Genomic DNA, 140432 nt, shown 5'->3' with positions numbered 1-140432 from the left:
CGGTGAATAGACAACGCTCCGTTTTCCACCAGGGGCCACAGGTTCATGGAGGAAAAGTCACTTCTAAAAGCTGTTGGCTGTTCACGTTTTCTTGCAGCGGTGCAGACGCACAGCAGCTTATGGTTAAAAACATGAGAGCGTTTGTGTTAACATTATAAATCTGACTAAATTTGTATGGATGCGTTAGGAATTACATGTTTGCAGTTTGCAGGTGCAAACCCCACTGTGCATTCAGAATGGTTTTAATTCTTTATTCAACAAGAGCTGAGAAAAAAAATCCTGAGATTTTAATCTATGTTGATAATAACAATAATAATAATAATAATAATAATAATAATAATAATATATTTTGTGCTGTGTTTCTAGCTTAAGGCCAATTGGAAACACCTTCGGATAGAGCATCCCCTAAAACAGAGGCGTCTCATTTTTAATGGGAGCCATATCAAGATAATGAATGTTATCAAAGGGACTACTACACATTAAACTGTTAAAAAATGAATAAATGAATCTCTGCATTCAATGAGGACTTCTTGATGTTAAGTAACATTGAACATTTTTTCATATTAATGTAATTTGGCAGGATGTAGATTAAAAAACTGCTTTGATCTGAGTTGAGCTATTTACTGTCTTCTTGAAGGAACTGTGTCTGTTTATGGTTTAGATCTATGCCAACATCTTATTGGGACTGTGAATCTGACTCAAAATGTTCAAGAAGTAAATTATTATTGGAGTACTAGCAGCAGTACTAATAGTAGTACTGCCAAATCTTTGGCACTGAAACATTTTAATTTAAGTTTAAGCATTTCTCAAGGTGAGACTGCTGTGATTTCAACACCTCACTCCACATTTTTTGGACTTACACTTGGATATTTGCAAGTGATGATCAGTAAGACATCCTTCAGGACCAGATGTGGTAAAATATATATATTTATTTATTCAGTTTTTGATACAGATGAAAGGCTGGACTCAGAGGAGGTGATGCTGGTCAGACTCTGTAAAGCTATAGGAGTGGTTTGAAGAAACCCAAAAAGTACAGTCACTACTTCCACACGTTGGCTCACCAGCAAGAATACCAATAAAACCCATTAAAATTTCACTGTAAGAAAACGTGGGGGAGAAATCACTGGGTATGAACACTAGTTGCAACTTTTATGCTTATTCGTCTCAAAAATGATAAACAGATAGGAATTCAGAAGTGCTTTCCAAATAGCTCCTAAAAACAAGCCACATTTACAAACCCGTGAGGAGTTTGAAGAGGAAGTCCATGGTTGCTGATAAATCAAAGGAGAAGTTGTCATGCTCAAGAATATTAAGGGAGATAAAACTTAGTTTTTCATGCAAGTCTATTCAAACTGTTGGAGCCGATGGACGAGAAACGAACAAGACAGGATTTTAAGATATACTGACGCTTCGTCGCTGCGACTTGTTCTCTGCAACTTTCACAGACAAGACAGTAAATCTCAGCTGACCAAACTCACTCCCTCTTTTTTTGGTCATTCATCTTTTTTTTTCCAGTCAGGCCTTCATTTTGTCTGTCGCTTCTGTTCCTTTTTTTTTTTTCTCTCCACCGAATATTGAAATTGCAGCATATCTGCTTTATTTTAGAGAATGTTCAAAAAACAGTCATCTTCTTCTTCTTTCACTCTGCTGTCGTTAGATTGTTCATCTCACGGATGCTGAGAGCCAGAAATTCGTCTGTCTTCGCTCACTGTGAGTGAAATGTAGTGCCGGGTATCATTGCATCTGAATAATTCATATCTGCTCTGCCTGTGTCGGTGTGTTTTAAATATTAGTCATAGACCTGAAATTATGAATCATTCATCAGAGGCGATTAAAGCCTGCAGTTAATTAACCCTTATCCTTTCATGGTTGTGGGGTGAGGTCAATGGCCGATTCACGGCCTGACCTCTCAGACCACCTGCTCACTACCGTCACACCTCTCCGTTGAAATTTAACTATCTGTTAAGTTTCTCCGTGGTTGACGCAGCCATGCTAGAGCGGCTTTTTCCCTCCATTTTGAATCCCAAACAGTTTGTTTTGGCATACCTATGTATGACTTCTGAGGATATATCGCATTGTTCAGTTTAAAAGAGTGCACTGGGTATGTTAAATGTGTGTATGTGTGTATGAGTGTGAGTGTAAGTGTAATTGGCGTGACAAGACAAGATGTTGAGAATTCAGTGGTGCATGTCGTCAGAGCGCTTGAACGCTCCACGTATGGCCCGCAGAGAGGAGGACTGAAGGAGAAACAGAAGGGGGTAGAAGGATGAGAGGAGGAGTGAGGAGACACAGATATAGAAGAATACATGTGCTTTTTGTTCAAGATGCTGAAAACACTGAAGAGGTGTTAAGGCGAGCAGCTGCATGCGGTTGTTGGATTTTACAGTATTGCAAAAGTAGTGAGCGTGTGAGATCAGATTAACCTTGTTACGTTCAGTTCAAAATGTCGATCACTTCCTAATTACAGATTTGTTCCTTTGGGTTTTGTTCATTTTGTTCTGTCAGCCTCCCTGGAGAATCTATCTATCTATCTATCTATCTATCTATCTATCTATCTATCTATCTATCTATCTATCTATCTATCTATCTATCTATCTATCTATCTATCTATCTATCTATCTATCTATCTATCTATCTATCTATCTATCTATCTATCTATCTATCTATCTATCTATCTATCTATCTATCTATCTATCTATCTATCTATCTATCTATCTATCTATCTATCTATCCATGTTTAGACCTACAATTGCCGCATGACTTTTTGAAAAGAAATTTCTCTGAAGTTTTAAAGAACCTGTGTTTTATTTCTATTAGAAAGATAAGACTTGTGAATTTCTTCACAAGTCTCCATCCAATGTCTCCATCTAATCTGATGATGGATGAAGAGCTGAAAAGAAGAACTGGTGAAAATAGGTGGCACCATAGTTCAAAGGACTTGAGGCTGGATCAACAGTGAGAAAACGCTGTGAACATAACAAAAAATTAAATTTATTGGTTCTTTATTTTTAATATATTAGCAATAAATTAGCACATTATCATAATCGGGTATCTGTGTTTTGAATTTTGAGGACAGAGATTCACTTAGTACAACTTAGAATAAGGCTGTAACATAAATGTGGGGGGGGAACAAGTGCAGTGATTACCGTCTGAATCCATTGTATTGTACTGACAGACTTCGAAGGTTTCAGATGAAAAGCAAAAATACAGGAACTGCCTTTATTTACTTATTACAAATAACTTAAGTTGCAGAATAATTTGAGTTTATTTTTCAGGTTTTTGCTGATATTTTGTGGCAACAAACCCTTTAAAAATATTAAAACTGAGGGTTGATGTGTTCTTGAAACCACATTAAGCTGTATTTTATTTTGAAAAGAGCAGAAGGCAGTGATCCGACCTGTTCATTATATTGTAGCATATCCTGTTCTTCCATTGCAGCCTATTGTGAGACAGAATAGTACTTAGCTTTCACCTGCTCTATCACCAGAGCTTATAACAAGGCCCTCCAACATTATTCGCCCTTGGCGTTCCTTTGTAAAGGTAGGTCAGTGATTCTTTGGGCAGTATTTCACAGACAGAACCTAAGAGTGATGAGACCGTCGTGTGTGTGTGTGTGTGTGTGCGTGTGTGTGTAAGTGTGGCATGTGGTGGTAGCGGAGTGACAGGCAGTGACGGTGGGTACACAGCGTAACCTTTAGAGTGGAGCCACAAGAGCATGACGGCCAGACTCCAAGGTAACAGAGAGACAGACAGGAAGAGGTGTTGTGGGGGTTGTTGTGGGGTGAAAGAGAGAGCTGACAGGTGAGAGAGGAAGAAACTTCAGTGTGTCTGTGTAATCTGCCTTTTGGTCAGATTGCTTTGCTGTGCATCGCTAAAAGACTCCAGATATCGTTGGAAGCTGTGGGAACAAAGAGAAAGTTAGAGGATTTAGAGAACATGCTTATGTGGCTTTTTCTGACGGGGAATTCGGCCTTTCTGAATGAGTCGACTTTACAGCATTTTGTTCTCAACTCAAAGGTGAAAACAGATCTATGTCAAAGGAAGCAAGCACACAACTAATTATACAGCACAATATTAACGCGAAAGCAACCTGAAAACTTACACTAATAGATAATAAATGGATAACTCAAAAAATAGTCATGTGCAAAAGAATAGCTTTGAATTTCCTGATTGAAAAAAAAAAACATCAGATCTGCATGTTTTCAAGGGCTGGTTAACTTCAGTCACCACTGTAAAGTTAGCAAAGATATGCTGAATCATAATTAAACATATCTTTATTTCCCCTGAAATCTCCACTAAATAAATGAGACACAAATGTAAATTAAAGGTTGGATTTTATATCTTTTTTTTTAATCAAATATAAGTTTATTTCAATCCTTTAAAGCACATCTTCAGAGGTGCTGGATCAGGACTGGTCATTTTTCAGCCTGACCAAAACCTTGAAAAATTATGACATCATTTTCATTTCCTAAAATGCTTAAGAGAGAAAGGAATGCGTCTATTTAAACTTCTGCTTTTAAAGAAAGTGATAATAAAATTATTTTTAAGAAAATGTTGAATGTCAGTGAAGAAAATGGTTGGGTGTCCTGTGTGTAAAACTCTATTTTCAGCTGAGCATAATCTACTTTATGACTGCTCTCTGCAACTCTGTAGACGATCTTTGGTCCAATAAATGTTTCTGTGTACGTGGGGGATTTCCCAGAAGAAGCTAACGTAATTGCTATTTAATCACTTTAAGTTGTGGAAGAATTTATTTGACCAAAGATCCTCAGTGTTGAAGCAGAACATGGTGTATTTTCCTACTCTTTCATCAGGCTCACACGTAGCAGCTCAGCGTCTTCCTGTCAGATTTTACTCGTTAGACTCCACTTCTTGTTGATCAAAGCTTGGTGAGTAATTTGTGGATATATAAAAAAAAAAAAAAAGACAGGCAGCTGTAGCAGTGAATTTTTATGCTTCCACTAGTTCAGTGAGCTTTCCTGTCATTACTGCCAAAGATCCTGTTCTACCACAAACCACACGCCGTTCTACGTGCAAAGGACATGTTGATGCTGAGGCTGCATATTTGAAAAACGTGTAATGACAATGGTTGATGTTACAGTAACGATATGACTTGCAATAAATAAATAAGTATTAATGTCTTTCTATTTTTCATAAACAACAAAAATAGATCCTAATAATAAGTAGTCAATCCTTCTACTGAAAAAAATCAAACACATTTCCTTCTCAACGAATTGTCATTGAAAAGTGTCATGTTATTTTAGCTTCAAACAGTTTTTTTTTCATAATGACTTCATCACCTTGAGCCTCTTTACCTTCTAAAACATTTTCATACTTCATTAAACAAGTGTCACCTAACATATTACAGAGATAGAGAGCTTAAATGCATGTTAAAAGCAACATAAATGGACAGTTTGCAATTAGAAAATGCAGCCAGAAGCAAAGATGTTGCTTCTGGTGTCCAAATGCCTACTGCTTCATTTGGGAGGCAAAAGAAGGCATCCTCAATATGAAGTATGGGAGTGGCAGTATTATGATGTGTGAGGGTGAACTGGTGTACTTCACAAAATAAATGGCATAATGAGGCATGTGGAAATACTGAACCAACATCTGGAGACATCAGCCAAGAAGTTAGAGCTCAAGCAAAGACGGATCCTACAAAAGGACAATGACTCTAAGAAAACTTCTAGATTAGTTAAAGTTTTGCTTTATGACAAGGAAGTAAACATAAAGTTCTGATATCATTTTTATTAAAAAAATAAATAAATAAAAAGGTTTGGGAAAAACTGAGAAAGTGTGTGCAAGGAAGGTGGCCTTGACAGGTCGCTGCTGAAAAAGAGAATTTGTTCTCAAAAAACTGACCTGATAAAATAAAAGTTAAATCACAATATAAACCCGGCTCAATTACGTCGTTTTTAGCAGTTACAGCAAACTGTAGTGAGATGATTGTGAAAGGAAATATAAAACATTTCTTCCAAGTCATACTGCTTTGGGACATCAGATTTGTAAACAAATGTCTAGTTTCTACTGTCTGCATCTTCTGACAAAATTTCAGTGAGAGCTGTTAAATTTAAATGTAGGTCCGTGACTGAAGTTGATTTTAAAGGTGAAAAGTTCTGAGTTGCATTTGACATTTATGCATTTATGATAGTATGTAGTTTTTGGGTAAGCGGTACAAAGCCTGAACCAGAGAACAAGCAGACATGAGTGAACAAATTAGCAACACTGCTATTAAAACATTATTTATCTAGCCCATGTTTAACCATAATCAGACACAGTATGCATTCATAAGGGCCTGCACACACACACACGCACATACACACACACGCACTCAACCACACTTGCTGTTTAGACCGGGGCCTGTGACTATGACAAGCCCTGCTGTCTGCCTCAGTCCTCTCCCAGGCTTTAGGAGAGCATGGAGAGGAATGCTAAAGAAACCGGGAGAAGCCAAGCATACAGTTCCACCGTGGTGGGGGGAGCAGAGACTGGAAGCAAAGGAGGAGGGGTGGATGCTGCTTACCACGCCACAAAACTCTCCATCTCTCTTTCCCCTCCCTTCTACTAGCATCTTCTCAGTCTGTGGAGACCCCCATGTGTGTCAGCCAAGCAGCAGAGCATCCCTTCTGTCTATTTTGCCAATTTTCGTTGTTGCTTCTGCTCTCTGTCTCCCTACTCTGCTCTCCTTTTTTCATTCTTGTTGATTTCCAAGCAGGTTTTGTTTCGTTATAAGCAGCAAAAAAAAAAAAAAAAAAAAAAAAAAAAGGTGGGGGGCCAAAAATGTTCAAAATGATGACATATAAATAAGTAAAAACTAAAACTAATTGAGGAGGCTACATGCTGGTTGTTGGTTATCCAATGAACGGCCGAATGTGAAGGAAAAATAATAAATGGTTGCAGAGAGACATCTCTGTGTGTCGCTGAGTTTTCTGTGCAACTTCTCCACTGCAGGTGTCAGCTGAAGAAGGAAGCTCGGAGGCGGAGACACGCACGAAGAAGGCAATTACTGTTGTGTGGCGTTTTGTTTTGTTTGTGGAAGCAGCATTGTGTGGCCCTCTGCTAATGAGGCCCAGCAAGCTCGTCCATAATGAATTGGTAAAGCAGGAAAAGAAAAAAAAAAAGGTGACTTGGGGAGACCGTCTCACCAGAGGCTGTTGACATTCTCGCTGATAGGCCCCCAGGATGAATATGGTGTCACTGCACAGCTTTGTATTGATCTTGCTACAAACACCCATTCTTTCACCTCTCCATGTCTACCTTGTAACTGCTTTATCTCCTCCATGTTAACAAGGTTGGAGTCATTTTTTATTTTCAAAGGGATTGAACATTCAGCCTTCAAAACTAAATTGTGAATATGTTGTATCTGCAATCTTTCAACAAGATTTGGACTGATGCGAGGACTTCAATTCAGTTTATTAATATGGCAGCAATTCACAACACATGTCGTCTCAAGGCATTTTACAACACAGTTGTTTTAATTCAATCACACATACATTACAGTTCAACCTAAATATCTATCAGTGCAGTACGCACAATTAATTATTCAGAGTTGTTTAAAAAGAAAACGACGATGGAGACCAAAATATACAGCCTCATACAATTATAATCCATAATAGTGGCAGAACTTGTTCTGATTCATCCACATTGGATGTTTTTTGAGCATGAACAGCTGGTTTAAGGTTGTGATGACTTTAATTAGACCATTCTAAGTGTAACCGGGTTCTGCATCACTCCACTGTACCGGGCCGACCCAAGTAGCCCCTCGACTCTGCGTTGTGTAGTTTTTAATGAAGACAAGGAGTTTCTGGGTGATCAGGCAGTTTATTTCCTGAATGAGAACATATCGGGGTTCCAGTCACTACAACAGAGCGTTATGTTAGCTTTTAACTTTAGCACATAGAGGGTTTTATAGTATTAAAGAAACTAAAGTACAACAATTGGTGCCAGGCACAATCAATCAATCAATCAATCAATCAATCAATCAATCAATCAATCAATCAATCAATCAATCAATCAATCTTTATTCCAGACACAAACAGCTTCATAGTGAAAAAAAGGTAAAAAAAAACAAACAAAATAAGAGAAAAATAAAATAAACATGACATATTCACTGAGTCACAAATAAATGATGACGCCAATGATTCCACAATATTGAAGAAAATCTCACTGTACTAAAAACAGTGAGATTTTTTATTATTTTTTTAATTAATATTTACATGTAGTAAATATTAATTACACTCTATTTATCTAAGTTAATAAAAAAATATGTCTTATGTGTTGCTAGCACTTTTCCACACTGTGAGTTGCCTTCTCACTAAAGGTGAGAAGGCAACTCACCTTTAGTGGAGCTTTCACAGACTGGCGCTGAGTACAGGAGCCAGCAACATAATCAACCACACCGAGAGGGGGCGCTACTTCCCCATTGCACCGGTACATATAAAGCAAGTGGGATTCTACAACCTAAACATAAGCCATTCATGTGAATGTGATTTTTTTTGGAGAATTTTTTTTTTTTTTGGTGGGCTAATATACATGTAGCATTACGGTCCACACTTCACTCCAGTAGATGGCAGTAACGAACATCAATACATTGATTGCCAAATGCTATAAAAAGAAGAAGAAGAAGAAGAAGAAGAAGAAGAAGAAGAAGAACGATAAAATGTTTGTTCTGACTACACATGGCATACCGACTCACAATATGTTATGATGACCTAACATTACACTAATAAGACATTAGTGTAATTTTTGAGTACTTCTGGCAGGTTGTCCACTTCTGTGAAGGTTCAGCAGCGGATACTCTTACTGTGGTTAGTTGGAACCCCAAATCCTTAAAAAATGTCTTTGTAGTGAGTCACTGGTTTGTTTCTAATCTGTTCCTATTTTTTGTTTTTCATCAGAGTCCGATCTTTTAGTCTACTTCATTCTGTCAAACTGGCTCTATTTAAGTGACTTCTTCACAGTCTGGTAGTAACGGAACTGGATGTAGCTGGTCAATCAGTTACAGTATTGGGCGGGACCAGGTGGAAGGAGACTCAAGATGGGTGACAAATATATATTTTTATGAATAGAGACTGATTTGGTGTTGAAGCTATAGTTTTTTCAAAATACTTGGTAAAAAAATTAGTTTGTAACCAACCCATGTCTGATGTAAAATGTTCTTGATCCAAACATTTTTATTATAACCAGTTGTATTTCCCAGTTTGCAGCCAGCTGACCTCCACCAAGATTTCCCATCCAGAGGAGGAAGGATTTTTGTAGGATCACATGTAATGGGTAACCATCCTAAATACACACTCCCCTGTGCTGGTAGCTTTCTGTGTGTATGTGTGTGTGAGAGATTATGTGTGTTTTGGGACGGTGGGTGTGTCTGCACTGAGGGTAGAATGGGAATTATTACCACCCTCACTTTGGTGTCCAAACGAAGCCCCTCACATTCCTCCTGACTAACACCTCCCCAGGGGGACAGGATCAGACTGTCTGCAGGAGGAATGAATCTTTCTGTTGTAGATATATATATATATGTGTGTGTGTGTGTACTGGCAGAAGACATGTTTCCCATTTTATAAATTAAATAATCTCCCAGTGAAACTTGTACTTTTTCATCAATATCAAGGAATTATTGATGAAAATGACAATATTCTCACTAGAAACTAGACCAAACATTCTTGGTATGATTTTGTGTTTTTGCATTGACGTAGGGTTAGGCATGTACTAGTACTGGTTAGATTTAGGGTCAGAGTTAGGGTAGAAATAAATTGACGTCAATGGAAAGTCCTTGTGAAGATAGGAAGACACACTATGTGTGTGTGAGAGAAAGAAACCAACAGCCATGTTAAAAGGTTCAGGTTAGCATGGGCCAAAAAAACCAAAGAGCACTGATGGCTCCTCTTCCATTACATCTCTTTTGCTCCTCTTTGTCGTTTTCCATCTTCATTCTGAATACAGCCTCATCTCTCCACTCTTTCAGTGCAACATCTGACTCTTAATAGCCTCTGTCAGTGCTTGCAGTGTTTTTTTGTCTGACTGTCTGCTTTTTTAAAAAGGTGAATACTTTTAGCATCCTGCTTTTGTCTCTGTAGCTGCCCGTTTTTGACACTTTCTCCTGGCGCTTTATAAACCCTCTCTCGCTCCTTGCGTCTCGTCTTCCTACCACTGCAGAGATGGTGACCAAAATATACAACCTTATTTAAAAAAGCACACTTGTATGCTTCCCTCCAGCCATTTAGCTTTTCTCTTGTTTCATGCTTCTTTTCAATTCCCCTCCTCTTCCTTTTATTTGTATCCAGTTGGCAGGAGCGTGGACGTGAGATGCATTCTGCTCCTTGTTTTAATCTGCATGTCTCCTCTTATCATGCTCCTTCTCCATCTTCTGATGGATAGAAAAGGGGCTTAGTCATATTTGGGTCTAATTTTGGACAGGTCCCTCTGTTATCCCCTGTCTGCACTGAACAGGTTTGTGAACGACTGACCCTCTGACTTGCACGTCTCTCCTGGGTGAGACAAAGGAGATCCCAGTAGAACACAGTGGACCGTGTCTGTTTCCATCCCCCCCTCCAAACCGGTCAGCCACTGACTACACAGCCATCCCCACTGGTATCGCCGGTGACCCCTTCAGTCATCTCTCATCAGCGGGATTGACGGCTGCCAGTCAAACGTCTGTGACATGGGAGGGGAGCGTCTGACAACAGTCGCTGTTTGTGCGTCTTTAATATCAAAGCTGTCCAAACTAAAGTGTGCTTATCGATCCAAGCTTTCAGGAGTTTAGCTTTGTTGTTTTGTTCATTTAAAACTGGATTCTTTGCTGTCTTAAGGAGCCAAACAAATAGCTTTAATGGTTTTCAGGGTGCAGCCAAAGAGCCGCATATTTTTCGAATCGTCTGTTTTTTGTTTTTTTCTTTTGTTTGTGTGGGAGCAACATCCATTGTTTATCTGCATTGTTATTCTTAACTGGCTCCAAACCTCTAATGGCTAAGCGTTCGGACAAAGTCTCTCCACGTACAGCAGCTTATAGTCAGGCCTAAAGGTTTATTTAGCAAAGGCGCAAACACAGTAATGCCTGATTTCAGATGCAATATTTTTTCTGCTGTAGAGTTGTTCTTTTTTTCAGTTGACTAGGATTGTTGCCAGGATAGTGTGGGACGACATGTTGACACGCTGCAGATCTGTGTTGTTCTTTAACGTGCATGTTGATAAAAGAACGACGCGGCTCCTTTTAAGGCCTGAATTTTGACTGCTAATTGAAGATTTATGAGGAGGAGAGTCAAACGGGTGCTTCAGTTGGTAGCTTCTAATAATTATGAACAGGTGATTTCTACTTGGTCACAATATTTAGAGCAATGGAGTCTGGACGGATTGAATGACATCTGTGTTGTTCGTTTTGCAAAAGGATGAACACATTTGCAAGACTTCTGCTGTGATGATGATGATGATGATGATGATGATGATGACATCATCATCATGAGTACATCCTAGTTTCTTTCAGCAAAGCATCAAGAAAAACTGTACAGTTTGCCACAAGCCAATAGGAGACGCAGCAAACATGTGGAAGAAGGTTCTCTGGTCATCATGAGATCAAAGTTTAACTCGTTGGTCTACATCCTAAACTTTATCCTGGACACCATCTGTGAAACCAAACATTTGTGTATAAAGATGTATAAAGCTGGGTGAGATATACCCTATAATATCTGAATGCTTTTCTTTTTTTTTTCTTCTAACACATTCTGTGAAGTAAACTGAATGAGAGAAGTTATTGAATAAAAAAATTAAATTGCTTCCTAATAAATGAGGATGACTTGTTCACTGATTCTGTAAATAGAATGTCAAATAAAACAATTATAATGTTGTAAAACAGCACAGAAGTGTCGAGTGGAACAAGTCTAAAAAACATCAAAAGCCTTTGCCGTTTCCCCATTAGAACGAGCCAACATGCAGCATGTCTTACTTTGCATGGATTAATTACAAATGCCGACACAATCCTGCTGTCTAACCTGAAGCTTGAGCACCGCTGTAGCTGCAAAGGAAAACTAGAATCCATCTCGGTATGACTAAATATAAATATAGTGTCTCTAAAAGAAAAAAGAAAAGCAGATTGTTTTTAACATCCCCTATAAATTTGGTGAAGTTTGCATAAAGAGACTGCGTTTCCGGGTAAACCGAGTCGTCTTACCAATACAGTTACGTGTAATGAAAATCTTATCTCAAGTCAGCACAATTAAGACTGTGATTTATTTGACTGCAAATTAACATATCAATAAGCCTTATAGGAAATGTCTCATTAATTAGTCATCCCTTAATTGGCCCTGAATGTCATTAGCACGCCTTGTGTGTTAACCAGGCGTTCATTAATAATATCGCAGCCGATCTGAAGGGCCAGGCTGGGACTGGCTGAAGAGCCGTCCCTCTTTTCAGCTGTTGCATGGAGCAAAGCAGCACCAGCGCCCGTGCACAGGTTGCTTCTGCTTTGACCAATGGTGCTTGGCATTGATGGGATGGGCTGGGGGGTGAGAGGACAGGGTTTGGACCTCCCACTGGTCTTGATGAAGACAAATGAGCTAACAAGACATGACGGAATTGCTTTTGCAAAGAAGAGGAGCTGAATGCAGTGATATTGTGTAGAGGGGGGCGAAAGGGAGCAGGTTGATTTATTGTTGCAGCAGCAGATAGCTGCCGTTTATGCTTCTCCCTCATACTTAACCGGCAAGAGACCCCAATGGTCTATAATTACAGCCTCCAGCCCATTAGGGAGATGCATAAGTGTGAAACAAATGTGAATAAAGGTCAGGTATAAATATAGAAATTTAAAAAGAAATGAAATCCAGGAGAAGTAAGGATTACAAATGACAGGGAAAAAAAGGGAAATCCTAACAGGTAAAAGAAGGGTTAAACACGTGTTAAATGCATTGGCCTCACACTTTGTGGAGTGAAAAAAAAATAATCCACTGAATAGGAGGAAACAAACTACGAACAAAAAAAAAAACAGAAAGAGAAGTTTGTGCAGCGCTGTGGGGGGCAAAGGTTATAAATATGTCTGCTTTAAACAGAAAATGAGTAATCCTTGTGAGTCATACTACACTCGCCTGCACCAGCGAGTGGACAGATAGCTGTGCAGGTATCCGTTCTCCGCAGGAAAATAATTGAATGATTTTGGAGACACACACAAGAGCGGGGGACGGGAGAGCCCGGGCAGCTCACCCCTCGTAATTCATCACTGTATTGCTGCTCGCTCTCTGAAATATCAGCCTATTAAAACATTCATTGAGCTGATTAAACTGCAATAAAATCTAACAAAATTTCCACTGATACATTCAGTACATGATTTATTAGGCCTGAGCTCGGCGCACGTGTTTCACAAGCTCTGATAAAGAGCCCAAGGAAGGGAAAGATCAGATACTGCTGCCACCTTTTGGCCGACTGCTATTACTCTATATGACTTAAGGACATAAAGTAAGAGACGAACAAAACAATCTCAAAATTGACTTCATAGGATTTACCTCTTGTCAGTGGCAAGAGGCCACCTTTAACCAGTGTGTATTTACTTATTTATAAGTTTTATATGTAAGTGTCAGCTGCAATTACTGGCACATATGATGAAGTATAAACGTCCTTTGCAGTATCATGGTTTCTCATGCTAAGAAGGCAGAGGTGGCAAGGTCTTTGGTACCTCTAACAACCACTTTAAAATAAATGGGGCTGAAATATGTCTTTAATTAATTATACTTTATTTTTTTGAGTTGATCAAAACTTCTAGGAACCATCAATTTGTAATCCTTGAGTTTCTGTCTCCTGGGGTATAAATACAATGTCACACAGACGCCTGTTTCTTTCAGCCAGTGGCCATTGAGCTCAACAAAGGTCCACTGCAGGATTTTCACATTTGTTGCATATATAGTATATGGATGTGTGTGGGAAGCAGGGACTTCTAATATATATGGACAGCTGCCCAGGGTGGCATTATAGAAGGGGAGCACAACCACCAGACAAAAATATGTAACCATTCTGTCAGCTGTGACTTGGACAAGTTTTCTGTTGCTTTTATGAAAGGACAGTCAATGGGGATTTAGCGCCCCCATGTGTTTAGTAGACGCCCCTCTTTGCAACTGCTAACAGGTGTGAAACTGCTTGTACCTTTATTCCCACCCCAGAAACCCAGATGATTTCCTGCACTTTGATTGGTTGAGCAGAAGGCGAGGCTTCAGACAAGAACCACCATTTTGTTAGATGGTTATTATTGTGAGGGATGAACGCAGGTGAAACGGTTACAAAGGTAGAAAATGTAAGGTGCCTCATTTTGTAAATAACCAGAGTTAAAGATAAACACCAACTTAGGGGCCAGGGGATGCGAAGACATGAGTTGAACAAACTTGTAAATGTCAGAGCAACATTTGTGGGCAAACCTTTGACATCCGCTTCGTAACTTTGCGTCTCTTTTAAAGCATCTGCTTCAATTACGCACACAACGTGGGTCTGATTACGAACTGAGTAATTCAGGTAATTGGTGAAAGGTCAGACTGCAGTCAGATCCAGTCTGCGTCTCACTGCATTAGCTGAAGGTGGAAGTGTTTTGTGTTAAACTGTTGTTTTATTGATCCATATGGTTTATTACAGGCCACCCGAGTGTTAACAGTCTCCAGAAAGACAGGAGCGGGGATTACCTGGAAATGGTGCTATCGATCGGTGTGGTTTGCCTCAGGAGAGAGCTACATGCCACCCAGCAGCCCCAGAGACTCACAAATTTCTTTTCTTTTTTTTTTTTTTTTTTAAAAGATGGTGCAGAAAGAGGTATCAGCACAAATGCCACCTGAGTCGTGTGGATCTGATGAATTCCCTTTTGTATTCAGTGATGCGTCCGTTTTTAGAAGCCGCTTCAGCCTCGTCTGATTTGCGGTCGGGAGAGATTCACCAAGCTGATGAGTCACTGCAAAATAAAACCCGTTGAGTGAAATTCTTCATATTTACTGAATGTGTGTTTGAATACATTCAGAGCCAAGCTGCCTGCGCTTCACAGTCGTAATCTCAATCTGTTCTGGTATGACAGTCACGCTAGTGTCACATTGCGACGTCACTCCCAGTCTGCAGACTGCAGAGTCGCCTCGGGGAATTGAACACAAACATTGACACCGTATTATAAGACCACTGTACTTAACTAAAGCCCCTCAAGACAGACTGTAAACAACTTCACTGTTATTTTTTTTTTCAATCTTGCAAATAAAAACAGATTAATACAGGTATTATCTTCTGTTTCTTATAAATTGTTGATAAAGTGTTGCATAGTTAAGTTTAAGTAAATGCAAAGCAATTCCTAAAGCATTTAGAGCAACTTTGTCTCTGTTCATTTATGTTTATTTAAAGTCTGTAACCAGTTTTAGAACGTTCAAAAATCAAACAAAACTCTGGTTATGTCAAAAACAGACCTGTACCCATTTTTGATGTTTTACATTTCGCTGTTTGTATATGTTATGTTGTGCTATTTTAACTAATTATCATTTCAATTTTTAGAGTTACTTTTTGAAAGCCCATCTAGGGACAAGTGCTGCGAATTAGCTGTTGCTATTGCACCATGATGCAAACATGGGACTGCTGTTTAATTCAGTTTGTCTATGTCAATGTGTGTCTGTCCCTATCAAATAAACTTGAGAAAAAAAAAATTAGAAAAAGGCTTCATGGTCTCTTTTTGTGATGGTAATTTAATGTATGTAAATTTAATATAATTTCTATTTACGTTCCTTTTGAAAGCATATTTTTTAAATTAATATATTCTGAGAACACATTTTTTAACTCAGGCTGAGTGGTTGTATTAGATTCTGTAGACTAGTGATTGGGCAGAATGCAGAGGAAACATTAAGCTAATTTGAGTAAAGAAATAAAACACCTTGAAGCAGAACCACCAAAAAAAGAAAATGACCAACATGTCTGATAATCTGACACTGAAACTAAACCTGATGTGGAGCATCTCCATAATAAAACAGGAAACAAAGAGGATCTATGTAACAGAAGTAAAACTAAATGCAAAGATGTGGCCAAATTAGATTTTAAATCATCCATCCCAAGCTTTTTATGCTGTTGTCTTTTATGGTGTGAGTGCATTACCTTGAACAGCTTCTTATTTATCCATGACATACTGTATGTCGGGTTCTTTAGTACATCTGTTTGACGAGTTTTTTCTAGTTAGTTTTTTTATTTTCCTTTTCTGCAAATCCTGGTAATGTTCCACTGAGTCAAAACCACAATTTGCCGATTATAATTTCAGTGTTTGTAGTTGTAATACCTTGTTCCTGTAGCTAAACAGTCATCAATACTTGACTTTGGTGCTAGATCAAGATACACATTATAATGTTTTCTGATTCTACTTGAATTCTGTTCATTAAGTTTTCACCCTTTTAACGTTTTTAACTCAAGCAATCTTGACAGTTAAACATGGAGCTGCTTCGCCCTCAGACGGTTGCAGACCTTTCTCTGGGCTGTTTTTGCGTACTGAGCATGCTTTGCTGATGAGCGCCGTTACTCCACAGTATAGAAGCGATATGAGCTATTAATACAGATCTGATCCACAATAGTTTTCCTGCAAGAAAGGCACTGAGGATGTGGCAACTCGATGTTCCTGCAACCCTGCAGATACTCTGCTTTGCGTTGTTCTTGGGTCTCCTGCGATGGTTCAGAAACAAAGGTCATGGTAAGTAATTGGTGTAAATATACGCATTTTATGTGTTTTATGTTTGTTTCAGTCTATTTATGTTTGAATGTCAGTGAAGGATTTGTCAGCTCGTTCAAATTTATTCTTCAAAAAAAGAAAAGCTGGAGATGTTTTAAACTTTCTGTGACTGTTTATGTCATAATAAATAGTAAAGAATAGTACATGTTAGCATGTTCAGTTACAGGAATGACTGTGCAGTTTCATGGTAATGGTGGTGAGGAGGAGGAGTCAATGTGAGTTTTATAGTTGCTGTATCTATTTACAGTCGGGGCGGGTCACGTGCTTGAAGCTGGCAAGACACAGACGTCTGCTGTCACTAATTTTGAGCAGCCTGATTGTATTTGATACATTGCCTTGGATTACTGTTCAAACTCCTTTAACTTTTTCATATCTTTTCATAAACAGAAATCTAAAGGAATATTACGTGACAGATTAACACAGAGAAGTTCATAACTTATAAAACAGTAGGGATACATTGTTTATATATTTTTTTTTATGACTAAAAATCTCAAAGCTATAAATCTTTTGGCCAATATTCTTCAGAAAGTAATTTAAGTAGAGTCAGGCCGCACAGAAAGCAACCAGAGATTTTCACTTGCAAATCACAGACTTTGTGTGTAGGAGCCATCAATGTCAAATATCCATCGCCCTTGTTGTGAGCTAGCCCTAGCTAACAAAGGAAACTCAAGGGAAGACATTTTTTCTGATGAGGCTAAACAAAACAAACACATTTCCATCTGGTTTTTGCTTTCACACAAAATCTAAAGAAGCCAACCTTCCACCATCTGTTTCTATCAAGATACGACCAGTGGGAGTAGGCACGTCTGTAATGTACAGATATGGGATTTTATTCACTGAAGGGGAAATGTTTCTACTAAACAAAGTGGATAAAAGAGGAGAAATATGCTGGAGCAATTCGCTATTTGTAGAGAAGGTTTATCATGTGAGATGACTTTACAGCAAAGTGTGAAGATTCCTTTGCGGCCTGAGTTCATTTGTTTCATTCTACCTGTCCAGGTGGAGATGACTCTGCAGCTGAACGTGTAGGTGAAAGATACTCGGGCTGTGATTCAGAAGGCAGTGCTGGTAAGAAAGAAAGACTTTGGGTTTTGTTATGAAACGTGTAGATGAGTGCATGCTAACAGCAGCTAAACTTTGGACAGTAGCCAACACAGACAATCATCACTGACGAAAAGTTAATCGACATGTTTTGCATTGTAAGAGGACTTGAAATCCCTTTAACTTTTTCACATTTTGCAGCCATATTTAAATATCTTGCAGAGCACAGTTCTGTAATTTGAAAATGGACGGACGGTGGCACAAATGCAAACCTACCGAGACTCAGCCATCTACCTGAACTGACAGGCTGAGCAAAGCAAGGGGAGCATTAATCTGAAAAGCAGACCAGAGGTAATTGTGGAGGACCTGCGGAAGTCCACGGCTCCACAGGGAGGAATCTGTTGACAGCACAACTATGTGCGCTCCACAAATTTGATCTTTATGGCAGAGTGACAAGAAGAAAATCATTACTGAAAGAAATCATCAGCAGAACTTTTTGTAGTTTGCAAACAAACACACAGAAGAAAGTTGTTTTATCAGAGGAGACCAAGCTTCTTGTCTGTCATGCAAAATGTCAGCTGTGAAGGAAACTAAGACCCTGAAAACACCATCTCTGCAGTAAAATGCCGTGGTGTCACCATGCCACCTGCTTTCTTTCAGTCGGAGCAAAGAAGTTTATAAGAGTTGATGGGAAGATGGATGGAGCAAAACGCAAGATTGTCCTGGAAGAAAATAAATTTATATGCAGCAAAAGACTTGAAACAAGGCAGAGGTTCACTTTCCATCAGGACAACAAACATTCAGCTAAATGACTTAGATAAATGGAGTTTCATGTGTTAGACAGACCCAGTCAGAATAAGTAGATGGTGTCCATCAAATATGACTTGGCTTGATGTATTTTGGTTAAAAGAAAAACTAAGCCTTGAAATGTGCAAAGACTGCAGAGACATAAATCTCTTAAAATATGTTGTAGCAGTAATTACACCAAGAGGTAGTTCTACAATGTGTAGTGTATAAATGCCAAGTATATTTCATGCTTTATTTAAAAAAATTGTAATTATTATTATCTTTTATGTAATGTGACAAATGAAAAAAGGCTTAATGGGTATAAATCCTTTTGCAAAGCACAAATTGTGGTTTAAATTTATCTTTAGGATTGCTGATGCTGATGTAGACAATATGGAATTAAATCTTAAAAACGTGAACTGGGCAATCATCAAGGCATCTGCAACTGTAGATTTTAAGACAAGTTTATAAAATCAAGAAAATGAGCCTTTTTGGTCTGGAGCTCATTGCAGCGTCTTGCTCTATCAGTACCACTTACACATCATCTTTTATCTGGGATCTCTGAATTTTAATTGTCCATTTGCAATCAAGCTCTTTAACAAACGTGTGTTTAAAAATGTATCTTCTGATTAGTGAAATTTCTGGAAAAAGGTATGAAATTTCATCCATATTCAAGCCTCGTCTGGAAGAAAAAGCTGTAGATTTATGAAGTCTGAAGACTAAAATATGTTTTTTTTTTTTTAGGAAAACAAGAAATCAGCCAACTTCCTTTATACCTACACATTAAACAGCTGTGCATTTCTCTTGGTGTCTAATTCTTTATGAAATATGGGGATAAATAATCTTAAAAATCCTGGAAATACTCATAGATTACTATTTTAGCTTTCACTAGAAAAAGTTCCTGTCGGCATTAAAGGGAATAAAAGGAAAACTAATTTGGGGTAAAATGGCCATAAGTTAATTTGCAAAGCATATATAAAATAAGTTATAATGGTAAAAAAAAAAATTTAACATGGCCATTAAAAAAATTGCCAGTTTTCTTAGCAAACTATGAAAACTAGTTTTTGTGCCAGTTTTGCATGATTACTTGCAAAACTGGCAAGTAATCATGCAAATTACTTTCCAATTGATGTGATTACTTCACATCAATTACTTCACATTGATGTGAAGTAATGTGAATTTACTTCACATCACATTGTGAAGTAAATTAAATTAAATAATGAAAAATAATACAATAAACATATAAATAAAAAGAAGTACAGGAAGGAAATATAACATTACGTATGAAAATGAAATATAAATTTATTAAAAATTTGGGCCATTTGACTGGTACTGCTGATCAAAACAAAAATAACTCTTAGCAATGTCCTGCTGATAGATAATACTCACTGAAGTCTCACAGCCATATGTCCTTACAGCACACCACGTAAAGAATATAGAAAACCTGTTTTCAAAGTAGTGGGTACAAAATGTCCACAAACAGGCGTGACCTAACACACTCTGAGTACGAAGAGTCGCATTTTTCATACTCGAAAACATTGAGTGTAAATTCAAAGTACTACAAGGCTTAAAGCCAAAATGACCAATTAAAGAAAATACAAGCGGATACTCTACCATTGAAAAAATGCAGCTGGTTTTACGTTTTAATTTCTGAAAGCCAAATATATATATTTTTAATAACAAGCATCTCAAAAATGATAACATAAAACTAAAAGATAAAAAAGTTTTAGTTTAATATTAAAGGGCGAGGGTGTTAGATATTTCTAACTAGTTGTGTGTAAGTTAAAGGAGCAGTTTTCTATTTTTCTACTTGTGTACTGTACTGCATGTGTGTGTGTGTGTGTGCGTGTGTGTGCGTGTGTGTGTGTGTGTATGTGTGTGTGTGTGTGTGTGGGGGTGTGTGTGTGTGTGTGTGTGTGTGTGTGTGTGTGTGTGTGTATGTGTGTGTGTGTGTGTGTGGGGGTGTGTGTGTGTGTGTGTGTGTGTGTGTGTGTATGTGTGTGTGTGTGTGTGTGTGTGTGTGTGTGTGTGTGTGTGTGTGTGTGTGTGTGTGTGTGTGTGTGTGTGTGTGTGTGTGTGTGTGTTTGTGTCTAAATCCGTCACAACTATGTGTGCCTATGGCTGCCAATAGAAGAGTTAAGCTGGGCACTTTTGCAACTGCGCTCACTTTTCATACCAGGCAGACTGGGTTACTGCAGAGGCACCTTGAGCTCCTCAGAGTCCAGCAGGGCAGCAGAGATTTTCACACTCAGGGCCTCTTTCTGTCAGCCAGCTTCAGTCCCAGGACCAGAACCAGGAGCAGGAGCAGGACCAGAACCAGAACCATGGCGCAACCCGTTAAAACCGACCCCACTAAGATGGGTGAGGGTCGGGCGATTGCTGTGCTCACTTCTGGAGGCGATGCTCAGGGTAAGTGCAGGCTTTCCAGAATATGCAGTTGTGCAAAGCAGGGACTTGGAGGATCTGCTTAAGTTAATATTATTTTTTTTTATATACATATATATCTTTTTCAAGCCTTTAATGTCAATGACATTGCTACTTGTGATCAGGCTAGCTATTCACTGCTCACACGGTACTATTTTTAATCTGCCATTCACTTCCTGGGCTACTTTTGATGCTTCATTAGTAAACAGAAATGATTTCAAACACACAACCATGTTCAAACATTTATTCCTCCCCATCAGATCCTGTATTTTTTAAATATGGATTATACTCTGTAATTTCTCCCAGCTGTCATAAAACTCGGTAAGGTAAAAGGGAGACATGATTTGCTAGAACGAAGGAGAATAGCAGACGATTTTCTGACCTTTAACTTGATGAGGAATATGTCCAAAGTGACCTTTAAAAGGTTTGCCAGTGACCCCACACAGCTGAAGTGTCAGCATGTGAGAGCCTGAGATTTCTCTCTTCGGTTTACCATGTGAACTTTCTCCAGCATTGGACACAATCACAAATGCAAAACCAAAACTACACATTGATTTCATCACAACTTTTGTCTTTTAATATGCATTTTTCTGTAAAATAATCATCATTTCTTTCAAGGAATGCAACAATTACGACTGCTAATTTTAGAAGCATGACCTTTCGTTCCTATGTGAACATTGGTGAGGCAGGACAAGAAAGCATACTGCTCTTCCTTCCTATACCTCTTTCCTTTTACACTGTAAGAGGAGATGATTTTGGCACCCTTTAAGTTAATCTATCCGCAGCTTGTCCTTTAAGTAACCCCTCACTCAGACGACCGCATTGAGGTTCACACTGTCTTGTTGTGGTATTAACTGCCTTGTCGCACTTGTGGCTTTCATCTGATATTTCGGAGTCACAAGTTTTTCATAGGAGCCAAATATAGCATTTCTGAAATTATTCAGCACTCGTGCGACACAATATTCAGACTCAGACAACTCACAACTTAGCATGCAAGCTGACAGAAAACTGTAAACATGATTTAAAGGTGAAATTAAAGTTTGCACTTAATGACAGGGTTTTTATAAAATGCTACATGGGGCTGATACACATTCATGGACAGACTATTTGAAAATGATAGAGGAATCTGAATTAACAGCGCAATTGTGTTCAAACCTCTTAAACTTTCAAAGGAAAATGTGTTTTGCCTGGGCTTCACCAACACACGGATGTGGACCAGTTTAAAGGTTGGATTATAAAAAGGTTTTGAACATTTCTCTGTTTTGCTCAAACCATTGTTTTAAAATGAAAATAGCATGGGTAGGAAAGAAAATCACGAGAAGCAGCCAAAAGGCCCACAGTGAGGCTGCGTTCACACTGCAACCTGAAGTGACCTAATTCCGATTTTTTTGTCAAATCGATTTTTTTTTTCTTTTTTGCGTGGCCGTTCACACTTCCAAATATATGTGCCTTGTATGTGATCTCCAGTGTGAAGATCAAATGAGCTGAAAGTGTCCCGCATGCACAGTAGAGGGCGCAAAACGTCAAACATATAGAGTGTTTTGCCAACAGCCATAAAGAAGAAGAAGTGCTCAGTGTTTGAGGAAGTAAACATGGATGCTAACGGTGGAGCATAGCTTACGATTTTAAAGTTGTTGTCCGAGCGGAGCAGCACATTAACAACTTAATCTTCATTACGCTATGGTTGTTGTTTTTCTTCCCGCTTGCGCGTATCAGGACGCAGAATAGTTTGTCGAGTATCAGTGACATTCAGGTGGACGAATGCGACCTGGCCGTTAGGTCACATTTGAATCAGATACTTATCGGATATCCAAGCGGCGTAGGTCGGATTCGTAAAAAAATCGACCTGTGTTGTTCAAGCTATCATGAAAAAGTCAGATACAGGTCGCATTAAGGTTAAAATAAAATAAAATAAAATAAAAAGAAAGAAATTCGGAATTGGGTCACTTCTGGCTGGAGTGTGAACGCAGCCTAACTCTGGAGGAGCTGCTGATCTGGAAATCTGCAGCTCAGGTGTGAGAATCTGTTCACAGGACATCTAGTTATGCACTCCACAGATCTTTTTTTATGAAAGAGTGGAAAAAGAGAAATCCATTATTGAAAGAAAGAATCCCCATTTGCCGTTTCCTATGAGCCATGTGAGAAACTGATAGATATTAAAAAAGGTCCTCTGGTCTAATGAGATCAATATTTATCTTTTTAGTCTATGTTCAAAATATAACACATGGGGAAGAACTAACATAGCACATCACCCTGAATGCTTCCTCTCCTTGGTCAAGAATGATTCTGGGAATACTTTTTTTAAAGCAGGGAAGCTAGTAAGAGTTTAAGAAAGAAAACACGTTAGAAGTTGCATAAAACTATAGACTGGGGCAGAGGTTCATCTTCTATAAGAACAGCAACCATCCAGCTAGAGTTACAATGTTTAGGTGTTAAAATGGCCCAGTCATAGTTCAGACCCAAATCCGACCGAGAATTAAGAAACAGAGTTGAAAATTGATGTTCACAGGTGCTCTCCATCTAATCGGACTGAACTTGAGCTGTGTTGCAAAAAAGAATGGGCAGACTGGTAGAGAGACCCCATATGAGCTGAATCCTTTTACAAAACACTGTGAATATTGAATTCACCCAGCATAATTCGGAATGTCCCATAATTTACAAAAAAAATTAAAGTCCAGTCACGAGGACGGTGCAAATCAAGACCCGTACTCTGTTCATGCAGGAATGAATGCGGCTGTGAGAGCCACCGTTCGAGTGGGGCTGTACACTGGAGCCAAGGTGTACTTTGTCCATGAGGTTGGTACCACTTCTATCCATTACTACAGTAAATTATATAACCTGAACAAATTAAAATAGATAAATAATTAGTTATTAAGTTTTTTTTAATGAATTATTATTCAACAGCATCACTTCACTGGTTCAGTCTTTCATACAGGAATGTTAGTAGGACTAAAGCAGCGGCAAAAATTAAAGAATGTGACTAACATGAAGTTGCTTCACTGCAAGGAGTATTTTTAAAGGGCTAATTTTCTGTTATATGGGGACACTGTGTTGTTACCAGGGTTACCAGGGTCTGGTTGACGGGGGAGACAATATCCGCCCAGCTACCTGGGAAAGTGTGTCAATGATGCTGCAGCTGGTGAGTACGAACACACACAGGCAATGATAACATGTGCACTATAAATAGCCTCTCACATGTACTAACAGTCCAGCTTTTACTCTCTATGGTGCAGCGTTGAAGGTCAAATAGTCAGTTAAATGCCAAGGTTCATTAGAAAGCAACACTTCAGCGACACGTGTGTGAAGGTTTCAAATTCCACCACCCGAGCCGTGTCCTTCACGTTTGAGGCTGAAACCGTTTCTCCTCGTCGGACATCAGGGTGGGACTGTGATCGGTAGCGCCCGCTGTCAGGACTTCCGCACCAAGGAGGGGCGCACCAAGGCGGCCTGTAACTTGGTCAAGCTGGGCATCACCAACTTGTGCGTTATTGGAGGTGACGGCAGTCTCACAGGTGCCAACCAGTTCAGGACGGAGTGGAAAGACCTGCTGGCCGACCTGGTTAAAGCAGGTGAGATCCACCTTCAAAGAGCTGCACACTGTAAAACATTTGAAGATGGTTTAAGTTGAAAATGAAAGCCCACCTGCTGCCTTGAAAATGCAATTTAAGTCGACAAAGAAATTCTTTTGGTTTTTGACTCAGAACTTAAAGTTCGAAAAGTTGATTTAACAAGAAACAAGTGTTTAAAAATTGTTTTTTAAGTTCATTAATCTTGATTTGTGAGTTTTAACTTAATGCTGCAATTTAAACCAAATCATTATTTCACAATATGCAAGAAAATACTGTCCTTGCCTAGTTAAAGAGCTCACATTTTTCTGTTATTTTCGCTCTCTATATCAAGTTAAAATAACTACTTATATAATTTTAGAATAATTAAAATTCTTGTTTCAAACCAAATGAACAAAATTTCTAATCTGATAATGAATTTTATTAATCATCAAAGTGAAATCTGCTCAGAAACATTTAGTATGAACAGAACATTATCTTCAAGCTCTGGAAACCTGAATTAAAATAAACAACAGCCTTAATAACGCACAAGAGTCAGATCGATGTAACACACATTCATCTAAGCCGCTAAGCATTCTGGGAAGTAGTTCTCGCTCTTCTCTTTTTCTTCTTTCAGTTTTTTTAATTGCTAAACTAAAAACTAAACTTTGTTCAACTCTTGTAGGTTTGGCAAAATTAACAAAAGGTTAACACAACTTACTAAGTTTGTCTTTCACAAACTCGCACATTTAGGTTCAAAATCTGAAACTCGCTAAATTTATTTGACTAAAAGAGAAGACAGTAGATGTGGCTCAGATGTTTTACAGTGCACAATATGAATGCAAGAGCAAGATTTCTAATAAATGATCAGTATAAATATGCCATGTCAGCATTTTTTTTAAAGAATGCTGATTTTTCCTGAATCCGGTTTCAGGAAAAATCACAGCAAATGAAGCAAAGAACTCCTCCCACCTCAACATCGTCGGCATGGTGGGCTCCATCGACAATGACTTCTGTGGAACCGATATGACCATTGGCACTGACAGCGCCCTGCATCGCATTATTGAAATAGTGGATGCCATCACAACCACGGCACAGAGGTAAGCATGTAGGTTTTAAAATGTTCAAAGACCGAAGCAGCAGGTGAAGCATTTGCAGGCTCTTGACGATAAGTGCTTCTGTGTGCAGTCACCAGAGGACCTTCATTCTGGAGGTAATGGGTAGGCACTGTGGGTGAGTACAGATTTTATGTGTGTTTTGGAAGAATTAGAATAAAGTTTCACCTAACAACCACATAACTAACTTTTATGTAAGAGATTCACAATTGCGAGAATCTGTTGACAGGATAGGTAGTATTAGTGCAATCCACAAATCTGGGCTTTATAAATGTGCGAAAACAAGGAAACCCTTGCTGAGAGAAAGCCACGAGAAATCCCATTTGCATTTTTCCAGAATCAGTGAGAGCAACAGCAAACCTGGTGCTCAGATGAGAGCAAAATCGGATATTTTTAACCTGCATGAAAACATATGGCGTGAAAAAAAAACAAAAAAAACACTTCTAATCACCTTGATCGTACTGGGAACAACAAAGCTCATCAGAGCTGATGGGACGACGGATGTCAAACCTGGAAGAAAACCTGCAAGACTGGAATGGATTGGATCAAAGCACAGTTATGTACTAAAATCATCTAATTAAAGCATTTTTAAACTAATAATTAGTAAACTCTCTGTTGACATATGGGCCCATAAATTCTTCAGATTAGGAACTGGCCTTGCATTTGAAGCAGACGTGTAGATCAGGAAACACCTAGAGAGAAATAACTATTCTCCAAAGTTTCCCACATGTACAGCCAGAGTAAAGCTTTAAACAGCTGTTTCTGTGTATTGTAATTCCATGCTGCAATAATATTGTATTGTGTACAGCTACCTTGCCTTGGTGACTGCTCTGGCCTGTGGTGCCGACTGGGTCTTCATCCCAGAGGTACCTCCAGATGAAGGATGGGAGGAACATCTGTGTAGAAGACTTACAGATGTAAATTTCCTGCTCTTTAGTGTCACGTTTATGTTTAATTTGGCTTCTGCCCTAAATCTTTACCTGCCCTATTGTAGCAAAGAGGCCGTGGTTCCCGTTTGAATATCATCATTGTTGCAGAGGGAGCAATAGACCGCAAAGGAAAATCAATCACCTGTGACTTGGTCAAACAGGTCAGCGCACCAGAACACCAGGAATTGAGCACAAACTATGCCAGGAGGTTTTCTCATAAACAATGTCTTTTTCAAGCTGGTGTCAAAGCAGCTGGGCTTCGACACCCGAACCACCATCCTGGGCCATGTGCAGAGAGGAGGAACCCCCTCTGCTTTTGACAGGATCCTGGTGATGCCTCACTAAACCAGTTTATCTTAGTCATTTTTTATAAGATTTATTGATTATGTTAGAGCATCTCTTGTTTTTATTATATCCCAGGCAAGCAGGATGGGTGTGGAGGCTGTCATGGCTCTGCTGGAAGCCACACCAGATACTCCTGCCTGTGTGGTCAGCCTGTCTGGAAACATGGCCATCAGGCTGCCTCTAATGGAATGTGTGCAAGTGGTAAGTCAGCATGACGATACATTCACGAACATTAAGTCTGCCAGGTGTTCATTAGGTGAAAAACTGTGATTCTGAAAAGACAGTAAATTGAGTTGCTCTTCCTTTTGTCACTCTATGTATTTTATTGGAATTTATAACAGTGGTGGCACCATTATTCTCAGTGGATGTTTTTTTTTTTAGAAGAAGAAACAGAAAAGCTGGTCACATATATTGGGTAGGTGAAAAAGAAAATGTTAAAGCTTGCAAAACCCTTGAGATTGGGATGGAGGTTCATCTTCCAGTAGATCAGCGATCTAAATAAAGTCAGAGCTACAGTGGAATGGTTTAAATTCAAATATATGCATGTGTTGAAATGGTCCAGTCAAAGTCCAGGCCCAAGTTTATTTGACAATATCTGATAAATGTCTAAAATTTAATTTATCTCCTTATCCCTATGAAACTATTGTAATTCCAACAATAGGTGATTCTTCAGGGGACAAACGCACACCACAGTTTTCAGATTCTACAATTATCCTTTCATTTCATGTTTAGGCACTACTTTACATAAAATTCCAACAAAATACATTAAAGTTTCCCATTGTAAAATAGCAAAATATAAAAAAGTTCAAATGTTTTTGCAAAGGTTTCGATTGACTTAAAATTTTTTGATTAAAACTCATGTATTTGCTTTCCATACCAGACTAAAGACGTCACCACAGCCATGGCTGAAGGACGGTATGACGATGCAGTGATGCTCAGGGGAAAGTAAGGCCTGCACCTATATTCATTTTAATTTCTCCCCACTGTGTTTGTTTTCAAATGAATGTTCACTTTTGCTTTTCTAATGACAGGAGCTTTGAGAACAACTGGAACACGTATAAAATGCTCGCCCATGTAAGCCCTCCAGAAACAAAGGTTAGAAACTACTCCCTTAGATTTAGTGGAAAATTCCCAAAATTCTTCTGATGAGGGTTATTTTTTTTTATATACATATATATACATATACACATATAATTTCAGAGCAATATCAACATTGCCATACTGAACGTCGGCGCTCCATGTGCAGGAATGAATGCTGCAGTACGTGCAGCTGTCAGGATTGGGCTGCTTCAGGGCCACCAGATGCTGGCGGTGCATGAAGGCTTCGATGGCTTGGCACATGGGCTGGTAATGCATTAGATCAGGCTGTAAATGCCACATGTTGAGTACCGTCCCTATGAATAAACATAGACTATTAGGACATTATCTTGGGCATCACAGTGTAAAACTTGAACTTATAATGGTCTGACTGCGTGTACAGATTGAGCCAATCGGTTGGTCTGGAGTGGCAGGATGGACTGGAAAGGGTGGTTCCATGCTTGGCACCAAGAGGTGAGCCAGTTCAATAAGATCTGGGCTTCGATAGATTCTTTAATACTTCATTGAATGCTGGTTGCCCAGATCATGATGTGATGTTCATTATTTTTGTTATGAAGGACTCTGCCGAAGCAGCTTCTGGAGGAGATCAGTCTGAACATCACAAAGTTCAACATCCACGGTATTGTCATTATTGGAGGCTTTGAGGTGAGACACTGTTGACTCTGCTTCAGTTTTAAAATGCTACAAAGTCCATTTGACTTCAGCAACAAAATCAGTCAGAAGTTTAAAAGTTTAATACATTAAGCATGGACAAGTTGGTCAAAATTCTGCATACAGTTCTATATAAATTTGTGTCTCTCCAAGTAACCACTGGTTTAATGTCCATCAGGGAACTGCAAAAAAAAGAGTTGTGGCTTTCCTCCTCACAGGCATTCCTGGGAGGTCTAGAGATGGTGGAAGCTAGAGAGAAGTACGAGGAACTGTGTATTCCCCTCGTCGTTGTTCCTGCTACCGTCTCCAATAACGTCCCAGGATCTGACTTCAGCATAGGCGCAGACACAGCCCTCAACACCATAACCATGGTAAACGTCTTACTGTGTAGAAACATGAAGTAATCCACAAACAATCAGGTCTTTCTCACTCATTGTTGTTTCCTGCCTCTTGTTCACGTTCTGCAGACATGTGACCGGATCAAGCAGTCTGCCGCCGGCACCAAGAGGAGAGTGTTCATTGTTGAGACCATGGGGGGATACTGTGGCTACCTGGCAACCATGGCTGGGTTGGCATCTGGAGCAGATGCGGCCTACATTTACGAGGAACCGTTCAACATTCATGACCTCGAGGTCTGTCTGCATGTCTTCTCATGATCAAAAGATAAAAAGAAGTGAAATCATAGCATTCATCAGTGAGAGATGGGCAGATATTTCTGTCAGTCTGATCGATGATTTGTTTGTAGCTGAACGTTGATCATCTGGTGGAAAAGATGAAGACAACAGTGAAGAGAGGACTAATTCTGAGGTTTGTGGGAAATGAAACCACTAGTTTTTTCATACCGCTCACATTCACTGCTCTTAGTTGGTGTTTATGTCTTGTCTGAAACTTCTGCTTTTGCTTCAGAAATGAGAAGTGCAACGCAAACTACACGACTGATTTCATCTTCAACCTGTATTCAGAGGAGGGGAAGGGTGTGTTTGACTGCAGAAAAAATGTTCTTGGTCATATGCAGCAGGTTTGTTACTCTGTGATTCTCTGTTTGTTGATCCACTTTTCATAGTTTGGCGCAGCCACCGTGAAAGACACGATTTTTCTTTTTCTTCTTAGGGTGGAACACCCAGTCCTTTTGATAGGAACTTTGGCACAAAGATGGGAATCAAGTCTGTTCTTTGGTTGACCGACAAGCTGAAGGAATGCTACAGACATGGTGAGTGTTTGAAAACATAAAACATCTGGCGTTCTTGTTTATAATTTTAATAAAGTATGCTCTTTTTGACTCTATGATGTTATAAATTAAACCTGCAGGTCGCATCTTTGCCAACTCTAAGGACTCAGCCTGTGTGCTGGGAATGAGGAAAAGAGCGTTGGTGTTCCAGCCTTTGGCAGACCTAAGATCTGAGACTGACATTGAGTAAGACCCTCGAAATTTGACTTACAGTACCCTGTATTAAAAACCCCTTGGACGTATTACATTTTTTGATTTTGGAAGCATAAATTACAATATATTTTACTCCAACTTTTCCTAATAGACAATCACAAAGTAGGACGTCATTGTAAAGTGGAAGAAATGTATGCCTTCTCAAATCTTTTTACAAGTAAAACTTGAAAATTGTGACATGAACATTTGTTCAACAACTCTACTTCAGTTACCTTGTTAAATAACCTTTTGGTTCAGTTATAATGGCAACCATTTTGAATTATGAAAACTGAACTTTCTTCACTTTGTTCTTTGCAAATTTGCTTAATTTTAGTCAAATTCAATGGAAGTTTCAAAATCTTTGTACAGATTCTCAGTTGTTTTGATTTTAACAGGGCCATGTAACCTTTCCCTAACATATCTCAGCTATGCGTGTTGGTCCTTCATTTACATCCCCCCAAAATAAATCAAAGACTGTGGTTGTAACAGGACAAAAATGTAAATAGGTTTTGAAGGACATTTATTTGGCCTTTTTAACATTTTTTTTTTCAATAGACCTTTTCACTGATATGCATTGTCCTTTGCAGACACCGTATCCCAAAGATCCAGTGGTGGCTGAAGCTGAGGCCCATCCTGAAGATCCTGGCCAAGTACAAGATCAACTTGGACACCTCAGAGAGGACTGCAATGGAACATGTCATCAAGAAGAGAGGCTTAGTTCCTCAGTAGCTTTTCTATGTCACTACTCAAGAGACATCAGTTCATTGTCTTCTTTTTAAAGCACTTTGTAAACTCTGACTTGAGGATTGTGCAATAATAAAGACATTAATATAAAAATGTTGTTTAACTAGTACTTACAAATCATACTGTCAATATTTAGATAAATCGAGTGAAATGCATTTGCTAAATTGTACAAACAGCAGAATTTTAGGAAATTTAAATTCTGATTGATTTTTTTGTTCCATCCAACATTGTGTGTAACTATATTACATAGTGCCACAGTTTTGACTTCTATGTTGGTTAGCAATTATAAATGCCTCAATTACAGTGAATCTCTAAAGACCAAATGAAGTGTGTTCAAGATTTTTGCAGAGCATTTGATGTTGAATTAAATCATGAGGGTAAAAGAAGAAAATGAATACATCCAATATTTACTGTTTTTTGAACATTTAAATTCAAAGAAAGTATAGTATTTTTGGTCACTAGATATTCATGCTTAATAAAGTTTGTTTGAAGCAAAATTAAACATGATAAATTGTAAAAAATTTTATCATATTTTCTCTGTAACAAAGGATGCCTCTTAAACATCTCAGTTTAGCAGTTTACCAAATGTTTAAACCTGTTGCACGCTATAAAAACGTGAGGAATAATTGTAATGAAGACGTGCTATCTATTTAAATATCTGAAAGAAATAGCCGAAACATACTGAATATAGTTAAAATAAAGTTGAAATATACTGATATACCTATAAATCGATATGGGATCTTGCAGTCTATTCTTAAACAGGCTTGTGCATGTTTCTTTAAAAATAAAACGCCCATAATTCCAAGCGTTTTCTTGACAGCTTGTGATTGGTTCGCTGAGATCATTCAAAAACAGAGCGCCGCGGGTGCCGTTGGGAAATGGAGCACAAACGTAACTGAAATTTTCATTAAAAGCTCCTTCTGAAACTTTTGTTATGAGGGACAGCTGTCTAATTTTTCGGCCGTGAGGACAATATTTCCCCCAATAGTGAACACATCAAGTAAGTTTATGCTACTACTGTTTTAAAACTTTCAGACTTTAGCTAAATACTAGAGTCGTATTGAACCGCGGGGACATAAATGGTAGCTAGTCACTTTATTAGACACGAGTTGGACAAGCGGTATCGTTTAATGATTCGTCTTTTACAGGAGCCGACATGAAGTGTTTGAAAGTGGAAGACTACATCAAGAGGACTGTCTCGATTGAAGAGACGAGGCTTTTGTTTCAGGAATTTGAGGTTGGCATAACAACCAAATGCTTAGATTTTACCTGCAGATTTACGTGAATCAGTTCGACTGTAAATTATATTTTCTAAGCATTAACTAATCAGTTACCCTACAAAAAATCAATCCATTGTGTGTTAAATTGACTTATATTTTCTTACACTAAAACGTAACCGTGTTTCTTTTTCATCTTCTTTAGAAATATGCGAATAGCAATCCTGGACTTCATGTTCGCGTACTATGTGACAGGATTATCAGAGCTTGTAATCATCAGCTTGGACTTGCATCCTGTCACTCTGACCACGCCAAGGAGTTGGTGACTTTGGTGGAGCTGGTTCTTCATGCCTATGATACTTCTGTAAAGATTGTGTCGCGGCACAGTCCGTTATATATGGAGATGATCATTTTCCACGTTGTCAAGAACCTATGCTCCTTAGGGGAATACGCTCTTTGCGGTCAACTGGCTGGAATCCTTTGCTACAGGATTTCAAAAGTACAAGAGGTGTGTATCGTCGACCGTTGCAGTCATCTTTGACTTAAATGTTGTTTATTTTGGGTTTTTATTAATACATTTTACATAGGAACAACAGTTGTTGCAGCCTCCGACAGGTTTATGGCCTATTTCTCGCTCTAATTTTGAAAATGCTACTAATAATTGGTAGAGATTATTTAAATAGTTAGGTTCCCTGATATCAATCCAGCTTTTAGGCCCTGAGATTGGGACTGTTCCAGAAATTTATAGTTAAGTGGTGTTTTGTTTAACAAGTTTTGTTGATTTGAGATTGGATTTGAGAATTTAAAGGTTGTCCTTCTCCTTGATGATTTATCTTTTTGTTCAACGCACCTCTACCACAGCTGGTGAAGACAACCCTCAGCATTATGCTACCACCGCTATGCTTGACAGTGGTATAGTGTTAAAGTTTGAAAGCCTTGGCACCTCCAAACATATTCTCAATGTGATTAGTTCTGTCTGATGATTGCAAATAAAGGTGGGTTGTCGGTAATTATGTGTAACCCATTTCTTTTTCTACAAGTTTCAGATGAGCATTATCATAATCATACTGAAAATTTGTGGCTTGTTGTTAAAAGCTTGGTCTTTGCCAAAAATATACTAATGAATTCTACAATATTTGACAAGAAAAATCATAAATGATCTAGCTGCAATTATGCCAGAAACCTGTCTACAGAGAGCATGTGGTTGAGGTGCAACATGCTGAGATAAGACAGTGGGGAACATGTATTTATTTTTCAACCTGAGAGGTAGCAAACTTACAAATTAAAACTTTTGAGTTTTTGTCAAAATCCTTGGAATATTGGAAAAAAAACAACAGTCCAGTTATCATTAAAAGCCCAAAATAATATATTCTTGCCGATGGAGATTCTACATTTTTGACAGGAAATGTGTGGTGGTGTTTTTTTTTTGTTTTTTTTAAAGTATTTTAAAATCCATACTTGCTGACATTGTCGGCTCTAATGTGTTTTGTGTTTTTCGTAGACTGGAGAGGATTGCAATGTTCTCTTGCGAAGCTGTTTCACTGTGTTTTGGAACGGCCTCTCTGCTGCTAAAGAAAAGAATGCACTGAATCCTCGGGAAAAACTGCGCTGGCAGATTCTAACTTATAGCTTCTTATTGTTGCTGGAGTCAGAAACCGAGACTCCTGTTTCCTTGAAAGCCTCCGAATACATGCAGGACGCCATCACTGCATTTGAGAGTAGCCTTGAAGTCCTAACCATGGACGGTGCTTCATATCTCCTGGAGGAAATAAAAACGATGATTAACAGAACTAATGCTGGCAGTGAAACCCGTGAAGAAGGGGAGAAAATGCAACATTTACCATTATCACGTTATTATGTGCTATGTGAAATTATACTGCTGTCAGTGAAGGCGATCTGTAAGGTCGGCTACCATAATCTGGCCCGATGCTTCTTGACCGACGTGGAGAGGATGACTGCGAACCGTGTTGGCTTTCCGACGACACCGCTGGTTCTCTGCAAATGGGGAGTAATGATTCACTCAGCAAAGAGGGCTGACGAAGAATGTCACGAGGCTTTGAAACACTGTGCTAGAATTTTGAGATCTCTTTCAACTGAGCTGGACTTCAGAGAAGGTCACACAGTTCTTGAAGTTTGCAACCTGTTGGTATGGGCTGTTGAAAATGGACACAGCAGAGAGCTGAGTGGAACAGAGCTACTGGCTCTGTTTTCATTTCTGGAGGAGTACCAAGAGCGGACACTGAGAATGCTTGATAAGGTTAGTGTTGCCTCCTGTTTTTTGTTTTATAACACCTGAATCAAATGATTGCTTGACTTCCTCTGCATCATTAAGTGCGGCTGCATCCTGTTAGAAGGGAAAACACGCGGGGCAGTGGTCGCTGGAAACTGGAATGAGAGACACTGTATTAAGTTTAAAGATCTGTGTTCAAATAAACTGTAGAAGGAAAAAATAATAATTTTCTTGCTTTCCCAGGTTTCAGAATTGAAAGTGGTGGGGGAGAAGATGCGAAAGTCACTTTGTTTGAACATTTACTATGGCTTTGCATTGGCATATGAGAGCATGAAGACATCAGAGGTAAACTTTGCATTTAAAACTGTTTGCTAAACGTAAAAAAAATAAAATTAATATTTTGTGAACTCAGGTTTTTGAAAATCTTGCTGTGTAAGCTTTTCTGAAGTTCAAAAAGCTTACACCAAATCAAATTTTAGAGTTTCATTTTTGCCTTTTTGAAAACATGAACAAAAACACTATAAGAATCAACACACTGTTTGATGCACACACTGTTTGGTTTAGAGTTTTTATTAATATATCTGATTTGTTGTACTTAGCTGGAGGACGGTGACACCCTGGACAGGATTCTGCTCTACTGCAAAGCAACAACTGGGCTGCTGATGACTGAACTTCACAAGTTGTTAAATGAAAGCCTTTTAAGCAAATCAGGTGACCGGTTTGTTTCTTTTCAATATGGATCGTCAAGTCGACTCTGAAACTGTTGCATCATTTTATGACCACCTGAATGTAATTTGACTATCATAGCTGTTGTGCATAATTTGCCTTCTAGTGGTTGCAGTGAGCAATTTGGCTTGTTGCATGTTCAATCGGCGCCTGTATGAGCAGGCTTTCACGCTGGTGGAAATCGTCTGCAAGGATCTGATCAGGAAATGGCCCAACACGCTTTCAGCTGACAGAGTAAGTTTGTCAAATACGATCCTCCCTACCAGACTGCAATTTTACAAATACTGTGCATTTAGCTTAAATGTTTTTATTTCTGTTGTGGCACACCAGCTAAGTCGACCCTTCATGCTGGCTGTGCAAACTTCGCGGCGGGCTGGAAAACTGCAGCGAGCGCTTGACTGGATCATCCTGTGGCTGAAGGCCCTGGGGGACCAAATCACGACTCTTATGGCTGAGCCCATCTCTCTTTGGGTCAAAACAAAGGGTGACGGTGCCAGTAATGATGACGAGGATATAAGACTCGTGTACAGAAAAATAGTATTTATATATATATAAAATATTTTTTTTTATTTTGTATATATGTAAACTTTGATATTAATTTTTAAAAAATGACCTTGCATTTGTTTGTGTTGAAATCAGGACGTTACGTGATGGTTTTGGTGCTGACGTCCTTGAGGAGAAAGTCATGCTGTGCCTTCTGGACGAAGAGCTGCGGGCCTATAAGGAGTCGACCAGAGACACGGCTCAGGAACGTTACAACACACTCTGTGATCTACTGGACATCTGCCAGGAGGAGAGGAGTGCTTACCGACATCTACGTGCCGTCTACCTCTGTGAAATGGCCCAAGTGGTGTGCTTCCAGGATTTCAGTGAGCAAACTGACTGGTAATCATTTTTATTACATAAAATATAATGAACCATCATCTGCAAGTGTCTTTTTTTTTTTTTTTTTGTCTTTTAACAAATTGATACCACAGAACTATCTTGATTAGTTCTTGTTTGTTGTTCTGCCAACACAGCATGGCCATTGATTTCACCAACGAAGCTTTACGGCTTCTTGACGAAGAACCAGAGACTTCAGAAAATGCTGACAGGCTGAAAGATGACAAAGCACAAGCCTTACTCTGGCTTTATATTTGCACTCTGGAGAAGAACCTGCAGGAGGTGATTGCTCTTTTTTTGTTTTGTTTTTTTGGTATTGCGAAAATGGGAGTGATGGATGGAGGCCAATTAGCTTCAACGCTACTACTGTGTTTTTCGCAACTAGAAATGTTAGCAGCGTTGTGTCTGTGCTCTGTCAAACTGAGTTTTGTCTTCTTTACAGCACCTTTTAAGCCTAGAAAGGGCAACTTTTTAGCGTCGACCCATGTCTACTAGTTTAGACTTCAGCTTTGGGTCAACACTTTTTAAAATGTTGTGAATTATTTTCTTTTTTTCCACCAGGCCATTGAAAATGATAAAAAACGTAAGGAGCTGCGTGAAAACGCAGAGGATGCGACCAATCCTGTAGGCAACAATGACTTTGATTATGAAGACAAGCAGAAGACGCAGGACAGAACTCTGGTGTACGAAGGGCTTCATCTGAACCTGTCTGCAGAAAAAAGTAAGGCGGCTGATTTTTATTTCTCTGCCCGTCTTAGAATTTTAATTGACTTTGGTTGCAGATCCGGAGTCATTTCTGTAGGCTTATTGGGTTTTTTTCAGTCATGAAATACAATATGAATAAATTCCTTTTTTCGCTCACCTTTAAGAGCTGTGTCAGCCACTAGAAAAAGCTCTGGCTGTCTGGAGTGGCCTTTTTAAGAATCGAGCCATGCCTGCTGTCAGAAACGCGAAGCAGACCTGCAGCTCCATATCTTCTGCTGCTGCTCTCTTCAGACTCATTGGGAAGGTAATGACAGCAAATGTATCACAACTACTGTGTCTCCTTTGCCCGTTTTCCGTCTAGCTGCAAAATTAAATGCATATTTATGTAGATTATTAAAATAAAGTGGAAACACCTAATTAAATTGATTTATATGTTTAAGTATGAAAATGGACTAAAAATATTCACTAATGTGAAAAGCTCAAACATGTTTTTCAGTGTTTCTTATTATTTTAACAATTCTAGAAAGAGAAACTACATTTGATCTTGAAACATTTTATTGCATGCATTTGTGAATAGTTTCATTGCATTAAAAGGTAAAAATTATTATTTTTTTTCTTTCTGATACAGCCCCTGAAGGCTCTGGAGGCGTACCGTCTTGTGATTAAATTTTCCCGTGAACTTGCTGATACTGGTTATTGTGCTGCAGCTCTCTGTCAAACAGCCAGCATCCTCCTGGACTTGGGCTCTGCTGACCTAGCTCTGGTGAATGTTTTTTTTTTTTTTTTCCATTAAATAAGTGGAAAATGGAACAGGTAGTTTTTTTGTTTTTTCTTAAAACTGCCATATAACTATTGCAATCCACTCTCAAGGCCCCGATAGAGGAAGCGGAGAAAATGCTTTCTTCAAACACCAAAGATGATGGTCCTCCATTTCTCTCTATTCTGGTTGTCTTGTTAAAGGCTCAGTACTTCTACAGTGTAGGACAGGTATGCAATCTTTGCACATCCAACATGGTTTATTAGTCACTTTATTGTACTGATCCTGTGTTTTTTGCCTATATTTTAGATCAGCATTGGACTCCCTTATCTGTGCCAAGTGCTGGAAGAAGTAAACGACGATAAACAGTCAAAGAACTGGTACCTGCTGCGAGCGCGGACCCTGCAGACCTGCAGCTCCTATTTGAATCTGGACGTCAGTCAGCTGCCTCAAGCCCAAAGAAGCCTCATCTCGCAGTTCGGTGAGTGGAGGTCATACGCAGTAGTTCTGCATCTAAATGTCTGCAAACGTATTCAGAACATTTGAACCTTGTTTTTTTGTTCTAATACTATAAGCTTCATTGTGTTTTAGTCATATGTTATAGATCAACAAAAAGTAGCACAAAGGTGAAGAGAAGGGAAATGGGGATGTTTTTAACATTTTGACAAGTAAAAAGTCTTAAGTTTTTATCAAAGAAAAAGAAGATGTAGATACAAATGCATGCCAAATGGTATTCAGTTCACTCATTACTATGAAAAATCACCTAATTAGTCCAACTGTAACTTTAGACTGGGATGAAGTTTCGAGCAAAGTTTATCCCAACTATTAATATGATATCCATATTTTGGGTGAAATATCAGAAGTTTGATTTTTTTTTTTTTTTTTTAAATTCATTTAAAATGGCCTAGTCAAAGTTCAGGCCTAAATCCAATTTAAATTTATGTAGCAACTTGAATACTGATTATCAGATGCCATCTATCCACTCTGTCTGAATTGAATTATAAAGCTACTTAGCAAAGACAAATGGGCAAAACGTTTTCTCTGTTAATGTGCAGAGCTGGTAGAGACACAACCCTAAAGACTAGCTGCTGCACTTGCAGCTAACCCTAAAGACTAGGGTTGCACTTATTTTATATATGTTCTCCTCACCACTCTGCACTACTTTAGTTTGATCTACAGCATAAACCCCACAAAACATCCCCTGACATTTATGGATGTAACCTGACCTATGAAAACGTTAAATGGGTGTAACTACTTGGGCAAGGGACTGTATTAAGATGATTTTCTTTTTTTCTTAAAGCCAAGTAATGATATGTTGTGTGTATCTCAGGTATAACTTCTCCTGATACTGCCTTATATGAGGGACTTAAGCTTCTCTGCAGCTTGCTGATCACTTTAGTGGGAAAAGGCCTGTATGGGAACACGACACAAAATGAAGAAGTGCGCTTTGTTCACCAAGGTATTACTGAAAGACATTTTCCCCCATAACAAGACTCTCTTCCCGTTTGTGGCTTTTGTCAGGAGCAGCCAGATCTCATCACCATCTCTCGTCTTTAACTAGGAGAAAACCTGGTCATGAAGTGGCAGCTGCTGTCGGAGCTGCTGAGCTCCACTGTAAAGCTGGTCGCCGTGCGGAGTGGCTCTGGCGCCATCAATGATGCCAGGTTCCAGTGTTTAGAAGCCCTGAAACTGGCCATCAAGCTGCAGGCACTCAGCCGGTATGCAGCTGGAGCCACACAGGGCTCTGATTGTAACTTGGCTATGTTAGTCGATTCGGCACAAGTAATGCAGTAAATCTATCAAGCAGTTAGGCTTTTATCTTGTTTGCTTTGCATTTATTTCTTAAAGATGTGTGGAGTTATTGGTGCTTAAAGCAGAATTGGAGCTGATGCAGGGGGAAACGGAAGAAAGTCGAACGGATCTGAATTTTGTCAAAACCCTCCTGGAGCTCGACACAGGTATGTGGACGCACTGATGCGTCGGTTCAAAAGGAGCTGCTTTCCTATTGCTGGTACATCAGAAACTATGAATATTGAAGCTCATACAAATTTGACATGTAGACTTAAACATGTTGGTCTTTATTTCTTGTAAGTTTGATGATCATAGATCATGGATAACGAAAACCAAAAATTCAGTTTCACGAATGATAAGAAAATTGTGAAACTAAAAGGACTGGATCTTCTCTTAAATGCTCCTCTCAGATTTTCTGTAGGATTTAGATCAGACATAAAGAGATGAGAATGGGGGAAAAAAATTACTTTTTTTTTTTTTACATTTTTATATCTTTATCCTGAAAAAATACCTAATTTTGACCTTTCTGGCCAACAGACTATTTAAACTCCTTTAATGTTAGAGTTTAATATCAAATCCACTTTTACAAGGCTTTCATGGCTTTTGGAAGTGGCTCTGGGTAACATCCCCAACATGGATTTTTTTAAAAAGTGCTTTTCAGTATATTCATCCTTTGTATCAAAGCAAAACCTACCTGGAGTGCAGGTAGGTTTTGCATGCGTTCTTAAAAAAATCTTAAATTTGGACCATAAAATGTCTTAAATTCATAAAAATTTAAGTTGGCCTTATCAAAGGTCTTATATTTTTGTCATAGCAGAACTATGTAATGTAGTGTTTTATTTTTTCTTCCCTGGCCTTTTCTGTCACAAAAAAGTTTGAGTTGATTGTAAACATCTTAAATGCTTCTTGAGGCTAATAACTAGCTGCTAATATCCCCTTGGTTGCCACCCAGCCAGCTAGCTTTTTTGCCTCCATCATGGGCAAAAAGCCAGGCTCAGTTTTTGCTATTATTGATTGTAATGTAGCAAGTTCCCCCAACAATCGAATAGATTTATAGTTTCCTGGTCTTAAATTTAATCAAGGAAGCATTAAAAATGTCTTTTAAAAGTCTTAAATTTGACCGGCTGTAATCTGTACATATCCTGGAGTATTTTTGCTGAAAATTTTGATCGTGGACACAGTTCCAGTTAAAATCCTGGTATAGTTCAATAAACTGCATCTTTACATTAGTTATATGAGGAATTGGGGGTTTTTCTGGCATCTCTTGCTTACTTGTCCCCAAGTAGCATCTTGCAGAATTAGCAAGACGCTACTCTTTTTCACAGTTTTATGCTTAGCTTAAATTTTTTATTTTTATTTTTACTTCCTTTTCCTTTCAGTGTATGTGGTGACTAGATAAATATGGGTCCTCTGAGAAGGAGAATGTGACGGGATTAGTAATCATAAATTAATGGAACCACTCTTGCTTCTCTTTCCCTTAGATTTATCAGATCAGGTTAAAAGGACAGACGTCAAAATCAAACCGAGAAAAGGTCGTCCTGCTCAAAGACCTCAGTCGCCTCTTCCATCCATGGAAAACGAGCTAAAGGACATCTTGAGCATCAGGTGGAGCGCCAAAGAAGTGGTCATGAAGGATGTGGCCAGCTCTCCGCCCCTCAAAGCTCCACCTCTGCGCTGGCTCTCCTCTCTGACCCATGAACCCGATTGTCAGTGTTCCTGCTGCTCAGAGCCGTGTTTGGGCCGAGCCTCGGCTCACTGGGCGGCAACGCAGGCGGAGCTCGCTCTTCAGCTTGACCCAAATGACCTCAGTGCTACTTCTAAGCTTCACTGGGCAACTTTAGTCTGCTGTAAAAACGTGACCACGCGACTCAAGGAGAAGCTGACTGAGCTCTTCCCTCCCTGCGACCCTGCAAGAGGCATCTCCAAACCGTCCCTGATGCAGGACGTGGTGGGCCGCGTGTACCTGAGCATGGCCCAGGCCGAACTCCAGACGAAGGCCAACAAGGTCTCTGGCTTGTGGAAAATACTAGATGCCGGCCTTGCATTTATGGATTCCACATCCTCTCCTGCGCTGCGACCTGTAAGGGCGCATTTGATGGCAACCAAAGCCATTGCCTTACTGATGAGTTTGGCTGCCAAAAAAGGCTGCAGGCCTGAGGAGTTGTTTTCAAAGGCCTGGTCGTGGAACGCACCAAAGGAGCTGAAGGACATCGAGTCCTGGGAGAAATCAGTCCCACCTTCAAAACTAAAGAAGACCAAGGCCTCCATTCGAAACCCGGACGCTGCGGAGAAAAAACGGGAACCAAAAAACGTCAAAGCGATCAAATCCAATAGTCAATTCACCGGCCCCTCAACCAAAGCAAAGGGTCTGGTTCCCATGACGCCAGTTGTTGCAAAGTCCAAGTCCTCTTCTGGCGTGTTTGATTTCAACACGGTAGTTCCTACTTTGACTTTCACTCCTGTTCAGAATGTGCAGTGCTACGCTTCGGTACAGAAGGTGTCGAGGAGTACGACTACTTTCCAGTTTCACGTGTACGAAGACGCGTCACCAGTTCAGAACAAGGTTCCTCCTGTGCCCGCCGCTCCGAAACGGACCAAGAAAACGCGCTACAAGGTGAGCGGAAAACAGATTTACTGTCGGAACATAAAGATGGTTGGACACCTCTCAAGCAAATAATTTTATATATAATATCTATATTCTTTGAATTACTTGCAGTGGAGAACAAAAAGTCTTTTGTGCCTCTTTAACTTTTTCATATAAAGATTTTTTTGACACAATTTACATAAAACTGCATTTAATCATATTTTTAGTTGTTTTTTTATATATATATTTGAACTCTCGTTGAGCAAACATTGGAAAAAAAAAATGGTAAATGATTCCAACAATGCAGACATTTTTGATGGATTTTTGAAATTTATTGTGACACTGATGAACCAAAATTAAGAAATTTATCACAATAATTGATGAACATTATGATAAATGTCTGCCTCCACTTTAGCCTGTAATAAATCTGTTTTACTAAAGTAAATCAAACTTCTCAATGATTTCCATTTGTTCAAATGAACTTTTAGACGTTTTATCAACAAGCCGTCTCCTCATCTTGTCACAGGTTGAGTTTAGCGATGAGAGTGACTCCGACGTAGCTCCCCAAGCAGAGCTCAACGTGCCTGCAGATGTGCGTAGAAATCGAACGTCTAGAAGAGCTGCTCCTAATCCTAAGACGGCCACAGATCCACCTGTGGAGAAGGCTGCAACCAGGAGGCCGACCAGGGCAAAAACGAGCGTGGCAAAGCCTCTTCCGGCCTCTTCTGAGGACGACGAGGCTTTGCTTCGTCGGCCTGCGTCCAGCAGAAGAGGAAGAAGCAGAAAACGGACGTCCAAGACTGAAGAGGAGCAGGATGAGCCGGACACCATGAGGACTATCGCGGAAGAAGCTGATGGTGTCCTAGACATAAGCATCGAGCAGCTCAGGACGTCGGACGCTGAGGAGAATCAGTCAGCTGCAGCTAAAGACATTAGTATGTGTTTGTTGATCCTGAAAGGAAAAACATTAGAAGAGACTAACGTCTGCCATCTTTAGTTTGGGTTTTAAAACAACTTCAAGTGTTTTGTTTGAGTATAGAGCTCATTGAGTTTTCTTGATCAGAATCCCAGTGTTTTAAAATCTTTCCTCTGTCCTCAGACATCGACTTTGAGGTATTGAGGAGGGATATGTACTGTGATTTGGAGAAAGATGGGCTGCTTGAAAAGAGAAACAACAGCCGTCCAACAGAAGATCGATCAACCAACATCGCTCACGCAGCCGTCACGCCAGGTATGTGACTCTAAGTTTCTTTTTTCTTTTTGATAATGTATCCCTGTGCAGAGTTTGGCTAATAGAAATATATTCCTATTGAAAAGATTGAAGTTCTGTTTGTTTTGGTCCTCAGACAATCTTTCCGTGGAGGACGTTCAGGCTCTGCTGCACTCGGCGCTGCTGACTCTTCATCACTTCCCCTGTCCAACAATCTACCCAAGCCTCTGCACTCTGCTGGCCCTGACCACGGGGCAGAGCGACCCTAACAGCACAGCAATGTTGCACGTCCAGTCGCTGGGAGTCACCAGTCGCCATCGCACAATCCGCTACTTAAACAGCTCTCGCCTGCAAGTTCCTTTATCAGTTACTGAGCTGAAATTAATGTAGTTAATTTTATAAATTAATTTTGCTTCTTTTTTTTAAATCTAGAAAACTGAAAAAGAGGTCCAGCAATTTATCAGAAAAAATGGACGCTCTGAGTCTGAATGAGCCCGGTGTGACTGAAGAGAAGCTGTGTCAGATGGACGACATATTTTCCTTCCCCACTGCAGACTTCTGTTCCTTCCCCAAGAACCCGTGCCAAGAGTTCACCCAACAAATCCAGCAGCTTCCACCAGGTAGACGCTGTTTATTCTGCTACAGATCAAAAGCTTTTTAATTTTAAATATTTTTCTCTGAACTCAAACACAGATAAACGATCCTTGTGTTTATCTCTGTGCTCAGGAGTAACTGTGTGCTTGATGTCCGTGCTGGGAGTAAAACCAGGAGAGATGGGGGAAAGCTTAATGCTGACACGTCTGGAGAAGGACTCTTCCCCCATCACTCTTCATATCTCCACTTCCAGACAAGAGGTTAGATCGATTAAAAATGTTGTTTTACTGTTTGAACAACTTTCATCAAAGAATGTGTAGAAATCATGATCTAAAACGGAGTTTTAAATTTGGCTCAAGAGTTTTTAAGTGTGTTGTCTTAGCCATTATGTCGGCCGTCAGATTAGTAAAGCTGCATTCACTGAGTGTAGCTGAGCTCAGGTCGACATCAACGAATCAAAGTGTCTTTTCACAGAACAGAAACGCTTACAGACTTTTATTAAATTGTTTGTGAGAGAACCATTTGCCGTCTGCTAAAGATTAATTTGTCGTGACGTTTTGGTTTTCTATACATGAACATGTTCTTGGTGTTGTGAAGCTCACCATTCGGTGGCTGGTGCAGGAGATGGACAGCATTCTGGCAGAGCAAAAGGTTGTGAGCTGCGTGGCTGAGAAAGCCAAGTGGTGGGAAGGTCGCCGAGCTCTGGACTGTCGGGTTCAGGTAAAGGTCTTGGAGGCGTCGCCTGATATCGAATGGAATTATGAAAACCGAGTTGTTTCGGGTTTTTTGTGTCCAATACTCTTTATTATTTACAAAAATACTCAACTACAGAGAATATTTAATATTCCGTAGTTTTCACTTTTGGGTTCTTATCAAATTTTTACCAATTAATGACATTTTTCAGCAACTGCTAAATGAAATGGAGAAAATGCTCGGATGCTGGCAGAGCTTTCTTCTTCCACTTGCACAAGATCCACAGCTCTCAGATCAGGCTAAGGAACTTCGCAAGGCTTTATCTAAGAGAGGAGTCGCTGTGAGTGAGAAGATGCTGAAGGTATGTTGCTTTTTTGTTTCTTCTTTCCTTGGAGATTGAAGCTGTGGTCTGTCTTGTTGTACGTCGACAGTTAAACCGCATTCTTTGTCTCTCAGATTGTGCTTTCAGCTTCTCACTCGCTCTGTGAAGAAGATCTTAAAAGATTTGGATCAGGACTTTCCCCGAAGTGGGACACGGCCTGCGATCATCTTTTCCGCACAGCAGCGTCTCAGCTCTCAGAGAGAACGGAGGCCAAAGGTCACGTGGTTCTAATCCTGGACAAGGTCGGATTGTCCCGCATGACCGACTCTGTGCTGGTCAGAAATAAAACGGAACTGATTTTTCCTTTGTGAAAAAGTGTTTGACGCTTCCCGCCCCGTGTTTTTAACGCAGTATGTTCAGAGGTTGCCGTGGGAGAGCATGACGGCCCTCAGGTCTCACTCCATCAGCCGGATGCCTTCACTGCATTCTCTGATCGGACTGAGCTTTCAGAAGGAGGTGAGATTTAGATCATTGGTACCGTTTGCGGTGCTGATCCAACTCGTAGCGCATCATTTGTGTGTGGAGATCAATTAACGGGATGCGTTTCCCTCGTCAGACGGATCCTCAGTCCGTCCTGAGGCAGGGTGTGGACCTGAAGAAGGTGTTTTACGTTCTGGACCCTGATGGCAATTTGAAAAATGCTCAGGATCGGTTCAAGGAATGGTTTTCCACGTGAGGCAGATATTAAATGAGACTCATTTCTGTCACCAGTCTATTTTCTGCCCCGTTACTGATGACCCTTTTTTTTTTTTTTTGTCTGTGTGTGAAAGTAAACCGGGCTGGCAGGGTGTGTGTGGTGTTGCTCCTGACTCAGGACAACTACAAGAAGCTGTTGCTTCCCAGGACCTGTACATGTGAGTTTGAGATGAAATTCTGATAACATTCATTAGATGTACAGTAAGACTTAAAAATGTTTCAACTTCACTGTATAGTCAGTTTGTAATGTTTCATCTGTAGCCCTGTCAAAAAAAAAGAATAAATAAAAATCTTAGATGGAAAACAACTGCTGCTCATGTTCCCAGGCTTTAACTAAATAGACAGAAAGAAAAATCTGATTTATTGAAATTTGTATGAATCTTGCGCAACTTATGAATCAGTTGGTAGAAACAAAGCAGTTTCTCATTTAAGTGTTTGTTTTTTTTTTGTTTTTTTTTTAAACTGAATGTCCCTCTGTTTGTGCCGTAGTTATGTGGGACATGGAGCAGGAGCCAGGTTCCTGGACGGCCACGCGGTCCTCATGCAGCAGATGAGGGCTGCCTCGCTCCTTCTGGGCTGCAGCAGCGCGGCTCTGGCGGTCAAAGGCAATCAGGAGGGACAGGGCATCATTCTGAACTACCTCATATCAGGATGGTGAGGTGGATCTTTCTGCTTGTAATCCACATGCAGTAATTCATTTCATTTTTGGGACGACTGTGCGTGTCTGTGGCCTGAATTGTTGCGATGTCTTTAAATGTGTTGTTTTTTTTTCTCCTAGCCCCTTCATTTTGGGCAACTTGTGGGATGTAACTGATCGGGACATCGATCGCTTCACCAAGGTCCTGCTGGAGTCCTGGTTCTCTGCAGGATCCGGAGCGCCGCTCCTGGAGTTCATAGAGTCATCGCGTCAGGCCACGCACCTTAAATACCTCATAGGAGCAGCACCCATCGCCTATGGGCTGCCCATCCACCTGCAGTAGGGCTGGAAGCCTTCAAATACCTAGCAACAAACAAAATAAACATTTTGTTTATCCAATCCCATGACGCTTTATTATGAATACTGAATGTTTTTGTTTTCTAACCCTAATTTTGTTTTTGTTTTTTATTTTGTTTTTAAAATTGCTGCATATTTTTGAATAAATGAGATGACACATCCAGTCTGTTTTGGACGTGTTTTTTTTTGTTTTTTTACAGATGCAGTGGTTTACTGTAGACCTATTGTATTCATCCTTTTGAATGGAGATGCAAGTCTTAAAGTATTTTTTTAAATCATCACTTGGTTTGATGTTTTATTTTTGCTAAGAATGAAAAGGAGTTAAAACAGCTCGGCTATTAATGTTGGCTTGTAAAAGATGCAATAATAAGTAGTGGAAATAAAGTATTTGATGTAGTGCTTGTCATAAGTTTTTTATCTTCCTGTTTAATCCCCTTTTTAGGGGCCCCGGCAAGTAAGAATGACTGGAGCTTGCGTGACAGTTCTAGTGTAGATCCTGGTTCGTCCACATGGGGGCAGTGTTTCAAATCATTTTAGTTCGAAACATGAAAGTTCTTCTCTCGGCTCTTTTGCATCATGGCGATAAATCTCCCAAGCTTCTCTCAGCCTGGCCTGGAGTGCTTTAATCAACTACAACAGGTTTTTAATCTATTTATTTTTACTATATGAGGACACTGGCCTGGAATGAAACGGGACAAATCGTTTAACGCTACCATTAGCTTCATGTGTCTAACCGCCCAACTATCAGGGGAATGCTAAAGGCCAGTGGAACAAAATGACTTTGAACCAACGTTCAAAGTCATTTTTGAATGTTCGAGATTTCTTTTGGTTCTTCACATTTTTAGCTTTGGTATTTTCTGAACATAAAATTTGTAGCTTCTGAATATATTAAAAAGTGGCCGCAAAAGCAAATGAAGTGGGTTAGCAGAGCTCGTCAACGACGTCACCATTCACGCTTTTTGAAGATACTTTAATGATATGAGCGACAATATCTAATCTCCCTTTGGAAAGTATTTTTGAATTGAAATAAAAAAAAAAAAACCAAATGTCCACACTCGTTTACCAAAACATGCAGCTGTGTTGAGTCTTAATGGCTTTTATAAACGAACTGCTTTTATTTTAAAGTCCTTATATCAGCTTTTTTGTCCTTGCATATCAAATAATTGAAAATACTGCGCAAGAATGATGGGCCTTTGATAAAGTCCGCTTTGATATTATTTGCATCCCAGCCCCTTCACTTAGCATTTCTGCTCCATAGCAACATGTGTCACAACTAATGTTTTCTATTAATCTGTCAATCCTCTTGGTAAATTATTAACCATTTAGAAGGTTTTTTTACTAAAACTAGTAATAGATCTGCTTGATGTTGAGGAGAAGCTGATATATGTACACCATTTATACTGGGAAATTGCTCGAATTTGGCTTTTTGCATATTTTTCTAGTTGAGAATAAACAAAAAGTTTTTGTTTTTTTTTAGCCTGAAGTTTCATATCAAATATAGATGTGGTGTGTGTACAATGTTGGAAACCTTTCCCGTACATATATTTTGGGAGACCTTTTTGATCTTGTAATTGGAAGGTTGCAGGTTCAAGTCCAGCTTCCTCCTGTTGTATGTCAATCTGCTCCTGGGCAAGGCACTTATAAATATGTTTGTGAATATGGCTTTAATGTGAAGCAGTATGACTGGAAAAGCACTATGCGAGTTCAGACATTTTATTGTTAGCACTTCTGATTATTTATACTATAATAATCCAGTGTCAGATCTCTTACTGCTCTCCCTTTATTTGTGAGCCTGTTCCTCTACTGTTTGAACACTTAAAATGGGGGGAATACATATTAATGGCTTATATTTGGGAGCTAATTAATACCAAAACAAGTATTAAATTTCACTGTTTTCCATCTGGCAATGAGAATGAGCTCATTTTGGGTAAATAGATGAATCCACCATCATAAGTGCTTTTTATGTTAAATGTTTTGGAATCATTCTCGTTTGCTGTTTGTTTTGCACCGACGCCTGCTCCTCTTTTATTCCTGTTGATGTTTCTTTCAGGAAGCCGAGTTCCTGGTGTGTTTAGTCAGACAGCTGAAAGACTCCCAGACCCGGTACGCTCACTCACTGGAGAGCGTAGAGATCATGAACAGAAACAGAAATGGTGTGTTGAAGATCGAAAAAAGTTTTTTTTGTTGTTGTCATAGTCCAGCTTGATCCTTATTTATTCAATACTACGAGGTTTGAATGGTTGGATTATTATTTTATGTCTAGTGTTTATCAGAGATGAAGTATCAAAGTGTGTGTGTGTGTGTAGTCATCCTTTCATTTCTATCCCATCACAAACAGGAGAATTCCTTGTGCCCCTCACTAGCTATGTATCCTTTGAGTCTTTGGTGTTTTCATCAAAATAAATGTTTGAATCTGTCCATCCAGCAGCCGTTGTTACTTTTAGTGTTGGTTTATTGACATCTCATGGTGAAGTCAGTGGCCTCTACCTTTGGATTTTAATACGATAAAGAGCATATTTTACTAATTATGGTTTACAGATTGTGAAAACCCAAAAGTTCAGCGTCTTAGAAAATAAGGTCAATTTAGAAAAAAAATGAATGAAGCAGAAAGAGTCAACTTTTTCACAGTATGATCTTTAGAGATCATACAGGCGGTGAGGAGATGAGGCGGTGGGCTTTGCTTACAAAGCCCACCGCCTCATCATCAGTGAGTGCACACATTAGTTTAAACACCAGCGGACTTTGCAAGACGAACTTACCACTCAACTAAATATGATCCCGGGTGATTTCTTTGTGGTGGGATATAAATCAAAAGCAGCAATTTCAGATCCGTGACCTGAACTGTTGATGTAGATGTATGTTCCTGGAGCTTTAAACGCGGACCACGTCCTGGTGAACATCGGGGCCGGATTTCATGTGGAAAAGGTAACGTGTGCTTGCTTTTGAAAACTTATGTGTAGAACTAATAAGTTCAGGTTGTGTCTGATGAGAAATGAGATATTGTGTTTTTATCACGTCTTGTAAGCCAGTGCTGTAGTTTAGTAGGTTTTTTCTTTCTTTTGTTTCTATCATCTTTGTTTGAATGTCGGGGTCTGTTGTGTCTGTTTAATAAGAAAGTGAGATTAATAAATTGACAAAGTTCAAAAACTGAATGATCTGCAAAATGTGAAAAATCCACAGATGAACTGAATCGATTCAGTGAAAATAAAACATTGTAAATAAAGTTTAAGTCCAGGTGAAGGTGTATTCTCAGTACGTAAAGCTCGTTATGTTTTTTGCCTGTGTAGAGCATGGAGGAAGCCAAGGCCTTCTTAAAGCGGCAGATAGAGCTCGTCTCAAAGCAGGTGGAAAAGGTTGAGTCAGTTGTTGAGGAGAAATGTTTAATCATCAAAGGTAAGCTGAGATTTCTCTTAAAAGAGAATCTCCTGTTTTTATTATTTCACTTACTACAGTAGTTTTCCATCAACTAGTCCATTTTTTCCTCCATGTGTCCCTTGGTTTGTCCATTTTCCATTTATCATCTTTTTCCATTAACCATCCGTTTATACATCCAGCCATTCATTTATACGTTCGCACTTTTTGTCCAGTCGTCCCCTCAGTCTGGGTTTTTGCAGGTTAAAACCTCATGTCCCGATAATACATTTTTATACACGCATACCCGAAAATGTACTTGAACACCGATTACCAGCCGTCAAATATAATTATCTTTAAAAAAATAGTTTTTATTTATTGCAGGAGGGAAGGCATCTATTCCCACAACAGGAGCTGCCGACCACAGGTCATGAATTCACCTGCCGTACGAGTGTCCAGGTGTTGCTGTGTCAACACTCACATGAGGCATAGCTCTGCTCTGAAGTTTAATTGTTATTAGTTTTCTTAAGTTAATTGTTTTCATTCGAGTTGTTGCTGGTTTAAAAATGTAATATTTTAAAGGTTTTATTTTTGTGCCCTGTTTTTTTGGGTGAAATGGCTCGGATGTGCGGTATGTTGGGTTTTCTTCAAAATGTTTCACCTGTATGTTAAAACCCAGGAATATATTGATTGTAATGTTAGAAAAACATGCTGTGATACATTGCTATAGGGAAATAACCATTTTATTGTTAAATGTTACTAAAAACAAACTAATTTCTTTCATTTATGTAACATTAAAACAAAGGCAGGATTGTTGGTAAAGTTTCTGTCTTATATGGATATTAAATGCAATCTCTTAAACATCACTTAGACTATGTTTGTTTGTTTTTTACTAAAATGCCTTGTGATGCAGTTTTTTAAAATTATTATTTAAGATAATTTATTTTGTATTAGTATTTTTTTATTGAATAGTAAAGAAAATGCTTTTCAGAATGGATGAGCTTCAATCAACTCCTGCACACAATTATTAAATCCCCTCTTGGATAACATAAATGAGAGTAACGGGGTAACAGATTAATTCTTTCCAGATTGGAGATTTTAAATTTATTTGGCCTAAAGCGTTGATGGATGCCATTTTGACCACAGGGGGGCAGTGTTTTAGATCAATCTCGCTCCATTTCTCAGTCGGAAGCACAATTAATGGGATACTTCTTAACAGTCAGCCGGTGCATGGCTTGGGTAGAAGCGATGACGAAGTGGCGGAGGAGTTTGCATCTTCAAAACGAGGGCAATGTATTTAGCTAACGAGGGAAAACCAAGGGATCTGTGCTTATTACGTTATTAAGGACGTTCGTAATAAGGATGACAGAGTTAGACATTATTTGTTGCTTAATACTGCGGCACAGTATGTGATTTGCGATGGTCTGCATATTTCCTGTGCATATTCGTCATTAAAGTAATGTTTCCTTTTGCTACACCAAAAAAGAAAATCTCTGATTCCCACTGTTTATCTGGACGAAGCATGTTGGGCATCTGATTCCCCATTTAAAATTGTGAATAAACTCCGCCAACCCGGCGCAACTCTCTGGTCTCCGGCTGACAAATGGTGCGCACCCAGTGCAGCTCGTTGCTCATCACGCTTCCAATATGGCGGTGAATCTCACAGACCTCTCCCTTCCTCAGTTGGAAGGATTAAAAGGCCAACTGGACCAGGTATTGTTTCTTTTTACAGTATTTAAGATACTAGTTTATCTGCCATGTGTGACTATATAACAGTATTTCCCCCAATTAAAAGGAAAATGGCTCCAACGCTACTGCTGTCGATTCTTATACAGCTGCAGCGTGTTAATATCACAATGCTTCCCTTTATTGTGCTCATTTTTAATTGCTGATGTTTTATTTCAGGAGGTTGAGTTCTTGACGTCTTCCATAAGTCAGCTGAAAATTGCCCAGAACAAGTTTGTTGAAGCAAAAGACAGCTTAACTGTCCTAAACCCAAACAATAAAGGTACGTAAACTACATTTCTGCTTAAATAGAATGTAGGAAAATTAAACTAAATGGTATTTATAGATTATACTTTATTCTTATTCAGTTATTTTAAAACATGTCTGAATAAATATGTTAACATTACCAATCTAATTCCCAGGATTACAGTTTTCGTTCTTCAGCTATTTTTGATTCATAATTGATGAAATTATCTGGTAACTATGCTTTCTTTGTTTTCTTGAACAGGAAAAGAGTTGCTTGTGCCTCTCACCAGTTCTGTATCCTTTTCATCATTCTACACCATCAATCGATCAGAATACTGCAATAAGACTAATAGGAATCAAAGGCATGCTGCCACTGGCAGCTTATTAGCCGTTTATCTATAGGTCTATATAGTTTCAAACTAAACTCAAGCCTCGGTTAACATCGTGGATTTATTTTTTCAATCTTAATTAAAACTGCATCACTCAAGGAAACGGCTTTTACACCCATTGATGCGTCTAAGCTAACTATTGCATCTATAGATGTCTATGAAAAGTGACGGTAAACATATTTCTTTATGGTGCAATACACACTTATCAGATATAACATTATGACTCCATGGTTAATGGTGTGTTGGGCCACAGTGGGTGTGCTGCAGTATCTGGCACTAGGATATTAGCATCAGATTATGTTAAGGCCTGTAAGATGTGAGGTGGGGACAAAAATGGATCAGTCTTGTTTGTCAAACACAGCCCACTGATGCTAGATTGGATTGAGGTCTGGGAGCAAAGCTACACCTCAACCTCTTGCTAAGGTCTTTAAATTATTTCTGTAAAATGTTTTGCTTATATCAAGGTGTATTATCCTTCTATTGCACTGCATCCTGGAGTACTGTCGCTATCAAAGGCTTTACATTTACAATTTAACATTTGTTCCTTATTAGATTTGTTAACTTTATTTAGTTGCCTACTTTATTTATGTGAACTCATTAACTTTGAGGACAAATTGCTCGGTTTCCATTTACAACATCCTACCCACTAACGTGCCAAGGTGGACATGATTTGTGTGTTGACCTCACCCAATAATGGTCATATTATGGCTGGTCAATGTGTATTGAAAGATGTTGTGTACCGTTGGAGTGCCTTAGCTGTTTCTACCCAGATGTACGTTCCTGGAACGTTAAATGATGTGGAACATGTCTTAGTGGATGTGGGAACTGGATATTATGTTGAAAAGGTAACATATTTGCTTTTGAATGTATACTACTGTCAACTATGTCAGAATAAATGGTACTTGATCATATTTTGTCTTTCTAGAATGTGGAGGAGTCAAAGACATTCTTCAAGCGTAAAATAGACTTCCTCACAAAGCAGATAGAGAAAATTCAGCCTGCTCTTCAAGAGAAACACGCTATGAAACAAGGTAATATGAGGATAAATCAAGAGCTCTGAGCATTTTCATAGCTAGTGAACCAAAAAAGTAGTTAATCAGTTAGTTATCTGATTTAACATAGAGGCAAATACTTATCCCGCATAATGGCAGATTGGTAAAAATAACTTTTTCTGTTTTTCAGCGGTCATTGAAGTAATGAATCTGAAGATCCAGCAATTACAACAGAGCCAACAGGCATCACAGATGGTTGGAAACGCAAAGGCCTGATGGGAACAACTGTTTGAGCTATTCAGGATTAGAGACCTTTTCTAAGTTTGCCTTGACAAGATGATGCAAAATGCACAAATTATGTTTGAAGTGTAGGTTGGCGGGTACATGGGAGACTCCCTGTGTACTTGCAGAAATTTAAATAAAATTTGGTGTTGACTTTAGTCATTAAAGCTAGTTAAGTCTGGGTTAAAAAGAAAATCTTGTCTCATTATTTGTCGCTAGATCTGTCGATCATAAATATTTTCATCCTAGTAGGTAAGGCTTGAGACTTTTCTTGATTATTTCTCCATTCCACTTGGCATATGTTGCAAAAACCTGCATATTGTGAAAAGGTGTACAAGTTTATCTAAACTGGATGTTTTGGTGACTGATCGTTAGACTTGAAGGACAAAACTGCAGTGTAATAATTCTAGCTGGGATTCTGTATAATTTTGTTGACGGCAAAGATGTTTAATTTAAGGAAAAGTAGATTAACCTTTAAGGCCAACTTTAACTTGGCTTTAAAATTCCCCTAACATAACGCGATTGAGGGTTTCTAAAGGGGCTTTAAAGGCAGAGCAATTGGGAATTAAATTTCTGCAATATGATATCATGCCCAAACAGGACATAAATTATTTCTTAGTGGTGGGCTTGGGGATATTTTGAACAGCAGAAACATGTTGTGAGAACAAGAAACATCCCTCTGCAGTGATAACATGTCCTAAAAATGTAACGTTTTCCTGCACAACTTACAATTTTGACCAACTTTGTGGCTAAAAGGATCTAAATGTTTCAATAAATAAACTTGTATTTTGTGCACCGAGCAGGGAATTTGCTACAGATGAGGATGTCATCAACATACTGAAACAGTGCAATGACATCAAACAAAAAGCAGCTTTTTAGTGCAGCTTTATAGACTGTAGGACTTTCATAAAAGCCCCGATAGTCTGGTAAATGTACAGACAGCCTCGGAACTCAAAAGTAAACCAAAACCTACTTTTGGGATGGACGGACAGAGAAAAATAAGCATAGTTACCAGCTGCTGACGCCAAATAATGTTTTTTCTCTCGCTAACACAGACATCGCACACAGAATGTCATGTACATTACTACTTTTGGTGTTTTTTCAGTCACACAGGAAACAGGACTACATGTAAGCTGCTGCTTCTTTGTTGCATTCTCCATCTACAAAGTGTGTGGTGCATTACCTCCTTTGATAACGTTTTTTTAATGATGGCATCACATCACTAGGGTCTCCCAAGGACCTGCTGAATTTCCATGAGAATTGTAAGGCTGATGAGTCTTCAGCGCAGAGTGACCTTTTCCTGGGAGGCAATAAATGAAGTTCTTCATCCCAGGTCTCACGACTTTATAACAATGTTCTTTCTTTGTCTCGTACTTATGTGGAGGAACAGGAGGTTGTAGTTCTTCAATTTTTATTTGGTCCCCCATAAATCATTAAGAACAAGCATGCACCTTAGCAAGAGCATAGAATGAAGCAAACTAAGTTTAGAAAGTTTGTGATTTTTAACTGGAAAACTAAATTGTACATAAAGTACATAGCATGTAGCACTCAGTTAAATGCATTTGGTTTCTGTGCAATTTTTGAAGTTGCAAGCATAATGTTATATCAAATGTTAGCCATCCAGTTTGGTCTAGAAAACAGCTTTATTCAGTAAAATACCATCATTAATCCTCCAAAACGATTTGTTATGGGGGAAATAAAAACAGCTTTACTGCATTCCAATAAGTTTATACCCTCATTCACTTCCTTATGTCTTAATATGTTGGATGACTGAATAGAAAAATGAAATATTGACTACCTTTGAGGTTTTCCATTGACCTGCAAAGTAAAAACAGGACTCTGGAGATGAGTTCTTAGCTCATTAATACAATGCAATAACACATTTCTCTGCATATATATATATTTTTTTCAAAAACTGGTTCAGTAACAGAAGTACATAATTGTAAATATACAAACAAAAATACCAACTCATCAGTTTACATATCACCATGTTTTAAACATATGGGAGCCATATTAATTTTTAGGTTTGATGTTGCCCAAAATGTTCAAACTTTGTCCAAGCTTAGTTATTTTTTCTACTTGAAATGTGTAAAAATTAGCAAACATAGAAATGGTACTTGTTGCAGTCATTGATATGCTTTATGAGAAGGCTTAGTCAAAAAAGGTCACTTAAAAAAGTTTGGTGGATGGAAAAAATGTTTCACAAAGGTGCACAAACGTTAATTAGGGGAATTTAAGACAAGAGACTTTATAAATTGTTCCTAAGAATAATGTGAGAGACAAGAGGAAACAATGCAGGTGAGCTGAAGGTCTTTATTAAAGCATCCAAGCTAAAAAAAAAAAAAAAACTCACCAAGTATTCAGTGTAAATATTGTACAGTAAATGGATACAGTGGTCAGTAGCCTTGTAAATCTGTTTTATCTATTTTTCCCCATTTGATAAAAACAGTTTCTGTGAAACTTTGATTTTTGTCGATTCATTAAGTTTACTAAATAGAAACCGGGGGTCGACTTTTAAATGTGCCAGCTGCTTTATCACCGGCTAAAAATGCAAACTTTCACAAGATGAAGTTAGTTGTTACGTGTTTCTCATGGTTACATCAACCCTCTTCTGCAGCGGCCTCGCCGGGAAGGTCACAGCAGTTGCGTGGTTGTACTGGAGGTCGGAGCGGGCGGGGTGCAGCCTGTTGTTGGGTCGGACCGAGGCAGGCAGGCAGTCTGAAGAAGCAGCTGTCACATGCTGCAGTAACCGCGGCGTCGCTGACAGTCAGAAATGAGCAATTGAGCCAGAATTACCTTATCTACTGGTACAAGTGGGTATTTTATCGCAAATTTATCGAAAGAGCGCTGTCGAGCTAGTCACTGGTTAAAGTTACGGTGCGGGAGGCAAACTGTTGAAACAGGAGCACGCGCCCGAGGAGTGTGCTGGAGACGGCAGTTACAACCGACAAAGAAGAGGACTCTGCTACTTAAAAGCAGCAGATATTTCGCAGTTTAAATCGTTTACAGGATAGGAACGGGGTCAGATAAGTGAAGTCTACCGGCGCTGACCAGGGTAGAAGACGAAGATTACGATAACATGGTAAGTACGCGGCCTGGAGGCTTTCACCTCGGCTAATGATTGCCAACCTGTTTCAGTTTTTCCTGTTCTCTGGTCTACACAGTTCGTGCTATCTGAAGGTCGTTCACACTCTGCAGCAGCTGTACTGTTTTTATAATTAGCGTTCTTAAAAAATGGGAGTCCGAATCAAGAAAACGACTTTTTACCTTTCGACGACGTTTATATCAACCTGTCAAACAAATTAGCTTAGAATAGCAAAGTAAAGTCAGGCCGGTTCCAGCTGGTCTGCTAGTAGTAAACATAAGCTAGTTAGCTTAACGCCGGTGACGCTGATGTCACAAAGTTAACATATGGTAACACCAAGGAACTACTACAAACCAAATACAGTGGTTTTAAAAAAACGTTCTAGTGTTTACCCAACTAGTTTCCATATTTTGGTGTGAAAGAAAGTTTTATTGAGCAATTTCTCGCCTTTGCACGTGTAGTAACTTCTGCACGTGATTTTGGGTTAAACGTTAGCTGCTGCTCCCAGTTGTAGCTGCATGTATGCCGAAGGTCGACGAGGACGTAATCTGAAAAGCCGTTTTTGTGGTTGTACACGTTAATTATCGATTAGCAACAACATGTGTGTCTAGAATGAGCAGAGAAATTGGCGTTCAGCGTATGGTTATGTTTTAAAAGTAACAGGAGCACGACGGCGCCACGTGCTCCTCCCGAAACTCAAAGACCTCATATGTTAAAAAAAAAAGAAGTAAACCTTCAGATTTGAAACCCGAGCTAGCATACAATTTTATTTCACTTGTAAGATTTCAAAATATGTTCGTAACCAATCCATCTTCATGTTTGTGTTTGGCTTTTTTTGGGGGGATTGGGTGACAGGTTGCACAGCGTTGTGAAAGGCAAGCTTGAAATTCAGAGGCGGATCAACTCGGAGTATTGATCCATGTGACCACAGAGGGGCGGGGAAGAGTGAAGCTGACCAATAAAAGCTCAGGGTTGTGTGTCTGTGTGTAAAGCTGGATTTGCGGGTCCAGTTACTTCATTCACTGGATTGGATGTGGTATATTTAGCGAATGTGTGATGAAACAGCAGGATTTTATAATCCAAGGTTGCTCAACTCCCAACAGCGTATTTTAAATAAGTTCAAGGAGGTGTAACAGAGAGAAAAGTTTTCTTTACAAACAAAATGCATTCACAATCTAATCATTTGTCCTTAACTTTTATATTTAAGTATAGTGCTATTATCCATCCAAAGTTGTTTGACTTCTTTGATTTTGCTTTAATTTTAAGCAAGTTGAAAAATCTCTCTTCCTAATAATTTGTGCAAATCTGAGATTATTGGAGTGATAGGCAAATATGGAGTTAAATGGATTACTGTATTTTGTAATATTGTTTTAATGGGGGGGGGGAGTTGAAAGCTTCATCAATTTTGGGGGTAAATATATCTGTGACTGCATACAACGAGAGCAACACGTGCCATATTTATGTGGGGGGTACAGTCAATACATCTGACCCTGGGCTGTTTACTGCATGTGTCCTTCTTTTTCTGCCCATCTTCCTGTCTAGCTACTGAGTTCAGACCTGCAGTCCCACAAACTTTAAACAAAAAACAAATAAATAATACATCATGTTTTTCTGTCAAGCTGTTTCTGTGGTTTAAAGTTTTTATTGAGATGCCAAAGAAGGTGGAGTAATTTTTCTCGGTTTGTATAGTAGTTCAGTTGTACCCTTTCCCCATCTGTTGCTGCATACTGCCAGTCAGCTGTCTGAATGAAGCTACTATATTCTCCCTTACTTTAAGTAAAAACTTTTTTAGCTATTGTGTGTCCAGTCGGGAAAAACTGGCAGTTTACCAGCCAACTATAAACTCTGTTGGAGCAAATAATGTAACTAAACAGCTAGTATCAGTTTATTTTACCAGTATTGGTCTATGAAGAGTAGAATGGCAACAATGTATAATCTGCACAAAAAAACATTTGAAAACTCCTACTAAATAATTTTTTTCCATGCTACTTTGATATCTATTATGCAGGTTACCACCAAGGGAACAAGTCTTAACCCCAATGCCAAAGTGTGGCAAGAGATCCCAGCCCAACAAAATGACATCCCAGAAGTATCGGAGGATTCTTCTTGGCTCCACACCAACTCTTCCCCCCCTGAGATGACTGATGGTATGGGTCTTGTTTGGTATAATTTTCTCTGATAAGGCAGCGTGAGCCACTTATTTGTCTCTTTAGAGAGTATGAGACTGAGAAATGGCTTTATCAGGTGAAGACACAATATTTGCTGATAATTATGAGTAAACAGCTTATTAAGAAATGTTAACTCTTGGCCTTAGGTGTCTGCGGTGAATTCAAATTGTGACTCCTTTGGTGGATTATTTTGGTCTGAAAACATAGCAGTCATTTCCCAATCTTTCTGCTGTTTTCCTTCCTGTCGTAGGTTTCTCAGACGTTCTTTCTTTGGAGAGTAAAGGATATGCTGTTGACTTCCTGAGTAGTCCTGACGAGTACTCCACAACCGAGGATGTGGAGCATACAGACCTGGGATATTTGGTCTTTGATGCACAGGGCGACTCTGCCATAGACACTGAACTGTCTAAGGAAGAAGTAGTGACTGAAGAGAGCTTACGAGAGTCATTAAAGAAAAGACTGGAGTTCTGCTTTTCTAGGTAAATCCTGCTTGTTGCATCACTATAGGCTTTTGCATGCATGTGTAAATAGTTTAAAGAACAGGGAAACTAACCATAATTAGTGTGTTGTAAGGTATATTCATCAAAGGATTTAGTCATAAAAGAAGTAATTGTTGTATGTCTTACTATTGTTCAATTCAACCATTCCTTGGTGAAACATTTACCATTTCTACATTTTAGCATTGTTTTGTTGTTAATAATATGGTAGAGCACCCAAGAATTGTACTCAAGAGTAGCAATACTTCATGACAGTATTGCTTAAGTATTCAGTAAGGTTGAGCAAAACTACTCTTAAAAGTATATATATATATATTTTATTATTATTATTATTATTTTTTTTTCAAATAACAGTTATTATCCACTTCTGATAGAAACATTAGTCTGTATGATACAAACACAATGTAAATGTTCTATTCTTTCAGGGAGAACCTCTCTAAGGATCTGTACCTGATATCCCAGATGGACAGTGATCAGTTTATTCCTATCTGGACTGTTGCCTGCATGGAGGACATCAAAGCGCTCACCACTGACATGGATCTAATTCTAGAAGTATTGAGAGGTACCAGTGCTACTCTTCTCCATGTAATAAATATAAACTCTTGCTAGTTAAGATATTGTTAATTTAAAAATGTAAAGGTTTATTGGTGTTAACCAAGTGGAAAATCTCACTAAGAGCAGCACAAGCTGAAAATCTTCAACCATCTAACTGCCAAATTCATGCAGAAATTGAGGAAGTAGAATGATGTCAACAAACTTTTACTTTTATTACTTCACCAAGTATCTGTACTCTGCATGGTATTTAAATGGCATATGAGCCGGTGCATGGCACAGGAACGTGTAGGCATATTTTGTGTATATTCATAAAACAAGACGGGTTGTTTGGAAGTTTGAGATTGCATAATTGACCTCTGGAATATACCAACCTACCTAAAACTGGATATTGCAATGTCACTGTGATTTGATATATTTTGTAGTTCTAGCGAAGATGTAGACTTAAGTTGCAGAAAACATTATGTTCAGCTTGATGTGATTTCCAGGCTGTTGCTTTATCTTTTTTTTCTTTCTTGTCCTGCATATTGATGACATGGGCTATTAATGAGTATGGTAAACTTTGATCGCTGTTAGAGATGGCCAGTATTTTATGCTAACCTTTAGCCGACAGGCGTTTTCTCTCCACTTAAAGATAAAACGTTTTCCTTTGGCTTTCATTATCAGTACCACTCTGGTCATGCGTCATTGAATGAAAGTGGTGTGGACTCATGTGACAGTAGTTTGGCAAGAAACCTGACTGGTTTGTAACCAGATTAAAGGAACCAGGGGTTTGGTGTTTAACAGTTGGCTTTAATATCACTTTATTCAGGATCAAATCTTTAAACTGAGAAAGAGAAGTTGTGCATCCTATAAAGAAGCTGCGAATCTTGACTTAAATTACACAAATTGGTTATGTCACAATACATGGCATAATTACTGTGGCTTCAGTTAGGCAAAGTCTGTTAACGGACAACAGGATCCGTTGTTGGGTTACCCAACTCTCCACTACAGCAGTGTTGTCTATAAATAATTTTAAAAATTAGTAGAAAATGTGTTAATGTCCTACTACTAAAGTAGCTGAACAAACTTTAGTATATTTATTCCTAACAGATTTGATATGTCAAATAGCAAATGTTGTTTTTGCTTTAATAAACATATTTTGTTATTTCCACTTCTGTGGAAAGTCCCAGAAAGTAACAGACTTTGTCACACAAAAAAAGCGGCAAAAAAAGGTAAAGAAAATCTGTGTTGGCAACACAGGGAGATCAGTTTACATAGTTTCACTAATATGAAACTTTTATTTAGATGTTGTTCAATCTAGCATGTTCTTATTAACATAAAGCTCATGTTAGAATGTGTTTTTCTTTACAGCATCTCCTTTAGTGCAAGTTGATGAAGCTGGTGAAAAAGTTCGACCTAACCACAGCCGCTGCATCATTATTTTAAGAGAAGTGCCGGAGACTACACCAGTTGAGGTAAAGATTACATAACACTGCATACTAAGCAGTTTTCTGGATTGTGCAAATAAACTGTTAAACCTGCGAAATGTTGCCATAAGATTTTACTTGCTTACAACTTGTTTAAAAAGTATTTGCAAGCTATAAATATGGAAAATGGCAAATCTGGGTTTGTTTAGTCTTTGTTGTGTCTTAAAGTTACCCATTGCTCTGTGGGTTAAGTAGTGTTCTCTGTTTGGGATAGAAAATAAAAAATATTTTTTGTTGTTTTCTTAGGAAGTAGAGGATCTATTCAAGAGTGAAAATTGTCCAAAGGTGTTGGGTGTTGAGTTTGCTCACAATAGCAACTGGTATATAACATTTCAGTCAGACATGGATGCCCTGCAGGTATGCGATGTGTTCCCATTAATAATCATTTACCTAATTTCTTAGGTTTGATATTTGTCCTATTTCTGTTTTTCTTCTGGAATAAATGCTTCATCTGTTTTTCAGCATTCTAACTGGTTACTATTAAAAACACTAGGAGCTGGTAGAAAACTATTAGTAAACATGTTAATACTTACTAATGACTTAAATTTTGAAAATCTTGCAATGTTACAAGATTGGTTTAGGAGACAGAAGTCACTGAACCAATAAGAAAAGAAAACTGAATTTGCTGTTTAGTAAAAATATGTTCCCTCTTTTCTCTCTCTTTTTTTCTTGATCAGGCATACAGATACCTACGAGAGGAAGTGAAAATGTTCCAGGGGAAACCCATTATGGTAAATGGCATGAAATAATTTACATTGCCAAGTTTAAAACCCAACTTTCTTTTTTAGATGTCGTGAAAAAAATTGTATATGTAGCTCTGGATGGTTAATCCTGTTCAGCATTAGATGGGCTGTCACATGAATGTCCTCAGGGCAAGGCTTGTGTGATTTAGCCTCAGGTTTACCTTGGGATGTATTTGGATAGAAACCAGATAAAGTGATAAAGTGAGCTGCATTTTTGCCAGTATTGGTCAAAAGTGAAAAAGAAAAGTTGATAAAACTTAACAGATTTATAGTTTTAACATCATAATGTGAATCTTGAGCATTTTATAGAATTTTGTTTCCTCCCTTGCTTACTCCCTCCCATCCACAATGAATTAGATTAAATCTATAAAGTTCATGAAGTGGGCATACTCTACAATGCCTTGGAAAGCTGCTTGTTTTAAACCGTTTCATAGATGTCACAATACAACCACACTCTTCAGTATATTTTATTGGGATTACATAAGATATGCCAACACAATAAGCAACCTATTTCGTAAATTGAGTTCATCTGTGTCTATTTAAATGTGGGCGTAAATCCAGCTGTTTTGAAAGGGCCTTGGATCATCATGAAAACCAAGGAACACAGCAAAAAAGAAGTCTGGGATACAGTTATGGAGATGTATAAATCAAGGTTAAATTATAAAACAATATTCCAAACTGACAGAATCTGACAGAATGCTGTTCAATCTAAAAATAGAAAAAGTATTGCACAATTGGGTGGCAAGTTGGGTAAGGAGAGCATTAGTGGGAGAAGCAGCCAACAGGTCAGTGGTAACTCTGAAGCTGCTGAGATGCACAGCTCATCTTGTAGTAGCTGTTGACAGGATAATTATTACCTGTGCTTTCCAAAATGTCAACCTTTTTATAGAAGGGTAGCAATAAGAAAGCTAGAAGAGTTCTTGTATGCAGCTTTCCACGAGACATGTGGAGACGAGGCAAACATGAGGGAGAACATGTTCGGTTTAGATTAGATCAAAACAGATTTTTGTCCTGCACACTAAAAGGGACCTGCAGTAACAGCAGCCACAGGTGGAGCTACCAAGCATTGAATTGATGGAGCTGAATAAAACAGGGATCCCACAGTTTTAAGGATTTTGTTTTTTGAAGGAAAAAAAGAATTATGTTCTGTCACTTGCATAAAAAATACATATAATCTTTGGTTATAATATGGAAAAGTCCAAGGTATATGAATCCTCCTTCAAGGCCTCTGTTTGCCCCTGTGATGATCAGTATCGCGCTTGGAAGGACCCATATTCACTGTCTATCCAGGAGGACCTTTCATTTTCTCTACATAAATCTTAATCTTTGCTTTTCTCCCATCCTCTCTCATCCTCTTCTCTTTGTCCCCTCACCCTTCTCCTCCTTCTCTCCCCCTTGTTAGTGCAGTGTTTTATGGCCTCATGACCGTGAGATTATGAGATCTGAGGGGAATAACAACAATAAAGCAACAGCACTAATTGTCACAAATAATTATCAAGTGTTGTTCTTGTGTGTTGGAAAGCTTAACCAGTTGTCTTCTCTGTAGGCTCGCATTAAAGCCATAAATACATTCTTTGGAAAAAATGGCTTCCACGGCATGGACTCAGGAGTGTATCAGCAGCTTGCCCAGCCTCAGGCCCAGTATGTATCTCCGGTGTACATGCAGCAGGTGTACAACCCTCAGCAGGAGTTTCCCGTTTATCCTGTGGTGTCTCCCACCTGGAACCCTTCCATCCTGCCACACTTCGAAACACCGCTGGTGAGAACTATTATCTAATTCTTATTTAAAGTCAAACAATCTCTGAACCAGTTAATGTGATTGTTTTCTTTATGTGCTTTATGTAGCGGAGTTTTTTATTCATTTTATTTTTTATGTCGTTGTTGCAGGCTCCCTTCCCCAGTGCAGGATTCATGAATGGTTACAGCAATCCAGGGAACTACAAACCAAACTCCAGCAGCGGCCACCGTCCTGCTGGCAGGAACAGGTACCTGCAAATTATGATGGAGATCGCTCATGTTTGGTCTTGAATAACTTTTGTCATCAAATAGAGACATTAATTATTTTGACAGCTTGTTTGTTCTTTAAGCTTCAAGCTTCATCACTTTATGTTTGAGCTGGATGATGGCAGGTTTAAGCAACAAACAGATCTGTATCAATCTTTAAATAGCTGTGTGCAATCTTCTTAATGCCTAGAGCAAACAATAAAGCCTTGGAAGGTAATTTAACAAACATTGTGTTAGAAAAAGATAGGCTTTGAAGTCAATTTTGTAAAAAATAAATAAGATATTTTAGACCATTTTTCCTTTTCCATTGCTATTTAGTGTTTATCTCCAAACAGTTTGGTTATTATGGTCGTGTTGAATGTGATTATTCTCTAAGAAGGCAGTCATGTGTGTAGATTCCTTTAAAATTATATCCCTTTATTATTTTGCTCATAAGTGCTTTGCAACATACCTGTATACTTTAATATACATTTGCTTAATATTTTTCCTTGACCTTTTTGAATCATATCAATGCATTTGTAGCATTTTTCTTTTTACTTTTACAAACAAAACATTGTTTTCTGTACCCTAGAAACCACATAAAAGGTCACCCTCGACCAGGCGATGCTGTTTCTTCTAACTTGGCTCCAGGAACCATGGTGGATGGCATCTCTGGCCCTGTGAGTCTACAGGACATCCAGGCACTAAGGACTCTGTCCGGCATTAAACCACAGCCAGCCTCTTCCTTCCACTTTAAAGACTCTTCTTCACTGTCCTCCATATCCAATGGAGATCAAAGCCGCTCTGCGCGAGACAGGTTAGCTGAGCTCTTTAATATTCGAACAAACGTGTAAATGTCTGCCTTTCCAACAAAAATGTGACATTGTTCAGTGCAGTTGTTTTGATATATTGTCCACGACTTAATTGTTTTTTTTTTTACCTTTAACTTTAAAAAGAAAAAAAAAAGATATATATGAGTGACTTTCATTATTAGTTTTACTTAAAAAACAAGTTGTCGCACATTATGTTGATGTATTGTTTTTTCCACTTCTAATCTAAATTTTAAAATAGGAGAAATGGCCACAGAGGCATGAGGAGGAAAAGAGAAGATGAACATTCTATGGTGAACATTTCTTCTTCTGTTTTTCTCCAAAGTTTCTATGTTGAAAATTATCTCAATACATTGAACTTACTGAAATCTTTGTTCATGGATGGTTTTTTTGTTTTTTTCACTTTCCCATAAATGAAACAGAAACCTGTCCCTTTGATGGAGGTCAAGGCAGTCCCTCCTAACTTTGATCTGGCAGCTTCAAGTTTTCCTCCTTTGCCAGGATCTGTGGTTCCTGTTCAGGGGGAAACCGTGACAGAGGTGCGCCTCTCCGATGTTGTCCGTGGCCTGAGGCTCACAAGCAAGGTGACTATTCCTCTTCATAACATTTACACGTTGAAGAAGGATAGCTGGATTTCATTGCATTATTGTACTTTGTTTTATTAATCTATTAATTAAAATGTATTTCTGGCGGGAAACCAGGAGAACAGCTTGAGCCAAAACTCAAAAGACTCTGAAAGAACCGCAAGCAAACAGGAATCTACCTCCCTGCCTGCTAAACCTGCTGTTGTTGAGGCACAACCAGCAACTACTCCAGCACCAAGGTAATTATGTGGTTTAAGAAGAATAATTAACATGTTTATAGCCTATTTAAAATAACAACTCATCCACTTTTTTATTGCATCTTTAGTGCTTGTCCAACAGTAACAAAAGGAGATAAAACCGAACCAGCTGCTGCACAGAGAAACCTGCCTCCATCCACTGAACGTGACTCTAAAACCACTCCAGAACACGATTCCAGCACGAGCAGCAAAAGTGTTTCTGCTGAACAATCTTCGTCTTCAACATCAGAGCAAGAGCTGGTAGGCCTGATCTCCAAATGTGCCAGTCATATTCTCTCACATCTGTTTCAGTTGAGTTTTATTTGCTTGATTTGAGTTTTTTAGTTTTTTTTACTAAATACTTTTAATTTCTCAATGTTCTAAGCAGGAGCCAAGAAAGCTTAGCTATGCAGAGGTGTGCCAGAGGCCAGCCAGAGACCCACCGCTAGCAGAGACGCCGTCCCCTCCTGCCACTTCACCCGACCACCCTCTGAAGGAGCTCAAGGTCAACACCGTCAAGGACCCTCAGCTGAACTCTAAAAAGAGTCCCGAGAGAGTTGGAGATAAAGCTCCTCGGCAGCCTTCACGTCCATTCAGAGGTGCAGCTGGTCACGTCAGAGCGAAAGGTTCAGGGATGAAGATCCGGGAGCATCAGAGAGGCCTGAACGCTGGAAAGCGGTTTTCCCCTCAGCGGGGTCCCAAACGCAGCGGCAAAGAACAGAACATACCCCCGCTTCAGCAGAATAACTGAAGCTTGAACCTTACGGACCTTATTTAAAATGTGTAAATGTGTAAATACAGATGAATATATTTCTTTTGACAGATTTTGTCAAAGAATCATGAGGTCTAAAATTATTCAGAGACTTTAAGTCAATATTCCTTAAAGGAAGATGTGTATTTCAACAGAATTCAAGGCTGGGTGCTATATTAAACCCTTTAAAGGTTAATTGTAGAATTATTTTTAACTTTGATATTTAATACAGCAGTACTTCACTTATATGTAGATGAGCAACGTATTGTCAGCAGAAATCCTTTGTCATACTTTACTGTGTTTGTCGTCTGATCTGGCAAGTTGTGCGTCTTATTGCAGGAAACTTTTTTTTGCAGTCTGGCACATTAATACATTAATTTTGAGACAAAAGTTCAGAATTTCCTCTGTGGAAACATTGTCTTAAGGACTATAAAAGGCATTAAATAGAATAATGAAACGAAACAGAGCACTGATCTTGAAAAACCTTAATGTCAGAAAACTTTAAAGTTTGACTTTGGTTTCATTTCACCATCAGTGATCCTGAATATCATGGATTACAACTTTTTAACATAATAACCAAAGGTTATGGAAGCCTCCATAGATGGAGTGTACATGAGGAAATGTGTTGGGTCTTCTTTTAGTTTTGTATTTTTGCTTTTTAAGCTGCATTTTATCACAATAATATAGTTGGTAAATATTGGAGAAGAAGGCCCATCTTATTTTTCTGTTGATCTTTTAAGTGTTTTGTAAATGTAGAACATCTGATTATGTTATGGTACTGGCCGAGTCCTGAGCAGATGCATAGTGAAGTTGTTACCAATTAAAACTTGAGGGTAACAATAATGTTGACATTATGATTTTAAGTTGTGCTGGTGTTGAATATGGAAAATTACTTCGTTTAAGTTTTGGGGGATTTTTTATCATTTTTTCTTTGGTGCTGTAAATATTAGTTCAGTGTTAACATTTGGAAAAGGGTCTCTGCTAGAGCTGATTTAGTGCTTGAATAATTATGAAGCATTTATTTTTCACTTGCATTTTGTATAAAAGCCAGACAAAGTGTCAGAATATAAGGAAAAATAAGAAACTTTACCACTTGTTAGTAGAGGCAAATTATCCACTTTCATTTCTGACTAGGTAATATTGTTGAATGTACTTTTGTTTTTATCATTTATATTCTTTGACAATACTTTACTATTTTGACATTTCATTTTTAAATTTAAATGGTCAGTGGTAAGCAACCTTGGCCAAAAATGTAGCAAAAAAACAAAATTTTGTAAAACCTTTACTGTTTTCTCTCCCTGGTTGATCTATAAATGTTACAATTCATCCCCCCCCCTCCTCCAAATGTATTCTTCGGTTTCTGATTTCAGTCTTATTTAAGAAAAATGTTTATCAGGTAGCCGTTTTGCTCCATTTCCTTAGTTCATGAATGTTTATGTTTCTGAAAACAAAGATCTATATGTTTAGAAGTTGATTTTGTACTTGGAGGATGACCATGAGTTGTTTGCCAAAACAAAAGCAAAAGCTGTGATATGATTACTCAGTACTTGTAGAGGAAAAACTCGTGTATTGTATCAGATTCTCTAACTTTGGGTTGAGCTTTACCTGGGGTTGTTGCATACATATATAGTAATGGTATAAAAAATGAATAGTTTGGTAAATACATGTTTTTAGAACAGCTTTATATATATATATATATATATATATATATATATATATAAAATCAAGGGTTCATAATTGTTGTTTTTGCACTTTTGTGTTTATCAAAGGGACCTTAAGGATAAGTAGGTTTTTCAACCCCTTTTTTCCTCTACTTAACTTTTAAACTAGCTTTTTCTTTTTTTACCATTTGGTGTCTTTGAACTGTTAATAGTTTGCATTTGTATGATGAGATGAAAAGGCTGTGAATGCTGTGGGGTCTGCAACTACTGGTTTGTGTTTCTTTTTTTGTTTTTTTAAAACCCTACCTGTTTTTTAGTCTTTCATGATATAGTAGAGATTTGTGTTCAGGGTTGTCATTGCTGTTGAATCTGTTATGTCTAAGCAGTTTTTTATTGCTTGATTCAATATTTTAATTGTGTTCACTATTTACAGTAAATGAGTTGACTCGTCTCAACATTGAACATACCTGTGGAGGTGGTCAATGAAATGTATGTCAAATGAACTTGAGTTTTGTAATGCTTAAAAAGATGTGGGGTGGAAGGTTGAATGCCATTTTTGTGCTATTTTGTTCTGATCTAGTAGTTTAAAAGGAGGAAAAGGGGCCAAGATGTTAAAAATTAAATTTTTAATTGTGAAAGCATGTTTTCTCAAACCTTGTGCCTTTGCTAGTTCTGTTTCAGCAGAAAGAACACTTCACAAATAGCAAGATTTCCTGGTTCATTCTCAAATAATATTAAATAATGTATTTATCAGGGGCTCTTGTTTTCATTCCAGCTCATGTCTTTCTTCATTGGAGACATTCAGGTCAGTTATCAAACTCAAAATTTAAACTTGTTCATTATGTCAATTCTGTCAAATTTGTTAATTGTACTTCAAACATTAAAGTCTTCTTGTCTAAAAACAAAGGGGGGAGGGATTCGTTTATCAATTATACACTGGTTTCTCAATAAAATGTGTAAAAATGAAATACTTCCGGTAAGATTTTATGATTTGTTGTGTGTATGTATATTGAATGGGGTTGTATTAAAATCTTGGAAGTCTTCGCTTTTTACAAATCTCGAGAAACATACCATAATATTCTGCCAAATAAACTTCCGGAAATAACTTTTAAGAAATTATGTAACCGCTGAAGTCACGTTTGTCTTCACCAGAGACATTTAGATTTTGTTGGTGCTCAACATTGACACGGCATTCATAAGCGGTTCATCCAATAATAATTTACAAAACTGCATAGTCTGAAGATTTTAAAACACTGTTTTAGATTTATGTATAGAAATTACACGTTCTCGACCGAGCAACCCTGTTACGTAACATCGAGCTCGAGCTGTCGCGAGATTTGGCTAATGCAAGTGTCAGAGTGTCAACAACGGACAGGCAGCAGCAGCGCTGTCCGGAGCAGGGAGGGGGAGTGAAGAGGCACTTTAAACGTCCGGTGAGTTTGGACGGATTTCACATCATGTAACATTACATCTCGCATTAAGCGGAGCTCACTGTTGGTGTTTGGGAAGCATTTTATATTCTTACTCAGACAGGAGAGTTTATAACCACTGCTATCGTTAGCATTAGCTTGCTAACGTGTAGTGTAAATTCTCCAAGTTAGCTAAAGGAGCTTCGCCTAGCAGTTAGCTTGAACACAGCTAGCTTATGTGTGAGTGTGAAAATATGTATGTTTTTACAAGTATTTGGCTTGAATTATCTCTGGTTCTATGACGCTAATTTACATGTTCGCTCTAATGTCGCGTTTAGTTTGAATAAAAAAATGTGGTGAGGACAGGACACATTGCGGAACATCTCTGAGAAAGTCAAAGCAAGCAAACATTATGCTTTGTATAGCTCAATCTGTCTGCTGTCCGATACCCGAAGAAATACAGTAAAATCGGTGCTGACCGGTTCGATGGCAATACAGAAATGGTTGCGTGGTAGCTTGCATTGGTTGTGCTGCCTCATCGTTGAACGTTTTGTCCCAGATCATCCTCCAGAGTCCAGAGCAAAACCCTTCAAACAGGCCGATAGTGCTCGGCCTGTCTGTCCCTCCTTTCTAACCAGTTGTTAAGGTGACTGGTTCAAGCGGTTTCTGTCACAGGTGAGCTCAGGGGATTTCCCGTGATATCACAGGTTTTCCTTCTCAACAGGTGCAAGGTTCATTTCCTTAATTTAACCAGATTTGACCTATTGATCTAGACAGTAGGAGCACAGTTCAAATTTACTACTAACAGAGTGAATCACATTAACTCATATATTAATCAGGTATAACATTATTACAGTGTAAACAGCCTTGACCCTTCAAAGCATTGGACTCTACTAGACCCCTGAATGTGTGCTATGGATATTTGGCACTAGAGTCTTTGCTGCAGAGTCACAGTGGATCAGACTAGAACGTCCAGAGATGGTCAATTGGATTAAGATCTGGGGAATTGGAGGCCTAGACTACACCTCAAACCACCCCAGAATCCACTTGTGCTTTGTGACAGGGTGAATTATTCTGCTGAAAGAGGAAACAGCCATCATAAAATGTTATTTTCAGTGACAGTGCGAATATGGTCTTCAGCAATACCCTGGTAGGTTGTACGCGTTAAAGTAACATCCACATGGATGGTGGCCCAGAATATTTAAAGTTTGTATTGCTTTTTAGTGCTTACCCATGTGTTACCTGCTTAAGTGATGCACATGAACCCAGTTGAAACCTCCTTCTTCCATAGCTTCAAAGTCTGGTTTAGACCCACAGTAGGCCATTGTTAGTTCTTTCAGCTGTCAGGGGTCACCATGTGCACTCTGACCACTCTGCAGCTATTCAAACCTACTGCATTTGCAGTAAACTGGGATTCCCTGCATATTAGACACCTTTTCCTATCAGTTAAGCTACAGTAGCTCCTCTGGTGGATTAGACCACTGAACAAACCCAAGTTCGCTCCCTGCCTTCATCGACGATCACCAGATCCTCTGACACTGACAAGTCATTACAATTTGGCCCTTTTTAAACTTTCTCAAATCCTTATGCTTGACAATCTTTTCTGCTTCTAACACATTCAGTTCAAAAACGATATGTTCACTTACTGCCCAGTATACCCCACCCACTAGCAAGTTCCACAGTGAAGAAACATGAGGTGTTATTTGCTTCACCTTATCACTGCTGCCCGTCTGGAGATATTTTCACCTAGTTGGGCTGTACGCAAGAGTTTTTGCCCATTTTTAAAATACATTCGGAGCTACTAGAAATTCAGATTTTTCTTTTAAGATAGTCAACATGCCTCTTTAAACGCAAGCTATCATCAATTTAAATCCTGAAAATTTGAAAGTAGCTCTATTTTCTTAACCGTTCCTCATTAAAATATCCAGACCTTTCTTACCCTAAAGTAAGCAAAAGACTGCATAGATGAAAAGAAAAGGACTTGGGGTAATGGTTTACTCTGAGTGGTCCTAAAAAGCCATATTGTTTCTTGCTGTCCCTTGCAGAACGTTGTTTGAGATGGGGGATGATCGACCCTTTGTCTGCACAGCCCCTGGATGTGGGCAGGTAAAACTTCTCCAACTCGCCATCCTCTTAAAAAAAATATCCTTTCCTTGCATTCTAACTTTTAGCTGCAGAAATAACTTTAGTTTCTTCCATTTCAGGAGCAAAGATTTATAGGCCTTTGACTAGAATGGCTCTGTGTAAATATACCCTATTGTACGCCTACACCCGTTTGATTTTGCCTCGTCCTTCTTCGATTTTATACCGTATACAAATCATTTCATACCTATGAAGTTGCATATATATATATATATATATATATATATATATATATATATAATTAGATTTTATTGCATATTATTTTCTTACAGCTTTGTTACACTTATTTCAGTTGCCTCAGTCGCTTTCTGCCCCTTTTGATTTGACAGGTTAGGACCTTTTGAAATAAGCAGAAAACAAAAAAGGTTGAACTGGAAGAGTATGAAGAAGCAAAGCGGTTTCAATAGAAAAGGCTAAAATTCAGAGTGACTTTTAAACAAGCTATTATGTTTCATGTAAATAACAATCATCACAACCTTACACACACATGTTCCATTATTTCTACTTCCCCAAAGCATCTGTTTGTTGTTGTGGAAGTAAAGCATTGAAATAGATGTAAAATTTATTTTTCTCTTTTAGCAAATCAGATTTTCTTTCAGAACAAAAATCAAGCTTGTGGTTCACTTTACTTAAGAGAACCACATATGCTAATTTTAATTTTAAAAAAATGAACCATCCTTTTGATTGCTGAAGGTCACTGTCCTCAGTAGCGCTGGCAGAGAGAACTGCCAAAGATCACTGCCAAATCCTTTTCTGTATTTTATTGAGATTTTACATGATAGACCAACACCAAGTGGTGCATAATCGTGACTATAACACAAGACATGGCCGTCCGCCTAAACTGACCGGCCAGGCAAGGGGAGCATTCGTCAGAGAAGGCCTCTAATGTAATTGTGGAGGAGCTGCAGAGATGCACATCTCAGGTGGGGGAATGTGTTTCCCCTCCTTGTGTTACTTGTTCAATCACAAATCTGTCTTTTCTTTTTGAAGAGTGGCAAAATAGGGCCACTGTATAAAGATAGCCATAATATGTTCCATTTAAAGTGTGTCACAAAGTAGTGCCATTCTCTTGGGAAGTCTGAAGATATGTGAAAGAAGGTGTTCTGTTCAGATGAGACCAGAATTATTTTTTTTTCTTGTATGCAAAATGTTAGACAGGTAAATTACCTCTGCATACCACCTTGACCCCACTGTGGAAGGGACAGCATTATGCTGTGGGTATGATTTATTTTATGGGGGATCTCTGCTGAAACATGAGCCAGATACCTAGATAATTATCAGGACATTGTAGAACTTTATTGCATCCTAAGGAGGCAGTTCAGCCATTTGATTTGATGTGTGTTGGACTAAGCACACATCACGGGCTTTTTGTTTGTTTTATTTTATATAAACTGGAAGCTTCTGTTAATTTGAGTTATCGTTTTTTTATTTATTATACAGTTACTATACCTCAGTTCAATATTATACGCATTGCTTCTTTTTTTACATGAACTAAAAAATGTGTATATAAAATTTGCATATGCTATAAATTAAGGCTAATACAAAAGATATTAATGACGGTCCAGTTCTCAGTTTTAAAAACTATAATAATGCTAAAAGATTGAAATTCACAATTGATCGTAAAAAGTTGTAAATGGATAATCCCTCCAGAGAAACTCACTGCTTTGCAGGCTTAAAGTGAACTTTGTCATTTTACTGCTATTTATCATGAGCAATAATTAAGCACACTGCTACCGTAGTTCTTCTCAGGAACATCTACTGTTATTCATCTTTAAATGATCAATAAATAAGCAGATTTAATTCATTCTTTAATTCATTTTTTTAAATACATGTTAGTCTTTTATTTGCTCCTTTGTATCCGTTTTTCTCCTGTTTAATCTTTTGTCTCTCGCAGAGATTCACAAATGAAGATCACCTCTCGGTCCACAAACACAAGCATGAAATGACATTAAAATTTGGTCCTGCCAGGACCGACTCTGTTATTATTCAAGGTAGATGCAACCGTTTTGTACGTTATTTGTAGAAAATGCAACAGAGGCCATGTGTAATGGTTCTTTCCCCCATTGAAGACGTAATGTGGTTTTTATTGTTTTTTGGTTTTCCCAGACCAGACTCCTACACCCACACGCTTCCTGAAGAACTGTGAGGAGGTCGGTTTGTTTAATGAGCTGGCCGGTTCCTTTGATCAGGAGTTTGGTAAAACACAGGAAGACGAGCATAGAACGAAGCACCCTGTGAGTAAGCAGCTTGACTCAGAGGTGTAATATCTGTTTCTTCTTAATTTAGCTGTTGACCTTCTCATTACTCCAGATGATCTGACAGAGTTCTGGTCTTTTAGGCTGCACCTTTACAAACGCCCTCCGAAGTGAAAGATGAGGACGACTCGTCCTTACAAGTCGATTCTTCTCCCCCGGACAGTCCAGATTCCTCGTCCAGCATGTCCGAGAACAGCAGGGACTCTAGGGTGAGACGAAGCTTGTAATGCATTTGTCACTAAATGCTGGATTCAAAATTACAGTAATGCATGATTAAATACATCATCGTTTTCCCAGCAGGAGTTTCTCTCTAAGCCTGTGGCGAGCTCCGCCCCTACTCCGACAATTGTTCGTCCAGGTTCTCTCCCCCTCCACCTGACCGGTGACCCGCTACACCCAACTCTGCCTTCTCCGACGTCTGTCATCACACAGGCTCCACCCTCCAACAGACAGCTTGGGTAAATTACATTGTGTTCCCTTGCATTTATTGTCCTTGTGAATAAACATTGTGACGCTTAAGTAAGTTCTCATAAAATGTACAAATGCACACAGATCTCCCACAAGTGCATATCCACTGGTGAGGCACCTCCCTAATGGCCAGACTGTCCCTCTTTTACCCAGTCCTGTACAGATGACTTCTGTTATATCTGTGAGTAAAGACTGAGAAGAACTGAACAGAGAGGATGGATGGGAAAGTTAGTTTATTTACCCTTTTTGTTGTCTCTGGAAGCTTGCGAGGACAGTGAACACAGTGCCTAACATCCCTGGGATACCAGGACCTCCGATTGGGGGAGCCAGCAGCGGTTCCTCCTCCCCGTCTGGATATGGTCTTCACTCTGAGACCAAAATGGTAAGATTCCTTTTTTTTTAGGTTATCAAATACACCCCAATACATAAGAATATTATTGAAAAATTGTTTTACTTCAGTGGTTTAATTAAAAAATTAAACTCCTAATTTATATCCTGTGTGTCTAAGTGTTTGCCAGTTAATTGTATTAATACAGATATCAACATAAGTGGTCTAAATAATATTTTAGAGCACAAATGTCAGAAATGTCAACCTGCTGAACGTGGGTATCTTTCCTACTGGAAAACTAAATCATAATCCCCATTCGGCATCTCAATAGAGGGAATCTATAAACTTTCCTGGGCTGTGCTGACTTTGAACATTGTAAAACACAATGGAGCATATTTCCTCAATTCATCACTGAATGTGGAAACCTAAAGAAACTTAGATACTCCAGACTCTTGGACCTTGATTTCCAAATGAAATTCAACATTTACTTTCTTATGAAAAGAGGACTTTGGACCACAGAGCAACACTCTGGCTCTTTTTCTCCTCAGCCCAGGTAACGCTTCTGATGTTGACTCAGGAGTGGGTGAACGCAAATAATGCCACAGTTGTAGCTCATGTCGCGGATACGTCTGTGTGTAGGTGTTGCTTCACAATCTTCTCATTGACTGCAGTTAAAATCTCCACTTTCTATTGCTATGTTGGATGCAGCACTCTGTGAGCTTACACACTCCTTGTGGATCGGGCCAATGAGTGGACAACTGTCAAGTCAGCAATCCCCCTTGACTCTGGAAGCGCTAGCATGGCAACCTTCTCTTATTAGCTGTAAGCCATAATAATAAAAAACTGGAAATAATATCACTGTGAGTACTGACTCAATATAAAATGTGACATTTTCAGTGATATTCTGATTTGTTGGGATCTACTTACGTAATGTTAAAATTTCTCATATTCTCCCATAGGCCTAGATGATATGGATAAGGGTTTCATATTGGTCTATATCAATAATTATTGATTAGTTTTTTTTTGTTTGTTTTTAATATCTGAAATGCTAACAAACTGGTAATGTGAGCTTTCCTGTTTTATCCAGTTTTCATTTTTAAGCAGTTATGAGGCACAGTGGTGAAACCTTAAACTGCTCCTGTGCAAGTTACTCAGCAGCTTGTTGCTAGGAAACCACAAGTTACTCAACAGTTCATTGCTAGGTAAACAAAGAACGAGTGAGTTAGTTGATGCCAGCAACCTTGCTTTGCTAGCTTTGAGATGTTGAGCAGCTAAAGCTTGACGTCTGCCTACATCCCCCAGAATGCTGTGCGGTCCTGGATCGGAGATCAGTGAAATTATGGAATATTCCATCGGCTGTATTCTGTTGATATTGACCTTGTTTCTATTGTTATTGATTTATCATCCACCCCTACCCCAATTTGTTTTACAGCTCCATGACTGCTAGGTTCATTGGTCTGTCTCAACTGTGTAAAATGTGTGTGTGTGCACGATTGTCCTGTATGTCTCTGTATTGCCCTGCCATGGACTGGTGACCCGTCCAGGGTGTACTCCTCCACCCTTTCACCCATGACTGCCGGAGACTGGCACCAGAAATTTCTCAGGAGTTTGCCACTTACCTGGAGTGTTCTCCATGTGTCGTTATAGAGGCTGAAGGCAGCTCTGTCTCATCAAGGCCCGGCAGCACAAGATGGAGCAGGTGGCGGATCAGGATCCATCCCTGCTATCCCCCAGCGACAAGAACAGGGCCAGCAGCCCAACCAGAACTCTGATACACCATCGCCTGCACAACCTCAGGTACAGTAATTAGCTTGTTACATACTAAGAGAAGAAGAAATGTTGATTCACAATAATGCATACAGTGACATTGTTACTCCAACTAATGCTGCTCTAGCATAGCAAGAAGTCCTTATATCTTGATGTTGACACATGCATTGAAAACAGAAAAGCAATGTTTGTTCTTGCTGTTGCTAAAATAACTCAACATATTGATAGCTACAGCAGTAGTGCTATCTGTAACATTTATTTGTACTCTGACTCATATCCCTAATAAAAAAGTAGCTTATCAACTCGCTGAAATAAAAACCAGCTCTAGCTGATATCGCTCAGGTGAGAAGCACCTGATGTCACAGATGCTTCACACCTGTAAAGCTTCTGTAGACAGGTGCTTAACTGTTGGTACTGGTAGCAACTGGGATTTGCTACCAGTTAGTAAGGAGTTTTAAATCCCAGTTGTCTTAATTAGACAGATGGGTGCTGTTCCCTTGGTGTCTGTGCCACCACTTTTAGCCAGCTGATCAGCAATGTGCAGCTACAGGCATGAGATGGATTGCAAGCAGCCAGAAAAAACTCTGACTACTGCAGCACTTTCACTGTTTCCTCATTAGACTTTAACTGAGGCACATTTTGAATGCATGTCTTGCTCCACTGATGTGATTTCCCTTCGTTCGGAACCAGACATGCTGTAAACCCGCCTGCATGTTTTAGATGCTAAAGTTTAAGCACACCTACATTCCATTGGTGAGTCACTGAAACGCTTTAGGAGGACATGACAGCAGGCCATTGTTGTGATTTATTATTTTGAATTGTGCGTGTTGGAGCCAGAACGTCCAAGACAATCAGGACACTGTGCTCCAAGGAACAGGATAGGAAAGTTACTGCTGTAATGAGAGATTTCAACAGTGTTGAAATCTCTCATTACCTCCTACTTTGAATTGAGTCACAACTTCAGAATACATCTGCTGTGAAGCTCTTGCAAACAGAAACAGTATAAAATATACTTTAAATTCATACTTGGAAATTAATAAATGTAAATTACACGTAAGGTCATACAAATAGTGCTGTATAATTCACTGTATAATGCACAAATAATTGGGCAACATCAAAAGAATGAATCATCTGAACTGTTTGTTCAGCTTAAAAAGGAGTCACTTATAACTGTTCTCTGACAAAATTGACAGTTTTAAGTTAGTTGACCAAGATAATAACCTCAGTTGTATTTTTAAGTCTTAGAAAGATTATTTTCATTCATGGTTTGTTTTAGGACAGTGTTGCAAGGTACTAATGTCACTTTTCATTTTCAAAAACAGGTAAATGTGAATGTCCTATGCAAACCAGTGAAATTAAGCATTATGCTGCTTAAAAACTGGATGACTGTGAACATTTATCTAAGTCCACCAATTATATAGCCATATATATTCTTATATGGCCTAGTCAAAGTCATGGACTTTGACTAGTCATGGACTTTGACTAGGCCTAGTCAAAGTCATGGACTTTGACTAGGCCATTCTAACTCATTATTATACTCCGATCTAAATCATTTTGTTGCGACTCTGCAGTAATTATGCAGTCTCTAGTCAGTTTTCTTTGAAAATTGTCCAGTAATTGGCTCCATTTATCTTCCCCTCAACTCTATCCAGCTTCCCTGTTTCTGTTCCCACAGCATTATTGAGCCACCACTGTGGTTCACTATGGGGTTTTTTTATTCATTGTAATATGTAGCCATATTACAATGGTTTTGGTTACAGTTGTGCCATAATTATTATCAGATGATAGATTGAATCTGGAAGATCTTCAGCAATTTTGTTTATATCAGAAACGTCCTTTTAGCATCTTCAGCTTTATCCCTCAGATGTCTGTTGGGTTCCTTTAAAGTCTTAGCAAAACAGCTGTAGTTATACTGTATTTTTAAATCACATACCACTCTTTTCATATTTTCATTTGTGAAAAAAAAAATATACACACACACACACACACACACACACACATATATATATATCAGTGACGTGCGGTCAGGGGAGGCAGGTGAGGCTCGTCATGGAAAAATAATATAATAATAAAATCATTTATATTGCTATTTTCACCCTGTGGTTTGTACTATAAAGTACCTATGTTTTACGTAGCTTAACCAATTCTGATGATTTTTTCTTCAAAATCGCTGGATTTTCGCATTTTCCCATTCAAATGCTCAGAAGCAAAGCCGGTGAGGCAGCAGCGAGCTCAGCCTCACCTAGGATTGCGCAACCTCTAGCTAACTGCATTGGCTGCCATTCTATGAGAGCATGTTCGTCCTGTCTGTACGCCGGCAATAAAATGGCTAAGGAACATCTAATATATGGACTGATATTCCATAATTTCGCTTATGTATATAATGTACAGTGTTTTTTGTCACCAACTGTGTGTGTATCGTGTTTTGTGTGCGGAGGAGCGATAAGAAACGGCAGAGAACAGACTCGAGGTGAGGCAGGCAGTTCTCTTGCCTCATGGCAGGGGGCGCTCATGATCCCAGATATTGTGACTCCACAACTGCAGAGTAAGACACAGTGAGCTAGCCATGGAGCTAGCCATACAGTAAATAAGTAAAGTACAGCGATATATTTGTTTTCTCCTCTCTTCCGACGTAAACACGAAAGACTACATTTCTACACTTAAACAGTTTTCTAAAGTGGATTTTCAACTGAAGCAGGAGATAATAACTAAAGGAAGACCAACACCGGAGCTGAAAGTTTTGCTTCGAGACCGTTTGATGATTCTCAAATGGAGTAGAAAAGACATGCCGAAGATAGACTCGGCTTTGGATGAACGGATATTTTTGTGCAGAATTAGCGGTGCATGGATTTCATTGATAAGTAAAGGTAAGACAGCAATAAGATGTTTTTGTTTAGTTTTTTTAATGAAATGTGCTTTTTGTGGGCTACAGTTTGGAAGTAATTCAGTAAAGTAGAAGCGGTAGCTAATCTAGTTTTTTTTAGTGTTAAATCCTAAAACATGTTGTCAGTTGCTATGGCAACGAGTCTGTAGCGTGGCGAATACCTCTTTCCCTTTGCTGTGGATCATGGCACGAAATTAATACCTACATTTCTAAGTTTCACTGAGTTAACGCGGCTATGGATGACATGTAAAAGATTAGTCTTTTTGCCCCCCAGAGTTGTATGCCTGCGCGAAATTTCTCTACATTAAATAACATACATGGCGTCTATATAGTCGTAAGTCAGTGCCTCACCAGCAATGAACCTCACTGCACGTCACTGATATATATGTGTGTGTGTGTGTGTGTGTGTGTGTGTGTGTGTGTGTGTGTGTGTGTGTGTGTGTGTGTGTGTGTGTGTGTGTGTGTGTGTATATATATATATATATATATATATATATATATATATATATTCCCTTCTCACCCTTCGCGGGTGGTCTCTTTCATCCTCTGAGCTCGGGTCCTCTACCAGAGGCCTGGGAGCTTGAGGGTTCTGCGCAGTATCTTGGCTGTGCCTAGAACTGCACATTTCTGGACTGAGATGTCTGATGTTGTTCCTGGGATCTGTTTGAGCCACTGCTCCAGTTTGGGGGTGACTGCCCCGATGACCACAGGCACCACTGTTGTCTTCACCTTCCAGGCCTTCTCCAGTTCCTCTCTGAGGCCCTGGTATTTCTCCAGTTTCTCATGTTCCTTTTTCCTGATGTTGTGGTCACTTGGTATTGCTACATCCACCACAACGGCTTTCCTCTGTTCTTTATCCACCACCACAATGTCCGGTTGGTTCGCCATTACCATCTTGTCTGTCTGGATCTGGAAGTCCCACAGGATCTTAGCTCGGTCATTCTCCACCACCTTTGGGGGTGTTCCCCACTTTGACCTCGGGGCTTCCAGTCCATATTCGGCACAGATGTTCCTGTACACTATGCCCGCCACTTGGTTATGTCGTTCCATGTACGCTTTCCCTGCCAGCATCTTGCACCCTGCTGTTATGTGCTGGACTGTCTCAGAGGCCTCCTTGCACAACCTACACCTTGGGTCTTGTCTGGTGTGGTAGATCTGAGCCTCTATTGCTCTGGTGTTTAGGGCCTGTTCCTGGGCGGCCAGGATGAGGGCCTCTGTGCTGTCCTTGAGTCCAGCTTTCTCCAGCCATTGGTAGGATTTCCTGATATCAGCCACTTCAGTTATTTGTCGGTGGTACATCCCATGCAGGGGCTTGTCTTCCCATGATGGTTCCTCCAGCACCTCGTCCTCTGTTCCCCATTGTTTGAGACATTCGCTGAGCACATCGTCCATTGAGGCTTTGTCCTTGATGTATTTATGGATCTTGGATGTTTCATCCTGGACAGTGGCTCTCACACTCACTAGTCCTCTGCCTCCTTCCTTACGGCTTGTGTACAGTCTCAGGGTGCTGGATTTGGGGTGGAACCCTCCATGCATGGTTAGTAGCTTCCAAGTCTTAACATCCGTGGCCTTTATCTCTTCCATTGGCCAGCTAATTATTCCGGCAGGGTATCTGATTACTGGTAAGGCATAGCTGTTTATTGCACGGATCTTGTTCTTGCCATTGAGCTGGCTTCTCAGGACTTGCCTTATTCGTTGGAGGTACTTGGCTGTGGCTCCTTTCCTTGTGACCTCATCGAGGTAGCCATTTGCTTGTGGTATTCCCAGGTACTTGTAGCTGTGCTCTATGTCTGCTATTGTTCCCTCTGGGAGTGAGACCCCTTCTGTGCGGACGACCTTCCCTCTCTTTGTAACCATCCGGCCACACTTCTCTAGTCCGAACGACATCCCAATGTCAGTGCTGTAGATCCTGGTGGTGTGGATCAGTGAGTCGATGTCTCGCTCGCTCTTGGCGTACAGCTTGATGTCATCCATGTATAGGAGGTGACTGATTATGGCCCCATTCTTGAGTCGGTATCCGTAGCCAGTCTTGTTGATGATTTGGCTAAGGGGGTTCAGGCCTATGCAGAACAGCAGTGGGGACAGAGCATCTCCTTGGTATATGCCACATTTGATGGACACTTGTGCAAGTGGTTTGCAGTTGGCTTCAAGGGTTGTTTTCCACAGCCCCATCGAGTTTGCAATGAAGGCTCTTAGAGTCCTGTTGATGTTGTACATCTCTAAGCATTCACTGATCCAGGTATGTGGCATTGAGTCATAGGCTTTCTTGTAATCAATCCAAGCGGTGCACAGGTTGGTGTGTCGGGTTTTGCAGTCTCGGGCGACTGTGTGGTCTACAAGGAGTTGGTGTTTGGCTCCTCTGCTATTTATGCCGATGCCCTTCTGTGCTGTGCTCATGTATTTATATCCATATCCATGTCCATATATATATATATATATATATATATATATATATATATATATATATATATATATATATATATATATATATATATATATATATTAAAACCTTCAATGTCATAATTATTTGCTACTTATGTGTCGGTCTTGCACACAAAATCCCAACAAATCATCTTGCAATGCAACATACCAAGGGGTAATTTACAAGTGATCATGTATATGTCTGCAAGTGGCCCACTTTTACCCCCCCTCCTCATTCTCCAGGTGTCCCCTGCTCAGCCAACAGGGGGACGGCGGCGGCGTGCGTCGGAGATGGACCCCGACGAGAGGAGGCAGCGTTTTCTGGAAAGAAACCGGGCGGCCGCTTCTCGCTGCAGACAAAAACGAAAGCTGTGGGTCAACTCCTTGGAGAAGAAGGCAGAAGATCTCGCCAACATGAACATCTCCCTAACAGTAAGCTATGCTGAACATTTAAACGTGTTTTGTGGATGGTCTGAGGATGACTGAATGAATGGTGAATATTTTGTGTTGCCATCAGAATGAAGTGACTCTGCTGAGGAATGAGGTGGCACAGCTGAAGCAGCTCCTTCTAGCTCACAAAGACTGCCCTGTCACTGTCATGCAGAAGAAGGCAGCTTTCTTAGGTAACCATTCGAGATCACTAACTAACATGTCTTCCTGTTTCATCACAACTTTTAGTCAGCTCTCATCCACCATCTCATCCATCTAATGTGTTATTTTTACTCGCTCACCTCTCTAAGGGTGAATGTTGCTCTGTCTATCCGTAGCTGCAGGAGGAGAGGAAGCCTCGAGGGAGGCTTCCACCGAACACATCGGCTCCCCGGCGGCGGTCATTCAGCACGTGCCGTCACCCGCCGCCGTGGCCTCGAGCCCGGGGCCCACCATAAATGGACTGAGCGTCCGGGCTGCAGAAGCGGTGGCCATGTCGGTGTTAGCCGGCATGGGCTCGGGCCAGCCCGGAGGGGTCGTCATCGCTCCGCAGTTGCAGCCAACCCCGAGATGATGTGCAGGCAGACGGCAGCCGGAATGAACTCAAGTGACATTCAGAGGCCGCACCGGCGCAAGGCTTGGTGTGAAGAGGGAACCCACCCTAACTCCCGTAGATACCCCTCCTTTTCCCTCCTGAACATCCTACAGTACTCACACAAAGACCTGGTGCGGTACCTCTGCCAAACCCTCCTCCAGCAGGCTCCCTTTTCAGAAACGCTTCACCACTCTGTGTATGTAAATATGAATTACGTGTCGAACACTTACTCTGCAGGGTTCGGGGTCAGTTATGACAGAAATGGTTTTAGATCCAGAAGAAAAATATGAAATGGCTTTTTAACCATTTAGTTATTTTATTTCAGCTTGGAAAGCAGCAACAGTCCAACTTCTTCCCACACTGGCTGTGATGAGGTTTGTTTCTTTCCATGCTAACAGTTTTACTGTAATATATCATGATTGTTTTTTTAATTTGTAAAAAAGAGTTTTGAACATCTGCATTTGTTCATATAATGTTTTTAGTTACATCTAGGAAGAAGATTATTGAATATGCCAATGTTTTTCTCAATAAATTTATATCTAATGGAGTTATCAACATTAAATTACACTGGATGTGGGTGATATCCATCCATTTTTTTTCCTACCCAGTTATCCTTGCAGGGTTGCTGGGAGGCTGGTGTCTATCTCCAGTGGTCATTTAGTAAGAAGCGGATGATCATCAGTCCCTGTTGTTAGCATAAATAATCCAAACATACAGAGAAATCAACTTAACTCCATAAATTAAGTTGAATGGAAATAAAGTGAAAAACTTAAAGAATAAGCGCTAAATGTAGAAATGTACTACACTATATACTACTTGGTAGAAAGGGTTTCATTGGTTGTGGCAGTTTCAACTTTGCATAGATCTTCAGTTCTTTCCATTTATGTCAAGCTTCCTGTTTGGCAAGAAAGCTGACTCACCTCAGTGTAATCAAATCTACCTAAAAGAGTATAAATGAAATGAAGCTTAAGCATGCATTTTCTTCAGTAGTGGAGTCTTGTGCTGTGAGTATAATAAGCAAAGAGTCCAGGTTGGTTCATTTTTTCCAAAATACATTTGATTTCATAACTAAATGTATGGATTAGGTTTTGTTGATTTCTTTGTCACCAACATCTGGTGGGAATTTTATGTAGGTACTCCATTTAAAGATATATTCACAGGTAAAAATGTTGACATGTTTAATGATCATTTTCAGTTGTAGCAAAATCTTTCCAGAGTGCTGTGAATGCAGTCTGGAAAGATTTTCTCTTCTTTTGTTATTTTATCATCTGTCTTGTACTTTTTTATTTTATAAATGTTTGTCTTTTTTTCCCAGTCAACTCTTTTAATAATAATGCACTCAATGAAAGTTGGTTGAGTTCACAACAAAACAAATCGTAGATGTGAACACAGTTAATCCTGTGATTGTGTGCCCCTTGTTTTTATTAACATGTAACCCATTTAGAATGGATATCATGATATTAGTCAATTGTATCAACCCCCTACTGACTGCATGGATTACTCAAGGGTGAATAATACCACTGTTTGTATGTAGCCCATTATACTCTCACTGTTTTGTAACATCAATCCGGCCCGGTTCTGTTAGGATTCCATCATTGGCCCCTGAAAACTTTGGGCTATTGGAATACTTTTAATTGATAATCACAAGTGACAGGTTTTAAACCCTTTACCCAGACATTTCAGTTGAGTAAAGAGTAGTGCAATATATTTTTCTATTGAATATCAATGTTCTTGCTTTGAGCGGACGTGTGTAGTCCAGCTGCTGACAGGGTTTGCTCTATTTCAGTCAAACGCTACAGTTACGAGGTGACCAAAGGAAATGTGAAGATTATTGTTGAGTGAATGGACTGTTAATCAGCGTACATGTTAAAGTTACAAATGGTCTGATTGGGAGCTTTATACCATAAAACTAGTGCTATTATATTATGAACCAGATTAATTATACATGCACGGTGCTTCTTTTGACTTTCTTTTGCAGCTTTTTAATATATGACATTGTTCTTCCACGACTATCGACTATCATCTTATTTTTTTCCTCGTTGCTGTTTTTATAACATGTTTTAGGCTTCTTGTTTTCTGTGGGAACGTTAAGGTGTTCTCCATGTGATTGTATGCACCCTTTTGGTTAGAGGTTTTTATTTTTATTTTTCTCTTAGTGTTTTACTACATGGGGTGGGAAGGGGGCATGTTGAAAATATCTGTGTGGAGTAAGTTTGTTCAATACTCAGGCCTCAAGATGGGAAATAACTTGTGTATAGTCTCAGCTAATTAATAAGTTGTCTTGGACAAACGATGAAATAAATTAATGTATAACAAAAGGTAAATGTGTTTTTTTTTTTTTTTACCTATCTGGAATCTTAGCACTTAGTATTGTTTTAAATAATTAGACATCAAATACTCTATGTATGTATTCAAAATTCAAGATTTTCCCTGTCTTTTAATTTTAGATTTCTTTATGCCTCTTTGTGATCCCACATTAGGAAATCAATGCACAAGGTATCTTAAATTTTCTTCAGGTAGGAAAAAAAGTGGTTATCTTTTGTTAAATGAGTGAAATAATGAAACCTTTTGGTGTTCAGGTGTAAATAAAATTTTATTTTCCAGCGATAAATAAAAATTAGGCACTAATTTATCATGTTGTTTATCATTTATTATAATAACCTTGATTTAACATTAAATTTGAAATACATTCCAATTGAAAATGTTTGAAATCCCCCAATACTGTATTTTATTATTCATATTATTATTTTTACTAATGAGAGTGTCAATAAATATCAATATATTTTAAAAATATCATTATAGAGTTAACTGTGCGGTTTGTTAAAAGTCATACTCATCATAAATGAGTATGTTTTCAAGAGTATTTGTAGGGTCATGCAGGCGACACGGTAAGGTGGAAAAAACCCCAAACAGTTCTTATCATCACCTTTATCGTTACAATAGTATCACAAACTATTGTGATGAAAATTTGCCGTGAGTCCATATCGCCCCTATGCCAGGTTGCCATCTTCCACCTGGGGTGAGTCAGGTGAGGTGGAATAAGCTTGTTTCACTTCCAGCTGCTAACAGCAGAGGGCGCACCGAGTCCACTTCCTGCCTCCACAGGGTCCCATCATCCCGGGTCACGTGACTAACGGACTCCTCTCTGCCGACTTGTTCCCATCTCCCACAGTCATGGCGGTGTCGGGGAGTCGCGGAGATGTAGTAAACAGCACCGCTACCACGTCTTGATTGTTTATCCCCCCCCCAGCTCCCTCTTGTAGCCTCTCGCCGGATCGTCACCTGCTGCCCTTCGAGCTTATCAGATCCACCCCGCTGGCTGCGGAACCTCCGAAGATGACCGACCGCGGCGTTGATCTGTCGGCTCTGCCGAAAGAGGTCAGGGACCAGCTGGCGGAGCTGGACCTGGAGCTGTCCGAAGGTAGGCTGGATGTTCCTGCAGCGAGTTCAGGAGCTTTAGATGCTGTCGATTAGGTGGAAACTGGAGATTTATTTGCGGGTTTGTGTTCCTTCGGGGACTGACAGGGTCTCTGTGTCAGCTGGTTGAGTCCCAGCTACTGCAGTGGGTCGAGTCACGAATATAGCAAAAATATAAACACACACTGACCCCCTTTTTAAAACATGAAATCCCTGCCATTTTTACTGCTACACGTAGGGATTATCATTTATAGTGAGGGGGGGTTATGTTTTTTTATGTTTGTTTTTTTATGAGACATCTGCAGTGATTTCTTGTTTTTAATCCGCATTATCATCCTGTAGTTAGTCCATATTGGTGAAATGAGCATCCATCCACTCCTGTTGTTGAATGTGGGTCAGCTTTGTCATTCCAGAGGCCCTGTGTATGAGGATCAGTGGACAGTGTTGGTGTTGTGGCCCATCCAGCATCCATCTCTGCTGCTCTCAAAGCTTCAACTCTGATCTGCAGCACATAATGAAGGCTCATTTGCTTAAAAAAAACAAAACAAACAAAAAAAAAAACACTGCTGTAGGACTAGAGAATATGGATCTGGATGTTATGCAAGTCTCCTCGTCACGTTGTGAATCACTAGGCAGAAACTTGATTTGTGCCGTGCAGTTCTCTGGTGCCTGGAGGAGGATGAGTAATGCCATGCTTCACATAGAGCCAAACAAGAAGAGGTATGTGCTGCTAATGATGTCTTAGCCCCTGCTGCAACACAGAGCCCCATGTATACGTTTAGCTGTCCTGTCTGTCGGAGCACAGGTGGAACTTGAGACTGGAACCTTGGTGGAGAAAAAAACTGTTGTCATTTTGTTCATAGGTTGCAAAAACCACAAGCTATTTCTTTAAAAACATCTCAATAGTTCTGGTAATCTTCTAAAGTATTGCTTTTGGTGTTTGTCTGTTGTGAAAAATGATTTTTTTTCCCCCCTTACAACATTCTTCTGTTTTTACCTTCTTGTTGGGCTTGGATGTTTTGCACCATCAAATAGGTTTTAGTATCAGACAAATATAACTTCAGTAATCACAAAAACTTTTTTTTTTTAAATGAAATGTTTGTGTTTTTAAAGGGGAAAAAAAATCCCAACTAAACTGATTCTGCCCAAAAAAGCTACTTTACCCCAAAACCCACTAACTGGTTGTAACCTTTCGATTGCTGCCTGTGAGCCTTTTAAATTGATTTGGTGTTTTATTTCAGCCACATTAAACCGTTTTAGACCAAAGCACAATATCTCTGTTGGATTTAGGTCCAGACTTGGACCTAAGGCAGTCCCAGACCATCACTCTGCCACCGCCGTGTTTGACTGTACGTATGATTTGTTCTGAAATGCTTTGTTGTTTTAAGACCAGATGTAAATATTCAGTTTTTCTCTTGTAAGTTCACAGGATATTTCCCCCCTCAAAAGTCTTGAATATCGTCTACATGTTGTTTCTGGCGAATGGGAGATGGCTACTTTTGTCCAGCTGTGCTTTTGGCCTTGAAACCCTTGTATGCCATGTTTTCCCACGTCTTTCTGTTATTGTCAGATCATGAATACTAAGCCCTAAAGTGAGGCATGTAGTTCTTTAGACGCAGTTCTGGAGTCTTTGTGGCTCCCTGGACGTGTGGTTGATGCTCCTTTGGGAGTAGTGTTTGCAGGGCGACCTCTCCTGGGAAGGTTCACAACAGTTCAGCGTTTTTTCCACTTGTGGATAATGGCTCTCACTGTGGTTCACTGGAGCTGAAAAGCCTTAGAAATGGGTTTAGAATCCTTTCCAGAATGATTAGATGTCGGTGACCCTTTCTCATCTATTCTTGATTTTCTGTAGATCTGTGTCTAAATGGCATTTTGCGTTTTAGATCTTTTGGCCGACCTCATGTTGTCAGACAGGTTCTGTCAGGCCTCGGAGTGGATAGTGAAAGAAAAATGTTATAGTTCATTTCTTATTTTATGATTTAACAAGTGGGATGATTACTTTTTCGCATAGCGCACGGTAGATTTGCTTTGCTTTAGTCCCTTAATAGATGGAATCACCACTCTGCTTTTTTTTAAAGTTTTTTTATTTACTCACTTTGTCTTTGATATTAAAATTACTTCAATGATCTAAGTTATTTAAGTAACAAGGCTGTTATTTTTAAATTAGTCATCAAAGTAAATACATTTCTTGGATTCAGTGTCAAGTCAAAGTTTCTGGGACAGCTCCACGGCTAATAGTAAATTCAGACTGTTGTCGGTTTTAGTCTCTTGAGTGAAGCTGTGTGGTAAGGTGACACCTCACATCCCTCTGTAAGAGCCTCAGTCCGCCTCAGAGGTCGTTTGAAACATTAGATCAAACGTGATGAAGAGCTCCTGCTTTCCAGATGCTTCCTCTTCTTCTTCTGTATCGACACCTTCTGGTGTCACGAAGCGTCCTCGCCGTCTGTCCGACGTCCACTCGGGATGCAAACGGCTGACGGCAACAAGGCAAGAAGCAGCTGGGCACCCAGCGAGCCCGAAACTTTGTCGTGGATATCTTTTACATGGCAACAATTCCCCTCATTGTTGTCCCCGTAGATGGGATTCCCCCTAGCAACAAGCGTAGGAAAATGTGCATCAGCATCTTTTATGTCCTGTCTGAAAACGCGTAGGGCTGCAGTGTGATGTGCATTTTGCTTCTGTGCGTGTTGGTGGCGATAGTCGCAGCTAGGAGAGGAAACGGAGCAACTCCACCTACTTTAACTTCCATGACTGGAAGGACACAAAGAAAACCTTTGACGGGGTAAAAGGTCTTAGTGACTGAGCTGGGCTGGAATGTAGAGCACTAAACCACAACAGTTTAAGCTGCTCTGGACGAGGGTACAAGTGTCCAGTGCTTATTCCCGGCACTATGGGGATTATGGTGTTTGACCAGGTTGCTGTTCTTCACACGGCCGGACTCACGTAGCTATTTAAGCTCGTTTAGAAGGTCTTCATGCGATGGGATGTTCGCCACAACCCGGTCACTTCGCATGTGTCTCCCAGAGCACCTTAATAACAAACCTCATTGTTTTTTTTTTGTTTTTTTTATGTGATTGAGTTACTGAAAGTAGTTCATGATATATAGCGTCCATGTGCTTTCTTTTTATTGTTTGTTTTTACATTTCAGTTAAGTTTAAGACCTGAATAGTGTGGCATGCACCTGTTTATACCTCCACTAAGTTTTCCTTTTTTATTTTTTATTTTTTTGCTTTAACTAGGGGATGAATCTACTAACTTTCCACAGCTATACACTAAAGTTTCTTTTCTATTTTTTTAAACCATTTATTTTATTTTTATTTTCTTTGGACCAAAGATAAAATTTAATAAAACAAAGACAATACAAAGAAACATACGAAACTAGTGAGAACAGCTGTCACCAAATACATCAAGGTAAATGTACAGAATCTTTAAAAGCCACTACTGTTAGATTTTATGCAGTCTGAAAGTTTGATTTTAAAAGTGCTCATTCTTCACACAAATAAATTCAATTTCTAATAAGGAAATATTTAAATATAATGCTTCTCAATCATTAAATATATCTTATAAAAACAAGTGAGCAACGACAGAGCTGCAAAAAAATAAATAAATTGCATGTTTGGCAATTCTCTGTGAAGTAGCCAAGAGACTTTTGGTTTTATCGACATACATATTCTCAAGGTCTGCACTTTGACTAGGCCACCTTAAAATATTAATATACTTGATCCAAACTATTGCATCATAGCTCTAGATGTTGGGGGGGGGGATTTCTAGAATTGCCTTTCATTCATTTCCATTAACTCTGACCAGTGTTCCTCTTTCTGGTTAAGAAAAGCAGTATTATCCCCACAGAATGATGCTGCCACTACCCTGTGTTTGATGTGCAGCATTAACACACTTTTTGTCGGGATGTGAAATCGGCTGCGCTGCTCTGAGAAACAGATTTGTTTGTATTGCTGTGCGCTGGGCAACAGCAGTTTGTGTTGGTGAGCAAAGTGGAACGCAGCGTCCATCTTAATGTGGAGCTGCAGCCATATCTGTCAAGCTGCTCCTGACTGAAGGTGGCGAAACGTGTCGAATGGACAACTATTGCACACACACACACAAATCTAGACTTCATGAGAAAGCGTCAAGACGAAAGCAGTTGTTCCACGAAAGCCATGCAGCAAACATGTGGAAGAAGCAGCTCTGATCAGATGAAATCCTAATTTACGACTTCCAAAACTTTACTTGCAAGAAAAAGCTGATGTAGCGCAATGCTAAGCTCACTGCTGGGGTTAATGGGAAACCCTGTTGGGCGATACAAAAATAAACAACACCTAGAGAAAAAACAACGAAGGGAAGAAACAAGGGAGAGAACATTGTGGTGAGCTCCAGAGACGATATTCGCGTTAAGGAGCTCTGTCTCCACATTCGCCGGCTACTTCCTGCTCAGCTGTCGGATGTCTGCAGCTTCTCCAGAGTAATTTCTTGGCTCCCTCTCTTATTGATGGGTTCCTTGCCTTGCCTGTCAGTTTAGATTAACGGCCATGTCTTTGTAGATTTGCAGCCATGTGATACTCTGTCCGGTTTCAGATAATGGACTGAACAGAGCTCAGTGAGATGCATAAAGCTTGGGCTATTGTTTTACAACCAAACCCTGGATTAAGGCTGAGTTAGAAATCCCTGTAGCCACCATTAGGTTGCTGGGTTTTTTTTTGCTTCACTACTTTAGCACCATTTGCTGCTAAAGATGTGTATTTCTTCCCAGTCAGGTCTCATCTATCACTTCTCTTATCAGTGGGTTCAAACGTCAAATTAGATGGAGATTACTGAACCTGACGCTCCAAAATGGCAGTCCCTATGCTAATGAGTGACATCATGGTGCCATCTTGCATTCACTGAGGCAACCACCATGAGGACACTGGTAGAAGAGCCGGGAAAAGCTAACAACGCCAGTGTGGTAGCTGTCAAGGAAGTGCTACCAAGTAGAGCAGACAGATAAGGATATAAATAGAACAAGAGATCAGATGAACTTATTCATGTGTGGAAAGGAAAATGTTAAGATCAATCAGAACATCAAACGTCACTCCAGACCAATCGAGAAACAGATTGTTCTGTTGTAGTTTGTTCCACCGGGAAATTTGAGGATGCTAATGTAATCTTGCGATAGACCACACACTAATGTCAGAAAATAATTTTAAGATAAATTTAGATTTATTTTTTTTTCCCTCAGCGACTCTAAAACCTGTAGAAAAGGAATTTGCCTTCTTCAAGATTTCTTTTATATCTTGACTGAAAATGTAGGGTTCACACAATCAAACAAAAGTTAATGTGAGGCAACTTTGTACTTATTGGGATTTTTTCAATGTAAAACCAATAAACACAAAAAAAACTGTTCAGAAACCATCAACATGTACATTGCCGTGGAGGATGTAAGAGTTGTTTTAATTCAACCACAAGTGCGACAGGGTTGTTTAAGACTATGGCAAAGCATCTTCATTGGATTTATGTCCAGACTTTGACTAGGCCACACCACAACCTTAATTTTTTTTGTTCTTTTTTGGCCTCCTTTGTGAGTCGTCTTTGGGAAGGTTCATCATGTTTTCTTTGTGTAGTTCATGACTCTCCCTGTAGTTCACTGAAGTCTCACAACCTTAGAAATTGTTGTGTGATCTTTTGCGTTACGATCAGTATCAGATACGTTTTTAGTTTCTTAGTTGATGATTTGTCTCCTTTTGAGCTTTTTAAGCTTCCTGATGCCAGACAGGAAGGAAGTTCTATTGGAGTGATTTTAAAGGACTTGCAGAAACCAACCCTGGATATGGCCAGTAAAAAATTAAAAAAAATCATCATAATCTGAAAACTGCCTTCTGTACTTATTAAGAATATATGATTCTTCTATACTGGAAACTTTTAAATGTGATTAAAAAACAACAACATAACAAAACCTTTACGGGGGCAAATATACTTTTTCGCAGCGCTGTCGACGCTTTAAGCCAAGTGGAAACTCACTCCGGTGCCGGTGATCCATGCCATCTGCACTGTCCCACTCCACATATGTGCGTGCTGCTATAGACGTGTCCCGTAAACAAACAGTTTGGCACGCTTTGCAGCTACTCGAGCGGTTTTTCTCGGCTTCATAATTCGATCATCTCCTCGGCTCTTGCTGTAGAGGATCGATAACGTCTGGAGACCATCTATCTCTCTCGTCTCCAAGCACGTCGGCAGCCTGTTCTACGCAGTGGGAGAGGGAGAGAAATGAGAGATTATAGTCCTGCCTGCATCTCTCAATCTAGGTCACAGAGCATCAGGGGGCAACAAGCCTAGCTCATTTAGCCTGTGAGTCACATTAGGCTGAAACTGCTGCTGGGGATCTCTGCCTCTCACACGCCCACCAACAATAACTGCTTCCTGTCAGGATTTCTTTTTTCCCCCTCGTCTCTTTATAACAAAAAGTTACATGATCTGGCCGTTGGTTTAGAGTCCGAAACCCGCCAGGCGTTAGTCAGCTCTTTGACCTGTCTGGTAATCTTGATCTTGCAGAAAATCATTTAAATTGAATCCACACAGATCTAGTTGAATTTAGATTGGTTGTCTGGAAATGAAGTTGCTTGAAGGTTATTGGGATCAGTCAGCACTGGAAGTGAGAATGGATGGAAAGATCTTTGCCTTTAGTTTGAGGTTTCCAAAAGGCGACCAACTAGATGAACACAATATACATCCAAGTTACAATCGTCTCCGTGACTGAAACGTGTGTAGCAGTGAATATGTGGCAGACTTAACATGTTTAAGTTTGCATGAATACAACTCGGGGCGCACTGATTGCCAATTAAGGTCTTTAAAAAGTCTGACCTGCCGACTTTTTACGGGTTTTTGCTTTTACTTTTTCACTTTTAGACACTTCAGTTGTACCGATTTTGATACCGATATTTTTATTTTTTTTTTGTCTGAAATATCGCTAACTGCTGACCAAAATCAACACAAACATTTGCCCCATATTGGCTGTAAAATATCTTGAGAATCCCCAAGACTTCTAGGGAAATATTCTGATTCGACTGAAGTTAGTTTTACATCAGAGTGCTACAGTCTGGGATTTAAGAGTTGATATAACCAATGAAACCATGAGTTCTCTTAGGAGAATATCAAACCATCAGTTTTTGACCTTAAATTTAAGAGCCCTCGGATTATGCAGCAAGAGAACAATCCAAAGCGCACCAGAAAATCCACCAGATAAAAATTGTTCTGGAATGGCCTGAAGTCTGGGCTTAAGTCCAAATGAGATGCTGTGGTGTGACCTTAAACAAACCCTCCAATGTGGCTGCATAAATACCAATTTGTGATGGAGAGGAAGTCATAACTCCTCTGCAGCAATGTTGAAGACTGATTGAAAAGTTACCACAAAGGCTTGAATGTAGTGTTGCCCAACCAGTTATTATGTTTAGGGGGTAATTACTTTTTCACTGCAGAGGCAGATTGGTTTGGATTTTTTATTGTTTTTAATAAATGTGATTATAATTTGAAAACAACTTTTAGTGTTTGCTCTGGTTATTTTGCTCTGAGATTGAAGCACATTTCATGATTTGAAACGTTTAATATTAACAAAATGAAATTGGAAAAAACTATTTTCCTTAAGAAGGAAAATAGTTTTTTTTGCAAATGACCAAACATTTAACATTTGAAATATAATGTCGTCGTGATAAAGGAACAGTCAAACATTTGTTGTAGTGCCACTGACTAAAAACGTGAGGTGGTCAAAAATGTAATCAGCAGAATAAAATCATTTATTCTTACGTCTTTAGAGTAGATTATTTAGGGAAGGGAAAATTTTAAAATATTGTCTTCCTTTCTTAAAACCCATCGGATAACACTGACTGTGTGCGTGAGGTACGAGTTTAAATGGATTTGTTTTTTGCGTGTGCAAACTCCATTGACAGGTCCCGGGAAAACCCCCCCAAACAGATTTCAGTCATTAAGTGTTTCAGAGGAACAGCCCTCTGATTTTCTGCCTTCCAGCCTGGACTCGACCAAACACGATGAAAGAAAAAGTTCTGGCACCGATCATGTCTTTTTTTTTTTTTTCTTTTTTTTTGTGTTAATATTAAGCCTTTTATTCGGCCAGGATCACAGAAAACACTGTTAAAAATGAAGCTCTTGTTCTGAAACGACTGAATAATTTAGAGGAGACTCCGGTGCACCCCTTCACAGAGAGCTGCACAGTCAGCTGGGGAGCTGAATCCTGAATCATCTTGCTTTCATGTTCACAGGGAGCCTCACATGGGCTTTAAGCTGTCGCACCTGCTTTTTTATGCCGTCCCATTCTCGTTATTACGACTCTGCGATTCGTTGCTTGGCTTTGGCTGGTAAAAATGGCAAAAGCTAAAAGAAATAATTCAAGGTTGTTGGTGGTTATTGCATAGAGAACAGTTAAGTGCTCTCTATGCACTTAACTGCATAGAGATAGGTTATAGGTTAGTGTGTGTTCACTCAATTATTTAATAGAAGAAGGACTCAGCTTGCAATGCAGACCAGTGAGCACTCTGTCATTTAATCCGTTTCCTTCTAGCGCACATGTTACTTTCTCCTTTATCATAGACCGCCCTGTGAATACCGTTTCTTTAAGACTAAGTTGTGGCTAAACTGAATAAACTAAAATGTATCATTACCTTAGCAGCTTCCTTCTGATTGCCAGAATCAGTATTTCGTTCTTTAATGCTCTGTGATCGTTTTTAGTCGTCACCAAATGTTGTCGCCTCTTTTTGCTCCACCTGGTTGCCACCAGCTCACCTCACGTGTTGCCCCCCGTCATGCACTTTAACATGCTGTTGTACTCTCTGAAATTTCCATAAACTATTCCAGATTAAAATAGCCATATGTTGCAGCACCAAACTGTAAAAGCTGCTACACATGGAACGTGATTTGCAAGCTGTAGTTCCTTAAACAGTATTGCCTTAAGAGCGATCAGCTTTGTTGTTGTCTTTTTGTCAGGAAGTATTTCTGAAACAGCTCAATTTATTGTCTTTGTGAGTCTCATATGCATAAATATTTTAGTGGTGTCGAGGCTGCAACATGAGAAGGCGGTCTGTGTTTTTTTTTTTTTTTTTTTTTACATGTGGTAATTGCTCCTGGCTTGCCAGCTGAACCTCGGTAGAGTAAAACGTTTTCATGACTGTTTCACACTGAAGGACCACCTACTGACCTGATACGACTCCACAAAAACAGCAACATTACCTGGATGTGCTCCTGTTAATAAAATTAAAAATCTACACGTTATGAGAAAAAATCCTTAAACAAATGGCAATTTTTTTTTTAAATCACCCATTTTCAGGATGTTCCTCAGATATTTTTCTGTTTATCTGTTGCATTCATTCTTCTTGTCAAAGCACAACAAAAGAGTTTGCATGTTGAAGGAGGTGCTTAAATAAACTGGACTGCAGACTGTTCATCAGACTGTCTCTCTAACTGGATCATCTCTGTCCGGTTTTCCGGTTTCTGCTCGCGTCTGGAATTGCGTCACTCGTGAAACCAGACTTGCTTCTGGTTTCAAATCACAAGAGCTGTTCAACTTCAGCGCTCTGAGGTGTTTAGACAGTAAATAAGGTTGGATATAGACTATAGTGCTCATGGTGGCAGCGGCTCTGTTACGTTAGCTCTGATTTGATTGTTTTGTTGACTTTTGTTCATAATTCTTTTGGTTAAAGTATTGCTTGTTTGGACAGCTATTCCCTCTGGTTTTGAAAGCAAAGAATTTTTGCTTTTACTTTTTCACTCTTGGACAGTTCAGTTGTTATGATGTGTAACCGTGGCGCCTGAAAATTTAAGCTATCTCTTCTGTTCTTCTGGTCACATCTCCGACTCTAACTTCCCCCCTGACCGATTTCCTAATCTTAAAAGAGAAGCAGCAAAAGCAAATGAGGAGGATCAGCATTGCTTGTCCCCCACTGATTGTCATCCAGGGCATGTTACTGTGTGGAATATCAACTTTGTTGCCTTGAAATTGAGCTGTTTGCATGTTGCGACTGTCATGAGAGTGTCGAACAACAACAGTCGTCAGTCAAAGACTTCTTCAGATTTGAAGAAAGCCTGACTTTGACCAGAGGTCCTTCCTGCCCACAGCATCACCATCCACAGCGACTCCTTGAAGATACTTGGATTATGCGCTTGGGACAAATGAAATATTTTTTGAATAGAAATATTGAGTAAGAGTTTATGTAGCAGCAGATGCCAGTAAATGCTAACGTGTGCCTCAGATATGTCAGTCCCTGCTTCCTCCTGCTTTTTTATCACAAAGAGAAAACTTTGCATCCGGAGGCAGGACCGGGACATCAGATACGTACCTGCACTTATTTGCCTTTTGTCTTTGTGACCCTTGTTATTACTGCTTCTGGGCCTCTTGGGACAGTGTGTGTGTGTTGATGTCATCAGTCCCATCAGGGATGAGTTTAATGAATGTGTGGAGGAAAACATGATTCTCTTTGTTGCCCCTGTTGGCCACACCCAGCTTCCTATTCCGCAGGAGGAGAACGATTGGAGGCCATTTTCACCCTGCTGGGCTCGTAATACCAGTTTTGGTCTAAACCAACAGAAGTACACATGTGTCTTCTCTTTCAGTAATATAATCCACTGTGACAGAATATACACAGAGGTCTCATTATACGCGAGATAATTGTGTTTTCTTTTGGTGTGTCTCTGCAGCTCCAACCTTGTAAAAAATAAAGAAAAGAAAAGAATGCATGTCGAAATTACGAACAGCTTTACAAATGTCTTTTCAAATATAACCTGTCGGGAGCAATCTGATCGAAGAGAACAGCTGTGTGTGATCCGTGGAAAACATTTTATTGCGGGGAACTATTTAGTGTGCTTAAAGTGGAAGAAAATGGTTGCAGGGTTTAATTTGAGTTCGCTCACAGCTTCTTTGAGCAGCTGCATAAGCCTAATTGTCAGTCACACAGCGTATTAGTGTTGACATACTTGTGGTCTTGTACCAACATGCACAAGTTCACAAGCACAGGCGCAAGAAAAAGCAAGAGAACCCTCTGAACGGCTCCACATTGCAATCATACACAAGCATTCAGGCAATGTAAAAAAAAGAAAGAAAATTTTTTGTGCTGCCAGTAAATAAGAAACGTGGCGTTAAATATACAACCTTGGAAAAAATTGAGAGACCACATCAAATGATGAGTTTCTCTGATTTTCCTCTTTATATTTATATGTTTGAGTAAAATGATCGTCGTTCTTTTATTCTATGAACTACTGACAACATGTCTCCGAAATTCCAAGCAAAAATTGAATTATTTGCAGAAAATGACGAAAAAAGATGCCGTGCTTTCAGAACTCAAATAATGCAAAGAAAACAAGATCATATTCATTTAGAAACAACAAAACTAATGTTTTTACTCAGGAAGAGTTCAGAGATCAACGTTTGGTGGAATAACCAGGAGGTTTTCAGTGGGGTTCAGTGCAGTGGACTCTTCATTTTTCATAGAGCTGTATATTGTGTTGTGTAAAAAAATTAACTGCATGTTCATGACAGCCACTACAAGACCTCATAATACTCATAGTTATTGCTCGTATCATCAGGATTGTCCTAAATATTACAATAGTTGCTTGAATCTACAGGAAAATGGTTTTGAGCAGTGAAGAACCCATTTCATTTAAATAAATTAAAAACCCAAACATTGTTGTTGTTTAAATGGTAAATGGCCTGCACTTGGATAGGGCTTTATCACGTTCAAGGTCTCCACAATGACAAAGTGACTGAGACAGATGGAGTGGGGGGGTTAACTGGCTGCTCCCCTGTTACAGGACGAACCCCTTCCACCTGAGCCACTGCTGCCCCTTAAAAACACGCAGGGTGTTTACCATATTCTTGATATGTGTGTGTCCGGCTACTGGTGCCTGTGCGTGATGAGTTGGGGCAGATTAGAACGAAAACGAAGCCTCTGGGAGGTCTCAGAAGATGTTTATTCTGCAGATAAAACCGCGCCAGCTCTTTGGACCTCAGGACCTTCGTTTTGCTGAATAAACAACAATCCTGCTGAAAATTACCGACTTGAGCTCAATCAACGAAGGCATGGGGGGAAGGGGTGTGAGGGCACGGTGCCAGCTCATGACGGTGGAGTCAGCACACAGCATCACAAAGATTAGACCGGACTTTGTAGATTTAAAGTCGCATTCCATATAGTTTGTTTGATATTTTTGTTTTAACGAGTAGGTGTTGACATAAATTTAGGTTGTTTTCTTGCGAGGCCAATTGAGTGTAATGTGATGGGGGTGGGAAGCAGAGCAGAGAGAGAGAGAGAGAGAATGAAGATGTGCAGCCAATTACTATTCAGCCCTAGAGGCCGCGGGGCAGAAGGAGAGCGACCGGCCGAGCCGCAGCTCAAATATTCCCAACAACAGAAAGTTGGAGAGCGTTCGGGCCGGAGAGGACGGACGACTTTGATGTTTTGCATCGTTCTCTTTTTTTTTTTCTTTTTTTTTTACGACCCGGCTGTCCAACCAGGACGAGCTGCGGCTGTCTCGTGCAAAGGTCGACTGAAATCATTTGATCGTGGCGTCCGGCGCTGGGGACAGACGTGACTGGGTCACTGTGGGAAAGTGTGGTAACACAAGTGAGGCCTTTTCTCTCCCCCTCATGGTGCAGCTGTGGTTTGACCCCTGGCAACCCTGTAAATTGGGAGCAGACAAGTACCGGTTCATATTTGTGTTTGTGTGATGCACATTTTGCAAATGCAAATATGTAAGGTCGTGATTATTATCCACCAGTTTCTCCGATTCTCTTTTTTTCTCCCCAACATATCCGGTGACGGTAACAGTTTAACTCTCTCGTCCCTAACTGCTGGAAAATGATCCAGATGGAGGAGCGATTACTTTGGGTTTCGGTTAATGCACGCTGACCCCTCCCCCATCCCAGTCTCCATCTCTTCCCCTCTCTCTGTGTTTCTGCAGAGAAATTGCCTGTTCACATAAGCTAAAAATAAATCATGTGACTGAGCGCAGCCAACTGTACTGTTCATGCATTACTTATGGAAGTGTTTGCCTTTCTTCCGTATTTCTTCCACAAAAAAAAAAAGAAAAAAAAAAGATGCTCCCCTGCCTCTGAGTTGGTATTTTTGTCGGCGTGAGCTCCCAGGCGATGTCCTTGCAAACATGAGCTTTCTTGCTTATTCCCACTGTCTGTGGTTTTTCCGCTGCCATGTGCCAAATATTTAGGCAAGGCCATCTTATCTGCGATGATAAACCACGGAGGTAGAGGCACAGAGCTCGTACTGATCAAACATCTGACCACGGTAACCTCAGCTTTCACTTTCCAGCATGTGAAATTACTTCAGCAAAATATGCAAAAAAATAAATAAAAGTGCTGATTTTGCTCACAACAGTAAGACCAGTTGAATTTTGCATCTGTATTATAAACGTGTCAATAATCCATCGGTATTTTCCCAGAAGTGTCATTGTGGTCATTGTTCTTAGACGACCTCCCATGTTTATGTTTTTCACAGTTATAACTTATCGGCCTCAAAGCTCTTCCAGATGCATGTAGCCGCCTTGCCTCCATGCGTTTCTTCCGGCACCAGAACCTCCAGAACCAAACTGGAGTCTCTGACCTGGATTCATCTTTTTCCAGCTGCTGTCCCAAAAGATCCGAGACTCAAGCTTCATGCGTTGCACAAACACTTTATGCAAAAGGTGCTTTTTTTTAATTTTTTTTATATATATATATATATATATATATATATATATTCAATTGTCTCAAAAAAGGTGAAAATAATAATGAGTGATGAATTTGGATTCAGAAACTTTTATCGTCACTGCTAGCTCCATTTCTAATGAAAACATCCACTGAATGCTAATCAAAGTATGACTAGCTGATTGAAACAGCCAGTCATAATGTACACAAAGTGATGAAGCTCGCCTGTTTGTCACTGCAAGGTGCAGAAAACTTTTTAATTGGTCCAAGTGTTAATAATTGTCGAGAAAAGCTCAGCGCTTCAGGAAACAAGTTTATGATTTGTTAACAGGTCTTCACCTTATTGAGGCAGGGATTATCTTCAGTTCACCCAGGAACAAATGGGAATGAACGATCCGTCCCTGATGGTTTTTCTGGGAAAGTGGCGAGAGGCTCCACAGATTGATTTCTTGTACATGTGAAAATCTGACAGCTCTACCCACATGAAGGATTAGCGTCGAGACTGCACGGCCCCGGTCACGGCTTTGCTCGCCTGCTTCCTGGTCAAGGCTAAAGTCAGGGCGATAAATTAGTATCGGTCCACCTCTGTCTGCTCACTTTCTCCTTACTGCCACCATGTCCTATTCTGTGCCTCTCGTCATCTTCTTTTCATCTTCCACCTTCTCATCCGCTGTCGTCACTTCTCTCCGAGTCTCTGAATCACCCTGTCCCCAGCCCACGCTTCCGTCTCCGTCCACATTTAGTCCTGTTTTGTTTTTCCCTTCATTGAGGCTCATCTTTGACGCCCGCAGCCATCTCTAGAGATCACTGCAGCACTGTGCGCACCCATCTGTTTTCACCCTCCTGCCTACTGGTTTCCAACTCGGGTATTTTTCCCTGTCGCTCTCTCTCCTTCCTTGATCGCAGATGGCTCCTTTCGAAATCAGAGGGAGTCACTGTTAATTCATGCAGTCATTGGCGGAGAATGTTGATAACTTCGTCTTTTATTTTGTCAGGCGCAGTCGATGGATAAGTTGTTGTGTGTTTATTTTTCCTGCAAATTTAAATCTGAGTAACATTTTTGCTTCACAGGTGACATCACTCAGAAGGGCTACGAGAAGAAGAGGACTAAACTCCTGGCTCCCTACATTATCCAAACTCCAGGTAAGATCAGATCGCCTCTTAGTTTCTGAGAACACACACAGACTCCAACTTCTACTGGATATCTGGACGCCTTGCATCACTGCTAAGGTTTCTACCACAGCGGAAGCCATTTCAGCCTGTTTGTGTTGGGTGGCTTTACTGTTGTGGCCGTCCTGCATTTGTCCAGATGTTTTCCTGAAACCATGTCATGCAAAAAAAAATAAAAAATACCCCCAAAAAACAGATAAACTTCCTGAAAATTAAATACATTTTGCACCATAAGATACAAACACCAAATTTCTGAGAAAGGCTCTTATTTATTTGAGCAGCATCTAAATATTTGTGCTCATAAAAACGATCAGAAAGCCCATTTTCTTATGACTTCCAAGTAGAAAAGTGTTGGATATTGCCAAAACTAGAGACGCTCCGATCTATATCCAAATTCCCCAGTTTCCCTTTTAAATTGCCTCACTGCTCTGCACACTGCTGCTGAAGGTAGGAAACCGGCCTTTCTTGCCTCAGTGACAACCTCCACACTGAAGAGTTTTACTATTAGTGCCACCTATTGGCACTCCAGGCTTAGTATGTCCAGAAATTGCATCGAATAAGGCTGGCGGGCTGAAAACGAGCCCATTTCTGAGGGCTTCTCAAGCTGTTTCTGGACTGTTTTTTGTCCAAAATGTGAGCTCACACAGTCTGGAACTTCCCCTGAGCATCATCAAGTTAAAGTAGTGAAGGTCTTTGTACTTTTCAGGGTGATAACCGACCTTTTGTTCCCTCATACCTACCAGTATTGAAACACAGAAATTCTGCTCACATGAAAAACTACAGATGTTCTTGTTTACATGGGACTTTTTTCCCACTAAAAGAGGTTTGATGTTTTTGTTTGACAGTGGCGCCCCCTCAGAACGACGCACAGCCCCCTGCTCCCAGTTCGTCTAGCCACGCCCCCGCCCCGGCCCCCGCCAACTCGTCCCGGTACCGTGAACGCCGCTCTCGCCGGACGCATCGCAACGGAGGAACCAGAGATGACCGCTACAGATCAGGTCAGGAAATGGCCGCGCTTGCTTCTTGCTTCTCAAACTTCGAGCACCTTTGATGAGCCTCCGTGAGCCGGGCTTGATGAGTGAGCCGGTGTTTAAAAGTCACACTCTGGGCTGTCTCAAAGGGACCAATTAAACAGGAGTTTATTGGAAGCGTGTTTGTTTATGGGAGTGTGAGGAGATTAGAGAAACAGTCAGCAGAGGAGGGCTGCAGCTGGGGAACCCCTTTGTGAGGGGCCCCCACTCCCTGCAACATGATGTCACTGACTGGATGTGTGTGACGGTATTGATCCTGATGGGGAAACCTGATGGTGGAGAGTCTGAGCAGTCGAGGTGAAAGGTCACCGAAACCACATGGAGAATACTGCTGGTGTTCACTTGGACGTCTTGCTGCTTCTTGTTGTTATCGTCTCCTTCTGCTCTGCTCTTGTGGGAATCACAGTAACACTCCAGCAGGCTCGCCGTGAAGCCGTATGAACCAGAGCCTGTCTGTTATACCGAGTTACTGAGGAAATTAAAAACAACTCGGGGAAACAGAGGGAGAAATCAGAGCTCAAAAATCCAAAATTCAAGAGCGACTCGGATAGGACCGACTCTAAACGTGCCGATCCAACATTTCACACGCAGCAAGAGCCAGAAAAGCTGGACACCGCTAAAGCATTCAGAAGGAACGATGTGGATTGAATTCGAATAGCACTCCTCTAGTCATGGCAGCCACTGAAAGCTGCTTAACGACAGCAACATTCAGGGGAGGAAGCTGGAACTGAACCCATAACTTTCTGAATGCAAAACGATTGAACACTACATTTTTATCATTATTATTAAAAAATATGTATAATTTTACATTGTTTTTGATTTTTATATAAATAATGTTAGTAATAGTTTCCCCCAGAAAACTTTCTATGCCCGGTGGTTGGGACGCTCGGCAGTCATTCATCCAGCGGCCCGCCGTGTTTTTGAGTTAAAGATTTTTTTAAACTGAAAGGAAAGTTGAATATATCACTTCATAATTATGTGTTACTAGAAGATTAATATCTGAACACCAACTATAAAGTAATATAGGTTAGCTCATGAAAAACTGCTAAGCCTGGTGGGGGCACAAGTGAAGCCTGGTGGTAAAGCAGTGGTGTCTACACTTTTTTGCCATATAGACCCAAAGTTAAAAGTAATTTTTTCTTTAAAAAGTTTTTTTTTTTAAACTGCAAAACTATTCTATTTTTGCTTGCTCCACAGTGAACTAAAAATGTGATATTTCACTGAAACCACAGAGCAGCTCAATCTTTGTAAACCTGTAAATTGTGCTGCAGTTGGTAGCACGTTTGCCTTGCGTTCAAATCCCGGCCTGAAAAGAAAACTGAAAGTTCATGTTGCTCAAGGAATACTTTGTGTTGCACCATTCTCTGTTTTGAAAAAAATAAAATAAAAAATCAAATTTGTCAATCTAGCCCTTAAAAATTAGATACGTGTCAGTCTGCATTAGTAACTTGTGCTAGGGAGCCACATTTGTCTAGTCCTGTCGTCCCACAAAATCATTTCAAGAGTTCCACCCTATTTTGTTTTTCCAGAAATTTAACTTCACTTCATCTTTATTAGTTTGTGTCAATTTTTGTCAAAACGATCTGCTGTTTTTCAAAGCCTCAACATGTTTTTTTTTCTGCATCCATACATGCAAGCTTTCCACTTTCTATTTTTAGATCAGCTGCTCCACAGTTTCCCACTCAGGGGACCACAGTTTGCACTTTAGCTTCAAAGGTGACAACAATGCACTGCCTGTTCAGATTATAATAAGAAAAGTAATTTGAGAGTTTTTTCATCAGGAAATGATCCCAGTTTTTGTTTCCTCAATATTCACACTTGACTGCAACTTTTGGGCTTCTTTATTTTACGAATAGTGAATAATTCAACCGTGGTTCCGATTCCTTATTTAAGTATTTTATTGAGCCACATCCAGGGAAGCCCCAAGTGCAAGACCTGCTGCTGACGGATGAGGGTGGGGAGCTGGAAAAGGGGACAATAAGAAACCAGCACAAACCTGTGGAGTCATCTGAAATGTCAGCAGCAGTGGATCTATACAGAGTCACTGGAGGGAAACAAGATGCAGCGAGAGCTGCTGTGGCAGCCAACTCACTTCTGCTCAATGTGCATTTCATCTAAATCAATAACCCTTTACAATATATACTTCAAAACTGTGTTGAAATGTTTCAGTGACGAAGTTGTGCTATCTTTTGGACCGATTAAAAAAAGTGAACTCGGTAATGGTTGGATGTTAATGACTAATATTTTATTATTTGTACCAGATTTTACAGATTAGCAGTTGTAATTAGTAACGCTCCAATTTTATTGGAGAAGATTTTCTTCTCCAATACTGATTGGAGTCATCAAAACAACAGGAATTTACTAACACTAAGTCCTAATGAGGTTCTTGGCAGCTTTAAAATGTAATAAAACGGCACACATTTCATGAGTTAACAGAAATTAGACTAGTGTCCCACTTAGCTCAGTTATTTTGATGACGCTGCAGTCTCTCCTGTCTGTTTTTTGAAAAGCCTAGAAAAAGAGATTTTTAATCTCAATTCAATCTTCCTGCTTAAATCAAGGTGCAAAAACCCCCCCAAAAAACTGTAGCTCCAACACAGGATTAGCTGGTTTAAGTAAGAACTACAATGATCTGTAACGTCACTTAAACAGTGGTAAAACGTTTTTACATCAAATAAAGATAACCTTTAAAAAAAACTCCAATGCTGCTTCTGCTGCCATTTTGATAAAGTGCAATGCTGATGTTAGCTGTTTTGATATGACCAGGGGTGAAAGTCGTTTTAAATTCTTGGGGGTACTATAACAAAAAAAAAAATAAATAAATAAAAAAAATACTTTCACCCGTGGATATGACTCCTTAATAATTTGACTTGTGACATATTTCAGTGCGTGGACAAAACTTACACACACTGAAATGTCACAATGCTTCATAAACTTAGCACTTTACTTTGCAGGTTATAAAATTCAGGTAAGTAATTTTTCAACTGCTCTTTATGCTTAGATAGTGGATCGGCACATACATACTTGTAGTTTTGACACAGGAAGTGTTCATCTTCAAAAATAAAACTGTCAGGTAAATAACTTAAATAAATAAATAACTTCAGTCAAAGCAGTTCAGTTTGAGATTTTCTGTCACGGCAGCACAATTCATAAAAATTGATTTGTCCAAGCAATGTCAGCGTGTGCAATATTGCAGTTTCATAGAATTGCTCAGATCAAAAATATTGAATAGGCGGTAATATTTGTATATTTGGCCTGATGCATGGATTTTACTATCTTTTATGCTGACCCTGATTCAGATTTTGCTGATTAATGTCTTAAAACTTAAGACTAATGGTGCTTATGCTGTGATAAATGGATGGGAAAGAATCAGAAGTGAGGAAATGTGGATTAATTGGCGTTGATGTCGTCATTCTAATATTCAAAACAATATCCAATGTCATGTATGCGACCATATTTCTGTACAGAACTTTTAAAGTTTTATACATTCATAATAATGAGACATAAAAAGGACAGTGAGAGGAATTAAATCCAGTAAAGTTCCATCAAGAAGCAGCAACTTCTGTTTGTGCCGCTGTGACACGCGCCGCAAACAAAGCAGAACTTTTGTGTACATCCACTTTAATATGTAGAAATTTCACTTCTCCATAGAAGTTGTGCAGTTCAGTTCAGATGGGTCATTTTTGTTTAGTCTAATCAAGACCTTCAAACCCAAATAACAGAAAACTATGATATAAAACATAATTTTCTAAGCTGTAAAGCCTGGCCTCCTTCAGATATTTCAGCACTTAAGCAACTCGACTCCTGCTGGACTTGCAGTAAACACACTGCTTATCTTCCTACTCTTCAAAAGGTATGGCCTATAAACATTACTACCAATCCCACATTATTTCTCTTACTATTACGCTTCAAGTGTAAACGACAGATCGAACCTCAAACTTATGAAAAAAACAAAACAAAGTCAAAGCAAGGAATTCCCTGGTACAACACAAGCCTGTTCCCGCATCAGGCTTGTGTTGTACCACTGGATTCATCTGTAGCTTGGACCTGCGGTTAAACACAAGCCCAGCTTCTAAACGCCACACTGTCTCTGTGAAACACCGTCATCCTTCAGGACACGTTTGAGGAGTCGCCCTCTCCTGACGCTCCTGTGTGTGAGAGGGAGGGAAATGCACATTATGAGGAAGGATAATTTAGCCCACAGTAATCTGTTCATCAGAGCGCCGTTTACGTAATTATAGTCCCCGTTGCCGCTGTGCAGTGGGCCGCTCTGGATTTATTTTTATCTCTCGATGTTCGAACAGTTTCACTGAAGTAATAAATGTGTTTTCTCTCAGCGCATAATTCTCTTGCACATGTTGTGTTGCATGGTCTGAGCGTGCTCTCGGTCACGTGGTGCCACTTAATGCGCCTGTGGGTGTCATCGAGTGAACAGCCATCGCTGTGTTTGTTGCTGTGTGCATTTTGTCTGTGTAGGCTTGCGAGTGGGCTAATGCGCCGCTTTCTTCTCTCCTTCGTGGCTTCGTTCTTCGTCGAGAAAACATTTTCATCACTCCTTTCTCAGATTTTAAGCAGGATCTCGCTGGAAAAAAAAAAAAAGGCTAAAATGTTATCGCTAAGAATAAAGTAATCCTTCTCATCAAGTCTAGATGGATTTAATCTTGTAAGATGATTTATTTGAGTTTGCTTGCGAGATCTAACTGGAAAAAGAAAATCTCCAATGTTCCAATGTGTCAATGATAAAATAAAAGTTTTTTGCTGCGTTCACACCTTATGAATCTAGAAGAGCTTCTTAGCGAGTTGGCCTGCAAAGGCCAAGGGCTTTAACAGCAAAACCTTAAACTTTAAGTCCATTTAAGTTGATTTTTTTTTTTTTCTTGTTGTCTTTTGCCTCAGAACTAGAGTACATTGGACTCAAGGTGTGTCCTTTTTCCTCTGCCTGTGTAGATATCCATACAGAGGCTGTCCAAGCTGCACTGGCTAAAAACAAAGAGGAAAAAATGGCGCTGCCAATGCCAACCAAGCGGCGCTCCACTTATGTGCAGTCCCCCATTGAAACCCGCACACCACCAGGTAAGGCCCAGACTTTTGTCTCTCTTTCAATGCGGCTGTAAATTCAGACATCAACGTATTAAACTAAACATTATCGCTTTCTTTCTTTTTTTTTTTTTCTTGGTCTTTCACAGATTCCTCGTCAGGGTCTGAAGATGAGACGTCTGCACGCAGGCAGTCTTCGGCGGTCGCTCCTCAGCCTCAAGTCCATCCCAACCTGCAGAGCTCGGACTACTGGATGAACCGCTCTGCCCAGGGCTCCTCCACCTCGTCCTCCGCGTCCTCCACGATGTCTCACGGTGAGGCCAAGCCTCAGGCGCAGAGCCAGCCTCAGCCGCAGTACAAGCCGCAGTACCAGCCGCTGTATCAGCCTCACCATCAGCCCCAGCAGCAGCAGCCTCAGCAGCAACCTCACCGCCAGCCTCAGGAGCAGAGCCGCGCTGCAGCCGTGGCGGACATGCTGGCTCACAGTCGCATTGGTGAGGAAGGGTTTGATGAAATATTCATGGACACAAAAGTGTTGCATTTGTCCTACAAGTTGCTCCCGCAGTCAAAGTTTGCTAAGGACCCTGAGAAGGCTAATGTGAAACTCCTTTACTTTGTGATAAACAGTGAATTTCTCTTTAAAAATCCGATTCCGCTTAACAAACTAAGAAGATGCTTTTCAGCTACATTACAGGTTTATCAAACATCTTTTCAGCTCCTTCTGAGAACTCCGCCCCTCCTCCAGATGTGACGGCTGTGGCGCCCCCATCCAGAGGCCCGCGGGTGGACCTGCCCTCCAACGCCGTCGTCCGAGGGATGAGCCGCGGCCACAGCCGCTCCAGCATGATGGAGACCGCCGATGGTAACGGCTTCGCCACACAGTGGCCAGACCTAAGCCTAGGCGTCTTTTTTTATTAACATTTGCTTATTTCTCTTTCATGAGAAAGGTGTTGATTTTCATCTTTTGTATCTATTGCATCAGACGTAATGCTTTTTGTTGTTTTTTTTTGTCTTTTTGATCCTTATTTGACTGGCTAACAGGGAGAGGTAATATGCAGAGTAAGGACACTTTTCATAACCACAGCCTCTTATCTCCTGTTTCCTGGTGAACCCTCACTCTCCCTGTCGTTTGTACTGGATGATCATAGAAGGGAATACAAGAAACAATCCTCATGTGTGGCCCTGAGACTGAAAACCTTTCTCCCAGATCTCTCTGTGTTTTCCCAGTATCGATGACACCCACCTAGAGCTGCTGCTGCTTTTCATTGCCCCAACGTCGAAGTTAATGCTGATTAAAAGCCCAAACCCGTTCTAAAACTTATGAAATGGAATGAAGAACAGCAGATGATAAGATTTTAATGCATTTGAACACATCCTGACGTATCGTAATGTTCGCTAGAGCTGTGAAATGTCACTGCTTCATTCTCGCGTGTTTCCACCTTTACCATCTCCGTAGGAGTTCCTGTGAGCAGCAGAGTTTCCACAAAGATCCAGCAGCTGCTAAACACTCTGAAGAGACCTAAGAGACCCCCGCTCAGTGAGTTCTTCACTGACGACTCCGAGGAGATCGTCCAAGGTATGCTGGCTCAGAAAACTCATTGACCCCTGACCCCGAAGTCGAGTTACAACTAATTTATCCATAAACGTGAACACAATACCATCTGGGTTCACATTAGTGGATAGTAAATGTAGTAATCAGATAATGCTATAATTTAGTGTTATGTAATGTCATTCCCGTCATTTATGCACACTTTTTTTGTATTGTTGGAGGTGTTTCAATGTTTGTGTTTTTAGCAACAAAAAGTGATTTTTTTTTTTTTTAATGAAGTTCTTAAAATGCAACACTTTGACGTATTTCAGAAATAGTCTAATTGGAATAATCAACCTTTACAGAAAAAAAGAAAGTAAGCATAATTTATCCCTTTGATCCAAACACTGAACCCTGAGGAACTCCATAAGTGAGTAGGAAGTGTTTAAGTCTTTATGGAAACTTTTACAAATGTAATCTGTAGCCGGCAAATTCTAGATCAGTGCAGTGGAGCTTATCTTTTTTTAAGATCATTAAATATTCCAAGCACCGCCTCCGAGGCAGACATTTAGAAATTATTATTTACCTTTTTCCGTTTGGTTTGTTATGCCATAGGAGCAATAAGTAAATGTGATATTCTCTAAATAAATAAACTAACAATCTTTTTTGCTGTTTGCTCTTAAAATTAATTACATTACATAACATTATTAACTCTACTTATTTCTGGTCTGCACATGAAGTTCTGATTTTGTTTTCCTTTACTTAGTAGATGTAGCTTCAGAGCGGTGCACGTCTGATGACATCACACGTGTCCCGTCTCTGCATGAATAAAGAAGATTATGGGTGGACAGTAGGGACAGCACCTGTGAGCTGTAATGAATGCGTTTGGCTTGACTTTTTGTTGTCCTAGTAAAGAGAGTCATCCATCTGTAACCTACCCAAAAACCGTCTGTGGTCTCTGCTCATCACAGTGCCCCAGCCGGACCCCAACACTCCCCGGCCGGAGGGCCGTCAGATCATCCCGGTGAAAGGGGAGCCTCTGGGAGTGGTCAGCAACTGGCCACCAGCCCTGCAGGCGGCGTTGGCCCGCTGGGGGGCCACTCAGGGAAAGAGCCCCGCTCTCACTGCTCTGGACATCACGGGCAAGCCTCTCTACACCCTGACTTATGGTGAGACACAAGATTCAACTGTATGACCAAGGACTTAAGGTTTTTGGTCAAGTCTGTGTTTTTTTCTTTGTTTGTTTTTTTTAATCTGCCTGGAAGCCTTATACTGAAAATGTAAAAAATGTGTTTTATCCGTGACATGAGGTTGCTTTTGGCCGTGATAACGTGTCGCCTCCTCCCCACCTTCTGTGTGCTAGGGAAGCTGTGGAGTCGCAGCGTGAAGCTGGCGTACACACTCCTGAACAAGCTGGGCACCAAGAACGAGCAAATCCTCAAACCCGGAGACAAAGTGAGGCTGCAGACACGCAGATACAGAAGAGGATTATTAGGACAGAAAATTTGCTGCGGGCATTTTTTTTTAAAATATCTGCAAACCTCCGACATTAGCTGTGAAGATTCAGTACCATTTTACCAACAAGCCACATCCTTAAAATCTAGTTACAAGTCAACAGGAAAATGTGCTTATCATATTTCCACTTGTTAGAAGGTGTGATTTATTGTGACACTGTTCAAACCTCTTGCACTTTTTAGTGTGTCATCATAAAAACACAGTTTTTCTTGCGATTTATTGGGAATTTATGTGACAGACTAACAAAAAGAAGTGTATGATTGTAATATTGAAGGGAAAAAATACAAACTTTTATTAAAATGTAATACCTTTATTTTTTATTTGTATTTAGTCCCATTTGCTCTGATGCCAAAGTAAAATCCAGTGATAGCAATCGCCTACAAATGTCCCTGAATTAGAGTCCAATGGTATAAAGTAAATCTGAGAAAAAAATACAGAGATTGCCGGTGGTACTGTAGGATCTGTTGACAGAACAAAGTCATTAGACACAGATATTGCTTCAAGTTGCTCCCTGCTTTTTGTTTCTCTGTAAAACAGAATTAAGGATGAGAATAGTTTCTCAAGGGTCTTCAGAGTTTTTACAGGGACCCCGCAGAGTTTTTTGCACAATCAATAGAAGTCGAGACAGAAAGCAGTCCTAAAGGGAAAGTTACTGTCTCGGTAGGTGGCGCTGGTGTATCCAAACAGCGACCCAGGAATGTTCTGGGTGGCCTTCTACGGCTGCCTCCTGGCTGAAGTCATACCTGTACCCATTGAGGTACCGCTGTCTCGCAAGGTATGGAACCCTTCACAGCAAATGGGCTCATTTAGACGTATATTTTGCTATATTTTGTGATTAACTGCATACTGCGTTTTTAGGATGCAGGTATCAGTCAGGTGGGCTTCCTGCTCGGCAGCTGTGGAGTCGGTCTGGCTCTGACGAGCGAGATCTGCCTGAAAGGCCTGCCGAAGACCCCCACTGGTGAAATACTGCAATTCAAAGGTATGGAAGGTGCCTGGAGTGTGCCGAGATATGTAAAGAGAAGAATAAGATGCGCTTACTAGAAGATATGCCTTCAAACAACGAGTTTTAACAATAAAATGACCAGTAAAGTATTTTCAGCATCTTCCTATTAAACTAAATGTTTGTTTGATTAAAGCAGATTCTCATTTGAACCAAGTAAGAGAGAAGAGTGAACTACCAGGGGCAGAGCAATGTTAGGGATATACTTAGAATAAGTCCAGGCAGTTCAGTAATGCTCTATCTTGGTTCTGTGTGGTTAATAAAAAAGTTAAATGTTCCGTGTTTTAGTCCAGAGGAACTCAAAGCTCTTCTTTATGGTGGTGGGCTGCGTCGTACGGGCCGTGCAGATTGAAATGAGGGGTTTTGTTGGTGTTACTTTTTTTCGAAGTGTCTTGTCAGCGAATAAATAACGATCTCCCCTGAAGCAACAACTAACTCTTCAGTTTTATCCGATTTGACTGGCGTGCTTCTGTCTCAGCTAAATCAATTAAAGAGCGAGAGAGGCTTCGGGGGTCACATCATCGCTGTTGCTCTCCTAATAAAAACTCTAATACAAGATTTTAAACGTTGCATTTTGAAGGATTTCTTGAACAGAACAGTCAATCTCTCAATAATCAAGCCTGAAGCATGTTTTTATTATGTACTAGTCAACTCTCCTACTTACTACTTATAAAGCAGTAAGTAGCTTAGTCTTGGTGGTTCCTACTTTAAACTGCTTGGAAATAAAATGGACGGTGCCTTTCTAGTGAAATCTCCAAATGATTTTAATCTAAACGTTTAACTTACAGTTTCCTGATGATGCTCTTTGCCAGGTTGGCCTCGAATGAAGTGGGTGATAACAGACTCTAAATACCTGACCAAGCCGTCCAAAGACTGGCAGCCGCACATCCCCACAGCGAACACCGATCCTGCATACATCGAGGTAACAGAGCTGGGCTCGCCGACTCCCCCCTCACCCCCGATTCCAATTTTAGCCTGAACGACCCGTCTAATCCTATTGATAATTCATTTCAGCATGTTTGAGGACATGTTTGCACCTTTCTGACCGCATTTTGCTCCCTCTGTGTGAAGTACAAGGCCAGTAAAGAGGGCACGGTGGTTGGGGTGGCCGTCTCTAAAGTGGCCATGCTGACCCACTGTCAAGCGCTGACCCAGGCCTGCAACTACTGCGAGGGTGAGTGGATGGCTGGCGACGGCGTCGTACGCACGACACGTCGGACGACAAAATGTTTATGATCTTCTTTGTGTTTCTGTTTTAAGGGGAAACTTTAGTGAATGTCCTGGACTTCAAAAAGGACATGGGCTTATGGCACGGTGTTCTCACTGTGAGTGTTTTCCCTCTGGATAAATTCATGCAATGTGCAGGTTTAAGTGACGCAACTCTTCTAAAAACATCCGGAGCCCCTAACAGAGGAGTCACTGCCACTGTTCCTGGCTTTATTGAAGAAAGAAACACAGAAGCATTAAACAATAGATATTTCTTCAGGAAGAAAAAAAAAACCCTCAACAAAACAAAGAGAGTAGACAAAGTTAATGGCATTGTTATCTCCATCAGTGGCTCCTTATTGGAAAAAAAAACAGCAGGATTAACTGCAAATAATGCAGAATTGGAGAATCGATGACAAGTAGTTGAGAGAGGGGACGTGGTCAGTGTACCATCCAGCAGCATTAGCCTATAGCAGAATAACTCTAGATGTTTCTGCAAAACTAAAGCCACTCTTAAGAATAAGAGTGGCACGGTGTTCTCACTGTGAGTGAGAACACCGACAACTTAAAAAAAAAAAAAAGCCTAGTCTTAAAATTAGATTGTGATCAGTGAAAGTTCAGCTTCCTTTCCTTCACATCAAGAAACATCTGGAAAAGACAATAAAACATAAAAGGAAAATAATTAATTTAACAATAAATCTGATTATAACATTTGTACAGATGACAATTATAACAGTTAAAACATCAACATGTAAGAATGCCGCCTTGTAGTTTGCCTCCAGCTAAACTTTACTCTGTTTTCCCATGTTTTTTGGGTTTTTTTGTCCCAGGCTGTAATGAACAGGATGCACACCATCAGCGTTCCCTATGCCGTAATGAAAGCTTGTCCTCTCTCCTGGGTGCAGAGGGTCCACATGAATAAAGGTAAACAACGTCAGTCTTTCGCTTCGAGCCTCGTTGTTGTTTAAAATCCCGTGTGACTTGGTGCGTTTCTCTTCCTGCTCTGCAGCTCGCGTGGCTTTGGTGAAGTGCCGTGATCTGCACTGGGCCATGATGGCTCATCGGGACCAGAGAGATGTCAGCCTGGCTTCACTGCGAATGCTCATTGTTGCTGATGGTGCTAACCCCTGTGAGTAAATCTGGAAAAACCCGCTTTGGTTGAACTCCTGGTTCTAAGCATGTCTGAAGGAGTCTGGAGTTTATTTTAAGGTTTTTTTTCCAGGTCTGCTTAAAAAATATTTGTTTCCATTTGCGTTTGTGCTTTAAAATTGAACAAAAACCTACTATATATATATATATATATATATATATATATATATATATATATATATATATATATATTTTTTTTTTTTTTTTTTTTTTTTTTTTTTATTATTTTGGCAAAATGTGGCATTTTGAAATCAAAATCGTTCAACATGCCTGTTGCAGACCCAAATGGATTTGATGTAACATTTTGAATCTGTTCTTTTCCAGGGTCTGTCTCTTCCTGTGATGCCTTCCTGAATCTGTTTCAGTCACATGGACTGAAGCCTGAAGTTATCTGCCCCTGTGCCGCCTCCCCTGAGGCCATGACAGTAGCTATCCGCAGGTAACCTCACTGTTCCTTTGTTTTTAACATGTTTTTTGTGGACTTTAGGATGGGAAACAAAAAGAACCTGAACAAGATAGATACATTGCCTTAGCTTAATTTTAACCAAGCTCACTAAGCCTGGGGCCTATTAAAAGACACTACAACCGAGGACATCGAATGCTTCTAGTTTTCTCCATTTTCTGCAGACTGTTGCAGTTCTGCTTATATGTCTGCTTTTTAAAAATCTAACTAGAGTTATCATCCAGTTAATGAGAGCAGACGTTACCTTTTAGGAGGAATATCTTAAAAAAAAAAAAAAAAAAAAGATATTTCAGATTATGAATTATAATGGTAGCTGCTGCAGTAACGGTCAAGAGTGTGGAGAATGCATTTGTTTACCACCAGAGCCACAAAGCAACATAATTAATCTATGAAAGACACCACAACCTCAGTCGGTTTTTCTGGAACTGCTGCATGGATGAAAATGCACACTTGCACATTGGCTGATGGTAAAAGTGGTAACCAAAGAGATGAGATGGGTGTAATTGCAAATATTTAATTGAGTTTTTGCTTTCTTTAGGCCGGGAGTCCCAGGCGCGCCCCTCCCCGCGCGGGCCATCCTCTCCATGGGCGGCCTGAGTTACGGGGTCATCCGGGTCAACACCGAGGACAAGAACTCCGCCTTGACCGTACAAGATGTGGGACACGTCATGCCTGGGGGTGAGGACCTGCATTAGTCATGTGAAAAGCAAGAAAAATAAATGTCATGCAGATACAGAGGTTAGAGGAAGCTGCAACAAAGCCACATCGAAATTTACTGGAACATAAACACGTAAAAGTACCATCGTGCTGTCTGGTGCTGGTGCCGTCTGGAAAGCCACTGCATGAAAATAATAGTCAGAAGAACGCACAATGAGACATCAGTCATAAGTTTTTATGTTTGGTTGCGACAAATCACTTTTCCCCACCTCCTGAATCCAAACAGAACAAAACGGGCATTAACCAGCTGGTTACAATAGATCATTTAAAGAACGGTGTCGTAGACTGTAGTGTTTCACAAATGTTTTAAACTCTCAATACAAACTGAACTGAATCATTTCTGCTTTTTAAAACTTTATATGAGCTATTTTTGAGACACGACAGTAGAGTGAGTTGGTTCATGACACTACAGAGATGGTACATGTTCATATTTTTGTAGAATTTTTTTTTATTTTTCTGGATGGTAACAAGATGCAGCAGCTGAAGGAAGCAGGTCCTCATTTATTCCAGGTTTTTAGGAACTACCTCAACAGTTTCTACTCACATGCAGTTGGTTCTGCTGCTTTTTGTAACTCTATCGATTTGTAACAAGTCATTGGACACGTCATGTTAGTACGGTCAAACAAATCCCGTACTTAACTGCAGAAGACATAGATGTAGCTGACATTTTTAGCCGATGTCCCTGACAGAAAGGCATCAGGATTACAGCCAGCACGCTCAGTGTCATTGTTTAAGGGATTCCAGTTATTTCATGGTTTCCTCTTTTGTACCTTCAGCTCTGATGTGTATAGTTAGGCCAGACGGGCCTCCTCAGTTGTGTAAAACCGACGAGATAGGAGAGATAATAATCAACTCCCGTGCTGGAGGCACAATGTACTACGGCCTTCCTGGACTCACCAAAAACACCTTTGAGGTATGTGTGAGGGGGGAGATGATCCAACAGCCTGCTGTGTGTGTGTGTGTGTGTGTGTGTGTGTGTGCTGACAGGAAGCTGTTTAATGTGGCTTTCTCTCTGCAATTTGCTCAGGTGATACCGGTTAACGCTAATGGAGTTCCTATTGGAGAGATTCCATTTGTGCGGTCAGGACTCCTGGGGTTTGTTGGCCCAGTAAGTACGACTCATTATATCATCTCCAGTCGTGTGAAACCGTGGCTCCCTCAACATGCATTATACTGACTCAGCTTTTTGCCCCTCCTCCCGCCTTCACAGGGCAGTTTGATCTTTGTGGTGGGGAAGATAGAAGGCTTACTGATGGTGAGCAGCCGGAGGCACAACGCCGACGACCTGGTGGCCACCGCTCTGGCCGTGGAGCCGGTCAAGACGGTGTACCGTGGAAGGTAGACGATGCATGTTCCTCCAACGTGTGAGACTGTTGATTTCTCTCTTTATCGCTACTGACATCTAGTGGTTGAAAGCAAACATAGCATGTAAAAAAAAATGCAGTTGGACAGTTCAGTTTGTTGCAAACTTGTTCCAAGTCTCTTCACTTCATAACCACAGACTTTATTTATTTTTACTGGGGATGAATGTAAAGTGTTGCATAACTGTGAAGTGGAGAAAAATAATGTGTGATAAAAAAAATATTGAGAATAAATCTGATAAGTTTGACCTGTTTGTCTTCATTCCCCTGAATAAAATCCAGTACAATTGTGCAGTCAACAATATATCGTCTTCTGAACTACTTTGTCGGTTTATTTATGTGAGTTACTAAAGGGACATGGATACTTTTTCTGTAGTCCTTCTATGTTAAACTGTTTCTGAATTATCTGAAAAGTCTCCACTATTTTCTCCCGTTCCTGTTTGTACGTCAGGATCGCTGTGTTTTCAGTCACCGTGTTCTACGATGAGAGGGTCGTAATTGTCGCGGAGCAAAGGCCAGACGCCAGCGAGGAGGACAGCTTCCAGTGGATGAGCAGAGTGCTTCAGGTAAACGAGAAGCGTCTTAATTAATGTTTCCAAGTGACCAACGTTTGACCTGGTTTCCTGGCTTCCCCCTCCAGGCCATCGACAGCATCCACCAGGTTGGCCTTTACTGTCTGGCTCTGGTCCCGGCCAACACCTTGCCCAAAACACCCCTCGGCGGCATCCACATCTCCGACACCAAGCAGTTCTTCTTGGATGGGAACTTGCACCCCTGCAACATCCTGATGTGCCCCCATACGTGCGTCACCAACCTGCCGAAGCCCCGCCAGAAGCAGCCGGGTGAGTCTGACAAAAGAATTACTCACTCATTGTTATTGTTGTCTCTCTACGTACTGTACGTCAATCTGTTGTGCTACTTTTTGTTGACTAAATTTGGCAATAGATAGTCGCCAAAAAAAAAAAAAAAAAAATGTACACAAAGATTAGGATCAGCTTAAATACAACAGTAAAAACATGTTAGAAATTACAATTAAAAGAAGGTATAAATGCACATTATGGTCAATAAACATCTAGTTCCTAACATATTGAAATCATAAAGTGCTAACGTGCATAAATTTGTGTTGAAATAATTTTTTTTTTTTTTTTTTTCCTTTTATTTTGTTTGTTCGATGTAAATCCTGTTACAGTAACTGTGGTGGTATGAAAAGTAAATTAAGATGTATATTGTACTCAGGTGTCAATAAAAAACATCCAGGGTACTTGATTGTAAGGTGCTGGTTAATGATAGTTAACATAATTACTTCACCCTCTGCTGAGAAGCTAAATAATCCAATTGTGAAAGAAATAAAAACAGTTTTTAATCTCAGGGATTATTTTGGCCTCTGTTTTTCCCGAATCATTAAGATGTTATTGTTTAGTACTTGATTTGCAGCAAAGTTGATAAGATTTTCTTTTCCTCTATGTTGACATTTGTATATTTGTGTTGCTCTCCTGCTACATTAAAACAAGAACTGCATTTAGTTCATTAATCATAAGTAACTGTGACTAAAAAGAGAATCTCTTCATGTCAGCGTGCGTTGGGTTTTCGATGCTTACCGATGTCTTCCTCTTTCGTAGTCGGAGTCGGTCCTGCGTCCGTCATGGTGGGGAACCTGGTGGCGGGGAAGCGGATCGCCCAGGCTGTAGGGAGGGATCTGGGCATGATCGAAGACCAGGATCTGGTCCGAAAGGTAGGACTTTAACCCATGTGTCCAACCAAACGCTAGATCCTAATCTATTGAATTACTAACAGCACCTGCCGCTACATAAGCTGCAGGAATGATGATACATTTGATACTCAATATTTGGTGTTAGAGTTATAAAAGTGATGATTGGATACTATCGACTGCCACAGTAGATCCAAAGGCTTGTTTTACAGAAAAAATCTGGATTCTTCTTTCCCTCTGCTCCGTTTTTTTTTTTTTTTTTTCTTTTTTGGATGTAGCTCTGTATGTGGCCCACTGTGATGGTAAGAACTGCAGTCCTCTCTGGCATGATTCCCCACACCCGTGTTTATTCACGTGTTAACCTGTGCTGTGGTGCATGCTTGTTTGATTTTTATAAGATATGCATCCTCTGATGTTCACTACCTCTCACACCCAAGTGGTTATAAGAGCTGTGTTGACTCAGAGCAGAGTTGGGTAGTAACTAGTTGCATTTACTTGAGTAACTTTTGGGGGGGAAAAATTTTACTTTTAGGAGTATTTTTACTCTGCTGGACTTATTTTTACTTATTATGAAGTATTACTACTCTTACACGAGTAAAATCTCTGAATACTCTACCTGCTGTTCTTCACTGAATGAAGGACAAACGTTTTTAAATAAAAGTTAAGCAGATCCAGACACACACTTTCGGTTTTTGTTCAAGCTTCATAAATTTTATATTGAAAGAAATTGAATTGGAAATATTTTCTTTCATCTGACTTTGATTTTTGTGATTATATTATTTATATGAATTAGTTTTCATTTAGTTCCTTGAAATACCAACTTTTTCCACACAACCTTATATTTTGATCTGTTTGATGATGTGATCTACTGATGTTTTGATCTGTTTACCAAATACTTTTTTTTACTCTTGCTTGAGTAATTTCTTGGAGGATACGTTTTACTCTAAGATGAGTAAAATATATTGAAGTGGTTCTGTTCTTACTCGAGTGAAATGTTTGGGTTCTCTACCCACCTCTGACTCAAAGTGAGAGTTATACATTATGTTGGATGTTTGTGTTGGATTATTTGTCGCTGAGCTGTGCAGCCTCTTCGCGCCACTTTATTTTACTCCCATCAGGATTTGCCCTGTGTAATTGTTTGCGCTTCTGTAGATCTGTTGCTGTTCATTAGTTTTCTCACCAAATTGCAGCATCAGTATTTGACTGAAGCTCTTCAGTGGAGGGCCCAGACTGACCCGGACCATGTTCTCTACGTTCTCCTTAATGCAAAGGTACAAAGTTACTCCTGTCCGGCTTTTCCCAACACTGATTTCTGCATTACTCTACGTCACGTGTCTTTATCTCCTCTTTTTTTTGTTGTTGTTGTCCTTTAGGGTGTGACAGTTGGGACAGCGACCTGCGTCCAGCTTCACAAGAGAGCAGAGAAGATAGCAGCTGCCCTTTCTGAGAAAAGCAGCATCAACACCGGGGAGAATGTGGTGCTTCTCTATCCTCCTGGCAAGTTGCCTCTGACTCTGTCTAAAGATTCCTTACGATGAGACTTAAATGATTTACATTTTTTTTATAACTGTGCGGTTGTCCTCCATGTTTTCCCACAGGGATCGATTTGATCGCGGCCTTCTACGGCTGTCTGTACGCCGGCTGCGTTCCGGTCAACGTCAGGCCTCCGCACCCGCAGAACCTGGCAGCCACTCTGCCGACTGTTCGGATGATCATTGACGTACGTCTGTTTAAAAATGTTTTCGTCACGTTACTTTTAAATAATCATGGTAGCTTTTATGCTGAGAAATAATCAGAAACTTGGAGATATTTAATTTATTTGGATATTTACAATGCTTTGCGAAAAGAAAAGCACTCATACTCTCCAGAGGGCATTAATGACGCCTGGACTGTCGACAAATTTTAACTCGCGTTCATATCGTCGATGTTCTACGTGTTTAACAGTTGCGTGACCTGATGAAGGCACATCTTGTTTACAAAACAAATCTATATCGGCAGCAACATCAGCTGAACAATTCAGCATCAGAAAGAGCGATCATGTTGCGTGATGGGTGTTCGTTCCTCATTTAAATTCTGCAGCAGCTTCTGCTTTCCTTATGAATCACACCTGTGTTTTCTTGCCAGGTCAGCAAAGCCGCGTGCATCCTCACCACGCAGAACCTCATGAGGATCCTGCGCTCCAAAGAGGCTGCAGCGTCCGTCAACATCAAAACCTGGCCGACCGTCATTGATACAGGTGATAAAACCCACCGATTCAGTTCAATTTAAACGTTTAGGGACCATTCATAACACGTCATCTCCAGGCACTTGTGAAAGAAAAAGTTCATTTCCGTCCAATCACACATATATTCAAATAGATCCGAGTTAACAAACAGTCCAGTAAAGTTCAGTTCATTATTAAAATTGGTTATAGAAATTTTCTATGCACTGAAACCCAGCAGATTTCGTTGACTTAAAGCATTCACTCCTCCTGAACGGGAACGTTGCGACAGCAGACAGTCGCTCACATCGTGTGGTTTCTAACGTTTAATTTTTCATCTCTCTGTACAACAGGATTCTCCAAAGATGAGTTATGAGAGATACATACCCATAAAATGTTATTTAACAAAACATTATTCTGTACTTATTTCTTACTGTCCTACATGCATTTTCTTCCTTTTAAAAGCTTTGCTCTGTTCTTGTTTGCAGACGACCTCCCTCGCCGACGCCCTCCACAGATCTACAAACCTCCCACAGCAGAGATGATCGCTTATCTGGACTTCAGTGTCTCCACGACAGGCATGCTCACTGGCGTCAAGGTGGGAGATCCTGCTTTTTGCATGTCTCTAGTAAAATTCATTTCTAAAATATAACAGTCAGATTATCAAACTGTTACCATAATATATATATATAACAACTGTAAAATGTAATTATTCATACAATATGGACTGTAATCACACTGAATAGGCTCAAAATGACTCTATCTCGACATAATCATAAAATAAAATTATCACGAGACAGGATTGAGATCTAATGTGAATTTTCTCATCTAGACAGCTGTTTATGTTATTGTGACAAAATAATGAAATGTTACCAGATAATCAGACCCTAAAACTGTATAAAATCATTTGAATTTCTTGCTATCTTGAGATAAAGATGCAATAAACACATTATCACAAAAAGAAAACTGAGACCTCACTTCTGAGTGATAAAATAAAGCAACAAAACCAGGTTAGCAGTTTTATTCTCCTGAGAAAATGACACAATGACACACATTACTGAATGCTTTGTCATCTCAAGGTTATGATTAAGTGAAGCAACTTTTGCAACAAAACAAACTTGTCATCATCTTATGTCGTTACAGCAGGCTAATAAAATTTCATTCTGACAATGAAACCAGCGTGAGATCTTTTTCTCTCTACTTAATTAGACAATCAAATGGTGATTGCTCTCCATATTTGAAAAGAAACCAGAAAATAACAATAGTTAAAAACCTTTTCTGTGCATTCATCACAGATCTCTCACGCAGCAGTCAGTGCCCTTTGTCGCTCCATAAAGCTGCAGTGTGAGCTTTACTCTTCTCGCCAAATTGCCATCTGTCTGGATCCTTACTGCGGTCTGGGCTTCGTCTTGTGGTGCCTTGCAAGGTGCAGTGAGCCATCGCCTCCTTTACGTTATGCTTGTGTCTGCGCTGGTTTTCCTCAGATCTTCATCATCATTTTTTTTTTTTTACTTTAACCTTCAGTGTTTACTCTGGCCACCAGTCCATCCTGATCCCTCCTTTTGAGCTGGAGAGCAGCGTGTCTCTGTGGCTGAGCACGCTCAGTCAGTACCGCATCAGGGACACTTTCTGCTCCTACTCCGTCATGGAGCTGTGCACTAAAGGGCTGGGCACGCAGACCGACTTACTGAAGGTGAGGGCCTGCGCACAACACACAATCAGGGTTTGTGGCGAACAAACTTGGATATGATTGTCGCATCTGGTTGTGCTCAAGGCCCGCGGGGTGAACCTGTCGTGCGTGCGGAGCTGCGTCGTGATAGCGGAGGAGCGTCCTCGTCTTGCCCTCTCGCAGTCCTTCTCCAAGCTGTTTAAGGACGTGGGGCTGTCGTCCAGGGCGGTCAGCACAGCTTTTGGCTCCAGAGTTAACCTTGCTATCTGCCTGCAGGTAAACCAAACATCAGCACTTGTTCTGTCTTAGTTTGATTCACGTACTTCCTCTGGTCTGAACAATTGTAAAACAGAAAAAGAAACCAGGGTTCGTAATATTTGTATTTTCACTGTTTAAAATATGCTAACCCAGGACGGGTTTGCAATGTCCCTTTAGCTCAAGCCAGTTGCCTGCCAGTTTCTTTATGTAGATTTTTTTTTTTTTTTTTGCACATTTTATATTTGCGGTGAAATAATTCAATATGGATTTTCAACATTAAAAGTGTGAACCTGTCTGACGTTTTGTGCGTGCCACAGGGAACCACAGGCCCTGATCCCTGCACGGTGTATGTGGACATGAAGTCTTTACGTCATGACAGGTAGGAGCACAAGAGGCTCGTTTTTAACTAAAACGGCATGATTAAATAAACCACTCAACGCTTTTAAGCTTCAAAACTGAGCTTTGGCAATATAAAATAAGTTTGTTTTGTTTTTTTCGCAAAACGTTTTAAACTGTGATTCTATTTCTGTTATGAGCATAATGCATTTACCCTGAGTTTTGAATAAAATACACAAAAAATAATAAAGATCAAATTTCTGACTGCTTTTCCTCTTAATGATGTCTTTAAATTTGATGCCGTTAACCGTAGCAGCTCAAAACCTCTTTATCTAATAGGCTCTGTATTATCTGTTCTCAACATCCTTTAAACGTCCTTTAAACGTTTTAGATTTTTTTTTGTCTATTCCTGATTATTATAAAAGCTCAGGTACTTGACATTCTCATTCATCTTTTAATGCGTTCTCTGTTTTAAAAACATGCCACATTTCTTTCTTTAAGTCGTTTACTACGCCTTAAACAGGATGCAAATTGTGATTTTTACGTTGTCTCTTTGAAGTATTTAATATTCTTCCGTGATAAAGACGCGATATGGATGACAGCATATGTCGGTGTAAAAGCTGTGTCATCCAGCATTAACAGAGCCTCTGCAGACAGGCGAGTTATTCATACCATCTGTCTGAACTTGTCCAACACCATCACGATTTTTAGACTCTGGGATTTTGTTCTGATAATGCGCCAGATGGTTCCTCGCCTCGTCAGTTCAAAGGATGCAGGGATTTCAAAATCTGAGCCGTCTGGATACGGAACGGTTTTCCACTTCACTTTACTGAACTTTACAGCTCAGTCCGGTTCAGGTTTTTGATATTTGTTATTTGTTTGTAGCATAAAACCAGTTTTACTTTTAATTCACAAGGAGCGATCTTATTTTGTTCTGTTTTTGATGCCAAAAGTCTCACAATTCCAACAATTAAATGATAATAATTATTTATACATATCATGAAAAAGATCTGTAATTACTTACATGTCCACAGTTTGTTCAATTAGCAAATTAACTGAGGGCAGGTATATTAGGATACTTGTATGCAGTTCTCTAAATCCATTAAAAAAGCGATCATTGGTAACTAATCAAGTATTATTACATAATACTTATAAAACCTAATTTGTTATAGTATAATATTTACTCCATTTTCACAGTGCAGTTCCTGCAGCTCACCACGAAACACTTCAACCTGCCACTCTGGCTCGTCAAATAAATAAAAGACTCAACATCTGCACAATAAATCCACTACGGTGTCAGTGGGCTGGGCTTCCTCTGCAGACTCTTTTTCTATCGATTGTTGAATGCGGGCAGGTTTGACGAGCTGCAGCGACATCCGCTCTTTAAAACGGAAAAAGACAGTAAATGGCTCGCACCTCAAGCAAGGTTATAAAAGTCAAAGGGTCGTTCTGCATGTCTGAATTCTCTCGAGACATCTGGTGCAGGAACGCTTGCGTCAGTCCCTCCCACTGGCACTGTTGTGGACGTAACCTGCATTATATTTCTGTTGAGCAGACAAATGGGGTGTGGTGTGTGGTCTGCAGTCGTAGCTTGATGATATTTTTGCTTAGTGTCCCTTTTAGGTTTAAGGCTCAGCATTTTTGTAAATGTGTGTCTGACTGTTTATGTTGTTGGGCGTTTCAGAGTGAGGCTGGTGGAGAGAGGAGCACCTCAGAGTCTTCCTCTGATGGAGTCTGGCAAGGTGGGGAAACGTAAAGTGTACTCCACTGTTATAGACCGTCTTGCTAAATTCTCACACAAGAACATGATGATGATATATTGGTGTCGTTTCTTCAAGATCCTGCCAGGCGTCAGGGTGATCATCGTGAACCCAGAGACCAAAGGTCCACTCGGCGATTCTCACCTGGGGGAGGTAAAGTGGCTGAAGTTGCTCGTTTGAGGCGACAGCGTCTTTGTGCCAACATAAAAACACTCCAGGGTTGAGCAAACACAATTTTTGTTTGCCTGCCTCAGATCTGGGTGAACAGCCCTCACAATGCCAGCGGTTACTACACCATCTACGGCGAGGAGAGTCTTCAGGCCGACCACTTCAACACCAAGCTCAGCTTTGGAGACCCGCACACTTTGTGGGCCAGAACTGGATACTTGGGATTCGTGAAGAGGACAGAGCTGCTGGACGCAAGTGGAGGTAAAGAGGCAGACCAAACTCAAACCTAGCTTAAAATAAGTTAGACTGAAATTAGACGATTGGAATTGGTAAGTCTGAATATACAGGGCTTGTGAAAACAGATCATCAGATGATTTAGGTATTTAAAAATGCATAAAAGACTAAATACATTTCAGCACTACTGGTGATAATGCTTACATTTTTTTTTTTACAAATTATTCCACGGAGACATCACAACAAAGCTTATCAACAGTTATTGACAAAGCTTTCAAACTTTATTCGCACCTCTTGAACTTTTCCACATTTTCTCTCATTATTAGCTGCAAAATAATAGTATAAACTGAAGTATTTTGGGGGCTTTCTGCAACAATTCAACACAAAGTAGTGCATAAGAAAAATTATCCATAATTTTGAATTTTTTTTACAAACAAAAATGCCCTTCCTTCCACTCTGCTCCAGTGTGCCACTTTGTGTTGGTCTATCACATAAAATGCTGATAAGAAACTCGTGACTGTGGAAAGGGTTGAGGGGTGCCTTTTGCAAGGCACTACACCATATTCCCTATGATTACAAAGAGATAAGTTCACTCTTACAGTAAATGAACAAAATTTTTCTTTGCACTCTGCAAATATTTCTGTGTGTCTCAGATCGGCATGACGCTCTATTTGTGGTTGGGTCACTGGATGAGACGCTAGAGCTACGAGGGTTACGCTACCACCCCACCGACATCGAAACATCCGTGTCACGAGCTCACCGGAGTATAGCTGAGAGGTGAGGGTGCCGCCGATGCTTTTCCAATCCTAAAAATCGTTCCCGTTTGTGTTTCCAATTACATTTTGGCGACGTCCCAGCTCATTCCGGGTGGTTCGACGTTATCCCTGTGCCTCTTTCTCTCGCTCTTTAAACCTCACCGACGTAAATCTCTCGTCGCTCTCGTCCCTCGCAGTGCTGTGTTTACATGGACCAACCTGCTGGTGGTGGTGTCGGAGCTGTGCGGCTCGGAGCAGGACGCGCTGGACCTCGTGCCCCTCATCACAAACGTGGTGCTGGAGGAGCACCACCTCATCGTGGGCGTGGTGGTGATCGTCGACCCGGGCGTCATACCCATCAACTCCAGGGGCGAGAAGCAGCGGATGCACCTGCGTGACTCGTTCCTCGCCGACCAGCTGGATCCCATCTACGTTGCGTACAACATGTGAGGAGCTTGTGGCCATCCGACGGGTGCGATCTCTGGATGCGTCTTCTGCGGCGTCGTGGGCTCGATGGAGTGTGTGTGCGTGTGTGTGTGTGTGTGGACAGCAGAAAAGCATGAAGCACGTGTACAGACACGCAGCCACGTGTGACACCAGCATATCTACACCACTGCATGTCTGTGTTTGGGGTTGAACACTGTGTTTTTTCTATGAACATAAAATCATGCAGACAAGGCAGTGAACGTACCGTAAGATGAAAGGCAAAGCAAAGCCTCTGATGCACTTTTTTTCTGTGTAGAAATGACAAAATAAGACAACAGGTCAATTTTGATAACAAAAACTGGCGTCCTGTCTTGGTGAAAGTCTGTCCCCTTCACGTCCACACAGAGCTACCAATCTCAACACGGCTTGAAGTATTTTTGTACGTGCAACTTTCAAGCAAGCTCACCCCCAAACGCATGTCCCGAGCCCCTTCATTTCATTTCTTAGCAACGTGGATAAGCAAGAGGACAAGCCATGAAGACAGACCTCTGTCTCAGCCAGTGTGCATACTTAGAAATCTGTTCCCCTACTTTTATCGAAACCAAATAGATAATTCCTGCTTTGATATATTTCCTGCCTTACAAAACTTCAGCCATACATTCCTATCTTTAACTTTTAATACAATTGCTATTAATGGCTTTCAGATTCTTCCTTAACCAGTGGAGCAAAAGTTCTGACAAATATCCAAAAGGGATGATAACAAAACAAGAGCCCGTACTCTGTACTGTAACAAAAAAAAAAAAGGGTATCTTTGTATTTTCGATACTGTATGTCACTGTATAGATATTTTTATTTGTATAAATGTATAATTGTTTTGTTCACCTCTCTCAGCTGCTCCTCTCTGAATAAATAACTGAGCTGGGAGGCTGTAACAGTAGCAGGAAGAAGATTGTAAATAGGATCTAACAGTTAAAAGTACTTTTGTTTGGGGATATTAGCTATATATGGGATGGGAAGATAAATAACTTTAAATCATTATGTATCGGTATGGATATAACGTTGCACTTTTTGAAGAAACAAAAAAAGAAAGATCTATTTTATTATAACAATGAGGCATTATGAGCATATGGTTCAGGAGCACGTTATTCTGAGCAGAATAATCCAACGTTTACTGGGAGGGCTATCACTGTTAATGCAGGAACTTTCCCCCGTTAGTGTCTGTAAGGAAGGCTGCAGAACTAATAATATGACTGTTTTCAGGCGGACGGGTTACTTTGTGGGGGGAAAAAAAGAAGTATAAAAAATTATGTCCACTTACATCCATGGCCACCACTCTGCCAAACAGTTGTTTAAAACATTATGGAGCGATAAGTTCAAACCAGGTTCCTCTCAGCATTCAAAAGCTCGAACTTTTTTTTTATTTTTTTTTTATGCGTTTGTGCAACTTTTTGTATATAATTATTTTGAATTCTCAAAGCAATGTTGTTTGTACTGTAACAGGCAGAAAATAGTCAACATGTGTCATAAATTATTTTCTGCATCGTCACTGGAATATTTAAGCACTTGTGAATGCAGCTGCAGGCTGAGCCACACGCCATCCAGAGGAAAATAAAAACACCTGACGGAGATGAGCACAAAAGTACTGCATCTCATCAAAATGTTCTGTTCAGAAGTTTACATCCGCTCATGGTGAGGTGTGAGCGTCATGTTAATTTGGGGTTTGTTAAGTGATTGTACCACAAAGAGCTTTAATGACTTAATAAGCCAGAACTGAGTGCACAAGTATGAACTCTCCCGTAACTACACGGGATCAAAGTAATAAGATAAGCTTATATATACTCATACAGCCCCAATCTATAAAAATACAAACTTGTGCATCCGTGTTTGTTTTTGTATAATCATTTAACCCCCAAAAGAGAACAGCTGACATCGAATTATTTCTAAAAATGTATACACAAGATAAGTGTGTGTAAACGTTTGACCAGCAATCATGCTCTTCCCTTGTCTACATAATGACTTGCACAACGTTTCAGTGATGAAACCTTTGTTTCAGCCCAGAATTTTTTCTAATTCTTAATTTTTTTTTCTGGCTTTGCCGTTGCCCCATTTTACCATTTAAACAAATCTAGCCCAATTTTGGAGAGATTTGCAAACCTCAACAGTAATCACAAACATCAAAATAATGCACTTTGCACTGTTTAATAGTTTTTGCCCCATCCTGCTTCACATGACACAGTGCCCCATTTTAACAACATTGGGTCCAACAGTGCTTCATCTTAGCTTTAACCCTTTGTTTCATAGTTGCAGCAGAATGTTGGCACGACTCGGCCACGAAGGGACTGGCTCGAGGTACATCTTATTTTTGACATAGTAGAAGAGATAAACAGGTATGAAACTGTAACTTCAGGGAGTAAAACTGGTAAAACAGGACTGGACCTGGTGATCCAACAAGCATGAAAGAGCGGGATCCATAAACTGGATATTTGACAAAAATGAGTCTCTGCAAATTATCAGAGATCTGAAGCGACAACCAGAATCCATCTACCTGCTTTGCTGGGAAGTCTACAAGGGCTTCTTCTGGTTCTTACTCTTTTGTTTTTTTTTCCAACTTCAGATTTCTTACACTATGCAATCCTAATGATGGTGCAATTTAATTTCAAAGCTTGCACAGTATGGAAAAATAAACATGATGCTAATTTTTTAAAGACTAAGAAGAACTGATCAGTTTTACCCAGTAGTGTACTTAAGATTGCATTCATCTCTACTGAGTTGTCAATATTTTGTGTATGCACTCTGACTATGTTGTATATTAATTACTCTGTGAAATCTATATTTGCTTCAAGAGGGCGTAATCCACTGTCTATGGAGGTGTTTTAACTCAATATGTTAAATATTAAGTGGTACACCCTTTACCATTTTGCTTTCTACCATTTTGGTTTGTTGTACTTTGTTTTATACTTAATGTATAAGTAATGCAGAATAAACCGAAACATTTAATCATACAATGTGCCTCAATATTTCTGTACTTATCGTAGTGCACAGAGAATGACAGGAACTGAAATGTTAGACTTTACATTATTTGAAAAATAGCCTCTTTTGTTAATGTTGAAAAGATTAATTTGTTTAAGTTCATTTGTTGTGTTGTGTTATATGATATTCCATGTTTCTGCAGTGATTATAAAAAGAATTTGAAACCACATACCATGTTGGAAACCTATACAGTTCCTGGTAAAATAGGATCATAATTTATTCATAATCTACATGATACATAAAGCAACATGTGCTCACTCAGCAGTACAAATGTACTTTCAGATGCAGAGTATGCATAAAAAGTGCAAATCCAAGAAACAACCTATGCATTTAATTAAAAAAAGAATTCAAAACATTAGAAAATACCAGAAAATCATGCTACAAAAAGTTATAACTATAGATATTGTGCCCCAGAAAATGTCATGTTCAAAATTCAGTCAAGATTTGCCACCATTAAAAAAGTGGCAGAAGCTTCACTTTAAAAAAGATGGTAATATAAAAGAATAAGGAAAGACTGTAATTAGTAATGTCTTTATTATATTACTTTTATTTAGAGATGATAATTTGAGTGAACTCCCCATTACAATTTTGGAGGTATTTAAAAAAAAAAAAAAAGCTATTAAAGCACAGATTAATATCTCTGACGTAATACAGGTGTAGTGGGGAGCAGGATTTAAGTAATAAGATCATAATCCATTGAATTATTGCACAACAGTAGTATTATTACACAAGTGCGAGTATATTTGTTGAAACCTTACATACTTTGAATACAAAATGTCTCCATATGTTTTTTTACAACTACAAGTACAGAATTACGATATGCAATAATATTTCATTCTACTGTAATATTGTTTTATTGTACAACTCCAGCAAACTCCAACTTTGTGGCACGGCACGCTCAAACTTTTTCCTCCAATCACAAAGCTCAAAGGAATAATTACGTAATCCTTTCTGTACTCATAAGCCCCGCCCATTTCCTTTGAGGGGGGAGAAAAGTGGTCAGCTATTTTTTTTTAAGCTGACATCTTCGTGTTTTTAGCTGTTAGCCGTTACTGCTAAGTAAATTTACAGGTTCCTACCGAAATAAAAGTCTTTACACCAATTGCCCGAGCTTCACGCTGTGAACAAGAACAGTCCCACTTCATTGAGAAGGTAAATTATCCAGCTGGCTGAGCGGTACTTTTTGTACTCGTCTGTCTGTCTGCTCCGCTCTGGCCGTAATGGCGGCTCGTCGCTTCGTCAACGGCTCGCCGTTCTACGAAAAGGGAAGGTGTAGTTAGCTTAATGGCTCCTCGTATCGCTGACGTCTTTTGACGCGATAAGTTGCGTGCCAGTGACAGAGTTACATATATTTGCTCACTCAGACAAAAAGCTCATCCGTGCCGTATACCAGCCTAACGAAACTTGCCAAGCATATAATTCAGAAACGGTTGCTTTTATCGCTCTAAAGTGTATTACATCCGCTTAAGTGGTTAGCCACCGTTAACTAGTAGCTCTAAGATTAGTGAGCTCGAACGTTCTAGAAGTAGAAGCTCTATATTTTTAAGTGCTGGAGTTTTTTTCGTTATAAAGTTGTACATTTTGTAGGATTGGGCATCAAATCAATGAGGGTAAAAAGTCAACAGTATTGACTCCAGATCCCTGCAGTGTTTCGTAACTCGATATTAACGTTACTTGCATTGCCAAATTTGAGTCAACCAAAGAGGAAGTCGTAATCTGGTTGACTTAATTTTCATTTATTTAAGATCATAATTGATCTGAAACAAAAAGTAACAAGAAGGAGGTTTTTAGTGGTTGCGCATATTTTAAACGTTTATTTAGGCGCCATCAGTCGGACCATGCGGCTTGGTGTTTTCAGCAAAGGAAACGGCGCGGCACAACAGCTGTTGTTATATTAGAGTTGCTGTGAGTCAGTAATATTGATTTATTTTTTCTCAGTTACTATGGAAGAAGTACAGCAGGGCAGCAATGGCACTGAGTCACAGACTGCAACCATTCCCACTACCATCACAGCCTCTCAGTTCTCACAGATAGCGCAGCAGGTAACTAATATATGCCTTGAAAAAGAAAACCTGCCATTCTGTGGAGCTTTACAAGCAGTTTACGACTTTAAACCTGTGGTTGGTACTCGGCTTATAATTTAGTACTAATCAAATTCAAATTGACATAGAACCTGACCAAGTTGCTGCCTTTTTGTCTAAATATGTTTTAAAGTTATATGATGACAGCATAAAATCCCTCATCATTATGAAAATAATGAAACCATTTTGTATGAAAAAAGTTGATATCTGTAATAATTTTTAATTGAAAAGCTACAGATCAAAGATTTTACACAGAAAACTAATATAACATTAATTTGCAGCGCTCGATTTTATTTATATTTGTATATTTCCACTAAAAATTTTTCAGTGTGAAAACTAACATTGAGTTTGAGTTTTTGCAAATTGAGTGCCAAAAAAAATCCCACAAAGTCCCACAAAATGTATCAATACTGTTTGTAATTATTTAAATGTTTCCCTAGTTTCTTCAAATGTAAAAATGAATGCATTAAAAGTTATTTAAATATATTGATTTGTTGAATACATATTTATATATTTAATTCAAGTATAATGTCACTATGTGTTTAAAGTAGTAGAATTATTTTTGTAAATAACTTTTTTTACTTGGGTATTTCGTGTGCTGAACTATACATGAAATAATTTAAGCTACAGTGAATTAAGTGCACACTGACATTTGATTGATTTAATTAACAAGGACAATGAGTCAATTTTAAATCAATTAAATTGACAAGAACATCCTTGGTCCACCCCATTGATTTCTATGGATACAACTGAGAGACTAAAATAAATTCAACATGTGCAATCAATAAAATGAATAGTTTATTCAGTAATAATGATGCATTTACATTAGCAATATATTTGTTTTTAATTTAAAAAAAAGTAATCTATTTGGATTATTTCTTGCTGATTTAAAAACAATATTGTTATTAAATTGGGTCACTTTTGAAGCTCTAATTCTACAGACTGTTTACAAATATAAATGATGTATTCATAGAAACGCTTCATGGTAAAGAATGGTGCTAAAGTAGAAGGTGTTGTTGCTGTCTTTCCAAGTTAAGTTTTCTAATGTCTCTGAAGTATGTAAAATAACATGTATTACATTTTTATGATAAGAACATTGCATTTATGACTCTTAGCTTAAAATCATTTTTAATGTGTAAGTTAAAGCAAAAAAAATAAATAAATAAATCACTTAAAACCTAAGTGTAAATGAGACTACATGTTGTAGTAGTCTCATTTACATGTGGTTTGTGTGTTTGTTTTTACTTGTTTAGGAAATTCTCTTCAAATAATGTTTTATGTTTTATATGGCAAAACTATATTTTGTCTGTATTTTTTTTTCTATTTGAATTTTTCTAGATGTCATTGGGAGGCTCTTCTGTAGCGGTTGTGCAACTGCCTGGGGGTCAGTTTCAGGTTCAGGGAGTGATCCAGTCTGCACAGTCGTCAGTCATTCAGTCCCCTCAGGCACAGAGTGCAACGGTGAGCACAGCTGCTTTTCTTGGCACTCATGTTTTTCATTCTCATTGTTCTAATCTAGACAAGAAAACTGCAAACCGAAATTTATTCCGTCATATATACTGAATGACCATATTTGTTTCTTCTAGACACTAAACCTAGAAGTAAAAAGGGTGTAGTCAAACAGTTGGCAAAAAGATAAGACATGACGTGTGCTTCTTGACTGCTGTATTTAAATATTCTATTTTTTTTTTTTGAGTGATTATTTTAATATGGTCATAGTGAGTGGTTTCCTAGTTTTACAGTACTATAGTACACCTTCTCATTCAAAAGGCACTGTTAAAATAAGATTTTTGTTGATATGTAAGAAGGAATATTGTGTTACTACTTGCTCTTATAACTTCACCTTCTACTGCGAAGGCCCAGGGTAGTGATAGTGACGATTCACAAGACTCCTCAGATAGTGGCACAACAACCCAGAAGACCAGAGAAATACTGGCAAGGCGGCCGTCATACAGGTGAGAAATTGATCAAATTAAATCCCAGATTAAAGCTTTAATGTAATTTGAGAAATCACTCAAATTCTTTTGTCCTGCAGAAAGATCTTCAATGACCTTTCATCTGAGGAAACAACGCACATAGAAGGAAAGGATAGCAGCCCAGCATCCACAGGAGTGACAGGTGTTACTGTACAAAGCACACCAATCTACCAGACCAGCTCCGGCCAGTACAGTAAGAACGCCTCCTTCAGCTTAAAGCGAATACATGGACACTAACACCAACATTGGATGTGGGGATGTTTGAAGCTCACTTGATATTTGTATTTAATTTTAGTATACAGTACTTTTGATTTCTCTAATGGAGTGAAATATGCAAATAAGTACATGTAATGAAATAAGGAATATTGTTTCCTGTCATGTTTTAAAGAATATCTTTTTTTTGTTGTTGTGCCTTACCACGTTCTAATTTTTTCTTCATAATTAGTTACCATAGGTGCTAATGGCACAATCCAGCTGGCATCTCCAGGGTCTGAAGGCATTCAGGGTCTACAGGCCGTCACTATGGCCAACTCTGGTGGAGCGCAACAAGGAGCTACCATCCTTCAGTATGCCCAGACACCCGATGGCCAGCAGATACTCGTGCCGAGCAACCAAGTAGTAGTACAAGGTGAGCATTTAGCATATTCACCAAATTTTGTTTTGCCAGTATTATTTATTAGTCTTATTATGTAATTGAAATGGGGCAACAGGTTAAATATTTCCCAAAAAGTCTTTAAATAGTATTCAGCTACGTATATAACAAATAAAAGCGATTCCAGAAAAAACTCTATTAATCATCTCCCATATGAGAGTTACTGACTCCAAGGGCTATTGGCAAGAAAAATAAAATAAAATAACAGTTTCAAAGTATTTAATGTATAAAAGAAAATAAAAAATGGTTCTTAACATCGAAGGTTCTCTTACAAATCACACATCCAAAGTAAAATATGTTGTGGCGTAGTCACAATATAAAACTTCCAGTCAAATGCTAAAAGTTGTGACAGGATTCTTATGACCCGTGTTTAGGTGCCGGAGGAGAGGTGCAAACGTACCAGATTCGGACAGCACCCACATCTGCCTCCCTTTCCCAGACTGTTGTGATGAGCTCTCCTGTTGGACTGTCCCAGACTAAAACTGATGATCCAACACTAAAGAGGGAAATCAGGCTTGCAAAAAACAGGTAAATACACAGTTGAGTTTGGTGGCTCAACTAAAAAGCCCACAGCAGTTTGGACAGAACGAAGTTTTCATTCTGAAAAAAATAGATCTGCCAAAGGTGCCTTTGATGTTTGGTTAGCAGATCGTTAATGAGAGTTTAAACACTGCTTAGCTTATAAAAGACGAACTCCTGCACAGTTTTAATGAGTCAGGATAAGTATGGCACTCAGATTATTTTCTAGAACATTTTTAAGTACGGAAACATTTCGTTTCCATTCATAAGACTTTTTCCTGCTTCCATTTTCTAAAGTGAAAAACATCTTTATCTGAATTCTTATGTTGTTGCTGAGCAGGAAAGTCTTTTCAGTAGTCAAGAGATTCGACTGCTGCAGCTACTGCACATGATGTTACCTGGCTTGGAGGGGCCTGAATCAGCTCAGGTCCTTTCTAGACAGAAAAAAAACAAAAAAACAAACAATCAGCCAAAAAAACTCATTATTAATTCATATTCATTCAGTTGTTTTCTGTGTGAGGTGAATTCACACCATCTTGATGCTATGAGAATTTGTACTTTGAAAAAACAATGCATTCTTTCCATTGTTTTAAAGTTGGAAGTACTGATGGTTTTCCTGGTTTCAGGGAGGCTGCTCGCGAATGTCGGCGGAAGAAAAAGGAATATGTTAAATGCCTGGAAAACCGTGTTGCAGTTCTGGAGAACCAAAACAAAACATTGATTGAAGAACTGAAAACATTAAAGGATCTGTACTGCGTTAAAACAGGATAAACCTTTTCAATCCATATCAAGGCGGTGTGAAATGACACGGCTCTCATTCATTTGGACAAGTCTGGGTTTCTGGGAACACTTCATTTCAGGCTGAAAGCCTCCAGTCTGTTTTTTTTTTTTGTTTTTTTTTTTGTTATTGTTTTTGGGTTTTTTTTACTCTGATATAAAGTGACTTTTGGCAGTGAGATTTACTGGACAAATTGGCCAATTTTCCAACTGCTGTTTTTTTAAGCAAAAAAAACAAAAAACAACAAAAATGCTAACGCTATAACATTTATAGTTGTGTACATTTTTAATACTGGGAGGTTTGAAATTGTGAGCTTTAACGTTGAGTCTCAGTTTCCAAATGTATCCCTTTCCTATTTTCTTGTGTTTTTAAACCTGTTGCTATTGGAGTTAATTGACCAGCATCTGCAGAATTTTGACTGTATAAATATCACAAAGATGCATTTTCTTTTAATTATGTGAACCAGCAATTCCCCTCTTTTCCCTTTTTAAAAAGATGTTACAACTGTCATTCCTTATATTTGTGCAATGGAGTATAAAGGGTATCAGAAATTTTAAATGTGGTTTGGTTGTTACTTGGCAGTTACTTTGACAATCAGGGAAAAAAGCACAGAGTCCAGGTAATATTTATTTGTACATCTTGGGAGGAGTGAGAAAGAACAAACAGTACCGTATATGAAATGTTGCTGATTCGGTGAGTAAATAAATATATTTTCTCTCAGTATAATGTGTGGCTGTTTGTTGCATTTGTTGTGCATGAAAATGTTGGTATTTTTGCTCCTTAAAATTTGATCTGTTGCTATGAGTGTTTATTCTATTGATTTAAAAAATGTTTCACCATTTGGTCTAAATTTAAAAAGATAATTTATTTGAAAAGAAGGAAATTAATAAATAAGTCTTTAACTAACTAGAAACAACAAACAACATATTTCATTTAATCGAATATCCCATGATGTGTGGCCTAATCATTAAAGAAACCTCCGGAGCCTCTATGTGTTTTAGGTGAAGCTCAGCGAAGCCAGCTGCCTCCAGGTCTTTCCATGTTGCTCTGGTAACCATGCAGCCATCTCCAAGGAGGCACCACAGAGGCTCAAACACATACTGACAGAAGTGTGTCCACGTGGACGGATCAGACACAACATGCTCCAGAAAATACAAGGCTCCTCCCTGAAAGAGAAAACCAACAGCAGGTGGGGTTTCTGAGCGTTCGGGTTTGCTCCAGTACAGACCACACAGCCTTCTGGTTCTGACTGGTCAAATCTGCAGTGAGGCTTTCAGCAGTTTAGCCTGAACTCAATCATCACAGGGATCTAAAGTGAAGGGAAAATTGTTTAAAGCCTGCACTAGTCGTGTATTTGCTTTTGCATCATACTTGCCTTAGTTTACTACTACTTCAAGGCATCCCTGATTTTCTATGAAATGTATTTTCCAACAAGGAGCTAAACTAGCACAGAGATCTAGACTGCCTTGATAAGAAAACGTGTTGTGTTGGAATTTGAACCAATGAAATGCAATATTAGCACAGTAAAGTCCTGCTGGGTTGAGTCATCTTACTCTTTAGAACTATACACATACATGAAAAGAACAATTTTAAAAATGCATGATTAAATGTGCATAATTAACTAGATTATTTTTAGGTAATGCAATGTCAGCATTTAATCTGTAAGGTGGTGCTTAAGAAATAAATGGTGACTTGCAAATTACACTACACACATAAAGATAAACTTTACATGTTCCTCTGCAGATATATACAAAGTTTACCTATTTCTCATTGAGAATAGCTCAACCTCAGACAGATTTGATGTAAATAATTGGATTTAGAGCTGGACTTTGGGCCAGTTTAGCACATGAATATTCTCATTATATTGCAGCTCTGGTTAGATGTTCAAGCCATTGTTCTGCTTGGAAGGTGAACCTCAGCTGCGGTCTTAAATCTTTTCCAGTCTCCAGCAGGCTTTCTTCTCGGATTACCCTGGTTAGCTCCAAACAGTTTACTCTGAAGTCTGACCAGCCTCCCTGAAACATAATGGTACTGCTGCCACCACTATGTTTCACCATAGGGATGGATGGTGGTGTTAGTTATCCACTCACGTAGCATTTTGAAATAGGACTTAAGGTCATTTTGTTATCATCTGACCAGGTTTTCTGTCTCATCCATACATGGTAAGCAGCAAACATGCCATATTGTGTCTTTCTTTCAACAATGGCTACATATCTGCAATCTTTCCAAAGGCCAGATTTGCAAAGTGCAAATTTAGCAGCGATATAAAACTCACATTCCTGAGAATGCGTCGGGCCTCCTGCAGGACCCTTTCCACGTTGTTCACGGAGCACAGCACCAACGTGCAGACCACGACGTCCACCGATTCGTCCTCAACTTCTCTCATGTCCTCACCAGAGAGAACTAACATCTCGTCATAAGTCAGGTGCTTGTTTGCCTCCATGCTCATACGCAGGTACGGCTCCATGTGCGGATTGGGGTCAGTGCAGATCACCGTGCAGCCATAGGGGTAAAACCTGAAGTTTGCTCCACTGCCACAGCCGATTTCCAGCAACCGAAGCGTCCCGTCAGCGTTTGCGAACCTTCCAAGGTTCCGAAACAGTTCTCTCTTCAGCATGTGGGTTTTATCGTTGTATGAAAATGTTACGTTGTAGGCGAGGAAGGGGAACACTCGTTTGTACATACCACGCAGGCCAATAAACTGCAGTAGATAAAAAGGACTGCTGAATGCGAAACAAAGTAGTCTGCAAAATTTCATAAAACAAGGCTGCATATTTCCTTGAAAAACGGTTTAAGCGCAACTACGGCCGAAAAGACTAAAGCAGATCAAAAGATTAAACTGTACTCATCTCTTTTTTCACCACTAGATGGCGACAAAGGACAACAGTGCAGTAGTTTCTCCTATTTTCCTTCTTTTTGCAACCAATGAGGACTTGAGCTAACTTTGTGTGACCCAAGCTCAGTCCAGGAATAAATTATTCAGCAAACATTTTACATTTTTCAACAATCTTTTAATCTTAGTTGAAAAGATTAAAAGATGTAATTAATTAATTACATGGTACCTATTGATAAGTGGCTTCACAGATGAGTAATGGCACAGCAATGTATGTGCATTTCAATTACATGTGTAAACAGTAATATAAACATTAGTATTGCATGCTGTCTTTAAACGGGTATAATCTTTACAAAATACATTTTCTTGAATAAAAAAATTAAAATTAAGTGCTCTTTTCTCCTAGTAATCATCCCACACAAGCAATAGGCACAATACAAAGCTTGGTATATTCATATACTGGTAGTCATAATGACGTTTTATAAAAGTTATTACTAGGATCTTATTTCACTGCATAGCCTATTATGTGCGGATTGATCATAAACATAAGTTGTGCTTGAATGTGTCTGAGTTTGAGCTCAGAAAATCCAGCTTCCTCCAAGTATTTCCAGGTTGCCCGAGTGGCCTCGCACCCGTCCCCAAAGTAGTACCACACAGGCTGGAGGACGTGCTGGAAGAAGTGCACCCATGTTGAGGGGTCTGCCACCACATGCTCCATGAAGAAGAAGGCACCTCCCTGAGAGACAAAGATTTAATATTTGTAAGCATTACAAAGCTTATTACAGCTTAAGTCAAATCAATTGTACCACTTCAATATTTATTTTTTTTAATCTTTGTGGCAGAAACTGGTTTGGTTCATTATGTCACGTGGAACTTTATACATTTACTACAAAGCTAAACTTTAAACCATGCAAAATGCTAAACTTGGATAATTGGATCTGATGATAAACATTTTTACTGCTTAAATATTTACAAATATGTACAAGTTTTAGGTCAAATTGTTTTATATTTCAACAGGTGGAAATGAATGGCTTTATTTCTGCTCTACAAGCTTGACACAGCATATTTACATAGTCTAGTCCTATTTGTCAGCACTGATTAGCTAAGCAGTGGTTTTCCATAACAAGATGTACCAAGGTTTTAAAAAGTTAAAATTTAAAAACTGCTACAATTTCTGGCCTTAGCTTTCCTTTGTTTTCTTCTTTTAACAACATACCAGGGAACTTAACAATATAACAGCAGTTTTCTTAATCTGTATGAAGCAAAGATTAACAAACCACTCCCCTTCCTCCACCATTTGCAGTGGCTCATAGCTAACCATGTTCCTAGCATACAGAGATGGCAAATTGTGATTTGGAAGTGATGATTTGAAATAGGAACAGGTTGGTAGGAGAGTAACACAACTTGGTTGAGTGTGTGTGATTAAAATGTAACAATAGTGAGCCACTTAAAAATATTTTTGCAATTATTAAACTGTAAATTATTCTAAAGTATGATTTAAATAACAGAAGAAGATGACATTCTACATTATTGATAAAACATAACTAAAGCTAAAAAACATAGAAAAACATAAACATAGCTAAAACATAACACCCATAGGACCCCAGACACTAAACAACAACGCTCTTTCCCTGTTCTGTTTTTCCTAATCCTTTTGTTTCTCTCCAAAGTTTTAATATGCTCCGTCTGAGAAGCATTAATTTCTCTGCCAAAAAAATAAATAAATTAGTTTAAGGAGTGTTCTCATGGCTTTACATTTGAAAGCCAGTTCCTGTGCAACAGGTTACATAACTGAAACCTGATGTTTCCAGTTCAGGCAATGGGAGGGAATAAGAGGCCCTGATAAGAAAAAAAAATATTTGCAGCTCAGCAAAATCTATAACTAGTTAATAACAGCAGGGTGGGTTAACAACTGTTTACCTTTGGTTACTGTTTAGTTAAAGACTGGGGAAAAAAATAAACTTTCAACATATAGTTACAGTTTCTTAACGTTTTTATTCCATGATTTTATTCATTTATACTAATGAAAACTAAGACCCTAAGTTTTAATATGCCACCACACCTTACAAATTATTCTCTGTAAGCCCATCTGATCTTCAGCCCATCATCCAGGTTAATAGTTACATGACATTGCACAAGGACTAAGAAGCTGAGCAGAAATTATAGAACCTGTTTCTTAACAATGTGGCTGGAGTTCCCTCTTGTTTGTTTGGTTTTGAACTACTGAGACATTCGCCCAGTTCAAAAACCTCTTACTGGTCTCAGTATGCGGTGCGCCTCTCTCAGGGTTTGCGGGACATCTTCGACCGAGCACAGCACCAGGGTGCACACAACAACGTCCACCGATTCGTCCTCTACTGACGCCATGTCTTCCCCCGAGGCCACCACGAATTGGTCGTAGGTGAGGTGGTCGTTCTGCTTCATGCTTTTGTCCAGATATTTCTTGAAGTGTGGGTTCGGATCGGTGCAGATCACCTTGCAGCCAGGCGGGTAAAACTCAAAATTTGCCCCAGTGCCGCAGCCTATTTCCAGAAGTGTGAGCTTTTTGCCAGGCTTGGCGAACTCTGACAGACTGCGAAACAACTCCGCTTTCTTATCGTGCATTTTCTTGTTGTAATTTATCGATATGCGTTGCAGAAAAATGGGAAAGACGCGTTTATAACCTTCGTACAGACCGACTGCTTTGATTATATGCATCGGAATACACAAAGCGTTCACCACCAGGGTCCAAAACCTCATTGCAAGACTCATCTTGGCTCACGATCCAGTCCACCAGGCGCACCGTGCGGAACCAGCGACTGAGTTAAATACAAGCCGTCAAAGTGAAACAGGCAAGGGGCAGCGTGACGTCCGGTGCGGATTTTCAGAATAAAAGTTGTCAAGTGCGCATATGGGGGCTTGATTTGAAGGGAAGTGAAGTATTTGAAAAGCTCGCATATTTGTTTCGTTATGTGACCTCTGTTTAAACCTTTAGTAAAACGTTTAATGTAAACAGTTTACAGTTGCATAATTTACATCGGGCACACAGAGGACTTTAGTGAGTTGTTGACAAACAATTTTAAGTTGATTTTGCGTTTTTAGTTTATTTTCCTAATACGTGTTGTCTTAAACTGGTTTATATTAATATTAATATTAATAATAATATTATATAATAATATTATTATTAGTAATAATATCAATATTAATAATATTAATATTGATGATAATTAATATTAATAATTAATAATATATTATTATTATTATTATATTATAATAATAATTTATATATATATATATA

General features: G+C 39.6%; 10 protein-coding genes across 16 annotated transcripts; 8 read left to right on the top strand and 2 right to left on the bottom strand.

Annotated features, from left to right (window-relative positions):
* The first annotated feature begins 20699 nt into the window (after nucleotides 1-20699).
* On the top strand, nucleotides 20700-30899 carry pfkmb (phosphofructokinase, muscle b). The gene is made up of 22 exons (XM_014998071.2): nucleotides 20700-20944; nucleotides 23682-23755; nucleotides 24021-24098; nucleotides 24339-24528; nucleotides 25439-25604; nucleotides 25693-25737; nucleotides 26428-26536; nucleotides 26614-26709; nucleotides 26786-26878; nucleotides 26969-27094; nucleotides 27774-27838; nucleotides 27925-27988; nucleotides 28094-28240; nucleotides 28374-28444; nucleotides 28549-28636; nucleotides 28861-29013; nucleotides 29110-29274; nucleotides 29388-29449; nucleotides 29549-29660; nucleotides 29753-29852; nucleotides 29951-30056; nucleotides 30650-30899. Exons 1-22 carry the CDS (start codon nucleotides 20860-20862, stop codon nucleotides 30789-30791), a joined length of 2337 nt encoding a protein of 778 aa, XP_014853557.2. The 5' UTR covers nucleotides 20700-20859; the 3' UTR covers nucleotides 30792-30899.
* Nucleotides 30900-31654: 755 nt separating this feature from the next.
* espl1 (extra spindle pole bodies like 1, separase) lies at nucleotides 31655-46430 on the top strand. Of its 2 annotated transcripts, XM_014998070.2 has the most exons (32): nucleotides 31655-31806; nucleotides 31955-32043; nucleotides 32229-32531; nucleotides 33525-34280; nucleotides 34497-34598; nucleotides 34853-34964; nucleotides 35086-35213; nucleotides 35310-35503; nucleotides 35619-35864; nucleotides 35999-36143; nucleotides 36423-36582; nucleotides 36731-36870; nucleotides 37195-37329; nucleotides 37437-37553; nucleotides 37633-37804; nucleotides 38654-38782; nucleotides 38885-39041; nucleotides 39172-39281; nucleotides 40596-41728; nucleotides 42225-42633; nucleotides 42798-42929; nucleotides 43045-43258; nucleotides 43341-43528; nucleotides 43635-43762; nucleotides 44100-44222; nucleotides 44407-44556; nucleotides 44652-44819; nucleotides 44929-45033; nucleotides 45134-45249; nucleotides 45348-45431; nucleotides 45763-45927; nucleotides 46052-46430. In XM_014998070.2, the coding sequence occupies exons 2-32, from the start codon at nucleotides 31963-31965 to the stop codon at nucleotides 46251-46253; spliced, it is 6504 nt and encodes a 2167-aa protein (XP_014853556.2). In that variant the 5' UTR covers nucleotides 31655-31806; nucleotides 31955-31962; the 3' UTR covers nucleotides 46254-46430. The 2 variants fall into 2 exon arrangements, with proteins under 2 accessions (XP_014853556.2, XP_087861693.1); XM_088005567.1 differs by lacking the exons at nucleotides 31655-31806; nucleotides 31955-32043; nucleotides 32229-32531; nucleotides 33525-34280 and adding an exon at nucleotides 34361-34425.
* Nucleotides 46431-46568: 138 nt separating this feature from the next.
* On the top strand, nucleotides 46569-50484 carry LOC106924398 (prefoldin subunit 5-like). The gene is made up of 6 exons (XM_014998092.2): nucleotides 46569-46906; nucleotides 48318-48420; nucleotides 48606-48634; nucleotides 49121-49192; nucleotides 49555-49660; nucleotides 50003-50484. The coding sequence occupies exons 1-6, from the start codon at nucleotides 46844-46846 to the stop codon at nucleotides 50050-50052; spliced, it is 423 nt and encodes a 140-aa protein (XP_014853578.1). The 5' UTR covers nucleotides 46569-46843; the 3' UTR covers nucleotides 50053-50484.
* A 688-nt stretch (nucleotides 50485-51172) lies between these two features.
* Nucleotides 51173-53447, top strand: LOC106924383 (prefoldin 5). Its single transcript, XM_014998069.2, has 6 exons — nucleotides 51173-51331; nucleotides 51524-51626; nucleotides 51852-51883; nucleotides 52749-52823; nucleotides 52904-53009; nucleotides 53161-53447. The coding sequence occupies exons 1-6, from the start codon at nucleotides 51266-51268 to the stop codon at nucleotides 53244-53246; spliced, it is 468 nt and encodes a 155-aa protein (XP_014853555.2). The 5' UTR covers nucleotides 51173-51265; the 3' UTR covers nucleotides 53247-53447.
* A 4892-nt stretch (nucleotides 53448-58339) lies between these two features.
* larp4ab (La ribonucleoprotein 4Ab) lies at nucleotides 58340-68717 on the top strand. 2 transcript variants are annotated; one of them, XM_088005566.1, is made up of 14 exons: nucleotides 58340-58484; nucleotides 58756-58984; nucleotides 59428-59564; nucleotides 60908-61011; nucleotides 61270-61380; nucleotides 61701-61754; nucleotides 63313-63525; nucleotides 63654-63751; nucleotides 64342-64566; nucleotides 64821-64872; nucleotides 65002-65163; nucleotides 65281-65402; nucleotides 65489-65660; nucleotides 65785-68717. In XM_088005566.1, exons 1-14 carry the CDS (start codon nucleotides 58340-58342, stop codon nucleotides 66148-66150), a joined length of 2190 nt encoding a protein of 729 aa, XP_087861692.1. In that variant the 3' UTR covers nucleotides 66151-68717. The 2 variants fall into 2 exon arrangements, with proteins under 2 accessions (XP_087861692.1, XP_087861691.1); XM_088005565.1 differs by having other exon boundaries at nucleotides 65002-65164; nucleotides 65270-65402; nucleotides 65788-68717.
* Nucleotides 68718-69155: 438 nt separating this feature from the next.
* Nucleotides 69156-84827, top strand: atf7b (activating transcription factor 7b). Of its 4 annotated transcripts, none has more exons than XM_088005562.1 (12): nucleotides 69156-69244; nucleotides 71266-71326; nucleotides 73257-73353; nucleotides 73469-73596; nucleotides 73701-73826; nucleotides 73918-74075; nucleotides 74170-74266; nucleotides 74348-74467; nucleotides 76061-76210; nucleotides 81729-81917; nucleotides 82003-82108; nucleotides 82253-84827. In XM_088005562.1, the coding sequence occupies exons 2-12, from the start codon at nucleotides 71279-71281 to the stop codon at nucleotides 82486-82488; spliced, it is 1455 nt and encodes a 484-aa protein (XP_087861688.1). In that variant the 5' UTR covers nucleotides 69156-69244; nucleotides 71266-71278; the 3' UTR covers nucleotides 82489-84827. The 4 variants fall into 4 exon arrangements, with proteins under 4 accessions (XP_087861688.1, XP_087861689.1, XP_087861687.1 ...); XM_088005563.1 differs by having other exon boundaries at nucleotides 73915-74075; nucleotides 81744-81917; XM_088005561.1 differs by having other exon boundaries at nucleotides 73915-74075.
* A 130-nt stretch (nucleotides 84828-84957) lies between these two features.
* Nucleotides 84958-126375, top strand: dip2bb (DIP2 acetate--CoA ligase B (putative)b). The gene is made up of 38 exons (XM_088005560.1): nucleotides 84958-85930; nucleotides 100664-100735; nucleotides 101608-101760; nucleotides 106741-106866; nucleotides 106980-107324; nucleotides 107546-107692; nucleotides 108287-108406; nucleotides 109330-109527; nucleotides 109722-109813; nucleotides 110538-110648; nucleotides 110732-110855; nucleotides 111689-111798; nucleotides 111948-112050; nucleotides 112137-112201; nucleotides 112913-113006; nucleotides 113092-113211; nucleotides 113556-113670; nucleotides 114233-114372; nucleotides 115188-115324; nucleotides 115439-115519; nucleotides 115622-115749; nucleotides 116224-116338; nucleotides 116413-116614; nucleotides 117392-117504; nucleotides 118671-118751; nucleotides 118854-118977; nucleotides 119079-119200; nucleotides 119605-119716; nucleotides 120169-120278; nucleotides 120976-121106; nucleotides 121205-121373; nucleotides 121455-121625; nucleotides 121925-121986; nucleotides 123628-123685; nucleotides 123782-123856; nucleotides 123958-124132; nucleotides 124759-124882; nucleotides 125058-126375. The coding sequence occupies exons 1-38, from the start codon at nucleotides 85846-85848 to the stop codon at nucleotides 125308-125310; spliced, it is 4863 nt and encodes a 1620-aa protein (XP_087861686.1). The 5' UTR covers nucleotides 84958-85845; the 3' UTR covers nucleotides 125311-126375.
* A 2940-nt stretch (nucleotides 126376-129315) lies between these two features.
* On the top strand, nucleotides 129316-135048 carry atf1 (activating transcription factor 1). 2 transcript variants are annotated; one of them, XM_015009978.2, is made up of 8 exons: nucleotides 129316-129468; nucleotides 130255-130358; nucleotides 131736-131858; nucleotides 132255-132352; nucleotides 132433-132566; nucleotides 132819-133001; nucleotides 133400-133553; nucleotides 134171-135048. In XM_015009978.2, the coding sequence occupies exons 2-8, from the start codon at nucleotides 130260-130262 to the stop codon at nucleotides 134313-134315; spliced, it is 936 nt and encodes a 311-aa protein (XP_014865464.1). In that variant the 5' UTR covers nucleotides 129316-129468; nucleotides 130255-130259; the 3' UTR covers nucleotides 134316-135048. The 2 variants fall into 2 exon arrangements, with proteins under 2 accessions (XP_014865464.1, XP_014865465.1); XM_015009979.2 differs by lacking the exon at nucleotides 130255-130358.
* Nucleotides 135049-135161: 113 nt separating this feature from the next.
* LOC106931705 (thiol S-methyltransferase TMT1A-like) lies at nucleotides 135162-137219 on the bottom strand. Its single transcript, XM_015009981.2, has 2 exons — nucleotides 136598-137219; nucleotides 135162-135488 (listed from the first exon to the last, which is right to left on the bottom strand). Exons 1-2 carry the CDS (start codon nucleotides 137093-137095, stop codon nucleotides 135252-135254), a joined length of 735 nt encoding a protein of 244 aa, XP_014865467.2. The 5' UTR covers nucleotides 137096-137219; the 3' UTR covers nucleotides 135162-135251.
* Nucleotides 137220-137311: 92 nt separating this feature from the next.
* tmt1a.1 (thiol methyltransferase 1A, tandem duplicate 1) lies at nucleotides 137312-139968 on the bottom strand. Its single transcript, XM_015009982.2, has 2 exons — nucleotides 139412-139968; nucleotides 137312-137891 (listed from the first exon to the last, which is right to left on the bottom strand). The coding sequence occupies exons 1-2, from the start codon at nucleotides 139904-139906 to the stop codon at nucleotides 137658-137660; spliced, it is 729 nt and encodes a 242-aa protein (XP_014865468.1). The 5' UTR covers nucleotides 139907-139968; the 3' UTR covers nucleotides 137312-137657.
* Between the last annotated feature and the right edge of the window lie 464 nt (nucleotides 139969-140432).

Source organism: Poecilia mexicana, unplaced genomic scaffold, assembly GCF_051168715.1.
Source record: "Poecilia mexicana isolate PSO_F unplaced genomic scaffold, ASM5116871v1 scaffold_5, whole genome shotgun sequence".
Taxonomy (NCBI): domain Eukaryota; kingdom Metazoa; phylum Chordata; class Actinopteri; order Cyprinodontiformes; family Poeciliidae; genus Poecilia; species Poecilia mexicana.
This window is presented reverse-complemented; position numbering and strand designations above follow the sequence as displayed.

Coding starts and splice junctions, on each gene's coding strand:
- pfkmb (XM_014998071.2), top strand. CDS start 20,860: ATGGCGCAACCCGTTAAAACCGACCCCACTAAGATGGGTGAGGGTCGG. Junction 29,450..29,548: donor AAGAGAGGACTAATTCTGAG/GTTTGTGGGAAA, acceptor CTTTTGCTTCAG/AAATGAGAAGTGCAACGCAA. Junction 30,057..30,649: donor AGATCTGAGACTGACATTGA/GTAAGACCCTCG, acceptor TGTCCTTTGCAG/ACACCGTATCCCAAAGATCC.
- espl1 (XM_014998070.2), top strand. CDS start 31,963: ATGAAGTGTTTGAAAGTGGAAGACTACATCAAGAGGACTGTCTCGATT. Junction 35,214..35,309: donor ACACGCTTTCAGCTGACAGA/GTAAGTTTGTCA, acceptor GTGGCACACCAG/CTAAGTCGACCCTTCATGCT. Junction 44,820..44,928: donor TGGTTCTAATCCTGGACAAG/GTCGGATTGTCC, acceptor TTTTTAACGCAG/TATGTTCAGAGGTTGCCGTG.
- LOC106924398 (XM_014998092.2), top strand. CDS start 46,844: ATGGCGATAAATCTCCCAAGCTTCTCTCAGCCTGGCCTGGAGTGCTTT. Junction 46,907..48,317: donor GCTTTAATCAACTACAACAG/GTTTTTAATCTA, acceptor TGTTTCTTTCAG/GAAGCCGAGTTCCTGGTGTG. Junction 49,661..50,002: donor GAAATGTTTAATCATCAAAG/GTAAGCTGAGAT, acceptor TATTTATTGCAG/GAGGGAAGGCATCTATTCCC.
- LOC106924383 (XM_014998069.2), top strand. CDS start 51,266: ATGGCGGTGAATCTCACAGACCTCTCCCTTCCTCAGTTGGAAGGATTA. Junction 51,884..52,748: donor TTGTGCCTCTCACCAGTTCT/GTATCCTTTTCA, acceptor GTTTCTACCCAG/ATGTACGTTCCTGGAACGTT. Junction 53,010..53,160: donor GAAACACGCTATGAAACAAG/GTAATATGAGGA, acceptor TCTGTTTTTCAG/CGGTCATTGAAGTAATGAAT.
- larp4ab (XM_088005565.1), top strand. CDS start 58,340: ATGCAGGTTACCACCAAGGGAACAAGTCTTAACCCCAATGCCAAAGTG. Junction 61,381..61,700: donor CAGACATGGATGCCCTGCAG/GTATGCGATGTG, acceptor TTTCTTGATCAG/GCATACAGATACCTACGAGA. Junction 65,661..65,787: donor CAACATCAGAGCAAGAGCTG/GTAGGCCTGATC, acceptor TGTTCTAAGCAG/GAGCCAAGAAAGCTTAGCTA.
- atf7b (XM_088005561.1), top strand. CDS start 71,279: ATGGGGGATGATCGACCCTTTGTCTGCACAGCCCCTGGATGTGGGCAG. Junction 74,076..74,169: donor CCCTCCAACAGACAGCTTGG/GTAAATTACATT, acceptor AAATGCACACAG/ATCTCCCACAAGTGCATATC. Junction 74,468..76,060: donor TTCACTCTGAGACCAAAATG/GTAAGATTCCTT, acceptor GTGTCGTTATAG/AGGCTGAAGGCAGCTCTGTC.
- dip2bb (XM_088005560.1), top strand. CDS start 85,846: ATGACCGACCGCGGCGTTGATCTGTCGGCTCTGCCGAAAGAGGTCAGG. Junction 119,201..119,604: donor CTGTTCGGATGATCATTGAC/GTACGTCTGTTT, acceptor TTTTCTTGCCAG/GTCAGCAAAGCCGCGTGCAT. Junction 121,107..121,204: donor GTCTTGTGGTGCCTTGCAAG/GTGCAGTGAGCC, acceptor TTTAACCTTCAG/TGTTTACTCTGGCCACCAGT.
- atf1 (XM_015009978.2), top strand. CDS start 130,260: ATGGAAGAAGTACAGCAGGGCAGCAATGGCACTGAGTCACAGACTGCA. Junction 132,567..132,818: donor GACCAGCTCCGGCCAGTACA/GTAAGAACGCCT, acceptor CTTCATAATTAG/TTACCATAGGTGCTAATGGC. Junction 133,002..133,399: donor CAACCAAGTAGTAGTACAAG/GTGAGCATTTAG, acceptor ACCCGTGTTTAG/GTGCCGGAGGAGAGGTGCAA.
- LOC106931705 (XM_015009981.2), bottom strand. CDS start 137,095: ATGCAGCCTTGTTTTATGAAATTTTGCAGACTACTTTGTTTCGCATTC. Junction 135,489..136,597: donor CCCGACGCATTCTCAGGAAT/GTGAGTTTTATA, acceptor TTTCTCTTTCAG/GGAGGAGCCTTGTATTTTCT.
- tmt1a.1 (XM_015009982.2), bottom strand. CDS start 139,906: ATGAGTCTTGCAATGAGGTTTTGGACCCTGGTGGTGAACGCTTTGTGT. Junction 137,892..139,411: donor CGCACCGCATACTGAGACCA/GTAAGAGGTTTT, acceptor TTTGTCTCTCAG/GGAGGTGCCTTCTTCTTCAT.